The 121413-nt window shown below is 48.7% G+C and overlaps 3 protein-coding genes across 4 annotated transcripts; all 3 read right to left on the bottom strand.

The window, feature by feature from the left end:
- Nucleotides 1-520: 520 nt before the first annotated feature.
- On the bottom strand, nucleotides 521-24334 carry SH3YL1 (SH3 and SYLF domain containing 1). Its single transcript, XM_032961814.2, has 9 exons — nucleotides 22991-24334; nucleotides 20899-21009; nucleotides 19226-19339; nucleotides 11939-12003; nucleotides 11051-11163; nucleotides 9993-10121; nucleotides 8924-9095; nucleotides 7589-7670; nucleotides 521-1809 (listed from the first exon to the last, which is right to left on the bottom strand). Coding segments are annotated over exons 1-9 (999 nt in total). The 5' UTR covers nucleotides 22992-24334; the 3' UTR covers nucleotides 521-1597.
- A 15512-nt stretch (nucleotides 24335-39846) lies between these two features.
- ALKAL2 (ALK and LTK ligand 2) lies at nucleotides 39847-53780 on the bottom strand. The gene is made up of 6 exons (XM_032961815.2): nucleotides 53510-53780; nucleotides 49905-50174; nucleotides 47174-47233; nucleotides 44208-44288; nucleotides 42582-42660; nucleotides 39847-40975 (listed from the first exon to the last, which is right to left on the bottom strand). Exons 2-5 carry the CDS (start codon nucleotides 50170-50172, stop codon nucleotides 42596-42598), a joined length of 474 nt encoding a protein of 157 aa, XP_032817706.1. The 5' UTR covers nucleotides 50173-50174; nucleotides 53510-53780; the 3' UTR covers nucleotides 39847-40975; nucleotides 42582-42595.
- A 50620-nt stretch (nucleotides 53781-104400) lies between these two features.
- LOC116946657 (solute carrier family 22 member 13-like) lies at nucleotides 104401-118393 on the bottom strand. Of its 2 annotated transcripts, XM_032961816.2 has the most exons (11): nucleotides 117423-118393; nucleotides 117001-117101; nucleotides 116722-116876; nucleotides 115017-115185; nucleotides 114528-114627; nucleotides 114284-114423; nucleotides 113168-113385; nucleotides 112347-112455; nucleotides 109572-109805; nucleotides 107948-108045; nucleotides 104401-106490 (listed from the first exon to the last, which is right to left on the bottom strand). In XM_032961816.2, the coding sequence occupies exons 1-11, from the start codon at nucleotides 117774-117776 to the stop codon at nucleotides 106414-106416; spliced, it is 1755 nt and encodes a 584-aa protein (XP_032817707.1). In that variant the 5' UTR covers nucleotides 117777-118393; the 3' UTR covers nucleotides 104401-106413. The 2 variants fall into 2 exon arrangements, with proteins under 2 accessions (XP_032817707.1, XP_075926116.1); XM_076070001.1 differs by having other exon boundaries at nucleotides 117001-118393.
- Between the last annotated feature and the right edge of the window lie 3020 nt (nucleotides 118394-121413).

The raw sequence follows: 121413 nt of genomic DNA, 5'->3' as shown, positions 1-121413 counted from the left end.
TCTTGTAGCCCATTCCAGCCTTGTGTAGGTCTACAATCTTGTCCCTTATATCCTTGGAGAGCTCTTTGGTCTTGGTCATGGTGGAGAGTTTGGAATCTGATTGATTGCTTCTGTGGACAGGTGTCTTTTATACAGGTAACAAGCTGAGATTAGGCGCACTCCCTTTAAGAGTGTGCTCCTAATCTCAGCTCGTTACCTGTACAAAAGACACCTGGGAGCCAGACATCTTTCTGATTGAGAGGGGGTCAAATACTTATTTCCCTCATTAAAATGCAAATAAATTTATAACATTTTTGACATGCGTTTTTCTGGACTTTGTTGTTGTCATTCTGTCTCTCACTGTTCAAATAAACCTACCATTAAAATTATAGACTGATAATTTCTTTGTCAGTGGGCAAACGTACAAAATCAGCAGGGGATCAAATACTTTTTCCCTCACTGTATGTCATGGGTGTTAATTGACAGTGGTAATTGACAGTGGTAATTGACAGTGTTTGCCCCAAAAGTACACGGGTAAATATTGACACAAGAAATGAAACTCCGTATTTATTGAAAATATATTACAAAACATTTCAGCTCATAGATTTTGTTCCTTAAAAGAACCCAAAGTAATATTGTGTTCAGTTGCGTAATTATAAAACCTCTCATGGCACTGCAAGAGAATTCTGGGTGTAATAAATGATAATTCTGGGTATAACAAATGATAGTAAACCGTGATTATATATGTCTGTCATCGTCATCAGTTTACACAAAGTGCTACATACGTGACAGTTTGCCGATTAACTGGCGTTATATTTCCCCACAGTTGAATCTCGACGCGTTAAAATCCAGCGGCTTCCAGAAAACACCCAGAGCACAAACAACGGCCTGCGACTCTCGCCCATCGCTCTGCCTGTCGACGCGTCGACACGTGGTCATCGACACGTGGTCATTGATATGTCGTCACCGACACGTCATCGTCGATACATTGTCGTGAATACGGAGCCACAGACACGTTGTCACCGATACGTTGTCATTGATACGTTGTCGTCGATACATTGTCATCGATACGGTTATTCTTTGGTTCTTTCGGTAAAGTCACGTAGAAATAGAAAATATATGTAATTTATTCTTTTCTATTTCTACGTGACTTTACCGAAAGAACCAAAGAATAATTCCTGCAGTCACGAAAGCGCCAAATCAAGATCGATACGGTTGTCATCGATGCGTTGTCATCGATACGTTGTCATCGATACGCTGTCATCAATGCGCTGTCATCAATGCGTTGTCATCGATACGCTGTCATCAATGCGTTGTCATCGATACGCTGTCATCAATGCGCTGTCATCAATACGTTGTCATCGATACGCTGTCATCAATGCGCTGTCATCGATACGTTGTCATCAATGCGCTGTCATCAATACGCTGTCATCAATGCGTTGTCATCGATACATTGTCATCGATACGTTGTCATCAATACGCTGTCATCAATGCATTGTCATCGATACATTGTCATCGATACGTTGTCATCAATACATTGTCATCGATGCGCTGTCATCAATGCGTTGTCATCGATACGTTGTCATCGATGCGTCGCCGCCACCGCTGCGCCCGTCGCCTAGCAGTCCCGCACGTACGTGGCCGGGAAGATCCCGAGGCGGCCGTGGAGGCGGCCTTCCCACCAGTCGTCGCGGGACTTCGTGCGGGTCACCACGTCGATTCGCTCGCCCAACCCGAAGCTCAGGTCGCAAGGCAGCTGGCCTCTGAAGGGGCGCACCGCCACCACCGCCGCCGCCTGAGAGTCGCCGTCGGCGCCCCGGGACCACGACCCTGCGGACATCGCCGTGGTCATCCGACCGAGCGGGTTGGCGACGACGCACGGGCGCAGCGCAGCGCCTTTGGCGGCGCCTCGCCACGTGCTGCGACGGATCAGTCATGCACGTGGTTTTACTTCGACCGTGACGCGATTGGGGGTGCACAGAGTGATCGTTGCCCACCCCCCCCCCCTTTCCACTTCCCCATACTGGCAGATGAATGCCCGCTCGCAGGACAGTGCCGAGGTCGCATCGCGCAGCACCGAGACAGAGCTGCTACTGGGGGGGAGGAGGGGGGGTGCCCTTGCTGACGTGAAGACGAGATGCGCGAAATGCCGCGAGACGCGACGGCGTGAAGGGCGGTCTATACGATACACGTCACCATGCTGGTCGGTGCAGAGCGTAGACATCGCCGTATAGTGCAGTCCAACAGTGGCACGCTGACAACGGAGCCACGCAGCACCCGTTGTTAAGTATTGTATGGTGGTCGCCCATCCAAGCACGATCCATGCTCAAGTCTGCTCAGCTTCCGAGATCAGCCGGGGTTGGCGGGCGATTTGGCCACGAGCTGTGAGCAGCCCCCGATGACCGTTTGCAATAAGACATTTGAAGTGATGTCCATTAACCTGCATCGAATTAAGTTGGGGAAACTAAATAGGAAAGTTAATTCGTGTTGCTTCATGGAACCAAACCTCCCGAAGCCATGGTGAGCGTAATGAAATGCAGTGACATTATTAACAAGAAAAATCTAACGTGTTTTAATGTCCATGAGATCTGGCCGGGGTGGCACCGGGGCAGAGCTGCGACGTCTCGCCGGGCGGGAGGCTCGGCCCGTCCGAGGCGTCACCGACGCACCGAGTCAGGACGGCATCGCGCGAGATGCGCACAGGAAGAACGCATGGGCAGAAATAACTCACGGGCAAGAAGAACTCACGGGCAAGAAGAACACACGGGCATGAAGAACTCACGGGCAAGAAGAACGCACGGGCATGAAGAACTCACGGGCATGAAGAACTCACGGGCATGAAGAACGCACGGGCAAGAAGAACTCACGGGCATGAAGAACTCACGGGCATGAAGAACGCACGGGCAAGAAGAACGCACGGGCAAGAAGAACGCACGGGCATGAAGAACGCACGGGCATGAAGAACTCACGGGCATGAAGAACTCACGGGCAAGAAGAACGCACGGGCATGAAGAACGAACGGGCAAGAAGAACTCACGGGCATGAAGACCTCACGGGCAAGAAGAACGCACGGGCATGAAGAACGCACGGGCAAGAAGAACGCACGGGCAAGAAGAACTCACGGGCATGAAGAATGCACGGGCAAGAAGAACGCGCGGGCAAGAAGAACTCACGGGCATGAAGAACTCACGGGCATGAAGAACTCACGGGCATGAAGAACTCACGGGCATGAAGAACTCACGGGCATGAAGAACTCATGGGCAAGAAGAACTCACGGGCAAGAAGAACACACGGGCATGAAGAACGCACGGGCAAGAAGAACGCACGGGCAAGAAGAACGCACGGGTATGAAGAACTCACGGGCAAGAAGAACTCACGGGCAAGAAGAACTCACGGGCAAGAAGAACGCACGGGCAAGAAGAACGCACGGGCAAGAAGAACACACGGGCATGAAGAACGCACGGGCAAGAAGAACTCACGGGCAAGAAGAACGCACGGGCATGAAGAACGCACGGGCAAGAAGAACTCACGGGCAAGAAGAACTCACGGGCAAGAAGAACTCACGGGCATGAAGAACTCACGGGCAAGAAGAACACACGGGCATGAAGAACGCACGGGCAAGAAGAACTCACGGGCAAGAAGAACTCACGGGCAAGAAGAACTCACGGGCATGAAGAACTCACGGGCAAGAAGAACGCACGGGCAAGAAGAACGCACGGGCAAGAAGAACGCACGGGCATGAAGAACGCACGGGCTGGAATAACGCACGAGTAGCGCGGACGAGGAACCATTTGGTTTCGAGTCTCAGAATCTGAAAGCGGTGAGACTCAAACGAGAGTTTAGAGGTCAACCCATGTGAACATCATCATCATCATCCCATCGACGAGGGCCTATACAACAATAATCTTTTTGTGCGACGTCAAAAGTCGTCTTTCTATAGAGCAGCCTTTGATGGCGAAGCTTGATCCTTAAATGATCAAGTACTGTAGGTAAATACACGGCCTTGCTAACATGTCAAAGCAGCTCACCAGTTTTTTTTTCAAACATAAAAATACGGAAAGAGGTAAAGGCGCAGCCCTGCAATGTCTTGGCTCACGCCCTCACCAGACGGAGTTCTACAGTGCCTCGCCAGAGGACGTGTGGCCCACTCTTCTTCAACAGTGAAGAAGAGTGGGCCACGCTGTAAGTGGACAGAGCCGGGAGATTTCAGAAACTTGCCACTGACGTTTCAATCGCCACGCCGGGAATTCGAACCGGCCACCTCTGGATTGCAAGTGCAGTGTGATAACAATTACACTCTAATTACAGATATAAGAATGTAGCACTTAAAAAAAAGAATGGTATCTTATATCTGTGTGAATCGATCAAAGAAGATGATTTGCACGATAAAAAAAAACCCAATCCAATGTGCATATCTCGCAGACGGATAATTTACATCTCGGTGGGGGTGGTGGAATAACGGACAAACACGGATGGGTTTTAATGCTAAAATGATAATATTAACATTTAGTTTGAAAGACCTGGAGATTCCCGGCACAGGCCGGGACCCAAAGGGCAAGGAGACTGTTACGAGCTGCGCCGGGGTGGCATTTCCACGCGCGTAACAGGGAGGGCCACCCAGCGGCTAATGGATGAGCAACCCTCATCAACATGAAGCGCTCGCTGCCACGCGCACGCGCAAGCTCCCTCCGGCAACACTGCGCACGTGATGGTCCAGTGACAGTCGTGGCCTTTGGCTGTGAAGGCTTAATTTCAGAAGGTCAGCTCCACAGCGAGGGGAGGGAAACAACACCAACATAATACAGAGTAAGAAGAGCCTTGGCCACCGATACGCCGGCTGCGTTTCTTTCATATGCAAGCTATTAAAATAATCCTTCACCGGCCCCGGCAGAGTTTCTGGGAGGGTATAATAATGCCGAGCCATGGCCTCGATAACAACGAAAAAAACCCGCAGAGTGGCGCAAAACAACGGAGCGTGCAGTCAAGCGCCGGCCACCAACATGAACCGTCGCAAAGACGGTTCATGAACTTACAAGCAACGGCAGTGAATGGATACGGAAACCCAGACATTAATTAGTAACGTTTCTCTTCGGTTGCTTATTGATGCAACACGCCGTTGGGAGGTGGCTCAGAGGTCAGAGCACTGAGTGGGCACCGTTGAGGGCCTGGGTTCGAATCAGGGCAAGTGGCCTGCGACTAAACCGGCTTCTGAAGTGCAGCGGCTTTGACGGTCCCGGCACGGTCACCAAATGACCGCGCATAAAAACCAAATCGCACGCGCTTTGTTTTTGCACTTCACTTGCCTACATCTCAGCTCTGAGAATTGAAAATGTAGACTGTGGATAGGGAAAAAAAAACACTTAAAAAGGAGGTCACTTGAAAATAAAGATGCGAGCACCAAGCTCCATTGTCCTTCCCTTGGCGGGCCGCCAGCCTGCAGGTGGTGGACGCATTCAAGGCAGAGCCTGCGCAGACCTCACCCTCGCACGACGCCGGCTTTCATTTCGCCAAGTGATCTGTGGCAATCCAAAGACGCCGAAGCAACTTCCAACATATATACATTCTTTAAATTCAGAACAAAGACGCAATAGGCTTTCTTTTCAGAAGGGGGGGGGGGAGGAGGTAGGGGTTGGGACTCGGGAGAATGCGTCGAATGGAGGAGGCTGGCATTCACGTTTTTTTTGTCGCAGGCTCGCCTCCGCGCGCCGCCGAGGGTTTTGTCTGTCGTGACGCCTCTCTTCTGCGGGTTTTTGTTACAGCACAAAGGAGGCGAATTGTTCCTGCTCACAGGGTGCGCGCACGATCACAGTGGCGTGACCGCCGCCGCGTCCGGGTTTACCAAGACGCACCACCTACCCCCCCCCCCTCCCATGCTCCTCAAAGCAAAAAGCACGTAGGGTTGCTTCTTACGATATCCGGTCGCTGTGTGTATGTGAGCGGCCAGGTTTGGTACAAGATCATTCGCACCGCGCACAGGCTTGGGGTGCGCGTCTTATTTTCCAGAGGACGGTTTGTGGGCCCGCTGCAACGCTGGAAGGGTTTTGATGCTCGGGGATTCAGTCGGGCGTGGAACGGGAAGGGGCAGGGGACGGGGGGGGGCTGGGGGGGGACTGGAGGGTGTTCTCCCGATGATCGCTCCGTGACGACGCGCCCCGCGCACGTCACGCCCCCCCCGCCCCCCCCCCCCCCGCTCCGCTCGCCCACAGAGAGGAGCGCTCCCGTGGGTCCTTCACCCAAACTCGCGCCGCGTCCATCAGCGCCGCCTCTCGCTGCCGGCGTTAGCTCCGCTCGTCCTCCACGCGCGGTAAAGATGAGCTGAGATGAACTGCCTCTCGCTGCCGGCTTTGTATAGCAGCAACGCCTCGAAGGCAGAGCACAGCCTCGGTGGGGGACGGGGGAGGGGCGGGAAGCTGAATTGATGCCTTCAATGCCTCCCCCTGAATTTACAAAGTTCACAAATAATAACAAAACGTTCCGGCCCTTTGTCACTCCACTGACGGATGGACGAAGGTCTCCCCGTGTCCGCATGTCGAACTTCTTTCGCACCATACGTAGCCAACCCGCGCCACTCGGAGGCGGAGTGTCGGTCGTGACGTTTGCTTGACCGGACCTCGCCATGCCGGTCAGTGTGGGATGGCGATGTTGAGATGCCTTGGCTTCGTGGCCGGGAATCGAACTCTTCCGCCCATCCCAACTAAACTAAACATCTCAATAAACACCAGCTGCAGTGAATATAAACAGCGGCGCAAGTGCCAAGTGATGGGCCTTTAAAGACTTGGTGGGGGATGGGGGTGGGGGGTGGAACAGCGAGCGAGCGAGAGAGAGAGCGGCAATCCGCCGCTCGTGCAGGCACCGCGTGAGAGGGGAGATGAGGATCGAGGAGCTGCGAGGCGGCGGTGACCTCGGCGCCGGTGACCTCGGCGCCGTCTCCGGACATCCTCGCCGGGGCCGCCGGCGTGCCCCAACGCTGCGGCACGCCACGCCGGCTGTCCATTCACGCAAGTGCAGCGTCACGGACCGAGGGTGCTGCAGATTTATGGGGATTCTATTTTTAAATGTGTTGCTTTCAAATTATTAAATATATAGAGCATATACGCGCACGCACGCATACACGTAAGACGAAGCTCCCCTCCAACGTCGTCACGGCCAGCACCACGCAATTGTCTAAGCGACGCGTAGAGCCCCGCGGCACGTTTTCGGGTGAAACCGCGCCTTGTTCGGCACGACGTCCGACGTTTCGCCCCATCTGCTGGCGGCTTCGTGAGGAACCGACACGGGCGCTCGCGCGGCACTTGGCACGACCCGGAGAGCCGTACGGCCCTCTCGGCAAACAGCACCCCACGCAAGTCGGGAAAGCCTACGGCCGCTGGAAACGCCACGAAGCGAATTCAAAACGCACGTTCACTTTCACATCCGCCAAGTTTTCAGCGCGCCACACGGCCGCTTGGCGTGACCGAGGATAGCGTTTGAGCAGAGCACAGCGGTGCGGGTGGGAACACGGGGGAGTGAGGGGGTGAGGGGGTGAGGGGGTGAGGGGGTGAGGGCGTCGCGAGCGTGAGGCGCGGGAGTCCGGAGCGTGTTGTTTTTCCCGTGAGAGCTCCCCACTCACCCGACGACTTCTGTCGGACAGACTGCCACGCGGCCGGACGGCTCGCCTGCGAGCGCATGCTCTCCGTCTTCCTGGGCTGGGGCTGGGGAAACGGGTCCTTGTAAAGAGCACGCACGCACGCAGCTTGGACATGCATAATACATGCGGGTTCACAGATCCGTACGCCACGACGCTCGCATTCGTCAACATGAAAGCCCGCACTCCCACACGCTCGCGCGCATCCGCACGCACGCACACAAGCACACACGCATACAAGCACGCACGCACGCACGCACAAGTAGGGGCTCGGCGTTTGCGTGCCGGGGCCAAGAGTCGCGCCCCTTCGTGGTGCAACTCCGGGGTCGCCGGCTCTCGTGTGTGTGTCCTTGGGTTGTTTCTCATGATGTCCGACGTTTCGCTATACTTGCTGGGCGCAACTCCAGGAACCGATTCGAGCAGCTCACTTTCCTCCCACCGCTTACAGCGGCGGGCTGCTCGGCTAAGTTCCCGACGAAGCTGCCGAGGACGTGGAGAGAAACGTCGCGGTGCGATGCGAACGCAACACTTGGAGAGGCACGCAGCAGTCTCCGACTGATCTCACGCCTCACTGCCTTTCCCTTCATCAGGGCCTTGCCTCCCCACCAAACCTCTGCAGCCTTCTGCACCCCTAAGTCCCCTCTGCACCCTCCACTCCACAGATTCTGGCCTCCCCATTGCTCCCATGAACCTTTGCTCCACCACTGGTGGAGAAAACTCTGCCTGCCCCCACCTCCCCTACATCTCTCTGCTTTCAAGTCTCCCATAAAAACCCTTCCTTCTCAATCGTGCCTTCAGAACCCTTCAATCGCTTATTCCCTCCCCCCCCCCCGCCTTCGCTTGAGTGATTGAGGGAGTAAGTTAGTGAGTGAGTGGGCGAGTAAGTGAATAATGGGGTAGGTGAGTATGTGAGTGAGTGGGTGAGTGAGTGGATGATTGGCTCAGCGGATGAGTGAGTGGGCGAGTGAGTGAATGCGTAACCGAGTGGATGAGTCGGTGAGCAAATGGGTGAGTGAGTGGATGATTGGCTCAGCGGATGAGTGAGCGGGCGAGTGAGTGAATGCGTAGCCGAGTGGATGAGTCGGTGAGCGGGTGAGCAAATGGGTGAGTGAGTGGATGATTGGCTCAGCGGATGAGTGAGCGGGCAAGTGAGCGAACGCGCAGCCGAGCGGATGAGTCGGTGCGCAGGCGAGTGAGCGAGTTGCTTCTCTTTCCCTTGAAACCCCTTGCTCGGTCGGTCACCGTTCCCATCCCGATCCCTCGTCCGAAAAGCTTGTTAAGCTACGGTCGCGTCGTGGGTGCGTCGAGTCGGTGGCTCACTGGGACGTTTCGGCGGGACTTCTTGTGGGAGGTCTTCGTGGCCTCATGCAGCATGTCCTGGTCGGCCTCCATCAGGTAGTTCTCGAGCTGCTCGTACAGCGGCTCCGCCGCCTTGGGGGGACTCACGTCCCCCGCGAGGATCTCGCTGGCCCGCAGCTCGGCGCAGTAAAACCTGCGACGCGGAACCATCAGGCAACGTGGACATCGAGCATCGCGACGCCAAGTTCGGTTTGCTCCTCGATCTGGCCCAATTCCAGCTCCGAGAAGGAAAACATCACTTTGAGCTTTGCGCGACAAGATCCGATACAGGTACTCTGATACCTAGTCTCATGACACGTCATCGTTGTGGATATTTTGTTACATACAATAAAACATATATCGGAGGATTGAAAAGCTGCATGTGAACCCGTGGTCTCACGGTAGTATTTGAAGTGCAAGGCTGTCCAATTTTTATTTCACCACGTATGTGTGTATGTTGAACTTCTTTCCCACTGCACGTGGCTAACCGCGCTTATCGGAGGTGCGGGGGGAAGGACAACAAACTAAACACAAAAAGCAGTTGTAAAAACATTAGTTTTCAATCTAGATGATTTAAAAGTGCATAACTACTAGTGGCTTCCTCATATCAGAAAGGAAGAACGTTCCAGACGGCTATGCATACAAGAAGGAGCTCTGTAGAGCCCCTTCGAGAAGTTCAACAAAGACAAAGATCTCCCGTGTAGCCTTGGCAGACTGTTGAGGCAAGTGGTGTTAGCAAGCACCTATGATGGCCGGAACGGTACACGAGGGGGTGGGTGGCCAGCACCACGTCCGGCCGCCTTTGTCTCCCTAGTGGCGATGTTTACACTCCGCACCAGGTACTTATTTGAGGCTGATTCGACCTAGGGGAGGCCCAGGACCGGTTCAAATAATCATCACTGGTGTTGGCCGTGAGCAGGAATTGAATTCGGGTCGCCGGGTTCGTAGCGCAGCGCGTGAAACGCTACACTACCTTCAACACACACACGGCTGTTCGTTGCAATGTTTTGGCAACACCCTGGAATGGCTTTTGGCCATCGCTCACACCCACTTGCGATTGGCGTCTTTCCTCTCCACCAGGTAGGAGCCCTCCAGCGACACTCCGGCAAAGAGGCCACGAGACCGGCAGTAGGTGTACACCGCCGACGTGCTGCGCAGCGCCACGTCCGCCTCCGCATTCCTACGCACACAGGCAGGTGGGGGGGGGGGGGGGGGCGAGCTGAAACGTAATTCGCTCATTAATCTGCAAATTGGTCGATGAACCGTTCGTAAATACGCCGGGCGAAACGCGCGCAACGCTCCGCGCAAACACAGAGGTCGGCGCACGCGCGACCTCTCGGCGCCATGGCGCCATAATCCGGCGATGCGATGCGCGCCGCGCGTGTCGTTGCTCATTAGAATTACAGATAAATAATCCCACGCACGGCGGCGGCGGCGGCGGCGGCAAACGAGCGCTCTGCGCAGCTCCGAAAGGCACAGCCCTGCAAAATGTCCTGCTCGTGGCACTGCTGGTGGAACGTCCTCCACTCTAGCGAGCTCGAGAGAGCCATCTCATCTCAGGGGGCATTCGGCCTTCGCGTGCACTGTATGTCGAACGTATGTTGCACCGTATGTAGCCAGCCGTGCCGATCGGAGGTGCGGGGAAACACATCAAACTGAACACAAACAGCAGTTCTACTCTGCCGCGCCAGACAGACGTCTTGGAAGAGTTGGCAGTACCCACCAATTTAAACCCACCAATTGCAATCTGTCAGTAGACTGACTGTTGTGTAGCTAAATGTGCTTCCGGGTGGGCAGTGGTGCTGCACCGGGAGACTGAATCGAACTGACGACATCTGAATTGCAAGTCCAGTGCTCTGACTTTCACACCAGGGCATAATCTCTGTTGGCTGGGACACATTTAAGAGCGAAGTTTGACCCCAGAGGGGCGACTGACGTCAACATGAGGCTCTGCGGTCGCTACTGCATCAGGTATTGGCAGCACCAGGGCTTAAGACACGGCCCATGAATTGAATTGATAAAAATAAATTTGGCCTGCCACTTTCACAAGTAGCGGAGGGCCACACCGCCGCAGCACATACTGTGTCGAGGCTAGAGTTAGGCCCGTACCTGCCCAAGGGACCGATCGCCACCGTTAGGTTTCCTCCGAGCGTCACGTTGCCTCCTTTCGTGAACGCTTCCACCGACCGCTTCGTGTTGAGGATGATCACCAAGTCCGAGACCTGAGAGGCACGGCAACCCAGCAATTGAACTTTGTCGTGAACGTAACGAGCCAGTATTTTGTTGCCCACTGTCCCACCGCTTCGTGTGCTCATGAACTGGCAACATCGTGTCTCTTAACTCCCCTCCACGCACTCTCCACTCCAGCGGCTAAGGCTTTCTTTCCGAGGACCCGTTCGTCCTTCGCTCGGTGGGAGGTCACCCCTTCTCCTCTGCTGCCTCCAGGGTCTTGATCTCACTTCCCCCCCAGCCGTCCGTGCTGTTGACTCCCTGTCCCTGTTCGAGTCTGCCTCTGACCGATCGCCTCTCTCTCTCTCTCATGGGAAGTGAATGACTCATTAACCCTGAATGCCCGTGTTCCATAGTTTATGTCCAGCATCTTGAGACACGGTTGCATTTTGACGCTACAGATCAATGTGAATTGTGTAGTATTTATTGTACAACGTACCAATGTCAAGGTCAGTCGTTCACTCCCAACGCTTGCTTCGACTGAATATCGTTGGTTGCCAATGCGTTGCAAAAACAATCAGTTCAGTCGAAAGTAGAATAAAATAAAGTAATAATCATTTTAAAAAGCCATACTTAATTATGCAAAGATGCCTCACTGAATCTCTACATAGTAATTTTTTCACCAAAGTTTCTGCTTGCGGATTTTTGCCAAAAAAAGAAAATTCTGCTTAACGAGTGTTGTTGCACACAGTGTACATCATCGCCTGCTGCACATGAATGCAAATCTTCCCCCCCCCCCACTCTCGCACCCCCACCACCCCTCCCTACCTCGACGCCAATCTCGAATCCTCCGCCAAGCCCAGCGATGCCGATCGCCGACGGAGCCGACCAGCCTGGAACGCAAGGCCACACGCACGCCCCCGTTAGTCGCACGCACGCAGACAGGGTTAGCACGTCACAGATTCCTCCACCCACGTCAAGGACCTGGCTACGAGATGGACCGCACTGTCCCATCCACGCCGCGTACTTTCACCACCACCATCCCCCTCGGTTTCTACTTCTCACCCTCCCGCCGTCTCCCTTCTACCAACTCCCTTGGCCCTCTCTCGCTCCAAGCAGCCTCATTGCCTCCGAATGATTCCACCCCCATGCCATGGTGCCGCCCGCTGCTGACTGCTTTGGCGCTTGGTACCCTGCGGTGCCCCGTCCTCAGCGACCATCAATTAACAATCACGGAGAGCGATGCAACAGCTGGGGAGCGCGCTTGGACCCGGTGACCCCCCCCCACCCTCCGACTCCCGCCCCCTCCGCATTGACCGCACGACGGCTCTCTGTCATCGCGCCTGGGGCGGCATCGCTGTACGAATTTCACCAAGCGCCTCGCGCATCGCTCTGCTGCGTTGCCAGTTTTGCTCCGCGTCTTTTTATTGAATCCCCGTTTGGCGACACGCTCGGGGGTGTCACGCCCCCCCCCCCCCTCCCCTCCGAGCCACCCATCACGATTCCCGGGGCGCGTGTGCGGCGACATTCGCGTGATGTCGCTGGTGCCGTGCGGTAAACACGGACACGGCCCGCGATCGTGCGTGCTCGGGACATCACTCGTCACCACCGATTTTAGCCATGGCCGGGAATCAAACTCAGGCCGCCGGATTCGTAGTGCGCTTGTCTAATTATTGTGCACCGCCCACTCACCCCCTGTGGATAACTACGCCGTGTGGCAGTTGAAACAATGGGAGAGCTTCTTAAATTCCCCTGCCTCTGTCCATCCAGCAGTATGTGTATATGCAGTGGGAAGCGGTATTGTAGTGGTTAAAGCGCTGCACTACGTTCCCAGCCACCCGATATTTGAACCAGTCCTGGGCCTCCCCTAGGTGAACTCAGCCGTAAATTAGTACCTTGTGTCATGCGTAAACATTGCCACTCGGGAGACAAAGGTGGCCGGGCAGGGGATCTTTGTCTTTTATACACTGTATATATACGTATGGGTAGTCCATACGAATTATGACCTGTGGATTGCAAATTCCACGAGGTACTCAGGTCCGTGCAGGCTTTGCGAGTTTTACACAAGCCTTCGCAAACCAAAGAGTGTCGACATGCGCCTTCCTTCAGCTTGAATACAATTTGTGCGCGAGGGGCAATCGGTATATCTTGGGGGGGAAAATAACGAGAGCTAAAATAGGTTTGCGTTGGTGCGCTACATTTGCAGACTTGTGGCTGTTTGGCTTATTTTTAAACCCAATCTTTACACATGAAACACATTAGCGCAATATTAAATTGTCAGCAGAGATGACTACTATTTCACAGAACACTCTATATTGAAAAAAACAATAAACATTGTGGATGTGCACATTTGTGATATTACATTCTCCTAACTTTTTGGCATCCTCTCCCTTATGACTCGTGTATTAAAGTGCCTCTTTAGAAGAAGTAAAAAAAGTAAATATAGATTTCCATGACGCACTTTTGTTTGTCTTATCTAATTTTTGCTTTAATGATTCACTCCGCTCTATTTGCTCACAGTAACATAATGGCCCACCGCACACTCAAAAGATGACGAATCAGTAATTGGTGGCTGAAAAGACGGTGGTCACCACATCGCGTGGCGCTTTTGGATGCGCTTCTGTGGCCTTCTGGAATGCTCTTCCTACCAATATTAGGAAGCCACTGCAGCTATGCATTTTTAAATATTCTAGATTGAAAAGTCACTTCTATAAAACTGCTGTTTGCGTTTAGTTTGCTGTCCTTCCCACGCAGCTTCGATTAGCACGGTTGGCGATGTACGGTGCAAAATAAGTTCAACACACATACTTACTGAACTAGGTAAAGGCTAAGCCCTGCAACGTCCTTACTCTCGCCACAGCCTCCACTAGAGGGAGTCCAAGAGAGCCCCCTCTCTTCCACGCTGTTCTGTACCCATTTACACTGTCAGGTGGTGGTGGTGGTAGTAGGATGTAAGAATGTAATGCAAATAGCCATTTAAGAAACGCAAATTCGTGCTGGAAGCAACAAACGCGCAGCAATGCCGTCTCTTCACGCTGTGTTCATTAAACTCATGCTACCGGCTTCTCTGTGAAGTTTCTTGTAACACGACCCCAACTGGTTGATGCATGAACTGGCACAGGCGGTCACAGCCTGAACATTACCGAACATCACCGAACATCATCGAACATCACCGAACATCACCGAACATCACCGACCTTATCGGCACGGCGCGAGCCAGAGTCCCTAGCTTTTGAGGAAACCGGCATTATTTTTCCCGTGTTTGCCGTCTCTCAGCATGTCAGGCGTGGTCTGCCACAGGGATTCCTTCAGCACCAGAGATAGCGTCGTGCCAGTGTCGACGTTCCCTAGCTGCAGGAATCTGACGCATCTGAATGTGGGGGAGCGGCGGTGGTAGCGGTTAGCGCTACGCTGCGCTACGAACCCGGCGACCCGAGTTCGATTCCCGCTCACGACCGACACCGGTGGCGATTATATGAACCGGTCCTGGGCCTCCCCTGGGTCGACTCGGCCTCAAATGAGTACGAAGATGGCCGGGCGTGGTGCTGGCCACGGGGGGGGGGGGGGGGGGGGTCTTTGTCTTTGTCTTTGTCTCCTGGTCGACTGCGTGGCACAACACCGCAGCTTGACTGACGATCAATCCGGTGTCCACACGCCCGAAACCTAGATTGCCAGATGTGCCATTGACTGGCGTTGCGTCAGAACTGATGGTCCTGGCTACGGCAGCGTTCTTCATTGCAAGGCCAGCGGGCCACTGGCAGCACCTAGTGGCCTTCAGTGCGGCCCCTGGCGTATGGCTCCCGACAATACATAAACGGTGAAAACAAACGGCCTATCATCATCGTGCTGCTGTCAAATGTGTGGCGGCCCCCTCTGAAAATGAGTGAAGAACACTGGGCCACAGGGATGAAAACGACAGCTGATGTGCCGGTTCTCAGGTCACCATCTCCACAGAGAACTCCAGTGGGCGCTACACCCCAGCACGGGAGCCCAACTCTTTGAGGATGGCCCCTGACTTGAACGGGAGCTACACCACTCTTGATGTGGATGCTGGGATATACTGGAAGGGCATGGGAGGCGATGGTGAGAAGAAAAAAATAGTTTCGGGCGGAAAGCGGGAGTTATGGTGCGAGGTGAGGATGTGTTTTTCCGTTTCAGTCCCCTCTACAACCACATCTTTGGGTTTCGGTGATAAAAAAAAACGGAGTAACTGATGAGTAAAGCTTCCGAAGGCAACGGCGGCTTGACAGAACGCTGGGGGTGAACGGCAGAGCAGGTCAAGTAAGGTTTGTCTGCGAGTAGGAGGGCTGTGGGTTTAGGCGAATGCCGATGAGCAACAGCAGACCACCACCAAGGCACTGGCTGATGGCCAGCAGGGACCCCTGGCCAATATGGCCGGCCAGAGAGCGCAGACGCGATGGTACACCGTGGCAGATGACCGCCAAGCCACAACCACGAGTGAGATACTGTACGCCGTGCAAACAGGGTGCTACCTGGCCCAGATGGATTCATGCAAGGCTGGAGCGCAGCACAGGGGTGCCAGACATCAACAGAGTTGGTTGTGGTGAGACCACGCCAGCTCCCACTGGCGATAGGCAGAGTAGCGCAGGGCCCAGGGTAAACCAGAGAATGGAAGTAGAGCCAGAAACCACAACAAGGCATGTTGACAGGCACGCGAAGGCCGGCCCACGATGTGATCCTAGGCCGTGGGTCGAGCGGTGTTGTAGCTACGAGGGACGTGGAGTCGTGGACAACGCGATGCCAACGAAGCCAACGAAGCCAACCCGTCAGAAGGGCGTCAGCAGCGGTGACGTGCAATAGGCGAGGTCACCGAGCCACTCCCAGGGCAGTAAGCGGCACGCGAGAACCGACTAAAAGCCACGCACGCGGCGGAAGAGCATCCCGCACGGGCGGCGAGAGCAGCGACGCAGCGCCCGGAGATGTGGTGGGTCACTGGTGGCAACAGATGATGGTTGGTAAAGACGTGCAGCCAGGGCCAGCAGAGGCTACTTCCTCCAGCAGGGGTTCAGGGGCAATAGAGCGGCACAGCGGCGGGCACACCGGGGGCAGTCGAGCGACACCCGCGGGAATTGGGTGGCCTACCAGCAGAGATCCACCAGCGGCACAGCAGAGGCACGCCAGGGTCAGCAGACCAGGCAGCAGCCACCAGCGTGGAGCAAGGAGTTCCGGGAGGCCGAGGCACTCTGTTTTCGGGCCCAGGTGCGAGCGCAATCCAACGTGGGCCCCGCAGGCTACGGGTCAAGGCGTGAGGGCACTGGGCTACTCTGGCAGCAGTGAGCCGCTGGCCAGGGTGGAGATAAAATGTGAGCGGAGTGCAGAACAAAGCAGAGAAGGAAGAAAGAGGAAGTGAAAACAAGCAAAGGAGAGCCAAAGAAGAAACAAAGATCGAAGGATACAGTTGGAGCAAGAACAACAACAACTACAGGCAGCTGAACGAAGCTTGAGCAGGGAAAGCGAGAGGCGAGTGCAAGATGCCGGGCGGCGGAGCGCCAATGAACGGCAACGGAGCCAGCCGTAGCGACGCCGCACTCCTCCCTGGCCCTCGTTTCAACCGCCGTGCCGGGGATCGAAGACAACCTGACATTGTCCGTATTGCGTTGCTGAGCCACTGTAGTCATAGACAAAAAACTTTGCAGGCAAGCAGCAGCCAGCGTGCACGGCTACGATCCGGATAGCCGCCGGGTTGCACCCAACGACGTGTGGGCCAACCCTTGCAGGCACATAACAGATGGTGCAGCGTGAACATTTCTCATAGGAGGAGAGCACTTTGCCTGCCGCGGTGGGAGAGCACTTTACGCACCGGAGACCTTTACCCTCCATCATTGTTAGCATTGCTCGGTTTATTTTAGACTCGCGCGCACGAGTGTACAGATGCCTCGGCCTCGTGCCCACGGCAGTGATTAAAAGGAGGGGGAACACGGGGGAAATTAGTTCCATCGTGGCCCTTGATGATTATCATCACCATCATCAGTCATAGTCAATCCACTGCTGGATGAAGGCCTCCCCAAGCCATCACCATCTCTCACGATCCTGCGATTTAATAGCCACCTAGCACCTGACATGGACTGATTCCGTAATTGTTTGACAGTCATTCTTCTTGACCACCGGCCACCATCAGCACTGGCGATGTGTCTTGCCCAACCATGCTTACTTTTCTCAACGGTTTGAAAGATATCTTTAAATACACAATTGGAATTCATAGAGCATCCCAATGTGACTGCATCTCAAGATGCTGCACAGAGACAGTGGCCTCATTTATTTCGTCGACATCAACAGGCAGTTACAGGCAGAGGAATAGCAGAAGTCTTAGAGCCTGAACTTGAACAGGGACTGGGAATCGACAGCACGGATGGCTGAGGAAAGGAGGTTCCAGACAATTGGGCCAGCAGAGGAGAATGAGCGACCTCCTGCTGAGCAAAGGTTGACAAAAAGGACGTTTTTTTTAAATTAATACATTTTACCTGGATAATCCCTCGTGACAGGGCATCTTATTTGTCAGGGTGTGCAGGGTTTTACAGAATCGTACCCATTCGGGGGAATACAGAGGCAATGTTTGTACCATAAGCACCCGTAATACTATATTGATGGGACCTTTTTGCCAGTATCAAAGTGATGAAAACATAAGAATGGGTTTTACCCTTTCTGGCAATAAATTAGATATCAAGTCTGCACGAACCACACATATTCGTGGCAAAACATGCCAACAAACATGCTCTGATAATATATGCATGTAACTGCTCAACCCGAGCTTTTCATACTTTGATATTTGCATTGCCTTTGCACCGTTCGCCTTCTGCCATTCTGTGGGCTAACGCTGGTGAGCCAAGGCAAAGCATACATTCATGCCACAAGTGCCGTGTGTGGTTAAAGCAGACTTGATGCCTTGCAATAGGTATCTATTTGTGTTTGCACATCTTAACAAGCGTGATACTAATAATTATATAATTACTACGTATCTTCAAATCAAGATTACTACGTATCGCTTAACCTTGCACACAGACGGCTAGATGGATGGATATTTGTTTGACGGAGGGGGCTGCCCCCCTTCTGTGCCCTCCCATCTTGGAGCACAGTTCTACCCGGTATGACAATCCACTGTACCCAGCAGGCCTCAGGAGCATCATTCCTCGCTTCCTTCAAAACGATTCTCGAGCAACGAGCCGATGCTCACCTCCCATCTACAGCGCTTGCGCCAGCGGTGGAGATTCCGCGTTCCTAGGGCGGGGACGAGTCGACCCATAGGACAACCACCGTTTGACTCCCCACAAAGCAGTACTTGTTGTATTGCCCCCGAAGGGATGATGGGCTGAGCCAGGGGTCGGTAGCCGTCTCATATTCACATGTGTTGCAAATCTTGAAACATGAAAGTTTTGTTCGCAAAAAAAAAAAAATCCAAAGAAATGGCTCTTCTTGGTATTTTGGTTGCTGAGCCCCTGGGCTGAGCCAACTCCCAGCCGAGATGTGAACTCACAAACCCTCCGGCTACGAGCCGCTCGCTCTACTGCGGAGAAGCTACCTGGCCGGCGCCGATGCCTTCTCAATCTTGAGACTAAGCACCTGTGTGAGGTTGCCTAATTTGTGTGACTCCCCATTTGTAACGGCAGTGGAGGCACTCAGGGAAACATCTGCTGCAGGCTCCGGGGAGCCACTGCACAGCACTTGAAGTACGACAATGAGTGCGCAGCGGTAGACGTGAACACACGAGGATGTGTCTGCAGCCAAGTATAAGATCAATGCGGAGAGGGACTCTCTAGCTGGTTAAGTGCCGGGCTTCTTACGAACTTAATGTTGTCACCGAAACACGGCAGCACCTGAAGGATGGCCAGTTCTTTATGATCCTGGAGTCCCAGACTGAAGCTGCACAAGGGAACCCAAGCACACGGGCAAGAGCCCACGGAGACCGATGATATCTCATCTCCGCTGACACATCCGAGCCGTGCCGGGACCGTGGACGGATCGCCGGCCCGGCCGGCGCGTATCAGGAGGTGCGGGTTTCAAACCTCGGTTGGAAAAGCGTAAAAAAATAAATAAGAGGCATGCATCAGCAGAATGATTTCCGGGTGAGTCGCAGCGAAGAGGGGCGCACGCACGTACCACCGCCGGGCAGCCGAGCGATCACGATGCCGCTGCCTCCCCGCGCCGTCACGAGGAAGCCCAGCTTGAACACGGAGAGGATGGCCAGCCCATTGGCCTTGGCGACCACGTGGGCTGGGGACAGAATGAGAGGACACACGAGCACACAAACGCACACACGTGCACCGTCACATTCAATAAAGTCGTTTATATCTCTTGGTCTCCGATGTGTCTTCGGGCTGTGCCACGTGTTGCATGTACGTTGAACTTATTTCGCACAGCACGTAGCCAATCGGGCTAATCAGAGGTGCAAAGATTTCAAGCGAAATTTCAACCATCGTGTTGTTCAGCAAGGCGAACAATCTTTTACGTGCCCAGAGATATTTTGAGGGGAGATTATATCCTGAGGAATGAAGGACTAGACGCGATGCCTGAGGAATGAAGGACTAGACGCAATTCCTGAGGAATGAAGGACTAGACGCGATTCCTGAGGAATGAAGGACTAGACGCGATTCGACCCGACAAGACATCAGAGAGCTGTACAGCGCAGCGGAGAAAAGCTGCATAGCAATGTATGCAAACCTTGTTTAGGCCTTGTCTAAACCTTGTCTAGACCTTGTCTAGACCTTGTCTAGGCCTTGTCTAGATAAGGTCTAGACCTTGTCTAAACCTTGTCTAGACCTTGTCTAGACCTAGTCTAAACCTTGTCTAAACCTTGTCTAGACCTTGTCTAAACCTTATCTAAACCTTGTCTAAACCTTGTCTAGACCTAGTCTAGACCTTGTCTAAACCTTGTCTAGACCTTGTCTAAACCTTGTCTAGACCTTGTCTAAACCTTGTCTAAACCTTGTCTAGACCTTGTGTAAACCTTGTCTAGACCTTGTCTAAACCTTGTCTAGACCTTGTCTAGACCTAGTCTAAACCTTGTCTAGACCTTGTCTAGACCTAGTCTAAACCTTGTCTAAACCTTGTCTAGACCTTGTCTAAACCTTGTCTAAACCTTGTCTAGACCTAGTCTAGACCTTGTCTAAACCTTGTCTAAACCTTGTCTAAACCTTGTCTAGACCTTGTGTAAACCTTGTCTAGACCTTGTCTAAACCTTGTCTAAGCCTTGTCTAAACCTTGTCTAGACCTTGTCTAGACCTTGTCTAAACCTTGTCTAGACCTTGTCTAAACCTTGTCTAGACCTTGTCTAAACCTTGTCTAGACCTTGTCTAAACAAGTAATATCTCGTTTAAATCACTGAAATAAAAGTTATTCGGGAATTATTTTTTGCATCTAACTTTGGCCACTTCATTCGAGTCGTGACTACTCTCAAAGGTGAAATGCTTCCAATATTAAGTTGGATGCTGACCTCGCACAATCAGGACTAACATATACTGCCACATGTAAATACCGTATACAAAAGTGATTTGCTTCTCGAATGATAATATTCAGGCAGAGTGCATCTCCTGCTGTTATCCCTGAGCTGGTGGTGGCAATTCTGCGTTCCTCTGGCTGGGGCTGGAGAAAATATGAGTAGGACACTCACTGTTGGCTTCCCCACATAGTGGTACTTATTTGATCGACCCTGGAGGGATGATGGGCCGAGTGAACCTCCCAACACAGGATTTGAACACGCAACCCCCCGACTGTGAGGCGCTCGCTCACCACGATCGGGAATTAATCACGGGGGCCGAGGGCGGTGGCTTTACCAGGGATGATTTTGTCCGGGCCATTTCTTGCCGAGATCTGTGTGAATTCACGCAGGATCTTGGCTGCCTTGTTGGCCTCAGACCTGAGGTTGCACGGCAGAGGATTGTTCACTGGGCAGACACAGAGCACACTGGTCAAGACATCTCAACAAATCCCGATAAGTGTTAATTTCAATACAGAAACTCACCAGGGGTTTAATTATACAGAGATCAATATTAATTTACCCAGGTCACCCTTACAAAAGGGGCAATGTTCCATTTGTCCAAATGAGTTAATTTCATCTCCTGGTCAAATAGTTATCAAGTTTAAAGTTTCTAGCTGTTGTTCAAACAGATGCGAACTCAAGGAAATATCAGGATGAGTCGCATTTGCGAGCGACTGGCCTGCGTCACCAAAATGACGAAGGCAATGATAACATGGCAACATGTAGCCAGTAGACAGGAAATCGGAAAGAACTTGCGTTGAGGAATAATTCAAAAACAGTGTGCAAACAAAACGAGGATGAGGGACTGATTAATCGATTCATGTGAATAACAAACGAAGCTTTGGTTCCATCAGACGGACCAGACATCACAGCATCGAGTGGTTAGCGTCCTGTGCTATGAATGCGGTCATCGAAATACAATTTCCCCAACAATGACCAGCGCAGTGAAGTATGGTCAAACAACTCATCGATACGGCGTGGGGTGAGGCGTCCTCCACCACAAATATTAAGACTCACAATTTTATTATAATTTTCCCAAGCGGTCCTTTCCATGGGAATGTGGAAGTTCCACCGCTGGCTTTGGATCAATTAGCCGATATTCAGTGCAGTACTTTAATTAACATTTGAAGGTCACTTGTTAATCAAGGACTTAGGGACGTCAAGCACCTACAATGACAATAGTTTAAAGCGATTTGAAGCATGTTTTTTTGGGGGGGAGCAGAGCTTTGTGACGTCGTCCAAAATCGCGTGACGTCATTTATGGACGGCCCCTTAATTACCGCGACTGCTGCGCCGAGGCTCGAACAAGCAGCTTCCGGACCACGAAAGATGGATGAGTCATTGTTCCTCGAGTGACAAAAGTGTCCGAGCTAAGATTCGATTGGCTCCGTGACACGGAAATCGGCGTCGGAACTCGTCCGCGCAAAGGTATTTTTTTTGTAAACGTCACAGCCCCCTTTTGTCGATCCACTGCTGGATGAGGGCTCTTCCCACATTTCGCCACGCTGCCTCCCGAGTCGTGCGGGTGGCAGTGAACCATTCGCGCTGCTCCCCGCATTTTTCGCTGGCACTTGTCGCAAAACACGCGGCCAAATCCCAAAACACGTGGCCAAATCCCAAAACACGCGGCCAAATCCCACAGACCTCTCCGCGGAGGGCTGCGACGCCGACGTGGACGAGCGGCACCCCTGGTCGCGTGCAGCCCGTGAGTTCGCTACCTCTGGGGCTCAAAAGCCTGGCTCTGGCCCCCGACACCGGGGGCGCGCGTTCCGGGTTGCGTGGCCACGCGCAAGGCGCGTTCCTGCGGCCTCGGAATGCGATGATGCCATCTCGGAAACGTGAATTGTCTGTAAGGGGTTAGGGGGGGGGGCGACTCGAGTGTCGTGTCACGGCTGTACCGTCGTTTCGCGTTCTCAACCGACCCCCATGTCGCACGCCCGTCGCGTTAATGAGTGTGGGTGTTAGTTACCCTCTGGTTTAATCACCAACACTCTGTGCGCGCGTGTGTGTCTCTGTGTGTGTGTATTTGTCTCTGTGTGTGTCTTTGTCTCTGTGTGTGTCTGTGTGTGTGTGGATCTGTGTGTGTGTGGATCTGTGTCTTTGTCTCTGTGTGTGTGTGTCTCTGTGTGTGTGTGTCTGTGTGTGTCTTTGTCTCTCTGTGTGTGTCTGTGTGTGTGTGTGGATCTGTGTGTGTGTGTTAGGGCTGATCGCTGCTGTGACTCTTACATTACACAGCCCCGACCTACATCGCTTCACTGCACACACGGGTATCGGGGTTACACGCATACACGCGGGTACACTGGGACAGGCGGGTACACTGGGACACGCGGGTACACTGGGACACGCGGGTACAACACAGACACAGGCTGATACCGGTGTAGACTTACTTTAGTCTAAGGCAACGCGGACAAGATTCAAGAGGCGGTCGCGTTGAAGATTTCGTGGTTACCGCGCCCGCGTGTCTAATTCCGTGTTCTCGCCTCACCTGGCCAGGTGAGGGCGTAGGTGAGTCCCAGTGGGAAGGGCGTCCCGTGGAATGAACCACGTCACCTTTGTTCCACTTGGCCACCGCGAAGCGCACGGAAGTGGCTCCCTCTCGCAGGCACAGCAATGCGAGCTCAAGCCCCATGAGGCTTGGGGGGCTGAATGGAGATCAAAATAACTCGCAAACAAACACCTGGCTGTGGAAGACCCAACGAAGAAAGTCCCCTGGGGGTTTGGTCTCCCACGAAGCTCACGGTCCACGCTCAACCGCATCCCCTGCACAAACCGTGGCAGTCGATGCGGGTACCCGAGGTACAAATGGAAAATTAAAACAATCTCCAGCAGTGGTGCGACTGTGGTCATCCAGAACAGGGACCGTGCAACTTATTTAACGAGGCAATGCCCCGATCCACAAATACGAAGGAGACATCGCAGCGATGCACTCCGCCACTGCTCCTGACGCAGCCAGATTTGTGGTCGCCTGATGAAGCTAGTTGTAATTACTGGCGAAACGTCGTACTCAGATTGTGAATGTTGTGGCTTGGCTCTCCAACACACCGGTGATGCTGTACTAGTATACTACACTATACACTACACTATACACTACACTATACACTACACTATACACTACACTATACACTACTATACACTACACTATACACTACACTATACACTACACTATACACTACACTATACACTGCACTGTACACTACACTGTACACTACACTGTACACTACACTATACACTACACTATACACTACACTATACACTACACTATACACTACTATACACTACACTATACACTACACTATACACTACACTATACACTACACTATACACTTTACACTACACTATACACTACACTATACACTACACTATACACTAGTGCTGTACTAGTATACTACACTATACACTACACTATACACTACACTATACACTACACTATACACTACTATACACTACACTATACACTACACTATACACTACACTATACACTGCACTGTACACTACACTGTACACTACACTGTACACTACACTATACACTACACTATACACTACACTATACACTACACTATACACTACTATACACTACACTATACACTACACTATACACTACACTATACACTACACTATACACTACACTTTACACTACACTATACACTACACTATACACTACACTATACACTAGTGCTGTACTAGTATACTACACTATACACTACACTATACACTACACTATACACTACACTATACACTAGTGCTGTACTAGTACACTACACTATACACTACACTATACACAGTGCTGTACTAGTATACTACACTATACACTAGTGCTGTACTAGTATACTACACTATACACTACACTATAAACTAGTGCTGTACTAGTATACTACACTATACACTACACTATACACTAGTGCTGTACTAGTGGCGAATTGGCACGTTCTGTTTACGTGACAACAAACAAACCTCTATTTTGGATGATATTGGTCACGAAAGCCTACTAGGTGTTAAACTGAAGGGGATGTATAGTCTGCTTATCCCGTATGTTTTAGCATCAATGAACCATTGCCGGGTGAGGTGCTCCCCACTATGAACCTCCTTAGAACTACGAATGGCGGACTGCTGCGGATAGAAGTTGTGCACGTGTTGCCGCTGGAGTTGCCGCCACGTGGCGAGATTGCGAGACAGTGCGATGCAAGTTCCGTGATAATCACACAGCCCATTGTGCTCAATGTTATTTTGTGATTATCGTTGAATAGTGTCATTTTATTTGACTAAAAATGCAACCTAGTCTTCTCCCCAACGTGACGTATCGGTTGGTGCTCGTAGGCCATCTCCACTGCTCAGGCTCCACATAAACCGCCAGCGAGAGGCATCTCAAGGCACCTTTGGCTCTCCACGACTCCACGACTCGGCCCAAAACAAAGTATCTTCCACGTGTGCCAGGGGCACGCTTGCTCTCTTGATTGAACCTGGTCTCAGCCTTTGCCTCTCTCGAAGCGGCTTGGTTAAACACACACACACATACGTACGTTCCAAGTAGGCTATGCAAATACTTGTTGGGGTTTCGATACAACCCATCATCCTTATGGGGTCGATAAATTGATTACCACTTTGTGGGGAAGTGACCATTGGTTGCACAATGGCTATACTCGTTGTAGCAGTGTGGAATTTACGCCTCTGGCTCAGGGCTGTAACCAGCAAGATGAGCATCAACTCTGCTCACGTGAACAGGAAATCACTCGAATTTAAATATCGCGTCATATCGCATTGTGCAAATTACATCGCTGAAACCCCGAGAGTTCCACGCACCGTCCCTTATCAGTTGTCACCTTCTCAAACGCAGATGTCACCGTCACCATGAGACCCGCTGTTATCTCCCTACCTACGCACCCGCGTGTGTTTATGTGTCGCGGTGTGCCTCGTGCACATCTAAATGTCGCGCAATGTGTTTTGTTTTGCAAAACACAGAGGGATCCCTTTTCACGACCGCACGAGGATGAGCACTGTAGGCTCACACAGGTGCGAAGAGGAAGAGCCATTCATCTTTACCGAATGTCTTCTGTCACGTGACCCCTGACCCGCCACCTGTCACGCGAACACACAAGAAATCTGCGGAAGCTCGTTGACCTACACAATGCCGAGTCTAAAATAACGAAATGTCACCAGCATCCTGCATTTGAACACATTTTTTTTAACTGGTATTGGCCAAATATCCCAATGCTGAAAAATCACCCGCAAATGACTCAGATTAGATTACACACAGTAGTAAAATGACCCTATTCTTTGAAAACATGGCAGGACCCTCCCGAAAAGTCGTCTTGGGACTCAGGCAGGCTTAAGAATAATAATCATCAGCGGCATCAGCATTATTGGTCAATCCACTGCTGGATAAAAGCCTCCCCAAGTTGTCATCTCTCAAGGTCCTGCACTTGAACAATCCACCTTGCGCGTACACGTGACATTATTTCTTGGCTGTCACTCCGGCATTATTCTTGATATAATAGGCCATCATCCCTGCTAGCGACGTGTCCTGCCCAAGCCCACTACACACATTACTGACACAAATGGTCGGCTTTCGCTATTGCATCGCCGTGTTATGTTGTAAACAAAAGCCACCTTCATCCTGCGTGTATTAATCCCAAGGTAATCACGTTCATATATAATCTCGCTCGAGGCCTACTCTTTGATTTTAATGCCTCACCTTGACGATGTTTAACCTTGTCATAAATGGGCAGTGCCTAGAGATCCCTTCACATTTTGACACCTGACAAAACAAATCTATACTGCAAATACCCCACGTTCGCCGTGGCTGTTCCATATTGGTTGATGGCAATAGGTCACCAAAAACCCTAATCACCGTGAGCTCGTATTATATGATTATTTTTTACAAAATTGGTTTTTAGTTTCTCTATCCAATTAAAGTACATATTATTGCGCTAGAAACCAAATATAAATTCAACCTGACGTTGTAAAAGGTAAAGGTGAAGACTTGCAATGTCTTGCTCACACCACTGCTATGATAATGACAATAACAAACTCGGGTTTCTAATGCACACAAGGCCTCAAGGTGCTGGTGGAAGTGGCTTCCATCCACAGGAGGGAGCTCTTGAGATTTCCTCCGCAGGGTATTTAGGTCTTATCTTCCATGCTGGCTAGACACCCGAGCCAGCAAGAGATGGGACTATCCACGCTTTACCCCATCACACGTGGCCTGCCAATCGACTCACTGTGGTGCATCCATGTATACTGTAGTGGGTCACAGAAGAAACCTTAACCATCATTTCAACGATCCTCACTGGGAGAACGAACCTCTGGGTTGCAAGTCCAGTGTGCCCACCGTTGCGCCGCCATTCCCCTCTCAGCATGATAATAACAAATGAATACAAAATGAAGGAATGACGGGACTTGTTTCGTCGCTTAGATTCATGCGAGCGCTCTTTTTAGTTCAGTGCATCTAACGCTTTTTACCAAAACCGACCCCCCCCCCCCCCCTTCAATTATTAACAACATCTGCAACAATGGTGACCGGATTGGGATTGTTGCTTGGCTATAAAGCGACTCGCATATTCGGTGGTCATGACGCACTTACTCTCGGCGGTTTGCCGCGCCACCCATAATTTATTTCTGGCCCGTTCAGGGATGATTTCAGAGTCCTTTTGTGGTCTCTCACTGACCACACAGCCTCCTCCACCCCCACGGGCCCACACGTACAGACCACGATGTCCCTGATAAAGTCAAGAGCATTCCTTGTCTCTCGTCCACGCTCCATTACCTGTCACCCAAAATAGGTATATGCACAATATCAATCTAACGAAGGCCACCGCTTCATGCGGACAACTGTCTCACATTTTCACGCTCCGTGATTAGAAGGCCCGTGGACGTAATGGAGCCAGAACAAAATAAAATGTAACCGTTGCGGGCGCGTTGTCACGTTGCGTTGCGTGCATCCCCGGGAGAGACGCGACACGCGTGTCCTTCTGCGACGACGCGGAGCGTCGCGCGCAGATGCCGCGTGTGGCGGCGGTGGCAGCATCGTCATTCAGGAACAATGTATGACCCCTGGGAACTGGAATTTGTGACGGGGGGGGGGGAGTTTAACTTGTGCACGGCTAATCGTGACCAAATATTATTTGCTGCTCCGAATCACCGAATGGTAATTGTTCAAATCTAAATGATATATTTTCGTTTAGTTTATTCCACGAAACTTTCTTAAATCCCCGCGCGTCTGTCCACCCCTCGGCACAAATGGGTGCGCTTACGTTGAAGTCGATCGGGAAGTTCACGTGCGATGGAGTAAAGCGTGGGTTGCTCCCACCTCCGAATCAGAATATTTATTTACGTTAGAGGAATACGATGAGCTATAAAACTCTCCTTTACACCTCTTCCAAGGCATCTGGGTCACCTCGTTGAGCTATCATTTGTGGCCAGGTCGCGTCTGAAATAAGAAGCTAATATCTCTGTGGGCTTTACATGGTAAGACAAAACAAATGTTTCGTTTTATTTGTATGCTCTTATGTTATTTGTTTACCTTTCCTATGCTTTGCACTCCTATCGTGTTTGTGTACTGTTTGTTGTTGTGACGTTCTTACCACGTGTCCCTACTGGACACCTGTGACAAAGAGCTTCATAGTTCATCGGATTCCCCCAGGAATCAAAGATTCTGCATCTGATGCTGATCTGGTCGGAGTGCAAGATTATACTGTATGCCCTCCAGACGGGCTGTCTAGAGCTACCTCTGGTCAACCTTGCAGGGCTCCGCCTCTATGATAATTGTGCTACCGGCATCGCGTCACAAGACGAAGAAGACTCCATTCAGAAATCTCAGAGTATTGCGATTCCTAAAACAGAAGCATTGTGTTTGTTACACCAGAATAATTAAACGATTGAAGGAACTCATGAAAATGAAGACAATGCATATTTTCCACCCCATTAATTTGCACGCAAAAAATAGTTTTCCGAAGCATTCGTTTAAATGGCTAATTGGCATTTAGTTTTGATTACTTGCACTGAGGTTGTTATTTCACAAATATGTTGTCGGGAAATATAACAACAGCGATGACTGCACGACGACATACAGGATTTCAAAACGGAGGGTACAATTTCTGCGGATACCTTCGTATCTACTAACGAGCAAAGAGCCCAACGAGCTAACTAAACGAACATCGCCGCGCGTCCGTGCACCGCGTGCGTTCAAGGCGTGGGTACCAGCTGGAGTGGGTGGCTTCTTGTCGCAGGCTTCGGTGCAGCCGGGCAGATTGATGGTGGCGAGCGTGGCGAGGGAATATGTCACTGGGTGCAGCTCGCCGTGGACTGCGCATTAGCATGCAGCAGTTGGAAGTCGACGCAGCCAAGCATAGGCAGTCCAGCACAGCGCTACAAGACACACAGACAGCCCAGATAAACTCGGCAAACCATTGAATAAAGACAAACCAGACAGACAACCCTGGGGGGTGTCGGGAGAGATCTGGTGGCCTCCACCCCAGGGAGTTCACCACATTGTGCACTGACGAGTCGATCGTGTGACCGTATCGTTGTTTAGGCCACCGATTCAAAGAGTTGAAAAATGCGCCCATCTCATCATCCCTTGAGCCGGTGGTCTAGACAAGGCCGAGAGCATTGCACGTGCGTCGCACGTGTTCCAGTCATAATGGACGGGAGTCGTGCCCTTTCCTTCTGTTTGCGAGCAGCGCGCCTGATGCGCGCCGTTTAATTTGTTCGCTTCCATACCGCACGCGTTTCCCTGTCGCCGTGGGTCTCGCCGTCAACGGAGGGTGGCTGGATTTGAATTTGGCACCGGCCAAAAAAAAATGCGCCGGTCAAAATTAGCGAGCCGTCGCAAACAGAATGGTCTCGTCCGCTTGGCTCGTGAATAACGAACTTGAACACAGCGTGAGAGAGGTTCTCCGTTGCGTGCTCGTCGTGAATGACGCGCCCTGGCGCGCACACAAACCTGGCTGAAGTGACGCGAATCCGCCCAATCGGGGGCGTGGCGATGCCTCATTGTGAACAAGCAAGCGACCAAACGCATTTAACAATCGTGCCAATAATTGTGCAGCCCTTTGTCAACCCACTAGCTGAATAAAAGGTCTCCCCGGAGCCGTGTCGGTTATGGGGATTGATTCACCCTACCTCTGTCTTGTCCTGTCGTGACCCTTCTGACAGGTATCTTTGTGTTGTTTTGCGAAATTCCTCCTTGACTTTTGTTTTTCTTTGTTCTCGTATTAATCCCGAGACCCTCGTGGCAGCCTTCCTTCTAGCTACATGCCTCTGTACCGTTTTCAGTTGTTGGTGAAGGTGGAGGGCCCAGGTCCAGTGCAGCTTTCACTCTGCCTCGGATAATCGTCTCGTAGCAGAGTTTTTCAAACCACTTCTTCTATATCACCCCAAAATATCTCTACCAAATATGAAGTGCGCCAGGTACATAGAAGATAGTGGCACAACTGTGTTTTTAGATTAACACGTTTCCACACATACTTAAAATGTATCCACAGAATACGAGTTTGTTCACCCCCCCCCAACCCACTGACCCAGCCTCTGATCACTCAGCAGTATACACGGCGAGCGCTAGGATATATTTTGGGGGTTCTCACCTCTTCCAAGATGTCTGGGCCACTGTGGAAGAGTAGGCCAAAATACATCCAGAGGGGGGCTCTCTTACCTGGCAGCAGTGGAGTGAACAAGGCACTTTAGGGCTGCCCCCTCTACCGTTTAATGCAGTGTTTACATTGAAACGCTTATTAAAACGCCGAACACATCATTATTTTTACTAAACGGTAGGAGTATGGAACCGCTGTTTAACAGCCTGCACTTTTTTATCGCACTGGAACTGATTATGTGTCTTTGTGCGTTGCGGTAAAAACGGGACAATTTGTTCCGTTTTAGATCTCGGGCTTTCGCCGTGAGCGTCTCCTGCCGTGGCAAAAAAAGCACGCGCCCCAATTAATCTACGAGCCCTAATGCCAAGGTTAACGATGACGAAAAGGTTGCGTTGTGCGGATAATCTTTTTTTTTGTAAACCGCAGATCATCCGTGACTTCTCCAAACTCCCCTCGAAAACGAACCGTGCCATGTTGCTCGAGATGAGCCCCCTTTTATGTGCATTGTGATCACCGCATGGAATATGCATTGACTCAGGACATGCAACCCCCAACTTGCCTTACAAACGGTCTGTCAGTTGCTGCCTGAGCGGCGAGCAAAGAACGGACCTTTGATAAACACAATGCTCCCGAACGTTCCGATTAAAATTGGAGAAAGATGTCTTATTCGCTGAGGTAATGGTGCAAGCCTCACGATTCGCTCGCTCGTTGTGAATGCCGGTGAAAGGTGAAGGGGCGAGACTGTCTGAAGGCCGCTTGTGTTGTGGCCGAAACGTCGTGAGAATATTATTGTGTTATTTTATTTTATCAATTTATTATTTTATTCTCATTCTACGTGACTTTACCGAAAGAACCAAAGAAGATAATAAATATATATTTACAACTTGAAAGATGTGTTGTGGCTCTTTGACTGTGTGTCATTGAAGTGTTGTGCAGTGGTGAGCTGAATAAAAAATAGGACTTAATAAATGAGTGTTAAGTTGTGCCTGTGCACCATGGAAAGTGTGCAGTAGGAATGAGTTGTGAGCAAGGGTTTTCACCTTTCAGGTACACGCATACTGGGACCGAACATGGGAACACGATTTAACTCACAATGGCGGAAGAAGGGTGCACTACATTTAGAACCATTGTCTGGAGTTGGGTGTTATGACAAAACTGACATAAAACCGGGGTTCTTATCGTCCCGGGAAGACTCACAGATTACTCACCTATTCTGGTTTCCCCAGGACAGGTGGTAACCCTGGTGAAAGCCCCTGGAAGGAATAGGCGGGAACACTGAGCACACAGCATCACACCGGCACCAACCCACGCAACATTCCGCAACATGGCAAGCAAATATATTGAGACAATGATTAATTTATGCGATGTGTATTTCGTTATTTTGCCACGGAGTTCACGGTGGCCGTGCTCGGCGTAAGCTACCAAGGAGGAGGCTGTGACCCCTCGGAATCTTGAAAAAAACGTTGGGATGCATTAAGGTCAGGTGAAGTTCAAATGCTGCTCAACACGCCGGCTTAATTAGCATCGACAAGCAACTCAGTCGTTCTCGTCTCTACCCTGTCTGCATCTCTCCCCTGTCATCTCACTACATCGACAGCGTGTCTCGTGTCTCTCCTCTGTCGTCTCACGATGCTGTTATAAGTTAAAAGGGGGCTTCTTCAAAGCCATTCTGCTTCTGGCCCTTAAATGGGCTAGCACACCAGCATCGGCAGTTCAGATGTACTGTACAATAATAAAAAATAAAGATTGATGATCACGATGAGACATGAACATGACGGGTTTCTTTTTTTTGTCCCCAAACCAAATTCTGTTCATAACAATGTCAGCTGCTTTGATTGTTTTTCTCTTGTTCATTCTTATTACGTATCATTATTACTCTTGTTTTCTCGGGAAAGCCTCGCTGACTAAGGGACATTCACGGAGCGTGGCGCTTCGATTTCAAGTCAAGCGTGCACCGCGTGGTCGGTGCCGAGCGATAGAGCAGGACAGGTGAGATGTCACGTGGCCCTCGTGGCCTCTGTCAGGTGCAGCGAGAGAGGAATCACCCCTCAAGCCGCAACACCCCACCACGCGTTGTGGAACCGGCACTGTTCTATTTACCACGGTGACCAACCCCCTCAACAACGAGATGACGCTTTTGAATGGTCGAATTATCACATTTCTTGAGAACTGCTTTTTGTGTTCACTTTGTTGTCCTGCCCCCGCACCTCCGATTAGCACGGTTGGCTACGTACGGTGCGAAATAAGTTCACCATACATATGTTGAAATCGAAGCGTCACACTCGTGAATTTTCCTTGTGAGTCTCTTTTTGCAGGAGGGTCCTGACAAATATGTATGCAGCAGGTGGCGGCGGGGGTGGAGCGATGATTGTTATGCTATGAATATTCCAACAGAGGAATGTAAAAAGTTGCATAAGCCGTAGTTGTGTTTGACAGCAATATCATATCACCTGTGTCATCACGAGCGCCTTCATTAGCCGAGGCAGTTGCATCAACGGGCCCCTCCGGTGTGGCACTGTGACCCCGCTGAGCTCCGTGCGTCAGGGATCGCAATCCTTGATCTGCGATCACAGGTTGCACGTGACCCTTATCGGGCTGACATTTTGGCGGAAATACGCGCGCGTGCACCTACGGGCATTCTTTATTACGCTCGATAACACGGGATAAGGGCGCAGCCCTGAAATTGCTCTCGTACGTCACTACCGGCAGAAGGCAGCAGGAGAGTACTCACGATTCACCCCCCCCCCCCCCCCACGCAGTCGTTGTGGGGTGAATCGTGGGGTTTTGGGGGAGATTGGAGAAACTAGCGCCATTGTTTGAACTGCCGCACAGGGAGATTGAATCGACCTGACGGCCTCTGTATTCTAAGTCCGGTGAACTCACCATGACAACACTGTGGCAGCATCCCACAGTGTTCATAACTGAAACAAAATACTGTACTCTATAATCGAGGATTTATTCGTCTAATTTTGCCACTTTTATTCCAGTAGCGACGACTCTTCGCATTCTACCAAACGTTGAATGTTTATGTTACCGACGGTGGTAATAAAGGTTGCAAAACGTTAAATGTATTATTATTATTTTTAGACTTATCACCATTGACATTGTTGTTGGGAGGAATATGACATAATACACACATTAGTATATCATTAGCATATCATTAACATTCAGTGTCGTACACGAGGACACATCCCTGTACATTGGGGATTGTCAGACAAATACCAATCTGCTGTTTGCAGATGCGATTGCAACTGCTTGTAACACAACCAGACGCAATCTGACGGCGCTGGTGGTGTGATCAACAGAACGCAATTAATGCTCTCCATTCCTGGTTGATAAATGGCCGTCGATCGCAGAAGTGGTAACTGTTTGTACCCAGTGGAGGCTTAGGCTTATGAACCCATTTGGAACTGAAATCCCCACGCAGCTATTACCCGAATACACTATCGGTCTGAATCGGTGCAGCTGTGAAAGCCTAAAACATAATTTGCTATCGTTTTATAGCAAGTTATAATATCCCGCACCTCCGATTAGCACGGTTGTCTATGTACGGTGCGAAACAAGCTCAACATACAGACATACAAGTGTCTCCAAATAAGACCGTGTCAAAATGCAATATTATTTTTGACAACACAATTTTCACAAAATGCATCCTCCTGCTTATTAATTCACTTATGTATTACTTACCCCGATCCAGGGCAAACAAATAAAATCGCTTCCAAACATAAAACATATGAGAAGGAGGAAGCACCACTCGTCTCACTTGTTATAAATGCAGCCCGTGCCACTGAGCCATGAGCTGGAATGCCGATGTAGTAATTTATCAAACTAATAACACGAAGGTTTTGGTGATGTACAAGCGTCGAGGGCTCCTGAGGATCTCCCGGCATGAAATAAGTAGCTTCTGAAATGATGTGGGCTGTTGTTTGCACATCTCGGCTGTGTCCGTGATTGTGAAAATATTTCATCTGCATGGTCGCTACGAAAAGCTACAAAATTGACCTCCAAGGCCGCGAGGCATCGGCTGAGTTCACATTACGAAAACTCTCACGTTCAGCAATACACTGCCCAGTTGCCCGGAGCTCTTGCGAATCTCATACACACCCAAGGAGGTTTTGTTTCAAAGCTCCAAACATTATATTGTGGTAAAAGCAACGTTGTTATTTTTTTTTCCACCCGCTTACATGATTGCAGCGCGGCGCAAGGAGTGTATAGCCGATATCACGCCAATTACACCGCTAGACGCAAAGCCAACCAGGCAGCTGGCACAAATGGCACCTGGCACATGTTCAACTTTCTCCTGCCAAATGCCGGAGAGACAGTTGGGAGGCAGCTAATTGAAACGCGTGGCCTCACTTTGGCCAGAGGAGACGACCGTCCTCTCCGCGCGCTGAACGCGTCTCCAGCAGCTCGCAGGCTCGCACGTTGCGTCAGCGCATTGTTGCGTGATCTCTAAACGTGTCGGACCGCAACCCCAGAGGTATTCCATTTTAATCAGAGATTAATCCCCCCCACCCCCACCTCCTTCCAAAGGCAGTTGCTGTAAGAACCCTTCTTCCCCCATGTGTCCCTGGAACCAACGTGACGTGGTTGCTTTTTTTGTTGAATCACCAATCTGCCTACGACACGCCTGCCCTAATCAGGGTGCAGAGATCGAAAGAGCCGACTTTAGATTGCATGGGAGACTCCACAAAAGGACGGTGTGGGAGGGCAAGCGCCCTGCAATTGTCGCGGGCGTGGGAGGAGGTGGGATGGGATGGAGATGCAAGGCAAAGCAAGGGGGGTGAGTGGGTGGGGAGGGCAGCATTGACAGTGGCATCCCACTCACAATTTAAAGCCGGGTTTTAATGTGTTTTAATATATGCAGCGATGAACGACCCTGAAGACTGGAAACAATTTCACGAGGTTACGACACGCCAGAGCGTATAAAAGTGCATGAATAATTCAGGATATATTTTTTGGAAAATGTTTCATATCTTGCAGAGGAATATCAATGGTAATAAGATCATCATTTGCATGGGGATATTTGTATGCGATATACGCCAATAAGTATTTCTTGTTGAGAAAGCGGGCACATTGTATAAACCTTTGTTTTATAGAACAAAAGCATGGCTATTGATTGTTTTCGACTGCGGTGTCGTCGATTGCAACTTGCGCCTTGGGAAAATATAGGTATACTTCTTTATAGCAATATTGATGTCGGCCAGTTTTTTTTTCTCTCTCTCTCTCTCTAGCGTTCCATCACGAGGCAGCACACGCATTCCAATGCAACATGCTGCAGCTAACAGTGCATCGCCCTGTGTCAGAGAATGGCGGTGGAAGGTGACATCACAGAACTAGTTCTGAGGCCACCTCGGTGGACCTCATGTGCACACATTGCAATGCCTAAACACCTGTTACACCGGTGTGCTGAACTAGTCGCGAATCGGCACGTTTTGTTTGCGTGACAAACCTTACTAATTAACTGAGTCGGGTGTTCGCGGGTTTAACGATACATTTATATTCATGCGATCCAATCCCACCCCCCCCCCCCCCTCTATTATGCATGCAAATCTTGTTTGTCACGTTCGTCAAGTAATTGTATTTTTGTCTCAGTGCTTGAATTGTTGCCAAATGAAGGGAACCCCTAAATGTAATGGTGGTGGGTTATATTTTGTGTACGCAGTCGTTACAGCGAATAGACGAACACCATCGACTCATTCTGCTTGAAAACCTCGGTTCAATCGCTGGATTCTTAAGCCAAGGTATCAGCCGTGCTGGCTCAGTGCTGCGACCCCTCAGCCACAAGGCCTCCACATTCTGTGTGCTTTTTAATCCGACACCACAACAAGCATGCTCCAGAGCCAATTCACCAATATATTCCAACTTTAATAAGGGCTGTTGAAGGGAAGTTAGGTAATAACCACAATTTCCTGCAATGAGCAAAAATGTTCCTTCATGCATAAATAATGATGTTTTCAATTCACTCTGTGAAGTTGTAGGTGGCTGAGAATTGGCACGTGGTGAAACAAGGCCCTCAGGCACCTACAGTTTTCAGGTAATGTTTTTTAATTCACAAAGTAAGTTTTTCCTGCTCAAATGGGCGTTGCAAAGGTGCTCATTTCTAACTTCCAGCGCTGTGCCAATGGCAGAAATTCCACAGTCACATTCTGGGGGCAATGCTCCCTATCGGACAACCGCTGTTGACTTCCACACAAAGTGTTACTCCATTTAAATACCATGGAGGGATGATGGGCTGAGTCAAGCCCCCAATTCTGGATTTGAACTTCGCAACCTTCTGACTGCGAGCCGCTGGCTCTAGCATTGAGCCACCTGGCCATAGAGAAATTGGCTACCCAACGCAAGCTATTGTCCGGGCCGTCTGTCTGATACGAGATTGATGCTTGGTTGATGGCAATCCGTACCACCCATGCCAGATGCCACCAACTCCTATTCAGGTGCAGAATCGGACAGACCTTGGGCTAAGCTGTGGAGCTTTGGGAACCATCGATTAAACTCAGCGGAGGCATTGAAGACGTCCGATCGGCTTCTCCCTACGCTCTATGCAAAGACGGAATTTGGACAAGATGCACTTGGACTTACAGAACAGTGCACTGCTCGTATTGAAGAGGCCAGCAGAAGCGGATATCTCAGAACACCTCCTGAAATTCCTCTAAGTGACTTATGGTCCACAGAGTAGAGAGTGACGCTTTCCCACCCCAGTGCCACAGAGAATATTGACTGTCACACGAGAGGCAGACCGATGTATTTATTTATCAAAGCAGGAATATAGCCGAATGAGCTCCCTCTAGTCGAGGCTCTTCTGCCAGCAGTGGCTTGAGCAAGGCAAATGCAGGGCTGCGCCTTCATCGTCCTTTCATTATGATATCTTTGAATTTGACAATTGCGTTTTGGACTATTACGGAGTGTTTTTGAAGCCAAATGGATAACAAGGTTAATGTTATTAATATGTTTTTTTCTGCTTTTACTTTGCCAAATGGATTACCGGAGAGGGCACTTGAATAGCCGGTGAAAAGCCCTTATTTTCACATTTCTTTCAAGTGACTATGGATTTTTAGCACCTATCCGCAATCATCAAAGCGTGATTTAAAAGCCTATAAATGTCTCCACTGTCTCCGTCAAATTACCTTTTGATGAAAGACGCACGTGGCCACGTGCAAATCTCCTCATTTTAAAGTGCAAATTACGCTAATAAGCCACCGTCTTAACGATAAGGGCAGCGTTTTACAATTCATTAGTGGCGCTAATTCATGACTTGATTTTTTTACTGGAAGCTCCTGGCCGCTGTTCATTTTCATTCACAACTGAGGCTTTTTGCTTTCCAGCGAGGTTTTAGGTGTCTGTGGCCAGAGTAGTGATAACATCTCACCTGTATTTATATGTTATCATACAATGTCACCTACGACCAAATCACGAAGAATCTAAGCCGGTTACAGCCTGGATTGTGCTTGGGCGAGTGATCACAGGTGTAGTCGGCGTGGTGGGCAGTCGAGGGCATGTACAGCAACATCCATTTCTGTTCAATACTCTTCTCCGAACCTCACCGATCTCGCAATGACCGGCATGGTGAAGTATGGTCAAGCATCCGTCGATAAAACGCACTCTACGCACACAACACAAAGGCACGGGGCGTGCATGCTCCTTTTTCCGACGCCGATTTGGAGTGGAATGTAATTGTCCTAATTATTAATATTTTTTTTATGAACGCACCGCCCAGCGCCGTGTGGCCAATGGTACCCTCACAGCATTGCCCATCCACTGCCGCTGATCTCCCGTTGAGTTGAAGCGCTTGTGCGGCCATCACGTTGTCAGCTGTCAACCCGACCTTTCCACGGTGCTCACCTCTGCCTCCCCATCAGTTTAGCCCCTTACATCCCCCCCACCCCCCCGACCTCATTTGTGTTTGTTCCACCCCAATCAATGGACCTAACTAGGGTTGCCACCTCTGAGCCACAAGAAAACAAATGGGGAATACCGCAGGAATACGAATATCTCACAGTGCCGGACGAGGGGAGAACCACGTGTCAATGATTCATCATGTATGAAGGCCGCCACGGCACGCGAGGGAGAGGGGGCCCAGCACCACGCCAGGCCGCCTTTGTCTCCCCAGTGGCGATGTTTACATATCGCAGCACCAGGTACTCGTGTAAGGCTAAATCGACCTAGGGGAGGCCCAGGACCGGTTTAAATAAATGTCACTGGTATTGGCCGAGTGCGGGAATCGAGCTTCAGTCGCCCGGTCCGTAGCGCAGTGCTCTAACCGCTGCACTACCGCTCCCTGTAACGATACTTTACACACAAAGATTAAAAAACGATTCCCCGTATTGCCTTAACAGACTGTAGGGGAAAGTGCTGTTAGAGAGCACCTATGAAGGCCAGAACGGCACACGAGGGGGTGGGTGGCCAGCACCACGCCCGGCCGCCTTTGTCTCCCTAGTGGCGATATTTTTTTACGCACCGCACCAGGTGCTCATTTGAGGCTGAGTCGACCTAGGGGAGGCGCAGAACCGGTTCAGATAATCGTCACTGGTATCGGCCGTGAGCGGGAAACGAACCCGGGTCGCTAGGGTCATAGCGCAGCACGCTAACCGCTACACTACCGCTCCCAACACACACGTACACAGAGACATACATGCACACACACACACACACCCATGTCAGTCACCCGTTGCTACCCAGGACAACCACAACAACCCATGATTAGGACACAATATAATTTAATTATATCAATGAATGGTGGATCAGGGTTTAATCGCGCTGCTTGCCCACACGCAACACTCCTTTACCATGTCATACTGACTAGCGCGGTGAAGTGTGGTCAAACAACCCCTTAGGACTGATGCAACATGGGGAAGCATTCATTGAGCGGCATGTTCACAAAAGGGTTGTTCATCAGTATTGATAATATTAATAGCCTGTTGTCAATCCACTGCTGGATGAAGGCCCTGCCACACCGTGCCATTCGTGGGGGTAGTTTTGACGATCCCTCACCATGCCGATCGACACCGTAGCCTTCCGCAATCATTATTATTCATGATAAGAGTTGTTTGGGCGAGATCGCCTGATGATGCTGGTTATAATCACCAGCGAAACGTCGTGCTGAAATAGTAACTGATTGGCACGTGACAAACCTAACTTAATTGGTGGTGTCGGGTGGAGAGTGGGGCTTACGACACATTTACATTTACACGATATAACCCAAACAATTTCAACACGGGCTGGTCAAATGTCACTCGCCACTGATGTTAGCTACGACCGGGGAATTGTCGTCCCGTCACTGGGCTCACATTGCAATGGGCAAACAACTCCATCGTGTATCTAAACCGGTCCTGGGCCTCCCCTAGGTCGACTCAGCCTCAAATGAGGACCCGGTCTGATGTGCAAACATCTCGATTCGGGAGACAAAGGCGGCCGGGCGTGGAGCTGGCCACCCGCCTCATCGTGTCCCGTGTCGGCCTTCATAGGCCCTCGCTGACAGCACTTGCCCCCAAAAGTGTGTAAAGGCTATACGGAGGATCTTTGTCTTTGTGTATAATGTAAAGCGTAGACTCTTAAAGCAAGGATAAAGTTTGCAATAGGTCGAAGTCCCACAAACCTTCTGCCGGCGGTCGTGCTAATCGCGTGTTTTTTTGCGTTGTTAAATGCAAAAAACTAATGAAAAAATTGTAATGTTTATTTTGAAATGTTAAAATACAATATCTTACATTCACACAGCCAATAACTTAGTACAAATATAACATTTTCCCTCACTGAATATTCACTTGATTGCAGATGATGCATTGCATAAATTATTCAAAATTATACTATGCACGATGACATTTGTGAAAAAAATAGCTTTGACATAATTTAAGATAACCACCATTCAATTAAATTAACAATAAAATATAGGCAGTTTTTGTTCCGTATATGCGAACTTGGCCTATTATATATTTTTTCGTAAAATTGCACTTATCCACAACAACTTTGCAGCTAATATACAGCAGAAGAAAGTTTTTTTTTTCATAATAATGCTGCCATTGCATTTCATCGGACGGGATGCAATTTTTTTTCAGCCAAATGCCACTGTTTTCAAAAAGCCATGGTCTCAGAACCCCATTTAAAGCTGTAGGAATGTGTGCGTGGTGAGGTGCAAAATGCTGACTCGAGTTAAGGTGTGGGTGAGTGCACTAAAAACTGAAGAGCGAACAAAACGTGAAAAAGGGGCTTTAGGACCAGGGGTGAGATCGATAAAGGGGATACGGCTCAGGGGGCAGGGCTGGTGGCAGGGTCGTCCCTCTCGTTAGCTACTCGGGGTAGAGCGAGAGTCTGGGTAATCCCGTGCACTCTCAAAGAGAGTACCACTCTCTTCCTGTTTACACCCCCTCTCCCCCCGAGCCAGCGGTGGAAATTCCACGTTCGTACGGCGAGAGCGAGTCTCTCCAGAAGTAAACCACTGTCGAGTTCTTCCAAAAATGCCACCCATTTTTAATATAAATTGACCCCGCAGGGATGATGGGCTGAGTCGACCCCCACAGCCTTTCAAGCACGAACAGCTCGCCCTACCACTGAGCCATCTCTCCCAGGCGCTTTCCCTACGTGAAATGGGTCTCCTAATGGGCCCCCTCCCCCTCATTGCCCCCCCTCCCCCTCTAGCAAAGCATGGCCTTCTTCTCACCCTTTGTCCGCTTTTCAGTGTTTGTGTTTCAAGCGGCGCACGATGGGTTACAGACGTCCATGCAGAATAAGTCGGATAACGTGAAGGCACTTCATGTTATGGTGCACACACAGCGCTGCCACCCGCTCCCTTGCCTGCACAGACAAAACAGAGAAAATGAATGCGTTTACCATGAACAAGCTCGAGGCGTCACTCGTGATGACAATCAACGTGAGATCTCCGCGAAGCCTTAAGGCCGGCACGGCACACGAGGACCCGGTGGGTGACCAAGCACCACGCCTGACCGAGTGGCGATGTTTGCCCACCGCACCATTTACTCATTTGAGGCTGAGTCGATCCAGGGGAGATCCAGGACCGGCTCAAATAATCGTCACTGGAGTGTTGGCCACGAGGCGGCAAGCGTTCTCGGGTCGCCAAGTTCGGTCGCGCAGCGCACTACCCGCTACACTACCGCTCCAACAATCAACACGCGCGCACGCATGCACACGCATTGACAGGGCAATCAGCGTCATTCCTCAAGGGCAGTGGCATTGCCATCGCACTGGTGGCAGGAGAGGTGCACTTTTGAGGTGTCTGTGACTACGTGACAAAAGCTCACCAGTCGGGGTCAGACCCAGGTGTTGTTGGATAATGGCCATAAAGTACATAACAGGAATAGGCACACTGGGGTCTGGTCTGCATGCGTGGTCCCGCAATATGTGCAGGCAGAGAAGATCAAATACCACGTGGCTTTTGTCTAAGTTTTTTTCGGATATATAAGAAAGCAATTACGCAAAATCATCTCTCAAGTCGTATCATGCGTAGGACGTGTGCCCATCTTGTCAAAATGACGATATGAAGACATGCGTTTCAGAAAGGGTGACTCATACCACAGATTTCTACGTGAGAGCTTTTCGATATGAAAGTGTCACTCAGAAGAAGACAAAGAGAGCTCCTTCATTCACACAGGGCAACTGAATAATTACGAAAGCGCCCCCCAGGAGCAAAGCCAGCTGTGTTTATAGGCAGTGTGTGCTTGTATCATAACTTGTATTCTGCTTTATAGTCCATGGGCCAGAGCAGAACTGGTACCACTCAAGATAGCAAAGCTTAGGTCTTACCGATTTACTAACACGGCCAATGCGAGTAGTGGGTAACCCCACTCCTTTGTAATGGTTACCACATTATTCACTGGTGTTGGCCACATAAAGAAGTTGGAACCGCTCGAGTGATATCATCTCAGTTGGAAATGACAAATGAAATAACTGGTCTGGGCTCATGGACTGTTATTCCTACCAGATAGATTAGATTTGGTGGGGCTTTCTTCGGTAAAAAGGGTAATAATTACAAATAATTTATTGTTGGGTTAAATTTGTGTCGTTAAGACCTTCCACCACCCAACACAGTTAACATCAATAAACTTGTCAAGTGAACAATACAAGCGTTTAACCTGCCAATTCTGATTGCTTCAGCTCACCGGTGTGAGTTGGAGGACAACATTCACAAGCAACGTTTTGCTCGAGACTGCGCCAAACATCTTCAGGACGAGATCAGAATGTCGGCTATGCTGGGTGATGGTAGGGGCTTTCTTCTGACATAAATTTGGCCAGATCTATAACGTGGCCTAAGCTAAAAGTCAATTATGCATCATGATATTGTTAAGTTTTACAATGAGGATAATCGCTGCGAACGAGACCTGGCCGCGATGTTTCCTCTCCGGTGCCTGGACTACGCACAAGGGCCGGTGTTGTGGCTACTCACCTCCGGCAGGGCTCCTAACTCTTGGTGCAGAGCGGACTCATGGTGAGTCTTCTGAGGAGGCGTGCGCACCTCCGGTAGTCTGCACCCACGAGGACACGGGCAAGGAAGACAAAACTAAAATCAGAAAATGAGACGTCAGCCCCAAGCTTCCACACCGAGGATATAAATAGTCCGTGGGCCACAGCAACAATTGGTACCACGTAACGTAGCTAAGCATTGGTGACACCGCTGTATTTATGCAGCTAATGAGGGCGAGGTGTTTGATAACCCCGTTCGTTTCAAATGGCCATCACATTCACTGTTATTGGCCACGTAAATAAATTGGAACGACGAGTACAACACGTGGTCTGGACTCGTGGACTTAACACTGCGATGGCATGGCGAGTGGCGACTGCTTCGTGCTTTTCACACTCGAGTCCTCGCGACGCGGGCTTAACGTTCAGTCAAACAACCCCTCCATGCTCGATACAGTGTTGGGGGGGGCCTTCATCCAGCAGTGGATTGACATGGAGCTGTGATCTTATCTTAAATATGCACGGTATACGTATATGCATGAGTGCGATTTGCTTCGAGTGTGCAGGCTCGTAAATTTTGCTGGGGCTTGTCTGGGTCATTGACCTGGAAATTAGTTTCACACCCGGCACACCAAATCCAGTATACATCTCGCTATGGCTGTGGCTACTACTCGTCACGTGCCTGTTCCAGTCTACCAGGAACTCAGTGAAAATGAAGTGCTTCACGGGGCCTACCACTCGCATGAAGGTTTCTATATATCTTTTGTATAACTGATTAATCATTATTCTGGCAACGTCTCCCAACTTAAGAGGAGAGTAAGGACACAGAATCTGGTTGCGGTTAAGCATGGCTCAATTTCAGATAAAGACGTTTGGGGCTGATCTCTGGAAAATATTCCATGAGAAATTCAGCCCGCTATTGACCCCCTCCGTAGGAATATGGAATTGTATAAGTGGTTTTGGGCGCATATATATGTTTGTGTTTAGTTTGTTGTCCTTCCCCTGCGCCTCTGATTAGCACGGTTGGCTCCGCACGGTGCAAAAGACGTTCACCATACAAAGATAAAGACAAATAACCCAGCCGATGTCTATCTCATGCGTCTCAGAGCAGCCCGTCTTTGGGCTGCGACGCGTTCACCGGGTGCCATGCACGCTGCCCTGGTTGACGCCAGAATCACTTCGCTGCGAACCACACACCCTAATGCCCAGTACGTAGTGCTCCCATCGCATCCAGCCTGGCCTTCAACATCCAAACGATCCCACCACCCCATAGGAGCACATTTTAGACACACTAACTTAGTTTGGCTAAACGTCCCAATATTGAACCACAGAGCTTGGCCAAGTGTTGGCGCCCAACTCGGAAAACATTCAGTGACCAATGAAGCCCTGTGTATTACAATCATAATAATGCCCTTTATTTATACAAGAAAGCATTGGTGAGTCCCGGCATGCCACATCAAGTGCACATCTCGCTTTGGTTGTGGCTCACCACGTGCCGCCTAGTCGAGTCTACGAGCGCCCCCAGATTATGTTGAGTGAGAAATCAAAGCCCATGCCGCAGGGTATTTGTTTCGTGGCTATATATCCGAGCCGTGGAGTAATGCGGACTTACAGGAGCGGACCGTGCAGTCGCGGGTGTTGTGGTAGAGCCGGTAGAACTGCCGACTGCATTCCGGTGACATGTACATGGAACCTGCAACCCGCAAAGACACCAACACACACACACACAACACACGCAATAAGGGGCCATCCATTTAGTAGGTACGCAAAAAATCTGTCAAAACTTGACCCCTCCCCCCCGTCCCTGTACGCACGTGGACTGTTTACACCCCCCCCCCCCCCACTTGTGTACGTTCGCCTGACGCACCCCCCCCTCCCAATCCTATAGAACGGCCGATATTTAATCCACGCAGAAACGATCAAGGATTAATAATATTAACGTGTTTAAGCAAACAGATAGTCCACCGCCCGACTATCTAACTCATTTGAAGGCCAATGTAGACAAATTATTATCGAGGCTTCACCCCCCCCCCCGTTTCCTATTCGTACAATGTCAGTAGACTACCCATACCAAGCGTACGCATTTGGGTTAACCCCCCAACCCCCTCCATGTGTACGTTCTAAATGGATGGCCCCTAATGAGCATAGCCCCCCTAATCAACACGTCCAATAATTATCAGCCAGCGTTGAAGAGCGTGTCGATGTCGAGCCCCCACCCCGCCCCGCTCCCACCGGTGTTCGCGCACTCCGAGGGATTCATCTCATCCAGGGCTGTGCGGCACAGCGAGCGCGGAACAAAAATACCTCCAAACCCTGCACACCACATCCAGTATCTCCCGCTATGGCCGTGGCGACTACAAGTCACATGCCACTTGCTGTAGTCTGGCAGCAACCCGGTATGGATTACATGACCAATTATGCCTGGCGCATTCCAACAACAACTATAATAATGATGTCCTTTATTTAGCCACGAAAGCGTCACTGAGTTCCCAGACTCTTTTCTATCAGGAGGTTTCCTGCAGTGGGATGTTCGTGTCCATAGGGGAAGGAGGCGACAGTGCTTGGAGAAAACCCATCACACATACCGCGGGGGAAACACTCAAAATTCCACAAGAATAGATTCAAGAATCTCCTGGCCACCATGTCACCAAGTGTGCGGTGGTGACACGTGAGGCTTTGAGTCTGGATCTGTGCGCGTAGTGTGTATACTGTAACAAAGACATCAATATTACAGTCACAAAGGCTGATGCGGCAAGAGCTGTTAGCGAGCACCTATTAAGGCCGGCACAGAGCACACCAAGGGGGTGGTGTGGGCAAGTACCACACCCGCCCGCCTTTGTCTCCCCATTGCTCATGTTTACACACAAAACCTTGTCCTCGTTTAACTCTGAGTCGACTTAGGGACCGGTTAAGATATTTTACCGATGATGTTGGCCAAGTCCGGGAATCAAATCAACCTGGGGTCACTGGGTTCATGGCGCATAGCGCAGTGCGCTAACCACTGCGCTACTGACACACACACACATACAGAGGCCACAGTGCGATCACGTGGCAGGGCGCCAAAATTGTCCGTCTTGTTTTGTCAGAGTGTGGCACAGACTCTGGGCACTGAAAAGGATTTTTTTTTTAAACAAGACCCTGATTGAAGCAGTCGCGGTTCAATAAATGGACGGAGCAAATTGGTCGCCAATGACCGTGGAATTGTATTACACGCGCGGGGGATCTTTAGCTCACACGAGACCGTTGCTGGCAAGTCCAGCGGTCAGCGGGCTACGACTGGTAATTACGAACAGCCCACCCACCCACCCACCGTCCCTGCTGTCTGGGTGGTGGTGGTGGCGGTTCAAGGTAGCGTGGGAGAATGTGGGCGTGTGTGGGCAAGTGGCGTGGCGGGGAAGGTGGGGGTCGAACGGTGTTACATTGTATAATGGGGTATTCGTTACCTTTGTGCGCTATATTATTATTATTATTGCTGGTTCTCTAGTGTCCCTGAAGCACCCCGCAACCCTCGTTTGGATAAGAGGCAATTTCAGGGACCTCATTTGTAGTTCTGTGAGATAATCTTTCTAGAGGCCGCTCTTCAGGAGATTCATTACACTAAACTATGTTTTATTTTACCGGGTAAGGCCCATTTAGCTATATGGCTGTTTTTTTCAGAAGCGACCTGGCCACAAATGATAGCCCAATGATGTGGCTTGTCACTTTGAAATCTATTGCAGCCAAATACTCTAAACGCATGTTCATTCTAAATGTGGAGGGAAAAACCAGGAGAAAGATCCACGTGAACATGGGGAGAGAGAACATGCAAACTCTAAATATTCAGACATCAGGATTAGGATCAAACCCAAGACCCCCTGCATACCAGGCAAGGTAGTTAAGATCTCGCCACCGCGGCCTCCCATCAGCTACGTAGGTTTTCCTGGGGTCGGTGAACCAGACATTATCTCAGTGACCTACACAGTATGTCTCTCACAATGGTTCTGCCTACTACTAGTCAAATGCCACCTTACTTCAGTCTACACCAGGGATCTGAAAAATTATTCCGTTTGAAATGTTGCCCTGACCGTTTTGGTTGGATGTACTGGTCACTGCATGAGTTCAAAGTGGAAATGTTTATATTGACAATATGATGCCAAGAGCACAGTACAAATGTAACAGATAAGCAAATGCATAAAAGCAAAAACCAAAGCCTCGTTTTCTGAACATGAATTTTAGTTGCTTGATGCGGCCAAAAAATAAGTGTTGGTGGTAAGTGAATTAGCAAGAGAGAGTGAGCGGGCGAGACAGTCAAGAGGGAATGAGTGAGCGAGGAAGCGAGTGACCAACAGGGAATGAGCGAGCCAGTCAGTGAGTGAGTAAGTGAGGGGGCGAGTGACCAAGAGGGAATGAGCGAGCCAGTCAGTGAGTGAGCAAGAGTGTGTGGGCAAGTGAGAGAGCGAGTGAGCAAGAGGGAGTGAGCGAGCGAGTCAGTGAATTAGTGAGTGAGGGAGCGATTGGGCTAGAGGGAGAGGGAGTGAGCGAACGAGGGAGTGAGCAATCACGCGGGGGTGAAAACTGTGAGTGCGATGCACAACTCACTCTTATTGGTGACGTGTTTGATGAATTTCTCTTTCAGACTCGGGTCACGGGTATCGATCGCTGTGGGAGAAAGAAAGCAAAACACGAGGCCACCGTTAGCTCACGGCCAGTGCCGATCGCTCCCGACCGCGAGCTGCCCGCACTGCCACTGGCAGACAGACGCACACATCGAGAGGGACAACGAACACTGCGGGAATTTTATTTCACGCGCACGCATAACCCTGCTAATCGCACCTCCGATTAGCACGGTTGGCTACGTACGGCGCGACAAAAGTCCAACGTACGTAGATAAGGAGATTTTAAACATTCACACATTACAATCAGCGAGCAGTTGGTGGAGGAAGCTCCGCAGAGCCCCTGCGGGAGGCTATTTTGGCCTACTTTTTCAAACTCGCCAGATGTCTCGAGAGACGTGAGCTTGCCCACACTTTACCCCGCCGACACACGACGTGCCCTGGGTAGAGGCGGCGGGGTTTGGTAGCGGGGCGTTCGAGAAACTCGCACAACCGTTTAAAAGCCGCCGCGCCGGGCGATGGAATCGAACCGGTGACCTCTTGGGTCCTGCGCGTCGTGCACGCTGACCACCGCACCGCGGGCGCGGCTCCGGAGGGAAGGGGCCGTGGAGCCCAACGTGAGGCGCTCTTTGAGCGTCGTTGATCGGCGCTGGGCCCGTAAGGATTGGTCAGTCGCGAAAGTCGCGAGCGCCCCCAGATTTCATTGGATTTTGACGTTCGCGCGCTGCATATGTACGGGGCGATCCATGTATAGACACCCCATTGATTATAATCGTCAATGAACTACATTCTGAACAGGTGGTTGCAGACTCTGAAAGCGGTGGTTCCTTGGCTGACGGAAGAAACACCTTTACTAGTGAATAATACGTGCGCTGAGATTGGTGGATGTTTCTACATATATGTTTTGAAATAACAATGTATTTTCTTCACAACGTATCCCTGTTGTTTCAATACGGTATCTATAAATAGATCACCGTCCAGCTTCTGAAGCAACTATTTGATTGACACGAAACGTCGTGAGAAGGGATGGACGATGGCCGATGGCGAACAATAACAACGGAGTTGCGGCCAAGGAATGAAACGTCCACGGTTGAGGTGGAGCGATGAAGTTCGTGGACGATCATGCCCGAAACGATCGTAAAGTGGTAGGCTTGGGGGGAGGCCTTCATCCAGCAGCGGATTGACCGTGGCCGATGATGACGGAGATAATTTGCGGCCACGCTCCTGGGTAAGCAGTGACGAGGCACGGGGAGCAACCGGGGAACTTTCGTCACCCCCCCCCCTCCGTTCGGTGGTGGGCGGCTTTGTACCGGGCTGCTCGCGTTGAGTCGTCATACTAACAGTTCTTTTTTACATAAAAAAGACACGGGGAGCTGCCGCATCCACCGCACGGTGGGCCCTCGGCGCTCGTTGGGGCCTCACGCGGAGCAACGCGGCGGGGTCGCGAGTGAAGGGTCGCTGGGTCACACGGGGCCACGTGTTCAACAGGGCTTCCCGCGTGGCGCCTCTCCTCCCTGTGTCACCGCGAGCGATGGACCGTGGCCAGCCAAGATTCAAAATTACAGAAATGACTCCCCCCGCCCCCGCTGGGATGACTTTTTGGCCGCCGCGAGGATGAACGTTGGTGACATCACGCCCGAGGTGGAGTGTTGCTTGGGCAAGGTCCAGGACGCACGCGTTATGATGGCGGGTATCGATAGAACGCATTGGCAGACAATGTCAGGCAAGTGGCGTTATTAAATGCCAACTAAGGCTGCCTGCGAGGAGGTAGTGTATGGCTATCATGTCCGCCGCATGAGATGCTATTTATTTTTGGCCAAATCAACCTAGGAGTGGGCCAGGTAACAAAAACATCCGGCAGGTGCGCAAGCCCCAGAATTGAATTAGTTTTTCAGTTTCATTTATTTGGTTTAACCCTGTGAGCCATTCTGCTCTTGATTCGGGTGCAGCTGCAACAAACAATAAAATTACGAGATACATTTCAAATTTACTGCACGCAAATTGAAACATCCCCTATAAAAAAAATTACATCTTCCAAAAAAAGCACCGTATGCTCATACTGCGTAAAAAAATGTGCAAAAATCCCAAGAATCCGGAACGATGATTCCGTTCGCAGGAGATCAAAATCAAAATACACATGCACACATATACATAAACACAAACACTGCGATTCTCCGTCTAGCGTTAATGACCGTTGTAACAAGTGCCGTTAGCTGTATCGACCTTCATGAGGTCGATTCAGCGGCATGAAGGAGAGGTGTGACCAGATCCAAGCCCTACCGCCGTTGTCTCTCCGGTGCTGACATTTACACACCACACCAGGTACACGTGTTTCATGGTGAGTCGACCAAGGGCAGACTCGCGACCGGTTCAGATATTCGTCACCAATGTTGACCGTTGCTGGGAAATCGACCTCTGGTCGTCTGGTTCGTAGCGCGAGGCATTTTCCATTACATTCCTACTCCATAATCACGCACGCACTCGCAAGAGACAAAGATCCTCCCCGATAGACTTAACAGACTTTTTGGGGGGATAGCGATGTAAGCGAGCACCTATGAAGGCCGGCACGGCACACACGAAGGGGTGGGTGGCCAACACACACGCTGACACACACACACACGCTGACACACACACACACTGACACACACACACAGACGCTGACACACACACACACGCTGACACACACACGCTGACACACACACGCGCGCGCGTGTCACCTATGGGGAAGAATATCTCGGACGGGATGCGTGACATCTCGGCCGCGTTCCCCGCGAGGTCCTCGGAGGAGGGGAATGCGAGGGGCGAGGAGGAGTGGCGTGTCCCGCCGCCTCGCTCGAGCTCCTCCAGCGCGGCGAGGACGAGGTCCAACAGGGACTGGCGAGACGCCAGCCCCGCCTGGAGACCCGCAGCTCCGTCCCAGCAGCGCGCCGACGCCGCCAGCAGCGCCAGCAGCCCCAGCAGCGCGTGCACGCGTATGGCAGCCATTTCTGCGTACAGCGGAGGAGGAGAGGGAGAGAAGGGGTGGGGGGGTTGGTGGCGGTGACGCTGCGGCTCGTCAACAGGAGGACGGCGAACAAAATAACGAGAAGAGACACAATTCTGTAAAACTAAAAAACACACACAACTGAATATTCCAAAAGCCGCAATGCACGTGAATACAAGACGGCGGCCCTTCATGAATGACGTCGAGGAGACAGTCGTTCATAGAGAGCCGCAGGTTGCCGACCCCCCCCCCCCCCCCGCTGGGACATGTGGCAGGAGACAGACACGGGAGGTCGAGGTTGGTGGCGCTTCACGCCCGCTGCCCTCCCACCGCCCTGCATGGCCGAGTACAGAAATTAGCTGCTGCTGCTGCTACTGTTGGTTGATGGTTCACAAAGACAGTTAACAACAACAACAACACATCAACACGTTCAGCAGTGGCGCTGTGTCTTCAAAATATAGAGATATGTAATATAATCGACGTTTTCCAGGGCACTGGCCCCTGCGCAATAAAGATGGGTTATTGCCCGAAACGTCGCCGATTGTATACGTTTCCTTTCAAGGCCACGGCGTTGTTGATGATCGTGTTTATTTTGGTGGATGCGATCATCAGCGTGGCAGATGCATTATCGTTATTATCATCATTATTATCCAATACGGCGTAGCCACGTGAGAGCCCAAACAATCATCAATAGCGTCATCTAAAATCAACCCTCTGTTACCACGCGAGTACCCGTTAGCATGATGGTCATCAACATCAATTATCTATTGACCAAATGTCGTCACATCATCACCATCACCGCTATCCTCCGATGTAATTGAGCGAGGAGAGAGATGGACATCATTACAAATATCGTTTAATCAGATTAGATTCCGCCCCATGATCAGCATCTTCCGATATTCTTGAGCCGAAATGAAAACCCATGAGGGATCATGCTCCCCCCCCCCCCCCCCCGCCAAAGGGATGTTGTACCAGTGAATATTATTCTCCTTAGATAAAGTTTCAGAAACGAAAGGCGCATCATATACTATTGCCCAACAAGTTATTTCGCTTTTCGGAAGGAGCTGTGGCGCAGTGGTTAGCGCACTGCGCTCTGAACCCCAATTTAATTTAAAGTCACATCTTGCGCTCAAAGCATATACGTATATTCGTTAGAAGGCAGAGTATTCATGCGTTCAATGTCAGAAACGATCGATTGATATTCGGTTATCAGAAACGGGTAACCAGTAGTGGTGGCGCTAGTTCATTGGGGCCCCTAAAAAGCAGACAATGTTTTAGCCCGTCCCTAATTAATGTAAAGATATAGACATGATGTAGAGATGTAGTGAGATAGGAGAGAGATGTACACCACAACAAGAGAGATCTAGCGAGGCGCGAGAGAAGCGAGCAGCAGACAATGTCGAGATGCGACCGATCAATTTGACAGATAAGCGAATGAGTCTGCTACGTGTCTTAGGATTTGAATTTGAGACTGACATTCGAGGCACCCGTGCGTTGATATTAAATGCGCATTGGTGCCCTGGGCTGCTGCGGTCCCTCCAAGCTCGCTTTGGGAATGCTCTCGCGCCACCGCAGCGCCGCACGTGACCCGCCGCGTGTCCGTGACGGTAACCGACGCTCGGTTGCGTCAATAACCCATTGCCAGACTCCGGTAGCCGCCACCCGCATCTTCGTCTGTGCAGACCTTGCGCACAGGTGCAACGTGGCTCGTTGCGATCACCCGAGAATGTGGAAACATTCACAAATCTACACCACGCATCGGTGCACGGGGCTGGTTGGTGCCAGCCAAGATGAATGCGCCCCTCTTAATGCATCAAGTCCAAGCAAGGTGTCTGGACCATTGTATATACAAAATAATACCAATAATAATAAACAGCCCCTTGGCAATCCACTGCTAGATGAAGGCCTCCCCATGCCGTGTCGGTAACGGGGAGGGGGACGGTGTTATTTGGCCATACTTCACCACGCTGGACAATGCGAATTGGCGAAGAACGGGAGGGCCGTCTAGAAGCGACCCAGTTACCACTGATGTTAGCCCTGGTCGGGAACCGAACTCAGCTAAGCTGGTTCAGAATTGTAGTGTGCTAACCATGGGCCACCGCTCCGTCTCACGTGCCCGCGGCTGTGTTCGTGCCGGCTGAGATGAATGGAGGTAGCCACGGCACGTGAGGTCCGAGGATTATTGCTGGGAGCCGTGCGCCGCTGTTTTACTGGGGCATCGCTCACACTCATTTGCTGAACTCTATCCACACACAGACTGAGCCTGCAATAATACGCAGATACCATACGCGAACCTACGGGGTCATGTCTCGATAATAACGGTCGTACGAATTATGCAGGCCCGTGTGCTCCTCGACATTCAATATAAGAGGCAGCCAAACTGTCTGAGAACGGGATTACTTATACATCGCCTTGGTCAATCTGCTGCTGGACGGATGACAGTCCCTCTTCTCCCACCACCCACGCCATGTCAGTCATGGTCGTGTTGCTTTGACCATACTTCAGCACGCTGGTCAGTGCGGGTTGTTGGTGGGGCGAGGCGGTGTGGAGAGAGGCAGCACCGGTCTCAGATATCACTGTCGCTGCTCACGCTCGCTGTGGCCGGGAACGGCACCCAGGGGCGTTGGGTTGGTTCGCAGCGCTGCGCATTAACCAATCCGAAACACGATTAATGTAATGTTTGCTCGTGTGAAAAGCAATATCCTTATGGTGAATGCAAACAAGGTGCAATGGCAGTAAGATGAGTCACGGTAATGATAACTTGTTTACATGTTCGAAACGTGTTTACATCCCGTTGCACGTGATTTGTTAATAACAGGAATGTGTAAGGTTCACGTATTATTGCATATTTACATCTTCCTTGCAATACTTACTGTGGTTTTATTTATTTAATAATTAACGCCCCGCCAATCGAGCTCTTACATTGTACCAAAGCAATAATAATGTTTGATGTGGTTTGTTGTACACGTGCATTCCGCGACGTGCGGGTTCCGCTTAATTAAATTATACGAACTGAAGTGTAGGGCCGCGTGTGTGAGTGCATTCCACAGCGAGTCTGTCTAGTGACTGACTTGCAACGATAGATCGGGAATTACAGATTCAGCAGTTGGACAGCATGAGGCAGCCTGTGGCTTGTAGTTCATCGGCTGCGATCAATCCACTGCCGGATGAAGATGTCATCTCTCAAGATCCTACAATGCCATTAATCCACACATAGAGCCTGCACACGGACTGACCTGGAGTCATGAAACCCGAACACCAATATTTGCCTACCGTGTGGGGTGCGTCTGCGCACGTGCGTCTAATCGCTCGACATGGTCGCTGCGATGCCTCTCTCACCTTACGACTCGCGGCGGCAGGAGTTGAAGATGGAGCTTCACGTTACGCCTCTTCAACGTCCTTTGCTTCGACTTGCGACGGGTTCTTACGAGCCGGAAAACAACAACGCACGACAAATTCGAGCTTGACAACTTGTATTCTCTTCCCAACTGCCTCGTTATTAACCCTGGCGCTGGGGCCGAGAGTGTCTCGCTTATATACAGGACAGACAGCACGCCCCGTCTAGTCAACAGTGGGTGGATGTAACACTTGAGGCGCAATCTCGCCCACCTCCTTCCCTCCTCCACATACCCCTCCTCCTTTATTCACACTGTGCCCCCCCCCTATCACCCCACCCCCTCCCCGAGCTATTTTGAGACACGGCCCCGTTTGATGGACCGCGCGTTACGTATTTGATAGAATATATCATAGATATTACGCACATCTCACCACACAGATGGCATGCGCTTGTGTTTTTTTGGAAGGAGGAGGTAGGGGGCAAGGGGTAGTGGGGGTAATGGGGGTCCACAAGAATAATGACAGTAATATTGTTAACAAACGATATATGGGCTCGCGAGAAATAAAGCAGTAGTAGTTGTTGTTTTAGGGTCCTTGCTTTATTTCGGGCAGCGGTTTTTACGCAATCGATTTTTGGGAGCTGGGGGCGGGGGGGGGGCAGTTATAGCCCCGCGTGCGCGCGCTCGCTTACGGCCACGGCTGAATTATTTATCTGGAAGGCAGCGCGAGTTAATTACGCGGGGTGCGAAAGTAGCACGTCGGATGGGGCAGTGGAGGATGTGGAGGCGGGGAGGGGGGGTGGTGAGTTGAGAGGGACATTAATTGCGCAGCTGCGCCTTGCAATGCCGACTGCCTTGAGATCTCCGCCTTCTGAACTTAACAAGGTGTAATAAGCGGCTTGGATGACAGCGGTGGTAATTGTTTAATTCATCATTAGCGCGGAGCGGCTCGATGCGCGCTGTGAAGACGCGAGTAATGTTCGCAATTACAGACCGTGCGCTGCGCTGTCGCGCGACTACGCCCGCCTCTGTGATTCTGGCGCTGCGGATGAGGAGGGCTCTGGTCGGTACCGTAAAGGAAAAGTGCGAAGAAACGCAAAGCTGCTGGAATGTGAGAGGACTGAGACGATGGCAACACAGCAAGTGGGCTGTTGTATTGAACCCGTCTCTTCCCGCGTGAGATTTAATCACACGCGCGAATCCCTCATGAAAAAGGGCATTGGCCAAACATCCTCAATTCCAGAAATCCTCAATTCAGGACCTCCTGCGATGGAGACCTGGGACACGGTCAGGCTTATTTGGATACATAAATGGCATGAATTACGATGTGAATAATTTAGATTACACGGTCAGCTTACAGATGCAACGTCAAATAATGGTACGAAAAATGTCCACCCCTTTATCAATCCACCGCTGACGACGATTGCCTCCCCACTCCATTCCGGTCATGATAGTCGTTTGACCATACTTCACCACACACTGCTCACTGCGCGTTGGTGAACGGCGCCTCGGATCGTTTCAGACATGGCTTGCCATTGACGTTAGCCGTGACCGGAGAACAGAACTCCATTTTCATATGATAATATACATAATTACGTCCAATTAAATATTTCATAACCCACATTACTCAGTTTAGCAGTAAACCGTCAGTCTCACAACGTGCGTGGGTGTACGCTTACACCGATATTCCTTCCACTGCCATCACTCCGACCTTTTCTGGTGGACAATCTAGACACCCACATACACACACGTAATAACTGTCCATCACGTGGACACCAACGTGATCGCAGGAGCGTTACGACGATACAATACCGTCCGTTTTGCCCAGAACCGATATCAATATCACTTGCCGCTGATGTGAGCCGTGGCTGAGAATCTAGTCCACCGTCATCAACTCGACAATGTACATTTTAACAAAGTAATGCATTGATCGTCATCATCGTCATCACGGACATCGTCATCGTTGTGTCGGAGTCGTCGCTAGCCCACCGCCCTGCAAACTCTGTCACCTGAGTTCGATCGATCCACGACTCGGGATAGCACCGGTGGCAAGTGACCCTGGACCGATCCCTACGGTGAAGTATGGTCAGATCAACTCCTTCGACCCACACGGCGTAAGGGGAGGCCCTCATCCTGCAGGGCGTCGACTAAAGGGTCCGCACACGAGCGGCGTTCTCACGGCGTTCTCCGGGAGGGAGATTGATTCGATGCGTTGATTGGCGTGGCGAGGTGCACGCCGCTCCACGCTCCGTGCCGTCGTGCGTCATCATCCTCCTCATCCCCGTATGGGACAGCGGACATGGAGGGAGGTTGCTGTGAAGTCTGGCGTCCGTGCTGGCGTGGGTTGCGTGTGTGCGTATCGTGCGGTGTGGAGAGTGGCCAGTGTAGAGGTCAGCGCGCTGCGCTACGAACCCGGCGACTCGAGTTTGATTCCCGCTCACGGCCACCACCAGTGACGATTATCTGAATTCTACGTGACTTTACCGAAAGAACCAAAGAAGATGAATCATTGCAGTCACGAAAGCTTTAAATCGAAATATCTGAAACAGTGTTGAACCTCACCTAGGTCGATTCAGCCTCAAATGATTACACGGTGGCTACTCTAGGTGCTCGCTAACAACACTTGCCCCAACAGTCTGTTCAGGCTATAAGAAGGGTGGAGGGGGGGGGTCTTTGTCTTTGTGCGCATCGAATGAGGCGTGCACGCGCGCATGAGCGAGAGAGCAGCAACTCGTGGAGCGGGCATTGACTCGATGAAAGGTGGCTGACGATGCCAAGACGTCACACTCAGTGGGCCGTAACTCTGCGTTTCACGCTGGCCGACATCTCATGCGGGGTTGACCTACATGGTCCAAGGGGCTCGGAGAGCAAAGAGGTGGAGGGGTGGGGGGGGGGTCAGTCAGGGTTAAGGATTCACCGACAGTCCCTCCCACCCCCCTGACCGCGCGGCATCAATGCCCCCGCGAGGCCACGCTCACAGACCTTGAGCAGGGCGCATCGCCCAAAGCTCATTTCATGAACTTCACAAAAGCTCCGCGGTGGAGCCGCGCCCTGTTGCGCGTGTTTCCCTTTGTCGAGTCCGCCCCCTTCCACAGACGTCCCACTGACGTCCCACGGACGTGCGACTCATAATAGCGACGCCGCATGGATCACGGGAAATGCGCACGGACAATTTTCGGAACGTCATTATTTATGTATTTCTAAAACAACGCAATTCGTCAATAGCTCTACCCCAGCAAGAAACAGCAACTAACAACACGGACAATAGATGACGTTTTGAGCAATGGCCTGCAGATACATCATGACGAAGGGGCATTGCCCGAAACGTCACCTATTATGTATATTTTAAATATTACGTCAGGGTGCATCCCTGCAGTTGCTTGTTCACGCTGGTCGAAGGGCCTGTGCACTCCACAGAGAACCCGTGTCCACCAGCGGCTACTTAAGAGGCCTACCCTTTAAAGCTGGCCAGACGTCCAGGAAAATTAACATTCTTATCGCCTTCCCTTTTGGGGCAGTGTTATTGGCGAACGTGTTTAACTTTGATTACTCGGACGTAGTATCACAAAAGACAATAATAACGAGAATCATAAATTACTTCCAGAGCCTCTGAAACCGTGGCCACGTGCGTGCGAGGGTAGCGCTGGGGAATTGTCGAGTGGCGTCCGTGTCTCCGACGCGGTAATTGTGGGCACACAGTGAAACACAACACATGCGATATGAATAATGAGAACAAGGCGTGAACATGAGGCACAGCCTCCCACGTGATGAGAGTTTACAATTTATGATCCTCTGGCTGTTATGGTTTCAGACCCTGAAATTTACACAATTATAGCAAATATATAAGCGAAGTATAGTAGGCATGGTATATATGTTACATATACACAGTATCGATGTTCTCTGGGTTTTCAGATGCTCCAGAAAGTGTGTCCAGCGCGGTGAAGTATGGTCAAAACAACTCCCACCTGTGGAGCCTTTAATCCAGCAGAAGATTGAGAAAGTGCTTTAATTCAAAATAAGTAATAAGGAAATGAAACGTATTTGCTAACATATTGTGTAGCCTCATGATGAACATTTAAAACCTTACACCATTGACAGATTGCTTGCGGTACGGTAAAGTATGGGTACCCTGTGCACTCCCTGGGGCTAATGTGGAATGCATCAAAATAGTCGGTTCCTTTAAACCAGCGGCTCTGCTTCTTCTCCTTAACCTGAGGTGCACGCAACCCACTGTGGGTGCAAGATGCCTTCTCTGGGGTGCGAGACATGGCTACTGCTTAAGAAGAACAGACGGACAAAATATAAAACTATGCATCTGGGGATTCGCCAAACATCCAAATCATTGCGTCAGACTCACAGGGAAGCCGCTGCCGTGGCTTGTGGGTTCGTAGCACGTGACTGGAATTGCAATCTCGAGGTCGCGGGTTCCACTCCATCTCCTGGCGTGGCAGTTTAAACAAATGGGGAAAGTTTCTTAAATCGAACACTGTCACGTGCGTCCACCAAGCAGTGTGAATGTGTACAACAAAGTCCATGACTACAACACAGTCCATCACTACAACAAAGTCCATCACTACAACACAGTCAATGACTACAACACAGTCCATCACTACAACACAATCCATGACTACAACACAGTCAATGACTACAACACAGTCCATCACTACAACACAGTCCATCACTACAACACAGTCCATCACTACAACACAGTCAATGACTACAACACAGTCAATGACTACAACACAGTCCATGACTACAACACAGTCCATCACTACAACACAGTCAATGACTACAACACAGTCAATGACTACAACACAGTCCATCACTACAACACAGTCTATCACTACAACACAGTCCATCACTACAACACAGTCCATCACTACAACACAGTCCATCACTACAACACAGTCTATGACTACAACACAGTCCATCACTACAACACAGTCAATGACTACAACACAGTCCATCACTACAACACAGTCCATCACTACAACACAGTCAATGACTACAACACAGTCCATCACTACAACACAGTCCATCACTACAACACAGTCCATCACTACAACACAGTCCATCACTACAACACAGTCAATGACTACAACACAGTCCATCACTACAACACAGTCAATGACTACAACACAGTCAATGACTACAACACAGTCAATGTGTACAACACAGTCAATGACTACAACACAGTCCATCACTACAACACAGTCCATCACTACAACACAGTCCATCACTACAACACAGTCAATGACTACAGCACAGTCCATCACTACAACACAGTCCATCACTACAACACAGTCCATCACTACAACACAGTCAATGACTACAACACAGTCAATGACTACAACACAGTCCATCACTACAACACAGTCCATCACTACAACACAGTCAATGACTACAACACAGTCAATGACTACAACACAGTCAATGACTACAACACAGTCCATCACTACAACACAGTCAATGACTACAACACAGTCAATGACTACAACACAGTCCATCACTACAACACAGTCCATCACTACAACACAGTCTATCACTACAACACAGTCCATCACTACAACACAGTCCATCACTACAACACAGTCAATGACTACAACACAGTCCATCACTACAACACAATCCATGACTACAACACAGTCAATGACTACAACACAGTCCATCACTACAACACAGTCCATCACTACAACACAGTCCATCACTACAACACAGTCAATGACTACAACACAGTCAATGACTACAACACAGTCCATGACTACAACACAGTCCATCACTACAACACAGTCAATGACTACAACACAGTCAATGACTACAACACAGTCCATCACTACAACACAGTCTATCACTACAACACAGTCCATCACTACAACACAGTCCATCACTACAACACAGTCCATCACTACAACACAGTCTATGACTACAACACAGTCCATCACTACAACACAGTCAATGACTACAACACAGTCCATCACTACAACACAGTCCATCACTACAACACAGTCAATGACTACAACACAGTCCATCACTACAACACAGTCCATCACTACAACACAGTCCATCACTACAACACAGTCCATCACTACAACACAGTCAATGACTACAACACAGTCCATCACTACAACACAGTCAATGACTACAACACAGTCAATGACTACAACACAGTCAATGTGTACAACACAGTCAATGACTACAACACAGTCCATCACTACAACACAGTCCATCACTACAACACAGTCCATCACTACAACACAGTCAATGACTACAGCACAGTCCATCACTACAACACAGTCCATCACTACAACACAGTCCATCACTACAACACAGTCAATGACTACAACACAGTCAATGACTACAACACAGTCCATCACTACAACACAGTCCATCACTACAACACAGTCAATGACTACAACACAGTCAATGACTACAACACAGTCAATAACTACAACACAGTCCATCACTACAACACAGTCTATCACTACAACACAGTCCATCACTACAACACAGTCCATCACTAGAACACAGTCCATCACTACAACACAGTCTATGACTACAACACAGTCCATCACTACAACACAGTCAATGACTACAACACAGTCCATCACTACAACACAGTCCATCACTACAACACAGTCAATGACTACAACACAGTCCATCACTACAACACAGTCCATCACTACAACACAGTCCATCACTACAACACAGTCCATCACTACAACACAGTCAATGACTACAACACAGTCCATCACTACAACACAGTCAATGACTACAACACAGTCAATGACTACAACACAGTCAATGTATACAACACAGTCAATGACTACAACACAGTCCATCACTACAACACAGTCCATCACTACAACACAGTCCATCACTACAACACAGTCAATGACTACAGCACAGTCCATCACTACAACACAGTCCATCACTACAACACAGTCCATCACTACAACAGTCAATGACTACAACACAGTCAATGACTACAACACAGTCCATCACTACAACACAGTCCATCACTACAACACAGTCAATGACTACAACACAGTCAATGACTACAACACAGTCAATGACTACAACACAGTCCATCACTACAACACAGTCAATGACTACAACACAGTCAATGACTACAACACAGTCCATCACTACAACACAGTCCATCACTACAACACAGTCTATCACTACAACACAGTCCATCACTACAACACAGTCCATCACTACAACACAGTCAATGACTACAACACAGTCCATCACTACAACACAATCCATGACTACAACACAGTCAATGACTACAACACAGTCCATCACTACAACACAGTCCATCACTACAACACAGTCCATCACTACAACACAGTCAATGACTACAACACAGTCAATGACTACAACACAGTCCATGACTACAACACAGTCCATCACTACAACACAGTCAATGACTACAACACAGTCAATGACTATAACACAGTCCATCACTACAACACAGTCTATCACTACAACACAGTCCATCACTACAACACAGTCCATCACTACAACACAGTCCATCACTACAACACAGTCTATGACTACAACACAGTCCATCACTACAACACAGTCAATGACTACAACACAGTCAATGACTACAACACAGTCAATGTGTACAACACAGTCAATGACTACAACACAGTCCATCACTACAACACAGTCCATCACTACAACACAGTCCATCACTACAACACAGTCTATGACTACAACACAGTCCATCACTACAACACAGTCAATGACTACAACACAGTCAATGACTACAACACAGTCAATGTGTACAACACAGTCAATGACTACAACACAGTCCATCACTACAACACAGTCCATCACTACAACACAGTCCATCACTACAACACAGTCAATGACTACAGCACAGTCCATCACTACAACACAGTCCATCACTACAACACAGTCCATCACTACAACACAGTCAATGACTACAACACAGTCAATGACTACAACACAGTCCATCACTACAACACAGTCCATCACTACAACACAGTCAATGACTACAACACAGTTAATGACTACAACACAGTCAATGACTACAACACAGTCCATCACTACAACACAGTCAATGACTACAACACAGTCAATGACTACAACACAGTCCATCACTACAACACAGTCCATCACTACAACACAGTCAATGACTACAACACAGTCAATTACTACAACACAGTCCATCACTACAACACAGTCAATGACTACAACACAGTCAATGACTACAACACAGTCCATCACTACAACACAGTCAATGACTACAGCACAGTCAATGACTACAACACAGTCAATGACTACAACACAGTCCATCACTACAACACAGTCAATCACTACAACACAGTCAATGACTACAACACAGTCAATGACTACAACACAGTCCATCACTACAACACAGTCAATGACTACAACACAGTCCATCACTAAAACACAGTCCATCACTACAATACAGTCAATGACTACAACACAGTCCATCACTACAACACAGTCAATGACTACAACACAGTCAATGACTACAACACAGTCAATGACTACAACACAGTCCATCACTACAACACAGTCAATGACTACAACACAGTCAATGACTATAACACAGTCAATGAATACAACACAGTCAATGACTACAACACAGTCAATGACTACAACACAGTCAATGACTACAACACAGTCAATGACTACAACACAGTCCATCACTACAGCACAGTCAATGACTACAGCACAGTCAATGACTACAGCACAGTCCATGACTACAACACAGTCCATCACTACAACACAGTCAATGACTACAACGCAGTCCATCACTACAACACAGTCAATGACTACAACACAGTCAATGACTACAACACAGTCAATGACTACAGCACAGTCAATGACTACAACACAGTCAATGACTACAACACAGTCAATGACTACAACACAGTCCATCACTACAACACAGTCAATGACTACAACACAGTCAATGACTACAACACAGTCAATGACTACAGCACAGCCAATGACTACAACACAGTCGATGACTACAGCACAGTCAATGACTACAACACAGTCAATGACTACAACACAGTCCATCACTACAACACAGTCAATGACTACAACGCAGTCCATCACTACAACACAGTCAATGACTACAGCACAGTCAATGACTACAACACAGTCAATGACTACAGCACAGTCAATGACTACAGCACAGTCAATGACTACAGCACAGTCAATGACTACAGCACAGTCAATGACTACAACACAGTCAATGACTACAACACAGCCAATGACTACAACACAGTCAATGACTACAGCACAGTCAATGACTACAGCACAGCCAATGACTACAACACAGTCGATGACTACAGCACAGTCAATGACTACAGCACAGTCCATGACTACAACACAGTCCATCACTACAACACAGTCAATGACTACAACGCAGTCCATCACTACAACACAGTCAATGACTACAACACAGTCAATGACTACAACACAGTCAATGACTACAGCACAGTCAATGACTACAACACAGTCAATGACTACAACACAGTCCATCACTACAACACAGTCAATGACTACAACACAGTCAATGACTACAACACAGTCAATGACTACAACACAGTCAATGACTACAGCACAGCCAATGACTACAACACAGTCGATGACTACAGCACAGTCAATGACTACAACACAGTCAATGACTACAACACAGTCAATGACTACAACACAGTCCATCACTACAGCACAGTCAATGACTACAGCACAGTCAATGACTACAGCACAGTCCATGACTACAACACAGTCCATCACTACAACACAGTCAATGACTACAACACAGTCCATCACTACAACACAGTCAATGACTACAACGCAGTCCATCACTACAACACAGTCAATGACTACAGCACAGTCAATGACTACAACACAGTCAATGACTACAGCACAGTCAATGACTACAGCACAGTCAATGACTACAGCACAGTCAATGACTACAGCACAGTCAATGACTACAACACAGTCAATGACTACAACACAGCCAATGACTACAACACAGTCAATGACTACAGCACAGTCAATGACTACAGCACAGCCAATGACTACAACACAGTCGATGACTACAGCACAGTCAATGACTACAGCACAGTCCATGACTACAACACAGTCCATCACTACAACACAGTCAATGACTACAACGCAGTCAATGACTACAGCACAGTCAATGACTACAACACAGTCAATGACTACAACACAGTCAATGACTACAACACAGTCCATCACTACAACACAGTCAATGACTACAACACAGTCAATGACTACAACACAGTCAATGACTACAGCACAGCCAATGACTACAACACAGTCGATGACTACAGCACAGTCAATGACTACAACACAGTCAATGACTACAACACAGTCCATCACTACAACACAGTCAATGACTACAACGCAGTCCATCACTACAACACAGTCAATGACTACAGCACAGTCAATGACTACAACACAGTCAATGACTACAGCACAGTCAATGACTACAGCACAGTCAATGACTACAGCACAGTCAATGACTACAACACAGTCAATGACTACAACACAGCCAATGACTACAACACAGTCAATGACTACAGCACAGTCAATGACTACAGCACAGCCAATGACTACAACACAGTCGATGACTACAGCACAGTCAATGACTACAACACAGTCAATGACTACAACGCAGTCCATCACTACAACACAGTCAATGACTACAACACAGTCAATGACTACAGCACAGTCAATGACTACAACACAGTCAATGACTACAACACAGTCAATGACTACAACACAGTCCATCACTACAACACAGTCAATGACTACACCACAGTCAATGACTACAACACAGTCAATGACTACAACACAGTCAATGACTACAGCACAGCCAATGACTACAACACAGTCGATGACTACAGCACAGTCAATGACTACAACACAGTCAATGACTACAACACAGTCAATGACTACAACACAGTCAATGACTACAACACAGTCCATCACTACAGCACAGTCAATGACTACAGCACAGTCAATGACTACAGCACAGTCCATGACTACAACACAGTCCATCACTACAACACAGTCAATGACTACAACACAGTCCATCACTACAACACAGTCAATGACTACAACGCAGTCCATCACTACAACACAGTCAATGACTACAGCACAGTCAATGACTACAACACAGTCAATGACTACAGCACAGTCAATGACTACAGCACAGTCAATGACTACAACACAGTCAATGACTACAACACAGCCAATGACTACAACACAGTCAATGACTACAACACAGTCAATGACTACAACACAGTCAATGACTACAACACAGTCAATGACTACAACACAGTCAATGAATACAACACAACCAATGACTACAACACAGTCCATGACTACAACACAGCCAATGACTACAACACAGTCAATGACTACAGCACAGTCAATGACTACAACACAGTCAATGACTACAACACAGTCAATGACTACAGCACAGTCAATGACTACAACACAGTCAATGACTACAGCACAGTCAATGACTACAACACAGTCAATGACTACAACACAGCCAATGAATACAGCACAGTCAATGAATACAACACAGCCAATGACTACAACACAGTCAATGAATACAACACAGCCAATGACTACAGCACAGTCAATGACTACAACACAGTCAATGACTACAACACAGTCAATGACTACAACACAGCCAATGACTACAACACAGTCAATGACTACAACACAGTCAATGAATACAACACAGCCAATGACTACAACACAGTCAATGAATACAACACAGCCAATGAATACAACACAGTCAATGACTACAGCACAGTCAATGACTACAACACAGTCAATGACTACAACACAGCCAATGACTACAACACAGCCAATGACTACAACACAGCCAATGACTACAACACAGTCAATGAATACAACACAGCCAATGACTACAACACAGTCAATGACTACAACACAGCCAATAACTACAACACAGTCAATGACTACAGCACAGTCAATGACTGCAACACAGTCAATGACTACAGCACAGTCAATGACTACAACACAGTCCATGACTACAACACAGTCAATGACTACAGCACAGTCAATGACTACAACACAGTCCATGACTACAACACAGCCAATGACTACAACACAGTCAATGAATACAACACAGCCAATGACTACAACACAGTCAATGAATACAACACAGCCAATGACTACAACACAGTCAATGAATACAACACAGCCAATGACTACAACACAGTCAATGAATACAACACAGCCAATGACTACAACACAGTCAATGACTACAACACAGCCAATGACTACAACACAGTCAATGACTACAGCACAGTCAATGACTACAACACAGTCAATGACTACAGCACAGTCAATGACTACAACACAGTCCATGACTACAACACAGTCAATGACTACAGCACAGTCAATGACTACAACACAGTCCATGACTACAACACAGGCAATGACTACAACACAGTCAATGACTACAACACAGCCAATGACTACAACACAGTCAATGACTACAGCACCGCCAATGACTACAACACAGTCAATGACTACAGCACAGTCAATGAATACAGCACAGTCAATGACTACAACACAGTCAATGACTACAGCACAGTCAATGACTACAGCACAGTCAATGACTACAACCCAGTCAATGACTACAACACCGCCAATGACTACAACACAGTCAATGACTACAGCACAGTCAATGACTACAACACAGCCAATGACTACAACACAGTCAATGACTACAGCACAGTCAATGACTATAGCACAGTCAATGAATACAGCACAGTCAATGACTACAACACAGTCAATGACTACAACACAGCCAATGACTACAACACAGCCAATGACTACAACACAGCCAATGACTACAACACAGTCAATGAATACAACACTGCTAATCGATAGGGTGTGTATGATGGAGTAAAGTGTGTATGATGGAGTAAAGTGTGTATGATGGAGTAAAGTGTGTATGATGGAGTAAAGTGTGTATGTATATTTGTTGAACTTCTTTCGCACGGTACGTAGCCAACCGTGGTTATCGGAGGTGCGGCAGAAAGGACAACAAACTAAACACCAAAAAGCAGTTCTAAAGAAGTGAGTTTTAAATCTCCAGTGGCTTCCCAATGTCGGAAGAAGGAAGAGCGTTCCAGACGGCCCCAGAAGCGCACCCGATAGCGCCGCGCAATGCGGCGACCGCCGTTTTTGTCCGACGGTTAAAAGCGTGGCCGCTCCCGCCTCTCCCAAGGCGCCTTCACGGCCATCGTGGTAGTGTGGGCCAAAGGTTCTGAAGCCCTTCTCCGGAGCCCCTTCTGCTTGGAGGCCATTTCACCAGCAGGGACGCGAGAAAGCCATTGCAGGGCCGCCCCCTGCATCGCCACGCTTGTAACTAAATCAATCTCCCGCACTGCTGAACGAACAATGCCCCAAGGAGTGGGTGGCCCGCGCATTGGGAAAGCCGCGCGCACACACTCACACATCTCTCGCGCCATTGTATTATTCACGTGGCGTAATATTTTATTAATTTGTCCATTACGGTGCCGACTGGATCTCTCGACATTGCATAATTTAAAGCCAAATGCCAAAGTAACAAAACACCCCCCCCCAAAAAAAAAAAAACCCGGCAATGTATTTTTGGTGCGTGGAGTGAAGATGCGATACAAAATTTTGACTGCGGAATACGGCCCCAGCTAATCATTGACTCGTGATAATAATAATAATAAAACACGATGTCAATCCACTGCTGGATGAAGGCATCTCGATGTATTTGTCGGTCATTGTGGGTACCAGGGCCCAGTATGGACATCACTCGCCACTGATGTTAGCCGTGGCCACGCATCCACCTGAAGCCGCCACCTTTCCGAAAACTCTCCAACACGACACCTATCGGCGATATCCATTCGGATGCTTGCTCCTGTCAAATTAAACTCTACAAAAACATTACACTACCTTTGCCCCAACCTGCATCAATATTACCCACACCCCCAACAAACCCATGACGTGACTGCTTGACAACATGACAATCTGAGTTATCCTCAATCGCTCTCGCTGCGCAATGACTTGGATATATTTCTCCCGATGACAGCAGCGTCTCGTCGTCACTTTAGCGACGTCACGGCGCCTTGCGCCCCGCCGTGAATGTAGTCGTACGGATTAAACCATCATCAACATCATCATTATCGTTGTCAGCATCATCATTAACAGCAGGATCGTTATCAAAATCATTCGCATTATCAGCCATCATCAGCACTATCATCACCGTGATCACGCAGGAGAGGCCCGCAGCAGATACCGCCATGCGTGGTTGTCGGAGTTGGCCTTGACTTTCACGCACTGCCAACTCTCTCTCGTTAAGCACGAGCCTGTGGTGCTGTCTGACATGAGTGTCATTCATCTTCCCGGCGCGGCCGTTGAAACAACGAGCACGTTCTCTTAACCCCCCACCCACCCCACCACCTCTGCTCACCCAGAAATTTAAATGGGCATTCCCACCTCTGCCGAGACGTGACACGGTCGACCAAATGCCCTCTAGAAGGGCTCCTCTAGAGCTCCCTCTAGAGGAGGCCTCTCTACCAGCAGTGTCGTGAGCGATTGCAGAGCTGCACCTTCGCAGGAGGGTTTCTTTTAACACCCCTATAAATGAAACCCTCTGTGGATAGACAAAGAGCTGTGATGCATCTCTCGGCTCGCGCAGATGCCCGTCGGGTTAGTATGTGTGTTTTCCGGAGCTCAGTCCTGGAATCTCAAAATATAGTGATGACTCCCCACGATATAGACACGATATAGACACGATACACGATATAGACACGGTGCATCTCTTGGCGCGTAGCCTTTTCATCCAAGAGGCGCGCACGTGTTGCTGGCGGGGCGCCTCGGAGCGCGCTAATGGGCTCCGTGACCTTTCATGGCTCGTCAACTTTCTGCAGTCCCCTTGGACTCGGCGCTCCGCTCATGAAGATTGGGCGTCGTCGAGACCGAGGTATTTAAATTGTGAATGCGCGGATAACAATCCTCATTCATGGCTGCGACCTGCTTATGCATTTCACGGGCTATGCATGAATCCTCCCCCCACCCCCGTTGCCTATATATACATATATTCATATGAAACCACAAACATACAAAGATAACCCTGTAGCCTCCACAGTATGTTTAGTAGGACTAGTGCTGTTGAGGAGCACCTATGAAGGTCAGAATAGCCCACTGTACTGTTTGGTGTGGCCCACGTGTGGCGAGAACGACGTGAAGTTGACCCTGCGGTCATTTCTTCCCCGCGTCCCTGCTGGTGGGTGTCAGCTCTGAGAAGCCCTCCCTCTCGAGGGCACTTGGCCACACTCTTCCACGCCGGCAGGACCATTTTTTTGGGGGGGTTTGGAGTACCCACACTTTGCCCCACGCACACACGCAAAGTGCCGAAAGACGAATTTCGCTCGAACCCATTTCTACTGCCGGGTGGACGGTCGGCGGGCGGATTCAAGTGGCGCACGCTCGCCGAGTCGCCTGCCCACGTCACCATTGCCAACGACACGGAGGTGCCGTCATCGTTGGCATTTTTTATTTTCCCCTTTTTTTGTTGCTTCTTGCACCGAGGCTCGAAGCGCCGCACGGTGCACGAGGGCCCAAGCCGTCGGAACCGGAGGGCAACGGTGGCACCCGTGGCTCGCAGCTAGAAGGCCCTGGGTTCCATTCCTGACTCCGGCGCCTGCCCCCCCCCCCCCCCCCGCGTGTTCTGTGTGAGGGTTTCTCCAATGTAGCTCTCGTAGACTAAACACATGGAATGTCATACTCTTTGTTTTTTTCGGTAAAGTCATGTAGGTAAAAATAAACAAAATAAATTAAAACTAAATTAAATCACGACGTTTCGGGCGCAACACAAGCGTCCTTCTTCAGGTGGGGACAACGTAGCGAAAGCACAAACGCTTCAGTGTGTCACACCGCTTCAGTGTGTGGAATGTCACAAGTGATGCCCAAACATCACAATAATGCAGATCCCTCGTGATTTTTTAAAATTCGTACTCAGGTGTGGCTTTCCTGGTGGGGTTATTTTTGTTATTATTATTATTATTGTTCTCATTATCGACCACGCATCATGTACCTCGTTGGCGGCCCGTTGCATTGTGGGCGTCTATGCAGAGCGCATCGCGAGTCCTTCAGTTCAGCGCGATTCAGTGCGCCGGGAGATGACGATGATGATGACGATGATGATGAAGCTATGGATGCTGCTGCTGCTATAGTAGCTCCAACGCAATCTGTATTCATTTCCCTCATGTGTCGAGGCGCCAGTGATATTGTGCAAAAAAAAAAAACCTTTTCCCCAAACTATGAAATCACCGAATCTGTGAAATATGAATGTAATACCGTAAACGTAATGTCCGATTCATTAGTGGGGTGCAAACGTGGGAGGAAGCTTTTTTTCTTTTCTTTTTAGCTTTGTGGGATTGCATTATTTAACACGCAATCTGCATTTTAAGCAGTGCGGTTTTGCATCAAAAACACGCACAGGCACACACAGACAGACACTGCACTGCAGCATCGCCCATAGCGGCGATTGCACCTCATGTCTCCTCCATCACCCCACACCGCATGCATGCCAACGCCAATAAACCCTGCAACGCACAACCGCTAGAATTCCTACATCGAACATTCCAATGTTTTTGTTGTTGTTGTAATCCTTTTCATGCTCCCAATTAGTCCATCACGTCTTCGGGGCCAGTAAAACAGTCACCACGTTATGTCACAAGTAGTTGCTCCTATGGATAGACTCACCCCCCCCCCCATCCCCGTTTCCTCCATAAGAATGTGGAGTTGTCCACAACTGGCTCAGAGGGATGCAGACGGGCACGGCCGTCTCCATGCTCATTTGAGCAAGACAAATATTGTTGACTGAAGCGTGAACGTGTCCCCTGATGGATTACAAAAGGTGGCTTCCTTCCGGCGCAGCGCACATCCACTGATACAGCCAGCGCCGTACATCGGCAAGTCCAGACGAGCACCACTAAAGCCTCGCAAGAGAAATGTTAACGCGCTTACACGCAACGGCCTCTCCCGTTCCGAGCTAATCCATCTCCACGACAACCAGTTATTAGTGTTGAAAGGTATATATATATACCCCCATGCGAGGAGGCAGTTACATAGTATGTTTTGAGAACGCGGCATCCCACGCAAGAAGCAGCGGTATTAGCGCAAGTTACCGGGATGCTGCTGCTGCCGTGGTTGTGATGGTTGTAGCAGCACACTGGGCCAGAAGGGAATTGGTTCACTGCTTCGATCCCGTAGCGTGGCAGTTGAAGCAAGGTTTCCCACTGTCCCTCCTGTCTACCCTGTGGTATAAGCACAGTAGATGGATACACCACAGATAAGTCGATGGGCAAGTCGTGTTCTTGTGGGCTAAGGTGTGAGTACTCCAACGTCGTCCAAGACATCTGGCTCGGGTAGAAGAGAAGGCCAAATGGCCCCCATAGCTCTTTGTAGAGGAAGTCGTTCTACCAGCAGTAGCGGGCTACAAGAAGTTGCAAGGCTGTAGCTTTTACCATTTTTATCTTTAAAATAAAATGTAAATATGAATAAAGGTTAACTAGACATTAGCTTGCTGTGGTGTACTGTAATCTTTTTCTGGATAAAATTCCCGTGTGTAACACTGAACATTGTGACAGAGTGCTTCACGTAAATTATTTGATGTTCTTGATGGGTTTAAAAAGTTGAACTTTCAGACATATACCCAAGTCTACTCTTATAACTGACACAATCCGAAACACATTTCGCTTTCAAATTCCGGGTCCACTCCCCCGCAAAAAAATATAATAGAATCACAAACCACTGTATATCTTTATATTTTGACCAGATAAGGCCCACTTGGGCTTCACAGCTCTTTATTCAAAAGCGACTTGGCTATCATAGATAATAGTTCACCGAAGTGGCTTGTCTTAGAGGTTGCCTTGTCCTACCCACAGAACTGGGAGATACTAAAATTCCCAATTATGTTTCGTGATAAACAACAGAAATATACGACCCCCCACCCCACCCCCATCGTCGGTCGGACCTGGTGATACACGTCCCAAGGAGAGGGCAGGAAAACCACTCCAGGGTCCGCGACTGTCCACCGGCACGGCACGCGATCTCGCGATCGCCACGCGCACGGCTTTCTATGTCACGCACCCCGCACATTCGGCCGATGGCACGCCACGCGTTAAACGCCAAGTCACATTCACGTGCGCCGCGGCACGTATCCTTTATTTCTTTTTTCTGCTGTCCGCAAAAAGTTTGACGAACGCATAAATCAGCGAAGCGCCCTCATGTTCAGCTGTAATTGAGTTATGCAAATGAGCCCCGATGACGCAGGCATCCACTTCATCCCCCCGGCCGTAGACCCCCTCCTAGCCTCCCACCGCCAACTCCACTCCGCCCATGGGCTCGAACGGAGTGTCGGGGAGTGCCATCCCCTGTGTAGGCCAGCCCTGATGGCTGCGAACGTGAAACTTCCGACAAACGAAACAAATTAAACTGCTAAACGGATTTCGGAATTTGTCATTTTCAACAAAAGCCAACGTTGCCCGACTCGGTTGTGGTGCGACGCTCAAGAGCGCGTGGCTATTGCACCCGACTTGGTCAACAACACTATGCCGACAACATTAAAAATACTTGTATAACTAACACAATAAATACGCGGGAAACACGCCTCATTAACATATCCGTCACGCCACATAATAAAAAAACATGTACAATCATATAGATGTGTATTTTTACACGAACATTTACTGCTGCCAAAATGCCATATCACTGAATGGAATTTGTGATGAAACATTTAATATGTGGTGCCAGTGCTGTTAGAGAGCACCTCTGAAGGTTGGCATGGCACTTGAGGAGCTGGGTGGGTGACCGCCACCATCACCACACCTCGTCACCACACCTCGTCTTTTTTGTCTTCCCAGCGCTGATGTTCACGCAACGCACAAGGTACTCACTTAAGGCTGAGCCGACCTCAGGAAAGCTCAGGACCAGTTGAGGTATTCCTCACCGATGTTGTCTGTGGGTTCGTAAGGGCAGTGTGCAAACCCACCACACCACCGCTCTCTTTCCATGTGGAGGTACATATATACGTGAAGGAGGCGTATTGTCTGCTTATTTATCTTGTTACTTATCTTCCACGACGCGAATGATTATTTTTGGTGTTATGTTTAAAATATGAGGTAGGGCTGTTCAGAATTGATGTCCTGTCAGGCAAAGACGCAGTCCTTCTATTGGTTTCTCACGCCGCTGCTGGCGATAGGCCCTCTGCTGCAGGGAGCTCTGGAGAGCCGCTCTGGAGAGTATGTCGGCCTCTTCTTCCACACTCAGAATAAGAGGCAGTACCCACCCCACCACACGTGACCTGGACAGGAGGCGATGATGCTGATGAAAGAACCCTCACCTTTTGTTCGAGCCTACCACGTTGGGAGATTGCCCGAGGAGCATCCCATTTATATGTCTAAGTAACTGAATACGCATAGCTATGAATAAAGTATGCACGTAAAAAATATATATTTTAATCCATTGGCGGATGAAGGCCTTACTACTCACTGCTGGTAGTGAGCGTTATTTGACTTTATTTAATCAGGCCGGCCAGTGCCAGTTGGTCAACGTGGAGGGGGTTGGTGGTCAGAACTGGGGTCAGATGTCATTCACCACCGATGCTTGCCGTGGCCAGGAAGCAAACGCCGGCTGCTGGGTTCATGTACAGCTGCACACTGCCCCAGTGCGCCATATACCAATACTAATAATGCGTGTACTGTATACACGTATGTTATAAAGAGTTCAGTATGTTCAGTAACCCTCGTATGCGCCACTAAACAAGAAGCGCTTCATGATTTCCGTTAATGACAGCGGGGCATTGAGCTGACGGTGACGTGGTGATAATGAACAAAAATTAGAGTGCCCTGTTAGCGCAGCGCGATAACCACTGCGCCACCACTCCCCAAATAACGACGAGCGCACGGCACCCCCGGAGATAAAGAAATGGTGAAGAGTTTTAAAATCCCTTTCTTTCAATATTGGCCATAAAAAAGAGAACGTGGCCAACACTGCATTACGGGGAATTTATCGGTGGCTGTTTGCTTTTGTTTTGCCACGGACGCTTTGCACTGTGGTTTCTAAAGCTGCCGGTAAGCGCCGGTCATCATTTTCGGTGCCAAACACCACCCATCAGCTGGCGGTCAACGGCAAGTAGTTTCACAACACTTGCAGAAGTGTGTTGTTTCCCCCAGGTTTACTCCGCCGTGTGTACAGGGTGCTTAAAAAAATGTTAACACTTCGGAGAATTTGCAACAACACCGCGAGAAATGTGCCTCCGGGCTTCGGAGACCACCTGGAGAAGATTCTAGGCACGTGTTTGACTTTTTGAAGCTATTGCTATACATTTGTTATCATGTTTACAATGTTATTATCCGTTCTTTACCCATTAAAAACGATAGTCCCATATAAATGTCAAAAAAAATTTGAAGCACCCTGTACATTCTCCCCGTAGCGCTACCGATGATGATTGCTCACCGCTGTGGCATGGGCTGTGGCCGCGGTGTGACGGTCAGCAGCTCACGCGACTTTCACTCCAGAGGAGGTCGCCGGTTCGATCTCTCCGGCGCGGCAGTTAGAACAACGTTGGGAATTTCTTCAATCTCCAATGGCATGAATGTGACTCCATGATGAATTGCGCTCTCATGGACAAGCCCCGGGTTGGCAAGCCTGCCAAAAAACTAAAAATGACAACTGTAAATCCCACGTGTTACATTCACAAGAGATGTGGACTGCTGGGGACTGGACTTGCAAAGAAGAGGGGGGACGGTTCAGTTCCTTCTCCGGGCGTGGCAGTTGAAACGTCGGTGTGAGCCAACATTGTTATCAATAGGCACACTACAGTTGGCTGATGCAGCAGCTGGCGTGTGGTGGCGTTAAGTGTGAGTGTTAAACTATTTATTTTTTAATTTAACCAGGTAAGGCCCACTGAGCTGTATAGCTCTTTTTCAGAAGCGACCTGGCTGTCACAAATGATAGCTCAACGAAGTGGCTTATCGTGTGGCAATTTATAGCAGACAACCATTCTAAAAGCATTGTTTCAATACGTGCAGGGAAAAACCGGAGAATCCGGAGAAAAATCCACGCAACCACAGGGAGTGAGAACATACAAACTCCAAATATACAGGCATCAGGGTCGGGATCGAACCCACGACCTCCTGTGTACCAGGCGAGGTAGTGAACAGCTCGCCACTGTGGAGTATTCTCACTTCTTCTAAGATGTCTTCCAGCGTGGAAGAGTAGGCCAAATACCTTTCTTGAGCTCCCTGTCTTCGAGGCCCTTCACCACCAGTAGTCTACCTTCATCTTCACCTGGTAACCTGTTCTCATCAGAGGTCGAAGTGGAGCTGATGATACTTTTTTCTGAAACAAGTGTGTTTGCTGCTAAAATATTTACGATTAAAGTAAGCACGATTGAAAATTTAGTTGCATTAAATGACAATGCAACTATGAGCTGCCACTCACTGACCAAGCCTGGATGTTGCCCTTTCTCCTGCTAAATCCCGGCTGGCCAATTAAACGCGGGGAGTTTTGGCCACATGGACCGGCGGAATTTTCTCAACCACCGCCCACGCGTCAAGACAGGTCCTCCAATAAAAACCCGAAAGAGCCACACACACCGGCTCGGCTCTTCCAATTCGACAGAACACCCTGCCCCGCTGCGCGATAGAGCAGCAATATTGTCAAGAATACAAACGTTTCCAAGTTTGATAAATAAGTGTAGTTGTAACTATACTATAGTAGCTATACTATTGAACGATTTTAATTTTACCAGGTAAGGCCCACTGAGCTATGTAGCTCTTTTTCAGAAGCGACCTGGCCACAAATGACAGCTCAACAAAATGGATTATCACGTGGAAATGTATAGCAGCCAAATACTCCAAACGCGTGATGTTGATTCTAAATGTGAGAGAAGGACCCGGAGAAAATCCACGTGGCCACGGGGAGAGAGACACGCAAACCCTAAATATACAGGTCAGAGTGTCCGGATGGAACCCACGACCTCCTGCATAGCAGGCAAGGTAGTTCACACCTCGTCATCGAACCAATGCTATTTTAATCTGGCACCATAGCCGGCCAGGTGGGTCAGCGGGAGATCGATTGGCTCGCAATTAGACGATCACAACGTTCCCAATCCTGACTGGGGGGTTGACTCAACTCATCATCCGTCCCCGGGGGTCAATAAAATAAGTAAAACTTCGCGGGGAAGTTAACGGTGAGTGTGCTGCGGAGGTACTCGGCCCTGTCGTAGGAATGTGGAATTTTCACCGCAGGCTGAGGGCTGTAAACGGGGAGATGAGCACTGATGCCTCAATGCTCATTTGGAGCAGGACATCTCTGTCACTCTATTTGGGATTTTCTTTTCTTTATTTTTCTGAAATAAATTTACAAGCAACAATTCGCATTCTTATTCCGCGGCGCGATTCCTTGGCGCGTGGACCGCCGAGCCTCCCCGAGTGGATTAGGAATTTTGGAATGTTGGGTGGGGGGGGGGTAGCGAGAGAGAGAAGAAGGCGGATAGGGGGGCTGGCGGGGGGAGGTGAGGTGGCTGAGTCAGGCTGTCGCGAGGCGCTCGCTCGGCACGCCGATAGCGATGAGGTGAGGAGGTTTCAGGTGCGTTCGCGTCATCGTTAATCCTCCGGCTCCCTCAATAATTAGGGGACACAGCGGCCGTCTTGCTGGCAGTCTTAGCCGTCCGTCCCTTTGGCTAAAAGGCGCGCAGGGAGGCCGTCTGGGTTCAGGGAATCCAAAAAAAGGCGTTCAGCGTCTCCGCTAACATTTCAAACGTGACTTTCTCCTGCCCTGTCTGACTCGTGATCCCTTGCACACAGAGTGTAAAACATTTAATTAGCTCCCTCTATAACTACTATATATACACACACATACTTATGCAGATGGTGATTGTGTGTGATGAATGTTAATAATAATGTGGGGGTTGTTATTTTGCTTCAGTATAATATTTAATTTCGTACAGGAGGCAGTCGGAGTGAGATGAAGGTTTCGTGCAACTGTGTGTCCATCGGAGTTATGAGATGTGGAGAAGGATACGTGGAGACACATTGCTTATTTATTTAATTTATCGCCTCTATGACCACGCCAATGATTCTATTTTGAGTTGTTTTACGGACATTTGTGTCGAAATAGGGTAATGGGAGGATCCTCGGCTGTATGATCTGGGAGCTCACCGGCAAATTATTCGAGCAAACGTGACTGCCGATGAGACACTGTGCGTCGAAACCGGTCCATAACTTTGCTTCGGAAACAACGCTGCGGAAATGATGCGCTGCCAGAAGGCGGGTGCGGCTGACGGGGGGTGAGGCTGTGTAAGAAATAATAACAAAAATGTTGATGTGGAGAGAAGGATACGTGAAAGAAACATTATGCTTATTTAGTTTGAGCCTGAGATGCTCTCCACAACAACGCTAATTATTATTTTGAAATGTCCAGAGATCAAGTAAATCTTATCTGATTTTTACCTTTCTTCTTTTGTACGTGGGGGTGGGAGGGGTGGAGGAGTCAATTAGCAAACTTTTCATCGTTGAAGGTTGGTGAGCAAGTCGATGAACAGCCGCAGCAGTAGCCTGCTGAATATCTGAAACACTGCCGGCAAATGACTGAGCGGTGGGCGGTGTTGTTGCTAGGCTGTCCATTGAGACATAGACTCACATAGACACCCATAGACTCGCATAGACACCCATAGACTCACATAGAGACTCATAGACTTACACAGAGACGTACAGATGTATAACCCAAGTGGGCAGTGTAGTTAGTATGCGGTTCATAGCGTGGTATTGGTGACTGCCGTCACAATGTGGGCTGATATTAATTGTCCATTGGTGTGTGAGGAGATATCTGCCGTGTGACATATTTTAACTCTAACGTCCACTTTACTTATTCATTTTTGGATACGTAAAAAAATGCACATTGTAGCACGGATATATATGTGAAAAAAAGAGAATTAACTACAATCATAACCGCACATCGGACACCTTCAGATGAAATAAATTAAACCTGAATATTGTTTTCATCATTGTCGTTGCGTCTCCTGAATATATTTTCAATACGCTGGTGCTATCGCTCACGATTGGCAGTGGGCGAGCTGAGGATGATAAGCTGTCACTCATCAGAGGAGCGACATAGCCCTGTGCCCGGGTGGCATGAGGCCGTATAATGAGCCGGCAGACGAGATAAAACAGAGATTGCCTACATAAGTGAGGGCTTCAGCCCGCCGGAGAGGATGTGTGGGCTACGGGACTGAGGCGTCAGCTCACAGATTCACTGACATTTAAATCTCTCACCTTTTAATTAGCACGTAACAAAAAAATAAAATTCGCAGCACGCCCATAATATAATTTGTCCCCCCACTGAAATGTAGCAAGCCACATCAAACACTGCCAACATGTACCCAAAGGGATCCCTGTGCAATATGCTTTCATTAAAAAAAACATCTAAAGTTGGGTTATGGCTGCACCTGTTTCATTCAATTAGCAGAGTGGCAGCCTGCTTCAGGACATGCATATTTACTTTGCGAAATAATTTGCGCTGGACAATAAATAAAAAGCAGAGCTTCTGTGTCACAGTTGTTTGCTATTTAAAGCGATTTTATTATTTCAGCCCAACCTCGGCGGACGATTGGGGGGGGGCAGGGGGGTGGGGGTCGGTGGATTATGGCCACCCCAAACGGTCAACGGCGTGCCACAAATATCCGCGAATTGAGCCTGTCAAACGATAGCTGTGTGGCTTTCCTCACCCGCCGCCATCTTTCACATTGCCTCGCTCCCTTTATCCATTCATCACTCCTAAGTCTCCGCGTGCGCCTTAGCGCCTTGGCGCGTGCGTCACCGCGGAGGAGATTCTGTATCCATTCGGGCCGAGCCTCGTAAAAATAAAAGAAATTCCAGAACAACAATAAAAAATGCACCGGCCCACGCCGGATATTTCGTTTGAGGGAACAACAGCCGTGGCCGTGACCTTGAACCCGCTCTTGCGTCCGTCTTAGGGGGTTCGAGAGCGGACATGTGTTATAAACTCCTCCGCCGAGGAAGGCACACAGAGATAAGTAAAGCAATTACGCACTGCCCCCGAAAAGCATACAGAGGAGAGGGGATGAGAGAGAAATTGTGCCGCCCACGTCCACTGAGCTGCAAATGGCAGTAGGATCAGCTGCGTGCTTGGGGGCGGACAGCTCCTAATGAATTTGTGCCAGTCTGGTCCTCTGGCGATTAAGGCAAAGGTCATAAATATAACCAAGATCAATCCCCCCGCCGAGATCCACGGGAAGGTGATGCAAGCTCATTTATCACGAGCAGATTGAGTTTGCTTTTCGTGTCACCGTGTGCCAAGCCTCTTGGCCTAAAAGAAAACAAAAAAAGCAAACGAGGAACTTGTTGGGTGGCTATTGTCAAGAGTCATCCTGCCCACCTGTCTTTGCCGTACTAGTCCGGTGCACCGGGCCACGTGCTTTGCCACCGTTGCTCTTGATCAGCCCAGGCAAAACAGAGAGAGAGTAACTGGATCGGAGATTGAAAAAGCGACCATGAGCCACGACTCTGGGAACCAGGAACGCGTCGGGAATAGACCCCGTTTGCAAAGGCAGCAAAAGGTGAGAGAGTACATTTGAGTCACCGCTTTCCCCTTGCAGGCTGCAACAAATGCGAGGGGAACTGTCCTCTGAAGGCGCTTATGGCATTAAAAAGCTATTTGCATTTCAGCCGCGGTGCATAAAACGAGAGGCGGCCAAAAGCCACGGAAAAGATAAATCGAACTTATGATGCCGCGTGAAGGAATAGCAACGCGTTACGTTAGGAATGGCAGTGACTTCTGATTTCCAGGAGATGTTGTTGGGGGGAATGAGTAGCAGTGGAACAGTCGCTCGCTGCTCGGTGTTCCATTGTAGTTCAAGTTGAGTCGCCACGCGTCCGCAAGGTGTCCGCAGTGTTCATTTAAAACAAAAAGTTGCGAAACTTTAAAGCGCACTTTATTGAAGCCTCACCTTTTCCCCACACTGCAAACTCAGTCTCGTATTAAAGAACACATGCACACATTTATTACATCCTCTTATTGAAACTTGCGCCGTCTCGAATGCGTAGCCATCGTTTAAAACTGTTCACAAGCTCGATTTTTTTGGAGAGAAAAATAAAGTTTTGCACGCAATTTATTTTAATATGAAATTCAAGACCGTTATACAAAAAAAATGTATCTGTATTTACAGCGATGCCCACAGAAAAATTCGCTCAATTAGCGAGCATGGAGCAGGCTCGAGTAATGGATGAGGCTGCCGCTGCTGCTGCAACTGCTGCGTCTCGGGATGTTCGCTCGTTAGCCCGGCGAGACAGCGGTGCGTGAAGGATAGGCCCAATGTCTCAGCAGCAGCAGCAGCCCACGCTCCACGTCACCCTCCCCCCGACCACCGCTACCACAACGGCCACAACTGCCACAACGACAAGCCCTCCCCGCCAACATCAACCACCACAACTACCACCACAACAACACAATTACCAATCGCCAACACAGACGCCGTCATCGTCACGACCAACACGACCACCGCCAACATCGCCTCCCCCGTCACTCGCACCACCACCAACAACTGCCGTTCTCCACTAAGTGGCGGTGATATCACCACGGCGCTTGTGCCAGGCTGTGTGCACCGTGGGGCCACGTGATGCGTCGAAGGCTCGCTTGCAGGAGGTCACGGGGCAGACCCAGTTGCCATGGCTTGACTGACTTCGATGGCTCACAAATGCGCCGCACGTGCTCCCTCCGGCACCACGTTTCTGAGTTGTCGCGAGCGTCGTTCCTCCGCTCTCCGCTGCTGTTGTACGGGAGCTGACTCCCACTGCCCAGCAGCGTCCTTGGCGAACCTCCTCCACAGAGACGGATCTTGACACCGCTGGGAACAGTCATCGGCAAGTCCAATCAGCTCCCCATCGCTGGTAACATATGACCAATATGACAGGAGGCCTCTAACCAGCAGTGAATTGACAATAGGCTGAGCATGTGTATTCTTACTACTACTTCAAAGACAGGACACAAAGATCCCCGGTGTAGCCTTTTAGCAGGCTGTTGCAGCAAGTGCTGTTAGCGAGCACCAATGAAGGCCGGCACGGCACACGAGGGGGTGGGTGGCCAGCACCAAGCCTGGCCGTCTTTGTCTCCCCAGTGGCGATGCTTACACGCCGCACCAGGTACTCATTTGAGTCGACACAGGGGAGGCCCAGGAGCGGTTCAGATAATCGTCGCTGGTGTTGGCCGTGAGCGGGCGTTGAACTTGGGTCGCCGGGTTCGTAGCAACGCTCACCACTACACCAGCATTCTTCACTCACTTGCAGAGGTGGGGGGCACTCTCAGTGCGAGGGCCGCCACACATTGTAAGCCATTGGGGTTGACAGCATGATGGGGTGCTTCAGGGGCCGCACCAAAGGCCACCAGGGGCCTCCAGTGGCCCGCGGGCCTTGAAATGAAGAGCACTGAGCTACACCAGCGCTGCGCATTACTACGATTTCGCTTTCCCCCACATCCAACTTCATCACCTCCACACCCTCAGGTGCACCCCCCCCCCTTCTCACAGCCCCCCCCCCCCTGCACGCTGGAGCCCCAACTCCGTGACACGTGATGTAAGGGGGTAAGGAGTCAATGGCAGGCGGGACGTCTTTTTGCCCCAATAAAGATTATTTCCCATCATTCTACTCCAGCTGCCGGAGACAAACTTGGATGTTGATGCTCTGTATTAATTGTTTTAACTGTAATAAATAAATAAAAACTGTGAATGAATGAAAAAAAACACACGCGAATTTCATCCAGCGGTAGATTGATCAAGGGATTTAAATGAGTGATTGTATTTGACAATCCTGCACCATTTAATTATCTAATGAGTACTACACGAGCACCTTGGTTTGTACTGCTCAGTGTTAGGCATATGCACTGATTTAATAAAATGTCTTCATCACTATCAACCATCATCTATCCACTGCTGGATGAAGGCTTCCCAACCCACCACCACCTCTCACGAGTTTTCAATGGATAAGTCCATCTGGTACCTGCACGTGAACTGATTTCATCACTCCATCTCCTCACTGGCACATTCCACAGCTGCCATTCCGTTAAGATTCTTGGTCTCATTAACCTGCGCATTTTCTCGAGTCCATTTATCTCTTTCTTTCTCATAGTTATTCTAAGCTGCATCTTGCCGTCAGGACTTCGCAATTTTCTGTTCCATATTTTGTTCGAATGTTCATAATTCTGAACCGTACGTCAAACAAAGCTGGTGGCAATAACACACCGATAAAACACCTTTCTCTTGGTCATTTGAATACAAAGTGTTCTGAGATTACATTTTTATTATTGTAATTTCCTGCATCTCAAAGACAACGGGTGCCAAAGCTAGACCGAATTACTTCAAGATACAAAGACCTGTGATTATTCGAGTCTCAATTACTTTTTGAAGCCTTTTTCCCCACAACCCTATATAGTCACCTAAAACTATAAAAGCCACACGACGTATGGTGGACGAGTGAGGCTCAACTTCCAAATAGTTCAAGCCATGCCTAACAGGTTTCCTAAGTTTGGACAGCCTAAAGCCACGGATAACTTAAATCAGTTTTGAAATTTAGAAAAATGATATTCTCCGTGAACCCAGCCATGAGTTTGAAGCTCTTTCTGTCCTGAGAGCTATAACAGACGATTCCTCAGGAACGTGGTCACGGACAAAAAATGTAAAGTGTGAAAATAAGTATGGAGAGATACATGCTGGGGATTCACACTGACTAACAGAAACACGTGCAATAGAGAACAATACGCAGGCTGATGGCATCACTGACTGTTAATACAGCTGTGGGTTTGGACAGAACACATCGCTACAATGAATCGTTGGCTGATGGTCAAACCTAATGATGGAGAGGCAGCCAAAGACAAAAACGCACATCGTGCCATGAAATCAGCTTGCATGGAGGTGCTACGTGGAATGATGATATCATCGCAGGAACATGACGGTGGACAGACCACTCATTCAGCAGTGGATTGAGCATAGTCGGTGAGGTGGATGGTGGTTTGCAACAAATCGAATGCAGAAATGGCACTGAATGAAAAAAATGTACAATCGGCATAATAGCGTGGTGATGATGACAGGAGAGTCTAACTTGATGAGGGAGCAACGATTGATGCCACATGGAGCTGCTGTGGTCGATAAAAAAGAGCATGATGCATAATCAGTTTCACTTTGGTCAAATACACCAATTGAATTGGTTTATCAGCAACACCGAAATGCTTAAAATCAAGCTACATTCGTACATTTTTTATATATACGATGGAGATTGTATCCAGCATCACCAGGTGTTAACAAAAGCTCGGCTTAAATCGCTCAATTCGGCTAAAATCAAACAGCATTGAAGTCCCTTGTGCCACATTTCAATTAGTATGTCTGACTCACCGACTCGCTGAAGGCTTCCGCGCCTGGATAATGGAGCTGCACTGACGATACTAATTACAGTGCCACACGCATTCCCACACAGGTACGTGTCGCGAGTTTTAACGGTAATTTATTGTAATTTATTGGCCAGATCAGCTCCGCATTGTGCCATTACTTAATGTCAATTAGTTGCATAATTGGTTAGAATTCACACGGAGGAAGCTTTTTAAAGAAGCGTGCTGTTCGTGCGATAGCCACGGAAGTATTCGTGTTTCCAGCGCGCGTGCGTGCGTCCGCGTGTAGAATGTCTCGGGGAGCGGTGGCGCACTGCTTCGCGAATCGCGCTATGAACCTGGTGACCCCAGTTCGATTGCCGGTCACGACCAATAACAGTGGCGGATATTGAAACTGGCCCTGAGCCTCCCCTAGGTCGAATCAGCCTTTAATAAGTACCTGGTGCGGTGTGTAAACAATAGTAATGGGGGAGGCAAAGGCTGCCAGCCGTGGTGTTGGCCACCCACCCCACCGTGTGCACTGTGTTGGCCTTCGGAGGTAGTCGCTAACATCACTTACCCAAAGAGTCTGTTTAGAGGCTATTCCGGGAATCTTTGTCTTTGTGTGTAGAGTGGTAGATGACAAAAGAGAGAGAGAGCGTACACAGTTTTCAGAGACGTTACAATGGCAGAAAAGCAGTGGAGTGTAAACAGCAAGCCAAAGGCACTGTAACAGAGATGTTTGCATTCCCCTGGGCCCTTGTTGAGATGTGTGCCTAAACCTATCACCTAAAATATGTTGATTTCTGAAGACTTAAGAACAAACTTTTGGAACTTACATATACATTCACTGTGGTTTATCATGGGGGTCAATAACGGATTGGAAAGCACGAGGAAGCTAAATTTATTTCTGCTTCTTTTGATGCGCCGTTGACAAACAACAGCAACAACAACCTGCCAACCACAGGCCATTAAGGGAGCCTCGATTTGGGTGAGGAGACGAAGCTCCCCCCCCCCCACCTCGTGTTTGGAGACAATAAGGAGGAGAGCGGTCCGCGGTGGTTCAAAGCAATGCGCTACAAACTCGGCGGCTCGAATTTCATTCCATTCCCTTTACCGATCCACTGCTGGATGGAGGCCCTCCCCGTGCCGTGCAGGCCTGCGGGGGTTATTGGACCTCGCTTCACCAAACCGGCTCGCTGCGGGGTGATGAAGGCGAGGACCATCGAAGTGAAAGCATAGACAAGTACAGTACAATCTTTCGGGCAACCGCCCACTGCTGTCCACAACAAATACAAAGATCCCCCATGTATAGCCTTAGCAGACTGTTGGGGCAAGTGCTGCTAGCGAACACCGATGAAGGCCGGCACGGCACGCGAGGAAATGGGTGGTCAGCACCACGCCCGGCCGCCTTTGTCTCCCTAGTGGCGATGTTTAGATATCGCACCAGGTTACTTATTTGAGGCTGAGTCAACCTACGACCGGTTCAGAGAAAATCTTCACAGGTGTTGGCCGTGGTGGGGCGTGAACTGAACGCGGGTGTTGGTGCAGGTCCCCGACTCGTGCACCACCGCCGTCCACAGCGCAGCCTCCCTCGTGAGGAACGCCGCAGGGACCGTCACCGCTCGGCTCCCCGTTGTTGCTCTCTGGGTGGTCTTCACGGGAACATGCCAAAGTACTCTCACAAGGACTAAATGCATTAACAAGCGAAACATAATTCTGTCCATCCGATTCACAGGATGGGTGCGGGTAGTTGTGGGGCTGCTGTTACCTTGATTTACTTGTTTAGAACTGTTTTTCGTGTTTAGTTTGTTGTCTTTCCCACGCACCTTTGATTAGCGCGGTTGGCAACGTATGATCCGAAAGAAATTCAGTATACATACATAAGAGACCGGTTATAATGAAAAACGGGTGCCTGTTTATTATCTGCGATGTCTCTAGTGGGGCCAACGAAACAAATTTGCTTTGCTCTACAACTTTCCATTACAGAAATCGAATGTGAAAATGTAAGCTTGCTGTCGTCGGTACATCACCTCGGCGTATGTGATAATGAACAACATCCGGTGCATGGGACGCACGTGGCAAAAGCATGCTGGCAACAGCAGTCTTCTCTCCTCCCCGTGGCATTCTGTCCAGTGACCACAACAAAAATCCTCGCAAATTTTACACGCAGAAGAAGACCTGACGACGCAGGCGTTGATGAGAGGGAAACCGTCACTGTTTGGATACACATGTACATGCAGAATGGGCAACAACAAGGACATGTAAATTGTGTTGTTCGGAAAATGTACGGAACCGGAAAGAGAGGAAGACCTGACAGAGAATGTCTTGACGAGGACGAGGGCATAACGAGGTTGGTGCCACAAAGATATGGCCACGACCAGAGCACATTTGCCACAAGACGGAGAGTAAAGTGTAAACAAACGACGAACATGTGCAGTGAACACCTACGGGCTAACTCCCTATGGCTCGTGATGGTGGTGGTGATGATGATGATGGACCTCTTCATTCTGTTATGGCACTGACTGTTCCAATCGATATTTTAGCCCGGGTGGATCGTACACCTGCACAGGCTTTCGCGGCCGTGCTGCGTGGATTCTCTTCTCCCGAGTGTGTGTGTCTTTTTTTGTTGTTGCTGCGTGTGCTGCATCCCAGCGTCCGTACGTATCACGGGTTGCCTACGTACGGTGCGAGAGAAGTTCAACGTACGTCCATCGCAAGTCATTGCAAGGGCGCGGTCCAACCGGAAAATTCACCGCATGGATCGAGGGTTGGAAATGATTCGCTCCCAACACCCTTAACTCGAATGTGTTATCTAAACGCGGACGATGATGGATGTCTAACGTTCACGTACAATAACTTATCGGTCTTTTATATATATGGGAAGAACATGGTCCTTTAAAAATGCCTCATTTGTCTCGTTTGTGACAGCTGATCGCTTTCGCAGGATATGAAAAAAAACTCATTACCAATGTTGCTCACCTACAGGTTTCACAGTAAATGCATTACCTTCTCCTGATATATACGATGGAAGTGATGATGCTTTGAATGCCTTAAAAAAGAGTTAAAGTGAATACATATAATTTGTAAAGTAATTTGTTTTTGTACAATTATACACGGCCCTTTGACATTAGAATTGGTGGCCTCAGCAAGCCCAAGCTCTCCCAATTAGGCCGAGACGGATGTCGCATATCACACCCCTAACTCTCTCCCACGTCCGCTAATTCAAGTTGCCGTTATGCCATTCGCGTTGGTCGATATCGCAGCAGCTGTTGTGTTTTTTTCAGGGTACGTTGTATGCATTGTGGTTTACGTTCAATAACTACACGCGGCGTTTAATTTGGGATTGCCGATGGTGCTAAGTATTTTTTTTTAAAGAGAGAACAGTAATATACGTCGATATGCGTATATTCGATGAACGGTACATCAGTATAACGAACTTTTGATTTATATCACCATCATTTTAATGAGCATTTTAAAAAAAGTCAAATTACACATGAATACACTTAAATGAATGAAAAAATAATACGATTATCAATCTACGGTGCTATATAAATTCGAGTACAATTATAATGGGACACCAATTCTTGAGCATCGCGCACAGCGATGGGTCATAGAATGTTTGTGGACATTGGGCTCGGCCAATCAGCGCACAGCAGTGCACTCACGTCACAGAGCTATGCCGTTGGTGGACAATACCACCTTGAGACTACACCGACAACGACACTGCCGAGTGTGATAACATTTAACACGAAACTACGTTTCTTTTACTAACTTCCAATGTGAATTGTCTCCATTTCACAATTTGAATGGTAAGTTATGAAGTGTTTATTGCATGTAATGGTAAGCGACGCAGGCTGGGAACTCGTCCTCATAGTTCTAATGTCGGAAGTTATTTCATTTAAATTAGAACGGAGCTCCAGGAACGCACCTGCCACTTATATCCACGTGTTTCTGGACGTCGGAGAGGCTGGCGCTGGTTACTACCCTGGTTACTACCCTGGTTACTACCCTAGTTATTACCATGGTTATTACCCTGGCTATTACCATGGTTATTACCCTGGTTACTACCCTGGTTATTACCCTGGTTACTAACCTGGTTATTACCCTGGTTACTACCCTGGTTACTACCCTGGTTACTACCCTGGTTACTACCCTGGTTATTCGAAAAATCGAAAATTCTGCTGCTAATGATTAAATTGGGATTCACACACTCACACACGTAGCAATCATCGCCTCCTACTGGCAGACTAATATCCCGTGGCCACTGTAGCAAACAAGACTGTCCTATACTCGAGCTCTCACCTAACTAAACAAAATAAACTTGTGACTTAGGTGCCAAACCAGTCAATTACTAAACAAACCACAAATAGATTCGCCACAAGATGAATTTCACATCGCTTATGATTGCTGTTACTGCAAAAGTCCAATGTATCGTTGCAGCCGTGTAATTGCATGCTTGCAGGGAGCTCGAAAGCACCCCTTTAGAGCGTACTTGGCCTACTTTTCCACGCTAACCAGCTGTCTTTGCGAGTGGCCTCACTTTACCACACCACCATCGACTTGCCCATCAACTAACTCTGGTAAACCCATTTCTACTGCTGGGTGGACAGAGGTGGTGGTGGTGGGGGGTGTAAGACACTTGCCGATATAGGATTCTGGATTTCAAGGTGTGTAATTTATTGCAGGCTCTTGCCAACCTAGCCGTTCCATCATAGCAATTCATAATGGGGTGAGAGGGTTTGTGGGCGATGTCACATTCATGTCAAAAGCAAAGGCCACGAATTCGCTAAAAGTATTTTTTTCTGCTTTTTTTACAAACTCGATGGATAAATTCTCAGAGGGGTCCTGGGCAATTATCAGGGCCCCGTGGAATTAATCCGTTGATGCGTTTGAATCACCACGGCGTATTTATGCACTTCAACCAGCACATGTAAACCATGGTGTTAATTAATGTCAGCATACCCCCCCCCCAGCTCCTACTGACGATGTGTTGCAATGTAATGTCTGACTCGAACACCCAACGCACTCGCTGTGCGAAAATGTGGATTTGCATTGGTAATTCGACAAAAGCCCCTGTGAATTGGAGCCAAGGCGGCCCACTCACAATTGTAAATTTGAATTTCGCGGCGACACTGAATAACGCCGGGGGGGGGGGGGAATTCAGTTTCGCTCGGGGCTCCGGGGCGTCTCGAATTAGAAATTCAAAGCGCAGTCATGCCCATGGAAACCGACCATATGGCAAAACATTGGCGGCTGTGGGGGCAGGAGGCTGCCTAATGAAGACATTTAAAAAAAATAATTATAATCTTAAAGCGCTTCGTGCACGGTTTAAGCGTGTAAAACACACTTTTTGCGTGCAAAACAATCACGCGCGTTTAAAAAGTGTCCAGCTCACGGACAGTGCTTGTTTAAGTGCATTGAAGCACGGTGACTGCTGTGGCTTTGGGACATTAAAATCGGACAAGTGGCATAATGGCTTTGCGTGGTTGTTCACGTTAGCACGCTCAAACTCTTTAGAAGGAAATGGATCACACAATCCTCTTTTTTTAAAGGAAATTTCATGTTTACATGGAAAGAAACCAAAATTGCATTCCCTTTCAGGATGTATCCAAGAGGATCGGAATAAAATATTTAAAGCAAGTGTCACTGTGTGCTTTGCTAACACTCAATAATTGCATTGTGAATTTTAGCACATAAGTGAAAAAAAGCAATCCGTTTCCCGAGAGTAATTTAATTGCATGATAAATTTGGCAAATGCTGTGAAGATAATGTAAAACACAACAGCTATATATTTTAAATTAGCAGAATAGAGCGCTTTTTAGTGAATTTGTTGTTGCGTATGAAATAAGCATTACGTCTTTGGTAAATGCATATTGCCTCTGTTGTATTTATCTCTCTGCATGTTGGCTAATGCTCGCATGCCTGCCACACTTGCTTGGCTCAATGTGATATGAACGTTGTGTCCCTGTGGCCACACTTTCTGAGATATGCAAAAAATAATGTGAACACTAACCTTACTGCCGGAATCTAATTGTCTACAGCGAATCATTTTCTGCAAAGCTTTGAAAATCAATCTGCTGCCACGATATGGAATTCAGCCGAATATAATTCCGCGCACATTTTTTTTAACAGGGTAATTACAACATTTTCCTATTTACTTAGTCATATATCACATCGGAACCATAGTTGCAAACTGCAAAAATGTATCACATCGGAACCATAGTTGCAAACTGCAAAAACCAAAAAATTCAAATGTCGGCGCTTCTTTTTTGTTGCAATTATTTTTCTTTGCTGAAAAATAAAATAAAATCTCCCCCCCCCCCCACCCTTTTACAATTTGCAACTGTGGAACATTTTATGCAGAAAATATAATTTCGCGGGAGCGGCGTTATTTTGGCAGGAGGGCAGACGCGTCGACTGGAGGTTTCATGCGAGCAATTAATGCGCTGTCGGCATGCGGGGACATGCACGGGAAAGCTTCTCGACCTATGATTCACTTTATTCTTTGCAACTCAACAGCAGAGGCAGAATCAATCTCTCCTGCTGGAAGATCACACAATACCCGCAAAAGGCCAGAGAATTTAAAACTTAATGAAAAACAGAAACGCTTAAACCCCTCCGTCAAATTATTCCATGCTTTTTAAAGCTTCAATTTGCAGGTGGGCATGTCTGGCAGGAGCACCCCTCCGTAATGGTGTGGCCGTGCTCTCGCGGTGCCCGTCATCGATTGACTGCGGCGGGCGGTGGCTCGCCCGCAGCGATGTAACAAGCACACGGGGGACAGGGGAGAAGTGAAAAAGAAACGATGGCGGTGAAAAATATTACGGTGGAAAAAGGTTACGAGGTGAGTTAAAATAACCCAGGGCGGCGGGCGGGAAAGATTCCAAAGTGCACGAGGGGGGGAGGGGGGGGCGGTGGTGAATTAATAACTCGAATCCTATCTTCTTAGCAGTTTAATTCGAGCAGCAGAAATTATGGAGCTGACAAGTTAAATCATTTATCATTTCTACACAAATCCCCAGATAAATCATCCGTCGGTGTGCCACCGATATCCTCCGGAGAGATCTTTGGTATTCGCGACACATCCACCATGTGACAGAGACGGACAGGTCATTTTAATGGCGATTTAATAGCTCGGGATTTCGAGAATATTAATTGAATACATTATATTGGGGTGGCCATGAGAGAAACAGCACGAATAATTTTCAAAGCTCATCGTGCGCTGACAGACAAAGCCACGTAAGGGAGGTGTAAACGTATCGCGTTGCATCGCGGCAGTGTTTTGTTTCCAGATCAAGACAGCAACCGGTTTATAACACGCGTTTCTATTTTATAGCGACATTTAAAAGCACTTACAAAAATGGCTTAAAGGAGCTGATTACTGAAACTGTGAAAAAGATATCCACTCCAATACCTTGAGGAGCTTTATAACACGGGGCGCTAATGGCTTACTAGAAGATCTGGCCTCTTAGAGCGCTAATGGCTTACGAGAAGATCTGGCCTCTCTCTGTCCACGCGTTCCTCCTGATGTTGCCTCTTTGCTCAATCGTCTGTTCTCTGCCCATCACTCCTCTCCTTCCGATTTCCGTTCCCCTTTTTCCCCCAACTCTTCATCTGCTTCCCCGTTCTCTCCCCTTCCCTGTTGTCTCTCCGCTCTCTTGAAAAGCACACAGCTATTTATTTGTGGCATTATGTAAAAAAAAACCCCATCAGCGGGTTCCTGAAGGATTGCACTTCTTCGGGAATCGTTGATGCTCCTGAAGAACATGATGCCACACACATAGCCGCGTTTGCGTCGTTGGCTGAGACTCGTTTACAGCCTCCACGATTATTATCTTCTTCTTTCGCATGGAATTTTTGGGGATTGGGACAGATTACAAATTGACACCGATATTTTATATCCATTCGACTCCTTCGGGAGTAGCCGCGTGGATTCGTCTCAGATCGCCGTTAAATGATCAGATCGGGGCAGTCGTTCGCGACATGTTGCCCGGTTCTGAGATGTCGCACCAGCACACTCACTCACTGGACTCTGTTTTATGATGAGGGGGATTTCTTTTTCTTCGGCATCCACAACTTTTATTCTCCACTGTTTTCTGCACCAAACCAGGGGGCTAACCACCGCCACGACGATTTGTGTCCGGTTGTTTGGACGTTACGTAACCTCGGTTCGTCGCCCTCGTGTGACTGGTTGTTATTTCAAATAGAATTTTAAAACGATGAAGTAAATTTTTTAACAAATTTTTTTAACCGCAATCCAAAACGTGACGCCGTCGACAGTGAATTTCATCTTCTCGAGGTAGCTTTCAGAAATGTCTCCTTTGCAGGAGTGAGTGCGCATTGCACTTTAAAGCCGTTTTCCAATAAGTATACGCTTCGGAGTTTTTATATAAATAAATAAAATAATAACAGAGCGGTGGGAAATTACTTTTTCCTCACCAATAAAAATGGAATTTCACATCGTACAAGTGGTGGGAAATCTGTCAAACAAAAAGTTACTATTGATGTTGTGCAATTTCAAACGGTGTTTGCTCGCCCTGGATAATGAAATGCAATGAGCAAAATGCGATTCAAGTAATTTTTCTGTTGTCTCAAGCGTGTCCCTCTTTTAACATTCAGCTATCGTAGTAGGTTGTAGCGGCTGCTCTCTCGCGCTGCGCAATTCGGGACTTGAGCATTTTCGTTTAATATTAGTTTAACTGTATCTCTCCTCTCACCTGGCACAGCAGCAGAACTAATAAACATTTCCAGCCAGAATCCAGGGGGTTTGGAGTAATAAAGTGTCGGACCGCCGCGTGAATTTTCTCCCGAGTGTCGGGGGGATCTGGCCCTGGGGGACGTTTAACTCCATCACGCGTGGATTATTTAAGACGAAACGCAAAGTTTTTGTATCGGTAGAATGTGATTTCAGTCAAAGGAAACCAAGCCCAGATACGTAGAACAATTGTCAAAGAATGTATTGGCAAGATTAATCTCAGGTCCGTTACGGTGGACACACAACCTCTGCCAGCCGCTACCGTGGACGACACGGTGGCCAGATGTTAGTTACTTCGCCTGGTATGCAGGAGGTTGTGGGCTCGATCCTGACTCTAACGCCTGTTTATTTCGAGTTTGGATGTCCCGTGGATTTGTCTTTGGGTCATTCGGTTTTTCCCTCCACATTAGAAACATGCGTTTAGAGTATTTGTCTGCTATACATTTCCACATGATAAGCCACTTTTTTGAGCTATCGTTTGTGGTCAGGTCGCTTCTGAAAAATAGCTCAGTGGGCCTTACCTGGTAAAATAAAAATAGTTTAATTTATAAAGAGTTTATAAATGGCAAGTCGCTATCCGCTGGTGGACACTGTGATGGCTCTGGCAGAAACGTTGACTAGAGATGACGACGTTCCATGGAGAAAGAGAGAGGGCTGCAATGCACTGGGAGTTTCGAGGAACGTGCGTCGTGACTGATGATTGACAAAAAATATTCCCAAAAGCAACATCAAAGTTACGAAAAGGCCTCACCGGGGTCGGTCGACTCAAAAAGTAAATAAAGAATAAAAAATCAAATCTTTCCTCTCCCGTTTACTGCCTTGTTCCAGTGATGGAAATTCCACATTCCTAAGTTGGGGGAGATTTTAGCTAAATGACAACCACTATCCCGGAGGGATGATTATAGCTGAGTCAGGCTAAAATCTGGATATCTTCCCTGAGACATTAACTTATGTTTTTGCTATACGAAGCCAAAAGTCCACCAACAATGGGCATTATGCATGAGAGGTTTAATGGTGAGGGCCTAGCAGCGTGGATCCTCATGCAATCATCGCTAACTCCCTCTCACACAGAGCCGTCTCCACGAGACACCATCATCGCTTCATATCCACGGTCACTGACAAGAGCGCTGGCTTGGAGCTGGTGCCAGGCTGAGCCAGAGAGGCAGAGCTCCCGCGGCAGCCCAGCCCGGATCAAACCGATCCCAGAAAGTTGTAGACTTGAGCCCCCAGAGGCTCAGCTTTCTCAACCTCAATCCCAAGCTTAAGGCTGGATGATCCTGGGTTTTTTTCTGGATCGTCCTCTATTTGAGGCAGCTGGTCCTGCGAAATGTGTAAGTCTTCCCCCGGAACATAACAAAAGTCGCGGCTTTTGTGAGTTGCGTAATAATACACGATGCAAGATTATGCATTTTCCATTAATTGGTATTGTGAGATATTCTTTTCCCCACGATTTGTCCCGGTTTATTTGTACCTCAGAGGTGTAAACCCGAGGCTCTCACGCTAGAACCAGTTGTCACGTGTCAGGGTCGATGTGGAATTGAGACAACCTCGCCGCGGTGTCGTTCCCACGCATTCTGTCTTTTGCCGGCGTTAAAAATTACACGGTGACAAAGTTTTCGAAACCAACTTATTGTAACGTCAAAGCGTCGTGCTCATGTCAAACTTTGTTTGTTGGTAACTTTAAAACAAAAAAAACTTCTTGTCTTTTGCCCTCTGGGATGGAGTGGGCGGAGATAAATCCCAGCAGGGCCTCGTGACTAATGCAGTATTGGCACACTGAGCCGTGCCTGTGCTGCTGTCCCTCTGGGCCGGTACTCGGCCCACACTTGGGCCAGCAAAGCCTGGTTCTTAATTGCTTGCGGGAAGCAAGGCCTTCGTCACTGTCAAATAGCACTCCAGCTGATTCACTCCAAATCACTTGCTAACCGGCGTTCAATTTCCCTCCTTATCCTTTTTTTTATTGCTACTATGATGTCAACTTGTTGCCCTGAACGTGACTCATCCCAAGGCCTTCATCGCTGTCTTATCGCACCACACATAATTGTCTTGCTACACTGGAGCAATAATTCAAGGGGCTCTGGGAGAGCAAAAGACAGATGCAGACAGAAGGTGGCCATGAAAATGCAACTACAACGAGTTACAGAGTTCATCTGTGAGAGTTGTACAAATCGTACCCAGTGGGGTACAACCGCCTGCACTAATCTGTGCATAAACAACAGTGGGTTGCAATTGACTACCCTGATAGAGACTTTACAAAAAAACTTAGTAGTCTACCAAGACGATGCCTGCATCACACCTGCATGTTACTTGATTAATGGTAAAAATAAGCATAACCCACCATTTGTCAATCCTGCTGGACTAAGGCCTCCCCCACACCATATCCCATACTTCACCAAGCTGGTCAGAGCGCATTTGTGAAGGGAAAGGATCAGTGCAGTAAGCTTGCCACTACTGCATCCATCCATCCCCATGAATGATGTTCTGTTTCATAAGTGCACTTACAGCTAATTTGCTCTCATTCTGAGTCTATGGCTGCCTCTAATATATGGACAGATCAACGCTTAGACATTACGGGTTGTTATGTTGTGCAGCGTAGAAGCTAAATGGCCCCTTCCACCTGCGTTTGTAAATATTGGTGGTTCGTGTTTGCCATGCGGGTTTTTTCCTGTTTTCCAATTGATTATTTACCGAGGGAAACCCCATCGTGGGCGGGTCCAGCACTGGGGGTAATCTGACAAATTCCGTTCTGAGTGTTTGGCAATGTGGGAGGAAAACGGAGCACCAAGGGAAAACACGCACACACTCAAAGCTATGTGCAGGTAGATTAATGATTCCCAACGTTGTGCTGATACATCCGCTGGTCACCTTGTAACCCCCACACCTAAGCCTGCAAGCCCCGGTGGTCAGCCATTCAAGTACGAGCCAGGCTCTAGTCAGCTTTGCTTCTGAGATCGGTGAAGATCGGGCACATTTAGATTGAAGTGGTCACAGGTGGGGTCGCTTCAGTTTTTATTAGTTTCTGTATGATCACTAATTATGTTCATAAAACAGTCCCACGCCAGCCTCATAGGATTGGCAAAAATATCAAACTAACATCGACAGCGGCACATTGTCAGTGATGGCTTTAATCTTCTCGCGAACTTGATGGACTGCACACTCAATTGCGTGGGTGCTACCACAGGAAAGATAATTCCCGAACAAGAGCTTAACCCTAATGTGACCGGCATACATCGCAGAGAGTGACCGACTCGGGTTATTTATGACCCCGACAAAGCAATATGGCAATTTTGCCAGGGGTAAAAATAAATCCTATAACTTTAATTTATATCTTTTTTATACATATAAAAATAAGATTATTATATTCAGAATATATATTTAAGTATTATTTTATTCTTTGATAAAACAGAATATAAAAAAACCATATTTCTCAGATTGCAAAAAATATTAATTGTATAAAATAACAGACATATTTTGCAAGAAACTTTTATAGAATTCCTTTTCAAATATTTATAAAAATAAATCTGATATCAACGAGGACTGCTGTGATTTATTTAAACCACACACTTAACAAATTTGACTGGTGGGGGAAATAAATGTCAAATGTCAAAAACACAACTTCAAGTAAAAGTTACAATAGACACAACTCACAACTGACAAATCAGTGAGAGTCTAAGCGATATATGCTTCCTTATATTCAAACAAATCAACCCAACGATAATACCCAGAAGAAGTCAAATAGAAAAACAATGAACCCTGAACCAACCATGAAGTCTGCATTGACTTATTCTATTTGTTTTCGCTGACCGGACCTCCTATGACAAAAAGCGTATCCATACTCCATACATTGCATCATCCTACAGACATTCATTCCACGGACGACCGGCTGGACCCTCTGCTCAGGGGACCCTCATCTTGCTGCCAGAAGGGCAACACGCGTGCCACTCTCTTGACATGTTTCCCCGTCCCCCCGGGGACAAAAGAAAAACCTCTGGCATTTGCTTGGACTCGTGAGAATCTTCCGGTCGCTCCACCACCGCGCGACGAGCACACGCAACACCCGCGGCCTTGGAGTTGCTAAGTTGAACAAAGGACTGCGGAGTTCGGAATCTGGGCTCTCCTCTCTACGTTTGGCACCGGCATCGTTCGGCAGGGACTGGTGTACGTGCACGCTCTTAGAAATCGACTCGACGTCAGTGGCTGCTCATCAGATCATTTCCATTCAGGGGAATTTCTCAAACGGATAATAATCAAAGCAGCAGCAGCAGCTATATCAATCACGTTGAAAAAGAGCACCACTGTTCATCTTTCTCCTTGATATGCGGATCGTACCCAGATGGTAAACGTTACTTTTGGTAGCATTGCGATGCAGTGTTATCTTTGTTTTTGACGATTACCTTCTATGTGGTCATCAAGGAACACTGCAGTGAGGGCTCAGGACTACCTTACTCATTTCTGGTACAGAGGACACCTGGGTTGTACGTATGTACGTTTAATTTTTTCCGCACCGTAAGTAGCCTAAAGTGCTAAGCTACATAGCCCACTGAGCTATATAGCATTATTTCAGAAGCGATCTGGGCACAAACGATATCTCAAATAAGTGTCGTATGACGTGGAAACGTATAGCAGCCAAATAGTCTAAACACGTGTTTCTATAAAAGTGGAGGGAACAAAGGGAGGGGCCGGAGAAAAATCCACGCGACCACGGTGAGAACACGCAAACTCCAAATATACAGTGTCGGGATCAAACCCACGACCTGCTGTATACCGGGCGAGGTAGTTAACATCTCGAAGCCACCGCGGTGTCTAGGCAGGGGGCCGTGACGACATTCATCACGCGTGGCGTTCCGCCCCTCCAGAATCTGCCGCCATGCTCGATGCCTTCCAGCGCCTCTGAATTAATAATCGGTCTATAACCAGGCAAGCTGCCGTGTATGTGATGGTCAGCGATCCAGAGGGCACTGGTTGTAATCCATCTCCCCTCCATCTCTGCGTGGACTGCTACACTACAGCCAGGGACAACTGACTGATGATGATGGTGATGATGATAATCGCCTCTGTCCACCCAGCGTGAGTACCCCAACTCTTCCAAAACGTTTAGCTCACGTGGAAGAGTTGGCCAATACCCTCTATAGGGGCTCTCTAGACCTATCTCGAGAAGAGTCCCTTCTATCAGAAGTGATTTGTTATTTAAGGGCTGAACATTTGCTTTTACCAATTTACTGTCACTTCACGCTGATTGAGGGTACAATTTCCCCACCAAGCGCACCACTAACACATTCATCCACACTTTACCAAGTTGGCACATTGGCCGCCAGGCAGGGAACGCTGCCCGTCAGACGTTGGCGTCGACAGGTCGCTGCGTGTGGGGTGCTCCGAGCAGAAACACCTCGAGATCATTTCAAGGGAAGCAGACGGGTCCGTGGTAGAAGGGGCTCAGTGGCTTGTCGCGCTGACACTTGCACACTCTAGAAAGCCTGCTTTCGCATTTTTATCTTCGCACAGCGCCTGCGTTTTATACATTCTCTACACACCGGCAAAGGTCAGGCAGTGTGCTCTGGTGCTCATGCCAATGCAGAGGACGATGATAGCCCTCTCTGCCTCCGTGGCGCAATGGTGAGCACACTGGACTTGCGGTTAGATCGCGTAAATATATAAATGTGTCGTTAACCCACCACCACCACCACCACCCGACACAGCCAATTAGTAAAGTTTGGCACGTAAACAAAACAATGAGTTCTTGCAAATTGGCACGATCGCTGGCTCGACCTCGCAGCACGGAAGCTACACAAATTGTCAAGTTCTGAACCCCTTCCACCTCTGTCCTGGTCGTGTGTAGTGGAGTAAAGTGTGGGTCCTCCCGCGTCATCCCAGACGTTTCGTCGTCGTAGAAGAGTAGGCCAAAACACCCTCCGAGAGGCTCTCCAGAGCACCATCTGGATGGAGTAAGCATCCAGATGGTAAGCAAGCACTTGCAGGGCTGCACCTGCACCTTTCCACCACTCGAGTTCTATCTATCGTTTATGTCCCAAGAAAGGGTCGGCCAATGTGCGAAATACTCGCACCCCACGATTAGCGCGGTAGGCTACGTACGGTGCGAAAGAAGTTCAACGTACACACATGCATACTCACGCCAACGCCAGAGGCAGCACAAGATCGTTGCGCTACACTGGCCAATCGCAAATCGGACAAGGGTCGGAGTGTCCACTCTTCGCTCCACCGTACGTCGAATCCCATTCGCCGTGCTGCAGTGATAACCAATTGAAAATCAGCAAACTCATTTTTCGCAAAAGGAAAAATCCCGCGTGGCTGCGCGTGCATTTAGACCTCCCCCCCCCCCCCCCATTATCTCATCAGTCACCCACCGAGCACCGCTTATGGCCACATCTTTACTCAAATTCATCACTCAATTTCTTTCCTTGATAAGCCCGCATTGTGGACCGAACAATGCAACCCAGGCAAGACATTTGCACCTCGTGTGCAATTTGAATCTTCTTTGTGTGTGTCGTGGTAAGACGGGATGGAGACAGAAACCTCAGGTTTACAATCGCCACTCATTAGAAGCGAAATGTAACTCATCGTGGGAAATGGACCAGGGGTGAGGCTGTTTCACCGGGGGGGGCGGGGGGGGGGAGCTTCTTGTTATCGATGACGCCGCATCAGTGCTGCTCATCGTCTCGAATAACCGCGTGTTGTTATGTGTGCCTCGAAAAGAAGAAGAGGAAAAAAATGAAGACCGCGAGAGAGAGATAGAGAAAAACAACGCCGAAACTTTTGACGACACTTTGTGCTGGCGAATGAATTCAACCGGCTGCTGACATGCAATCTGTGCTTCTAACCTCGCCGCCGTGAGCTTCCCGTGGGGAATAAGGAAGCCAGCATTTTGCAAAAACCGATTGTAAGCCGTTCAACTTGGATATGACAGAGTTGTCATTTGGCCCCTACATTATTTAACATCTTTTCTGACCGTGCACTTCCCAGTTTTCCATGGCTGTACCAAACGACGTTCCATCTTGACTATTTTTTAACGAGCTGGATGTCTCACGAGCACAGCCACCGTTGCATTGGTTTGTTTACATTGACATGCTAATCTCTCGCAATACAATGGCCACCTCCACAGCCGCGTCGTCATCGTGGAGGTACGTCACCGATCTTACATTGACATGCAAATTACACCTCTAGCCCCGCCCACTTACCCTTGGGCTGAGCCCATCTCAAGCCTACAGTATATAACTTCGTGCTTCAGCAGCTCTGCCGCTGTATTTTCTCCTGCCTCGGCAGCTCTCTCGCTATATGTTTTCACCTGATGACGATTGCTTGTGTTGCGATCGAAACGTCGTGATATTTGTATTTATTATTTTTCTATCTACGTGGCTTTACCGAAAGACCCAAAGAATATGACGTTCCATCTGTTAGGCAACATGGGAGGATGAGTCATCTCCAGGGTGTGGTCAAGGGACGCCTCCCTATTGGTCACCATGTTGTGTATGATCATGATATGGTAATTAGGCGCCACGGTGGCGAGATGTTAACTACCTCGCCTGGTTATGCAGGAGGTCGTGGCTTCGATCCCGACCCTCACGGCTGCTGTTGTCGATTTGGAGTTTGCATCTTCCCCTCGTGATCGCATTGATTTTTCTCTGGGCCCTCCACTGGTTTCCTCCTCTACATGATGAGTCACTTCGTTGAGATATCATTTGTGGCCAGAGAGCTTGTGAAACATAGCTATATTGGCTCAGTGGGCCTTACCCGATAAAATAAAAAGTTAGTTTTTGGTTAATTTAACAAACTTGTTCTTTCACAAGGTTACCATTGCCAACGCTGTTGTCACAACCACACCTCGCCTCGCCATTAAACGGCAGCTCCAGCAATTCATTTTCAGCCAGATGAAACACCCAATATTTAGCGTGCATGATGTACGTCGGGTACTTTTTGAACTTATGAGAAAGAGCTATATAGCTCAGTGGGCCTTACCTGGTGAAGTAAAAAAAGGTAGCTAAAGTAGCTAGCTAATTGCTGCTCACTGATGAGTTGGAGACTCGGCTGCTGAAAGTGGAGAGTGCCACTAAAAGGTGGGACCTTATAATCAGCCCCCAAAAAATAAAGCACCTGCCTGGATATGTTTTAAACCAAGTACTCCACACCCACAACTATCCATCAGGGATAGGGCAGTTGTCGGGAGTGTACTATTGACCAGCTCCAGTTTGGCAACTCAAGTCTCACTCCAAATCAGTCGAGCGGCTTGTCATCAGCTGTGTAACGCTGTGTGTACAACCTACCTGGCCTATTGCTCCATATGACGTTCTGGGTCTCCTCGGCCATCATGATGCTCTCTCCATTCTCTATGCTTACAAAAGGTGGCCCGTTCCATGGAACATCTGCCTCTGTTTGAGACATTTTGGCTGGCTTGCCTACGATCCATCCTAGGTTTAGACAGAGTGGATTATGTGAGTAACCCATAGACCTTTGAAAGATCTGGACAGAGTTCCATAAATGAGCTCCTCTGGCAGGCGAGTTTGCGTTGGCTGGGTTATGTAGCACTCACACGCAGCCACAGCATTGCCAATGTTGTATATATAGGCCCTTTTCCAAAAATTAATATTAAAAATAATTCTGCCATTTTTTCTATAATAATCTATAAAATAAATAAATCACCCTCAAACCCGCTACCTCCCACAAGCACCAAGCAGCTGGAGGTCGTAAAAGGTCATTAATAATAAACTCCAGGGCAAACGGAGGTTAACAACTATCTGCAAAATATCCAGATTGCCAAAGGACAATTCACAAACAAATGTCCAGAATCTTAGAGCACAGGGTAAACGGACATTTTAACCGATATATATTTTTACGAAAAAGTTAAAGCTTGGTTATAAGAATAAGTCGACATGATAGACTGCAGTCTATATTAGTGGCTTTATTATTACTTATTTTATTTCACCCTTATTCAACTCACATATTGTTTCTTATTGTATATTTATATGTATATAACGTCACCAAGAGATCCAAGGAATGTGAATTCTGGCAGTCAAGAAAGTGAGGGCTTGGTTATACCTCCAGCCTCGTGATATCTCTGACCTCGAGAATAAAAAGTACGGATCCCTGGATGCAGACAAGGAGCAAAAGTTAATAAAACCCTTGAAATGCCGGAGGTAACATCTAATGACATTACAACTCTTGGTTAAACATAAACCAAATAATAATCACAAGAGATTAGACCTAGGCTAATTCATTAGAGGTAGAAGAAATAGGTCAAACACACAAAGACCAGATAAATGCATTCCATGAAATCAGAGCCTCCCAACCGTCTTTGTCTTCCCGCAGCACGGGATAGCAAAATAATGTAACACCCCGAGCAGGGGAAATGACTCATCGCCAGAGGGCTCGGTTTATTGCCGTGAAGGCGTCTGTGCCCACAGATGAAAAGACGGCTTAATAAATGACACACACACACGGACACGCGTACTGCCCCCCCCCCCCCCTCACAACACAGAACGAGATCAAAGGGAGTTCCGGTCCTTTGTGAGAAGGCGAGCCAGAGGGAGAAATTTTGGCATAAAAAGAGAGACACGCCAGCATTGAATGATCCCAGCTACCAGCGGCACAAGACGGCGACCATCAGTTCGACAAGAAGACACACAGCAGCTCAGAAGAGGACAGCAAGCTGGCTCCGAGGCATGGCCTCGAGATAAACAATGCGTGTGGTGCATCGCAGAGAAGAGGGGCGAGGTGATGCTCTGTGCTGAGTTCGGCATGGACCGACAGAGTATCGCTGAAAAGTTATTCTCAGCGTCAGGCAATCAACCAGAGAGAGAGAGAGACGGAGCAAGAGAGAGAGCGCGCAGCAGCGCCACCAGCGCCACCAAGCAAGGGTGACAGCTGCCAGCGGACAAGCGTTGTGCCGACTCGGCTCATCCAGCAGGGGAAAGAGCCTGACCAGCCGCCCGTGAGCAAGACTGTCAGCGTCAGCGTGCACGCCGTGGGTTCGACCCACACGCACACCGAGCAGCACCAGCTGGGAACCAAGACAAGAGTGGGGAACTGCTGCCAGCGCACCAGCGACCGAGCATCTCCAGGACGGGCATCGTGCCGACGCAGCTCATCATCCAGCGGCAGAGAGAACCGGCAGCCAATGTCAGATGCCGAGCGATAGAGGGAACCAGCCGTCGTTCGTATACCCTCCCCCACCCTCACAAACCCACGACGCTCCCTGCGTCTGCTCACACAAGAATTTACCAAAGAGACAATCCACCGCATCCACACAATATTAAGACTAATTATAAAAGTGCATGAACCATCAGCTGGCCGTGAAGGCATCGTGGCTCATCGAGTGATAAGAATACGTCGTTTATAAGTACATTAAAATTTTTTCCTTAATATTTTTTTACGTGATTTTACTTCCAATCGCATAAATTACCAATAGATTCATCGATACAAACTAAACATTTTGAAACCTTCGTCACGATTCTATACGCTCACAGAGAGAATATCGTGTTAATAAACCTGTTTCTTTATCATGTAATCTTGTCCACGAATTAATTAAACTTAACCAAAGATAAGAATCTCCTGTGAGAGAGCACGAACACCATCGCACACCCTTATCCCAAGACATTTAGTTAATTATATGATCTTGCCGATGAATCTATTGACGTATACTTTTGCCTTTGGGGTATAACAATTTGCTTTTATTGCCTTCGTATGAAAATTGTTGCATGTATTTTTAAGGACTTTTGGTTCCTATCGCCGTATATGCTCGTGTTACTCTGAGGAAGTAATCAATTGTTCTGTTACCCAGTTAACAAACGTGATCATTGAGGGTTAAATGTATGGATCAATGAGGGGAACATCTCCAGGAGTACTGTGTTGACAATTCCAAGCATAAGAATTCGCATATTAGAGTGTTAAGGTTTTGTTTAGAGATTAAAATTGCTTAACACAGAAGTGTTTGAGTGTTTCTTTCCTGAGTTCATGCAGAATAATCTTAATTACAAGAACTGTATCCTGCGGTGAGATTTGAATTTGGAGACCTGACATAAAACACACTAATACATAATCAGTAAATGTTAAAGCGAGAATAATTGTATTATACCGATCGATAATACGAACCGAGAAGCTGAACTTAATCTGGCGTACTTACAGCACACCTGCATAACTTCATACGATTCGTTGTCTTATCCCGATTGATCAGGGGTTACCAAATTACGGCCTGCGGGCCGCATCCGGCCCGCGACGTCAGTCCATCAGGCCCGCCGACGGTACTTGAATTTGGTTGATACAACGTATGGAACACGAGACGTTGTGATACAATTTAAATATGTTTAGAATACTAGGAGATCTTCACGCGTGCGGAGACCTCCTGACTGCCTTAAATTTACTATTTTAAATTATTGTATCTAGTTTTTCTTGTTTATTGTAATGTTTGCTTATTTCGCGCCATCCCAAGTACTTTCTCGGCTCGTGGTAGCTCCGCCTACGCTTTGATGTTACCATGGTTTCCATGGCAACACGTTACCATGGTTTCCATGGCAACACACACAAACACGCATCTTTCCCGCCCTCAGATTTTCCAGCTGTCAACACAGGTCCGACGCTCCAGAAATATTTATTTATTATGCGGCCCTTGCGCTCGTCATTCTTTCAGTTATCCGGCCCACTGTGAAAAAAGTTTGGTGACCCCTGCCGATTGATGATACGACCCTCCTCAGTGAGGCAGGGCTTAATTATCATAACGGCTCACATTCGCATAATCGCATACATTTGCATAAATTGATACGATTATCTCTCTAGTTAACATAACTTATGCGCATAATTACATCGATTAACATGATTTAGGATAATGACGTTTTAAAAAAAAAAATACTCTTTATTATTTTAACCAAAATTTCAATAACTGGCATATACAACACCAAGCAGCGTCCGTTTGGCCAGATAGAAAAGCAAAACAGTCACGGAATGGGATGGAGAAGAGATGGGCTGATGTGGTACGAGAGGATGTGGAGCTGTTTGGACTTTCTAATGACTGTTACCAGCGGTGTCAAGATCGGCCCATGTGGAGTAGGCTCAATAAGGATACGGCTGGGCAATCAGAGGCAGTCCTCCAACAACATCAGAGGGAGAGTGACGCTCACAACAAGCAGAGCACAGGATAGTTAAAGTTTAAGTCGGCACAGTGGGAGCACAGGCCGTATACATCTTTCAGTCATCAGCGGTCTTCACTGCAAGGCCCGCAGGCCACTGGCGGCCCCTGGTGGCCTTTAGTGCGGCCTCTGGCATGGGGCGCCCGTCAATATACAAATCTGAAAACACCCCCACCCATCATCATCATCATCATCGTGCTGCTGTCAACCCCGAATGATTTCAAATGTGTGGTGACCCTCACGCTGATGATGTCTTATCGGCGAATTGCGTCCCCCCCCCCCCCCCCCCCCCGCTGAAGATTAGTGAAGACCACTGCCAAGACCGCTTCTGTTCCCATGACCTCCTGCCACCAGCAAGAGCCTCAAGGTAAACCTAGCCTGGCACGCGCGCTGCTGGGCCGTTACCGACACTTCGGTGCGAATGGCGACTTGTTCTTGTTACAATGCAATTGCAACTCCCTCCATCCCGTGAGGTGCGCATGGCTCACATCCACATTTACAAGTGCCACTTTTTATTTTGAGCTCACTCAGAAAGAAACAACACGCGCGCACACTGCACGCATTACGCACGGTTCGGCAATGGATCCTGTTTGGCACGGCAATTTGAACGTGCACAAACTAAACACAGCCACTCGCAAATGAAGTGCAGCGCAAATGGTGATCCCTACACCGGGGAAAAAAAACCGCAAGAGAAATGTAATAACTTATCTCCGTTACAATGATGGTGACACAGGTGCAGCGGCGGTCGCGTTGCAGTGTAGTGCACTCTGCTACGCATCCAGAAAACTGAGCGAAGATTCCCAGCCACGGCTAACATCAGTGGCGAGAAATGTTTGAACCTTCGCCTGCCCGTACTGGCCAGTGTGGTGAATTATGATAAAAAAAATCATTGCTGGATTGCTCGATGTTATTTGCAAAAGCACGCCATCTGTAAGATGGCCCTAGTCCACATAAAACATGGTAATGTGAATGTAATAATCATGTATGCACGCACATATATGTGTACAGGCGTATGTGTCGATGGGTATAATGTGTGTATGGGTGCATGTGTATCTGTGTGTATGGGTATTCGTGTGTGTGGGTGCATGGGTAGTCGTGTGTGTGGGTGCATGGGTATTTGTGTGTGTGGGTGCAGGGGTATTCGTGTGTGTGGGTGCATGGGTATTCGTGTGTATGGGTGCATGGGTAGTCGTGTGTGTGGGTGCATGGGTATTCGTGTGTGTGGGTGCAGAGGTATTCATGTGTATGGGTGTAGGGGTATTCGTGTGTGTGGGTGCATGGGTATTTGTGTGTGTGGGTGCAGGGGTATTCGTGTGTATGGGTGCATGGGTATTCGTGTGTGTGGGTGCATGGGTATTCGTGTGTATGGGTGCATGGGTAGTCGTGTGTGTGGGTGCATGGGTATTCGTGTGTGTGGGTGCAGAGGTATTCATGTGTATGGGTGTAGGGGTATTCGTGTGTGTGGGTGCATGGGTATTCGTGTGTATGGGTGCATGTGTATCCGTGTGTATGGGTGCATGGGTATTCGTGTGTGTGGGTGCATGGGTATTCGTGTGTGTGGGTGCAGGGGTATTCGTGTGTATGGGTGTAGGGGTTATTTGTGTGTGTGGGTGCACGAGTGTCACGTGCACAGGTGTACGTGCGCAGTGACAAATACGACCGGAAGCAGATGGATGGCTTTACTGCTCTAGCAAATCGCCCGATAATGCTGGATGATGTAATTACCAGCGAAACGTCGTACTACTCAAATTGTAAATGTTGTGGATTTACTCTCCAACACACCGGTGGGCTGAAGTAGTAACTAATTGGCGTGTTGTTTGCGTGACAAATCCCTTCCTGATTGGCTGTGTCGGGTGGTGGAGCGTTACAACACGTGTCAACTTATGCGATCTAACCCAAAAACCTTTATTATGAGCAGAGAGTGACCAGCAAGGGGTTTCGGGTAGATGGCCACGCCACTGCTGGAGGCCATCTCGGTGCGTGTGGGATGCACCAATTCATCGGGGGCATGAAGGTTCGTGTGGACACCGGAACCACGCACAAATCGTAGCACTGTGGATGACAGCGCAGCAGATGTCGTAACAAGGCGACCGGACGTCGACTTGTCAATCTTCAGGTGTGGCGATCAGACAATCGTGAACAATCTGCATCACTTTGAAAAAAAGTTCGTGCAGGCTGGAATCACGGTAAGGGTAATAATGCCCGGATGGTAATGTATAATCTCGAGCTACAAGGCAGTTGCAGTAGGGCAACGATGGCGATACTGCTCTGATGATTCTGAACAAGGATTACAGTGGTGCACAGCTGGTTTAAACAGATGTCGCTCTGCTTCAGAGCTGCTGGTCCGCAATCAGATTGTGTGCAGTGCACACGCAGTGCCGTGGTGTAAGGTGACGTGGGAAGACCCCGCCAATGGCTCGCAATGGTCACGGATCACGCCTTGAGCTTGGGAGTTCTCAATGTGTTACGTTATGTTCTCCTTTGAACAGTGTTGATCCTCTTCAAGGCTCACGGTGGCGGCGCTGCTGCTGCTGCTGCTGCAGCCTCCGCCGCCAACGACTCCATCCGCACGCCTCCGCCGCGGCCTGCGACACAACCACGGACACCGCGCGCGTAGCGGCTCGGCGTTCCCTCCCGAGCGTTTGCGGGTTGCAGCCAGTGCCGTATTAAGCTAGTGCAGGGCCTGTAGCACATGATCTTATTAAGGGGCCCTAAATAAAAAAAAACGTAAATATTAAAACACAAATTTTTTAACGTGCGTAGTAAAGTAATTGTATTTTTTCATTTGCTATACGGCCAGATAATACCACAAATCGCTAACCGTAAACACCCAGTCGTTCATAAAAGTTGAAGGCGGTCTAGTATTATAGTAATAGAGCGAGTGCAGAATCACTGAACCGGAATTGGCCCTTGAAAGTGCGAGGCCCGTAGCTACTACTACACATGTAGCTACTACTACACATGTAGTAGTAGCTACTACTACACGCGGAGTAGTAGCTACTACTACACGTGTATTAGTAGCTACAGCTACTGGTGCTGCTAGGATAATCCGGCGCTGGTCGCACAGCGCATTGCTCTACAGGTCGATAACTATTCACGGCGGTTTAAATCTTAGATTGAAAGCTCATTTCTTTTGGACTGCTTGTAGTGTTTAGTTTGTTGTCCTTCCCCGGCACCTCCGATTAGCGTGGTTGTCCACGTACGGTGCGAAAGAAGTTCAACACGCATGCGTACACTGATGGGTGAAGGCATCTCCGCAACGTGTCGATCGTCGGGATTGTTTGACCATCATTCATCGACAAGTGTGGTCAGGGTCGCGAAGGGGAAGTGGAGTGGGGGGGTGAGATGGCAGATCTGTTCAGATATCACTCGCCACTGATGTTGGCCGCGCCCCTCGGAATCGAATTGATAGGGCAATCCGATAACTGCCGTGCCACCGCTTACCCCGAATTATAATTAGGAAGGAAATATAGAGCGAGATCTATGCGTAGGCATCACATTGAGTTCTAATGACCCCCTTTACGATATTAACAAAATTAATAAGCAGACAATGTCTGCTTATGTCTGCTGATGTCTCCTGCACATATTCGTCTCCCCCCCCCCCCCGTGAAACAAAGAAAATTATTTATTTCACAACTCCGTACTTTCTTCCCAATGTTTGAATCAGCTGCTGTGAAAGCGACGACTCCTCATGTCAGAGGAGAGTGTTGTTAACACCATTTAATCTGCGCTACGAGGAACGGAACCCGTCGGGCAGAGCCCCGACCGTGTATTGTTATACATCGAGGAACGGTGAGAGGTGGCGATGCCGACCAGGGGAGGCCTTCACCCAGCAGTGGATGAATCAGCGGCCGATGATGACGACGACGATGGTGATGATTGAGATTGGTAGGAGACATGTAGAGGCTTCAGAACGAAAGGTACAAGTCGTGTCTGTATTTTAGACGGGGCATCGATGTGTCACCCTGCATTATGCTGCGAGTGGCTCTCATCTTGGTCAATGAAGGAAAGTCGACGGTGGTGCCGGGTCACTGCTGAGCACCTCTGAGAGAAGTGGTGGCGTCCTCTTCCTCCTCTTTCTCGTCAGCACCGTCAGTTGCCGCTTGGGAGGTTTTTGTTAAGTCGCCGGTCCTGAAGAGGCTGTAGGACGCAAGAGTCAGATACGCCATGAAACAATACCGAGCATCTCAATAAGCATGTTGTAATCCTTAACGAGAATGCTCAACAACAATGCTCGCCGAGTTAAAACATTCCTCTTCAGGAACATTATTAATTGATTTCCTGCTCAAATAACCATGGAGGCGACACTTGCCTCCCGTTTACAGCCCTGAGTCAGTGGTGGAAATTCCACGTGCTGTAGCTGGGACATTTCGGCACGCGGAGGCAAAGTGAAAACCCCATAAATCTGGCCCCGAATCGGGGACATCCTGATCTTGGTGACGAGTTCGCGCACAAGTTATCATCTCCAGTGCTAGAGCTCCCCCTGGCGGTGGCTCCCCGTGCACTGCTTGGTCCATTGAAGCCTCCGCTTCCTCAATCCAGTAGGGCAACACTGGGGCATTAAGTGAACGGTTTCATTTCCTGGCACGCAAGGCTTTACGTAAATTTCAGACAGATCTGACTGCGACGCCACACGTGCAAAACGACAAGTTTGGGGAGGATGCCTTCACCCACGCAGGAACTCACTTCCCAGCAAAACGCCGTGCCGAGAAAAATTCCATTACCTCTCGGAATCTTCTAAAATCGTATCTTTTAAACTTGGATTTAAATTATTAACTCACAATCAATAACGTGATGCGCTGCTGGTCAATACTGCAAGCGGCGCAATATTAGTCACTTTTCGTATTTCATCCGAGTCTCTCTCGGGTCGGAGGCCTGTCACACCACACCCAGTAGCACCTCTGACTCTGCACGTGGCTCCCAAGTACCGCGCCTAACCCAGTCTCGCCCAGCGACCCACAACGCATTCGGCGAGAGATTAATATCTGAGCTAAAAGAAACACGCAGCACATCACACGCATCGTATCACGGAAATTAAGCCCCTGATTGCCCGTAACTAAGAAATCCCTCGCATACCGGAGTTAATAAAGGAACACTCGCATACGAGTGCGCAGAGAAAGAAGGGGATGATGTGTGCTTGTAATTTGTTGTAAAGAAAATGAGTGGGCTTGGGCAGGACACGTTGCCAGAAGGGATGACGGTCGGCGGTCCCAGATTAACGATGAAGTTCCAGCAAAGGAGGGGAAAAAATCCACTGGGGAGATGGAACGATCTAATCAGCTTGTGTGCCTACATGGATTGTTGCATTGCTTGGCCTTTATCGAGCAGTGGATAGATTATGGCTGCGGATTATGACAGAAAGTGCTTGAGTATGCATAAGTCTACTCGCTCAGATGGGTATCTAGACTTCTCAAGAAGGGGTCCAGTCCTGAAATTGCAAGGTTTTGAAATAGGGCCCTTAATTAATAAATAAATATACACAAAACATTCAACGTAATTCCTCTGGCAAATAACCATGTAGCCACTTTCGGGGCCTCAAGGGGGGGGGGGGGTGGGGTGTGTCGATCGCCCCCACGTTAGATCTGCCACATTAGCACGTGGCGAGCGCCGGCCAACGCAGCGCACGGACGCCGGTCCCCGTCACGGCGCTCGCTCGGGCCACTGACCCCACGGCACAGGGCAGCGGCAGCGAGGGCTGCCGCTCGCACTCCTCCACGGAGTCGGGGAAAGGCGCGCGCCTCGTCTCGGGCAGCAGCAGCGCCAGCGCTGCCCCCGCCAGCGGCAGGCAGCCGTGCACGGAGAGGGCCGAGACGCCCAGCACGAGCGCCGCCCGGTTCACCAGGGGCGCCAGAAGGCTGCCCACGCTGCCGCACATGGCCACCGCTCCCAGCGCGTTCTGCCTGTGCCCGTGACAACGCGGCCGGCTCCCGTTAGCACGGTTGGCTACGCGCGGTGCGACAGACGTTCAACAGAGATGCCTACGTAAACAAATAAATGTTGTTGGGTTAGATCAGGTATATATAAATGTGTCCTTAATTCATCACCATCATCCGACTCAGACAATTAGTAAGGCTTGGCACGTGAATCAAACCTTGGCAACTGGTTACTTGTCCAGCACACCGGTGTGTTGGAGACTAAGCCCACAGCATTTACAATTTGAGTACGACGTTTCGCTGGTGATCACAACCAGCTTCATCAGGCGATTTGCCACAATTTTGAAGAAGTCTATCTGTTTTGGTCTTAAAAAGAGTACTTGTTATGATGCAGTCACAGACATTACTACGTTAATCTTGGAATATTTAGTACCATTGACTAACAAACATGCAAACAGCTACTCAGAGCGGAACGCCACCAAACGGACCTCAACTGGTCGCGAGATAGGGAAGATGGTGAAGGTGCAGCACTGCTATTGCTCACGCCACTGATTGGCCTCCCACTAGAGGAAGCTCAAGAGAGCACCTCCCGAGGGTATGTTGACCTACATGTCTACACTCGCCAGACGTCTTGAAAGACGTGGCAGTACCGAACACTGTATGGCACCACTTCCGACCTGCCGATCGACTAACTGCGCTGTGTCCGTTTATACTGCTGGGTGGACAAACGCAGAGGAATTTAAGAAACTTTTTTTTCAGCTGCCGGGCCAGAAGATTGAACCCGGTGACCTTTGCTTTGCAAGCTCAGTGTGCTGCTAATCATTACAACCACGTATCCACGTCTTCTTATCCCATCGCAATTGCCAATAGACAATTCATCAAGTATTAATTATAGTAAACTGATAAGCAGGATGCTTGAAAACCAACATGGAATCCCTCCTATATCTGCATCACGTGCTCATCACAGAAAGTCGCGAGATTTGACTAAACATTGTCACTCGGGAAACCCAAATTTCCGCTAAATTTCTTGACAATTTTGCCGAGCAGCACCGTCACTGACATGCGTGGGCTCTGCCGATGTCCTGATGTACACATAAAGGAAATAGAAGTACAGTACAACAAGCGGGCGTGCGACCTTCGTGCGCGCGCGTCTAGGGGTGTTTTCTACGGGGTTGTCGGTTGTCTCCCGAGTTCTCAGGTTTCCTCCCTCATCCAAAAACACTATTTAAAAATGTATTTGCCAAATGCCCAAGGGTAAAATCTTCTTCAAACAAGAGGACTGACACTCAATGAGGATTTTCCGTGGAAATAATCTATATTTACATAAATAGAAGGACACTGTTAAGATTTACAGTTCTCTGGCAAGTAATATGACAATGAATATCTGCATTAATATAGTTCGTGTAGTGCAATTATCCCCTTGAGGCCACACTTCAAAAATTAGTCATGCAACTCGTATAGTGAGTGTGAATACACATTTGTGAATTGGGCATGCTTTTGTGCATGCTCGTGTACAATTGTGTCCGTGGGTGCCATCACGATGGAATTGTGCGTGTCCTTGAATAAAACAAAACGCAATTGATTCCGTCGCAAAAGACGCTTTACATCAAATGAAATAATGACACGAGGATGGTGGAGGGGGTCAGGACAGGGGTGGAGAGAGAGAGAGAGAGAAATGCCGTGCACAGCCTGGGACAAGGCAACCGAGGCCTGGAACCAACAACAACGGCAGCGTGCCCCAGAGATTGCCAGGGCAGCCAGGCCAGCACCAGTGAGCCCGAGAGGCAGCCACGGATGAATAACAACTTGAAGTTTGGATGATGTAAACTACTCTGGAGGCTTGTTTGCAGTTGTACCCTATGGCTTTATGGTGCGTTTTCCGATTTATGAAATAGCTCCCACAATGTGGGAGGCGAAGCGAAACGTCGCCAATGTTGGCAAACGGCACGCGCGGTACAAGCAGAAAACACAGGAAAGCTCCCCGCTGTTGTCTGCAGGCTAATATTACTGTACAGGGTGGTCCAGATGTCTTGTCACCCGCCAATTACTTGACCCCTAATAATTGTTTCCTTTGCATATTCATATCTGTTTTGAATAAACCTCCCGTTAAAAATATAAAGTTTTAGAAAATGTAATTGGGAGGGTCACAAGACATCTGGACCAGCCTTTACATGCTTTGACTGGCAGTGCATAGTCACTCCGGGCAAATTGTTTTAAAGAACTGTCCCTTGCGAACCCACGTCTCTGAATAGATATAACTTAGTTTAACACTTAGTAGGCTTTCGCGACCAATATTATCCATAAAAAAGGATTGTTTTGGGTAACATCGCATCAATATAAATGCGACATTAGATCGCCACCACCACCATCACCACCACCACCCGACACGGCCAATCAGAAGTAAGGATTTGCCACGAAAAACAAAACGTGGCAATCAGTTAGCAGCACACCGGGTGTGTCGGAGAGTAGAAACCCGCGGCGCATGCGATTAGAGCGACGACGTTTCGCCGGCGACGACCTTGCGACAGACCTGCGGCGTCGCGGATCCCGCGGGGAGCGCGCGCTCACCTGACGTTGGTGGGGAAGAGCTCGATCCTGTAGAGGGTAGCGACGCACGCCGTGACCTGGGCGCACAGCTTTCCCAGCAGCGCCAATGCCACCACGACGTTCGCCAACTCTGGGGCGGTGGGGGGGCACAGCCGATCGATCAACCGGTCCGCTGCTCGTCTCGAGCGAGCAGCGGACCGTGGACGCACCGCGAGGTGTGAGCAGGTGAAACACCGAACGAGCCAAGCTTTTTCGGCTACCGGTACGATTGAAAGTAGATTTTTTTTTTTCTTGGGGGGTCAGATCGCGCAAGTGAAACTTGTGTCGTGCACACCCTCCTCCAACCGACACAGCCATTTAATCAAGTTTTCACTTGAAAAACACGTGCTAAATTACTGATTCAGCATAACCGATTTCTGGCAACTGCCTGATAATACCGCTGGCTGTAACTAGCAGCGAAACGTCGTACCCAATCGTTACGGGTTGTGAATTTCTCTCCAACACGCCGGTGGTGCGGAAGCAGTAATAAATTGGTGTGTGTGTGTTCACGTGACAACATTATGAGTTGTCTGTGTCGGGTGGAGGAGGGTGTACGACACACGTTTTACTTTCGCAATCTGACCCAAAAAAATGAGATTTTTCAGTGAAAAATTACCTTAAAATTGCTGAAATGGGATTACGCATAGCAACATCGTCCCCTCAACTGCAAACTAAAAACAAACACTTGTTGGGACCCTCCTGAAAGAGAGACTCAGTGAGGCTTTCCTGAGCAAATGCGCAGTGATAAAGTCAATAAGCATGGAGGATCTGCAGCAGTAGCAGCAGCAGCAGCAGCAGCTCACCTGGGTTGGGCTGCAGCGGCAGGCACAGCAAGCAGGTGGCGCCTGCCACGGAGAGGAAGACGATGCAGAGGGAACGGCGGCCGACGCGACGCATGAGCGGGGGCAGTAGCAGCTGCGGGATCTCGGCCAGGCCCGACAGGAACTGTGCCATGTGAATGTCGAGGCCAAAGTCGCCGACGCTCAGGCACAGGCCGTAGTACGTCATCGACACGGCGGCGCTGGGGGATGTTCGCGGCGAGATGCGTGACGGGACCGCGCACACACGACACGAATGACGCAAAACGCGCAGCGCAGAGGAGCACATTACAGCCTATTCGGGGACAGAGCAGCGAAGTGCATTGTTGTACTGCAATTCTATGATCTCAGCCCCTATGCTTCCCAATCAGCTGTGGTGCTGGCTCATTGGGGGACATGAGCTTACATTATTATTGGGCCCCTGGCCACCTCTAAATGTATCCTTGCGAGACGAATTAAGAGATGTAGATGTAGTGAGACGAGATAAATGTAGGTGAACCTCGAGATGAGATAAGAGAGGTGCAGACAAGACAGAGGTTAGAGTTAGGTATTGGCTTTTTTATCTTGACTATTTTATGGACTCCTATTTCTTTTCATGAATCCACAGCCCATTGAGTTTTGGGGTCTGAAGCTGTTTGCCTGGTTTGCTTGAGCCTAGAGCCACTGCGGCGCCACACACAAAAAAATAACATTTCCGAATCCACCACTTGTACATTGAAGAAGGGCCATTGCTTGAAACGTCCCCTATTATAGAATTATATAAATTACTAAAGTTGAATTATAATTCAATGTTTATGGTAGTGATATTGATGGATGTGTTGAGTTTTACTGCCAAAGCATCACCACATGGTTTATATATTAAGTTTTTGACTTCATACCATGCCTATTGTTGTGCCATCTGAGTTCGATTCCTGGCCATGGTAAACATCAGTGGCAAGTGGTAAATGAAGTGAACCTGGGCCCTCCCTTCATCAACCCAACCCACCATGATCAACGTGGTGAAGTATGGCCAAACAACCCCCTGTAACCAACACGGCGCAGGGAGGCCCTTCGTCCAGCAGTGGATCGATACACGTCTCTAACCGATGAAGTAATATTTACCAAATGTACGACATTATCAGCAGCCTCTTGCGCAACGTGCGATTTCGGAACGTTATGAGCAGTGTGGATTCGTTAGCTCCTCTCCTGTTCGTAAACGTCTCTTCAACATCGACGAGTTCCAGGGCGTGCAGCACCTTCTCCTGCATCACCCAAAGACATGCGGGCACCTGTCAGTCAACGCCGTGTCACCGTTTTGTTTTAACGTTGATAGTTTTGATGTCAATCGCAGAGGCGTCCAACTAACCTCAGACCTCCGGTTGATTATTGACGCCTGCCGCAGCAGATTTCTGGCCTCCGTTGTGCGTTTTTTTAAAAAGAGCCATCGAGGAGACTCTGGCAGTGACCTTGAACACAGAACAACGTGTGAATAAATGCGGTCCTCTCTTTTCAATTGACAGTATTCCAGCACTGAGCAGCACATAGTTACAATTGGAAAATTGATGAATCATTCAAAGGGAGTACCTCTGTAGATTATTAATAGAGCCCCAGCACATGCAACAACAAAAACGATCACACATTTCTACTGAATGAATCCCATCTCTTGAAATGAGATACGTATCAGTAACTGTACACAAATCCACAAGAACATCCTTTCTCGACTTGCGTTCGGTATTTGAGCAGAATGATAAAGCATAATTGGGCAACATTTTCAGAAGTGAAAAATTCCACTGAAGACAGAACGTTTACATTGGGTGGAGGGTTCTAAGAGCGCTCGAGGTGGACAATCACCCACCAGAAGAGAAGCAGAACCATGAGTTGGGGCACCCCAGTGGCAAGGTGGAGTTGTGGCCAATTCTGGCTGATCTTAGCCACTCCAGCCAGGGCCATCATGCCCACGCTGAAGGCCAACGCCAGGATGATCGGCGGCCAGGCCCGGAGTGCGGGGCCACACCACTCCACGCCTGCACGCAGCGTGGCCAGCACAACGCACACCACTCAATGGGGAAGGAACCGCGTACATCCTTCACAGATCCTATGATCACTGTTACATTGTTTTTGTGGCTTTATTTCGGTGATTTTGAGGACGGTGGTTTGGTCTGGCCATGTTTGTTTGTTGTGGTACAGAGTTGGCCTGATAACTTCAATGCACATTGTCTTATGGTTGTTATTGTTTGACTTGCATCCCACTGGGGATTTTTGCATACAGCGTTGAAATGCGGTGTTTTTTCTGGAAGACTTTGCTGGTTTTTTCCCAGGATTATTTCTGTTGTGTGTAGTCACTTTAAGATGTTTCTTGTTCATGTTTTTGTTTTGTTGCGGTTGCACCCGAGTCAAGAGCAGCATGGCTCACAGGGTTATACCTCATACATAAAACTGAAAACTGAAACTGAAAAACAGTACACACTGTATACGCTGCGTGCACTGCACAGACCGTACACTGCACTCACCCACAGCATACACTGAACACAATGAACACACTTCACAAGTTGATGATTACTGTATATTTCCCATCGCCTAGTTTCGCATCTCTCAGCTATTTTCTCTATTCAAGATATCACCCATGTGCCCTTTGAATGTTCTTTCTCAGCCGCAACACTCCAACACTGCTGAGCCAAGGCTTCCCCCAGGTCTCCCACTCTTCACGATCTCTGGCCACCTCCATCCAATTCACTCCTCCAAATCTTGTCATCTCATCCCGACAACGTATTTCTATCTCTCTTCCTCATTCCCTCCATCGACTTTGAGTCTATCTGAGCAAGATGTCCTGCCTAATTTACATTTTTTTTTACTTTGAAAATTACATCTGTCATACTAATTTTAATTCTCAAATCTTTCCTTTATAATGTTGTCTCATCTATCATTAAAGTGGTACATCCAGAAGGGAGGGGCATTCATCTTGTCCCCACCCGAGGCCCTTTGAGACCCTTGAAAATTGGTATTTGATTGATCCTTACCAGAGAAAATACGTGGAAAGTGGTTTATTATTAGAACTTAAAGAAACATAATTTCTATTGCTCTTTGGCAAACTTGTACAATGTTTTACTTGTTATTCTGTTAGGGACCAGGTTTTTCCCGCAATGTTAGTGCCCTGTGCATGTACATTAGTAAACGTGGAAAGCTGGGCTGGGGTAAACCAGCAAAGCCTGAGGTGTGCAGAACAGCTTGTGCTACTACATTGCCAACGGGACACAAGCGAAGATTAAACACAACTTAACACATCCGTCAATAACGATGCCCTAACGGGGAAACCAAATATTTAATCAGCGACTTAACAGACAGTGGCCCTTTTTTCAGAGTAGAGAGAACATTCAGCCATTGCCCGAAGTGTCACCTGTGAAATAATGTCTTGTCTATTTTTAAGTTCTGCTAAGCTCAACCGAACCGCTCAATTCATGTCTGCGGACCTCTTTGATTTTGGCGCGTCAGCTGTCGCTCGCGATGAAAAACGCAACCCACAGTGACGGGGGGAGGGTGGGGAAGGAATGTGTCTCACTCACCTAAACTGAACGAGCAGAGCATTATGCCACTGGCGGTGGTTCCAGTGAGGAGCCGCCCAAGGAGGTAGGTCGGAAAGTTTGGAAGGAATGCGATCACGAACTCGGCTGCTCCCTGAGACGCGACACAGCCGAGCAGCACTGGCCGGCGGCCGTACCTGCGCAAGGCTGAGGTTATTGCGTTTGCTTTAGACTCGCTGTGAATTTAGAGCACGGTCGGCGTGCCCGCTTGAAATGAATGCAGGCGCAGACACGCGGTGCGCTGTGCACAAGGATGTTTACCTGTCTGATGCAATGCCCATGGCTATGGAACCGACGAGTAGCCCGACCATGAACGTGGTTTGTGTATAAAACTTAAAGTCTTGGAGGCTGTACGCTTCGCTCTGCGAATCACGGAGTTTCGGTAAGACAGCACACACACACAAACACGCAACCCACATCGTCATAAATGCCCGTGCGTATCTCTCATATCCGAATTCCTCTATCGTTATCATCACAACTTTGTTGCCAGTGGCTGTATATTTGGGTCCCGTACTGTTCTTTAAAACATTCACACAAATCACAACTTTTAACAAATAACATAATTCCCATACGCGAATGCGCAACGCGCTCTCTTCGCACGACCCTTTACGCGTAATTGCAGCAATCGCATTCGCCACGCGCGGACCTCGCGCGCGACGATTTAACAACGCGCGCCTCTTTACCACTCCACCGCAGCAGCCAGCGGTCAATCCAAGCTCGACCCCGGACGCGTTCACCGACAGGACGGCCTCCACCGTGGCGGCGGCGGCACGCGGCTCGCAGGCGTTGCGGCGGCGTTCCCCGCCGCCGCCGCCGCCGAACGCCGCGAGCTCTCGTCCAGCGGAGCGGTTGCCGCCCGACGCATCGTGTCCGTGTGGCGGCGACCGCACGCACGGGAATAGCGCGCCGCTGAAGCAGTCCAAGAAGAACACGAACGCGGTGATGGTGACATTGGCGGAAAGTTTGAGCAGGATCCTCCTCTGGAACGCGCCCAGTTGTCCAATGAGGGTGAGAAACTCGTCGACATTGATAGGCATGTAGGCAGCAGCAGCAGAAGCGGCGGCGGCGGCAGCGTGCGGTGCTCAGTTGCAGCATGAGCCGACTCGACTCGGTGCATCAGAAAATGCCGGCGAATGAAGGCGGGTGATAGCATGTTTCTGTGAAAGGCACTCACTAATTATATAATGCAGCTGCAGCAGGAAAGCTCAGCGGAGGCTGGCTACCTTGGTTGATGACAAAGTCCACTTTTGGAGGTTACTCTTCTGTTCAACACATGCAGGGAGGTCATGCAAATATTTATCAGTGGCTAATGAGTAACAGACGTTGTTTTGTTGACGAAGTTTTTTTTTCATTCCAGCAATTACAGGTATATCACTTTTATGCTAATAGTCAACAAGCCAGGAGTGGCTGAGTTTGTATGGAGCTGTGGGGTGGTTTATTACATCGCAGGATCGAGGGAGATGGTGGTGGCTTAGGGAGGCCTTCATTCAGCAGTGGGTTAATGAAGGATGATGATCACTTGCACACAAGTGAAAAGTTATAATTCCAAAGAAGAGTTGTAGTTATTCTAATTTTAACTGCTCATGCATATGTAGTGACCGACTCAGATACACTAAGAGTAGGAGCAATGGCGGAGCCAGGATTTTCAGGTGGGGGGGGACAACCCCTCCAGCAATTAAAAAGTCACGTTGAAAAGAAACAACAAAATAATAAAATATATATTGAACAATAAAAATTCTCACGACGTTTCGACCATAACTCAAACGGTCATCTTCAGGTGTGTTGGTTTGCATAAATTTATTTGAAACGGCGCATTTATTTATTTATAAAAAAAAACGTTAGCGTCACGCGCAGCGATTTGGCAGTTTGCCCAGGACTAGTCCATCTATATTTTGAAAAGAGGAGGGGGGAGACGAAATTTTTTATAATGTATGCTGTCTGAAAGCCACTGTAAGCGTGAACAATCAATTAAGAACTGAAATGGTTTATCAAATCTTTCCAATGATTGCTAAGATAGAATCCATCTTCTCGGTTGAAATTGTCTCTGTGCTTGTATATGTGGATAGCCTCATGAACGAATCTCTCATGGAAGCCAGATGGCTTACAAAGAACCTCTGTCTTGGAAAAGGCAATGGCATGTGAGCCTACTGAATTAGAACAATGATCTGCTACGGCCGAGGTGTTGGTCCTACCGTGTTTAAGGTCTGCTTTGTGTTCACGAATGCGGTCCGAGACATGGCGTTTGGTTTCTCCAATGTAACTACTACCACAGAGGCAACTTAGTTTGTAGACACCAGGGTATTGTATGTCCGGAATCACATCTTTTACAGACGGAACCAGATCACGGATTTTATGTAATGTGTTGAAACGGACCTGGATCTTGTGTTTATTCAATATTTTGGAGATCTTTTTTGTGATCCCAGCAATGTAGGGTAAAGTGATGGTTTTGAAAGGCTCCTCAAGAGGGTTCTTCTTCATGGTTTGAGTGATAGCTTTGCGGATTGTATAGTCGGAGTAACCATTAGCCCTAAGAGCTTGGTGTACATGCTTGAGTTCACTGCTTATGTGTTCCTGGTCGGATATGCATTGGGCTCTATGATACAGAGTCTTGATGAGAGAATTCTTCTGTGATGGATGGTGGTGGGAATTCGGTTTCAGATAAGCATCCGTATGGGTAGCTTTCCTGTAGACAGAGTGGCTCATTGAACCATCATTGTTATATATTATATTATTTTGTTGTTTCTCTTCAACGTGACTTTACCGAAAAAACTAAGAATATGAATTACTGCAGTCACGAAAGCTTTAAATCAAAATAGTAATGAGTTGTTAGTAAGTAAGGAGTTGTTAGTAAGTAAGGACTTGTCCCTTGCTTTTTATTCGACGCGTGTGCGGCGATGGCGCGGCCATCGATCGAGGGTCGAATTCGAATCGTGTGTGATCGACATCGATCACACACGATTCGATGCGTCTACAGTACACGACCTCAGGGAAGTCGTGTACTGTAGACGCAACTGCTCACAATTCTGTGAGTCACTTGTAACTGCTTTGCCATTACTTATTTCCAATTATGAACTCAGACTATTGTCCTATCATCTCAGAGTCCCTGGCACGTAATAATACGCTACACAGTGGCAGTGGGGGTCGCAAATTGCCGATTTATTACTAATAAACCCCAATGATCCGATCGAAATGAGGGATTTCGATCGGCTCATTGGGGGCACGTGCCACCCCCCCCCCCCCCCCCACTGGCTCCGCCAGTGAGTAGGAGGCACTCTGTTTATTAACACGGCTTGACAGTAACACTTAGTCACTACGGCTCCTAGTCAGGACAGCTGGCAGTCTGCCTGACTGGCGACGCCGAGATGGTGAAGACGGAGACGACGGTGAAGACTCCGGCAGCAGCACAACGGGGACCCCCCAGCGTGGCCTGGCTCCGCCCCCGGCCACGCCTCCTTTCTGGAACCTACTAGCGGGTTCTCGATGTGCCCCTTCCGTGACCCTTCCCTAGATCTCTCTCTGGGCTATCACGGGACCTGCTGTCAGTCAGGGCTGCTGTAAACTGCAGATCCCCTTCCCTGCCAGCAGCCAGCGCTATGCTGCTAAGTGATCGATTCTATGTCACTAGACTTGTATAATTTTGGTAAAAGTGTTCAGACCCACGGTGGCGAGATGTTAACTCGCCTGGTATACAGGAGGTCGTGGTGTTCAATCCCAACCTTGACACCTGCTTTATATTTGAAGTTTGCATGTTCTCCCCGTGGTCATGTGAATTTTTATCCCGGCCCTCCTGTCTTTTCCTCCACATTTATAACTGTATTTTGGCTGTTATACATTTCCACGCGATATGCCAATTCGTTGAGCTATCATTTCTGGCCAGGTCACTTATTAAAAAAGAGCTACAGTATATAGCTCAGTGTGCCTTACCTGGTAAAATAAAACATTTGTTTAACATTTTTTGTTTATTTTCTTTGAACCTATCTACGTGACTTTACCGAAAGACCCAAAGAATATTTAAAAAATGCAGTTTATAATGAGCATATTTCACAGACTTAAACGACCTCAACTCTGAGGCGTGGAGCCAAGCTCCGTGTAGCTTTAATGTCAGGCGAAAGAGGTGGGGTTCTTCTAATGTGAATTGTGTAGGTTCAACACTGGATGGCGTTCCAGACAGTGGAGGCTGGTCCTGGTCCTCGTTATAGCGAGGAGGTTATATTCTTGGTTCTCTCGGTAAAGTCATGTAGAAGGGAACCAATGAAATAATAATATATATAAATATTTTGATTTAAAGCTTTCGTGACTGCAGGGATTCATATTCTTGGTTCTTTCGGTAAAGTCACGTATAAGGGAAACAATGAAATAATAAAAATATAAAACAATAAAATTAATAAAAATATAAAACAATAAAATTATCATATTCTTGGTTCTTTCGGTAAAGTCATGTAGAAGGGAAACAATAAAATAATAAAAATATAAAACAATAAAATTCTCACAACGTTTTGACTGCAACACAAGCAATCATCATCAGGTGTGAAAAATCAAACTAAAATAATCTTTATTGTTTTAAATTTTTATTATTTTATTGTTTCCCTTATACGTGACTTTACCGAAAGAACCAATAATATAAATCCCTGCATTCACGAACGCTTTAAAGCGAGGAGGTTGTTGTGACTTGCG

This window comes from Petromyzon marinus, chromosome 27, assembly GCF_048934315.1.
Source record: "Petromyzon marinus isolate PM22_M1 ecotype Great Lakes invasive population chromosome 27, UKy_Petmar_22M1.pri1.0, whole genome shotgun sequence".
In the NCBI taxonomy this organism is placed as follows: Eukaryota; Metazoa; Chordata; class Hyperoartia; order Petromyzontiformes; family Petromyzontidae; genus Petromyzon; species Petromyzon marinus.
The sequence above is the reverse complement of the archived record's forward strand: the minus strand, read 5'-3'. Positions and strand labels throughout refer to the sequence as shown.

Excerpts from the sequence above, each read along its gene's own strand:
- ALKAL2 (XM_032961815.2), bottom strand. The coding sequence starts at position 50,172 with ATGGCTGCCATACGCGTGCACGCGCTGCTGGGGCTGCTGGCGCTGCTG. Across the intron at positions 47,234-49,904 it reads CGAGATATTCTTCCCCATAG|CGATCGATACCCGTGACCCG; the intron begins GTGACACGCGCG and ends TTTCTCCCACAG. Across the intron at positions 42,661-44,207 it reads CGACTGCACGGTCCGCTCCT|ACTACCGGAGGTGCGCACGC; the intron begins GTAAGTCCGCAT and ends TCGTGGGTGCAG.
- LOC116946657 (XM_076070001.1), bottom strand. The coding sequence starts at position 117,776 with ATGCCTATCAATGTCGACGAGTTTCTCACCCTCATTGGACAACTGGGC. Across the intron at positions 116,877-117,000 it reads ATGGGCATTGCATCAGACAG|GTACGGCCGCCGGCCAGTGC; the intron begins GTAAACATCCTT and ends AGCCTTGCGCAG. Across the intron at positions 114,628-115,016 it reads ATGGTTCTGCTTCTCTTCTG|GTCACTGCCAGAGTCTCCTC; the intron begins GTGGGTGATTGT and ends TCTGTGTTCAAG.
- SH3YL1 (XM_032961814.2), bottom strand. Across the intron at positions 7,671-8,923 it reads AGTCCCGCCGAAACGTCCCA|CCCCAGCCCAGGAAGACGGA; the intron begins GTGAGCCACCGA and ends CCGTTTCCCCAG. Across the intron at positions 1,810-7,588 it reads TGTCCGACAGAAGTCGTCGG|GGTCGTGGTCCCGGGGCGCC; the intron begins GTGAGTGGGGAG and ends CGATGTCCGCAG.